General features: G+C 42.3%; 19 protein-coding genes, 2 long non-coding RNA genes and 5 other non-coding genes across 42 annotated transcripts in view; 12 read left to right on the top strand and 14 right to left on the bottom strand.

The window, feature by feature from the left end:
* The window catches only part of LOC128256118 (apoptosis-stimulating of p53 protein 2), a 37098-nt gene extending 9148 nt beyond the window's left edge, over positions 1-27950 (top strand). The window contains exons 1-8 of one of the 5 annotated variants that reach the window (XM_052986220.1): positions 8571-8776; positions 20728-21001; positions 21357-21624; positions 23387-23604; positions 23677-25787; positions 25864-26081; positions 26671-26873; positions 26945-27950. In XM_052986220.1, coding sequence (XP_052842180.1) covers positions 20840-21001; positions 21357-21624; positions 23387-23604; positions 23677-25787; positions 25864-26081; positions 26671-26873; positions 26945-26989 — 3225 coding nt within the window. In that variant the 5' untranslated portion in view covers positions 8571-8776; positions 20728-20839 and the 3' untranslated portion in view covers positions 26990-27950. Of the gene's footprint in view, positions 1-4460; positions 4520-8570; positions 8813-20727; positions 21002-21356; positions 21625-23386; positions 23605-23676; positions 25788-25863; positions 26082-26670; positions 26874-26944 lie in introns of those variants that run through there. The other 4 variants (XM_052986221.1, XM_052986219.1, XM_052986218.1 and 1 more) reach the window with 4 other exon arrangements.
* A 115-nt stretch (positions 27951-28065) lies between these two features.
* Positions 28066-30568, top strand: LOC128256123 (UDP-glycosyltransferase UGT5). Its single transcript, XM_052986237.1, has 6 exons — positions 28066-28255; positions 28372-28708; positions 28770-28928; positions 28994-29455; positions 29510-29988; positions 30046-30568. The coding sequence occupies exons 2-6, from the start codon at positions 28606-28608 to the stop codon at positions 30433-30435; spliced, it is 1593 nt and encodes a 530-aa protein (XP_052842197.1). The 5' UTR covers positions 28066-28255; positions 28372-28605; the 3' UTR covers positions 30436-30568.
* A 392-nt stretch (positions 30569-30960) lies between these two features.
* LOC128256122 (UDP-glycosyltransferase UGT5) lies at positions 30961-33125 on the top strand. Its single transcript, XM_052986236.1, has 4 exons — positions 30961-31045; positions 31324-31582; positions 31636-32301; positions 32369-33125. Exons 1-4 carry the CDS (start codon positions 31043-31045, stop codon positions 33034-33036), a joined length of 1596 nt encoding a protein of 531 aa, XP_052842196.1. The 5' UTR covers positions 30961-31042; the 3' UTR covers positions 33037-33125.
* Positions 33033-46255, bottom strand: LOC128256125 (FK506-binding protein 5). The gene is given in 4 exon segments (XM_052986241.1): positions 33033-33435; positions 33517-34356; positions 34359-34760; positions 46109-46255. Coding segments are annotated over 4 exon segments (1317 nt in total). The 5' UTR covers positions 46116-46255; the 3' UTR covers positions 33033-33367.
* Positions 34788-46255, bottom strand: LOC128256119 (glycogenin-1). 5 transcript variants are annotated; one of them, XM_052986227.1, is made up of 8 exons: positions 43163-44231; positions 41852-42162; positions 40730-41019; positions 40481-40661; positions 40201-40266; positions 38650-39270; positions 37385-37586; positions 34788-35959 (listed from the first exon to the last, which is right to left on the bottom strand). In XM_052986227.1, the coding sequence occupies exons 1-8, from the start codon at positions 43170-43172 to the stop codon at positions 35568-35570; spliced, it is 2073 nt and encodes a 690-aa protein (XP_052842187.1). In that variant the 5' UTR covers positions 43173-44231; the 3' UTR covers positions 34788-35567. The 5 variants fall into 5 exon arrangements, with proteins under 5 accessions (XP_052842187.1, XP_052842183.1, XP_052842184.1 ...); XM_052986223.1 differs by lacking the exons at positions 34788-35959; positions 43163-44231 and adding an exon at positions 46109-46255 and having other exon boundaries at positions 36231-37586; XM_052986224.1 differs by lacking the exons at positions 34788-35959; positions 40201-40266 and having other exon boundaries at positions 36231-37586; positions 43163-44223.
* A 1405-nt stretch (positions 46256-47660) lies between these two features.
* LOC128256261 (transforming growth factor beta activator LRRC32) lies at positions 47661-53820 on the bottom strand. The gene is made up of 7 exons (XM_052986544.1): positions 53517-53820; positions 49649-49831; positions 49284-49427; positions 49014-49218; positions 48373-48558; positions 48137-48292; positions 47661-48077 (listed from the first exon to the last, which is right to left on the bottom strand). Exons 2-7 carry the CDS (start codon positions 49826-49828, stop codon positions 47920-47922), a joined length of 1029 nt encoding a protein of 342 aa, XP_052842504.1. The 5' UTR covers positions 49829-49831; positions 53517-53820; the 3' UTR covers positions 47661-47919.
* A 639-nt stretch (positions 53821-54459) lies between these two features.
* On the bottom strand, positions 54460-64403 carry LOC128256260 (maternal protein tudor). Its single transcript, XM_052986543.1, is given in 10 exon segments — positions 54460-58761; positions 58826-59025; positions 59319-59550; positions 59699-60280; positions 60283-60527; positions 60608-61689; positions 61812-62648; positions 62707-63207; positions 63266-63653; positions 63901-64403. Coding segments are annotated over 9 exon segments (7554 nt in total). The 5' UTR covers positions 63635-63653; positions 63901-64403; the 3' UTR covers positions 54460-55255.
* A 599-nt stretch (positions 64404-65002) lies between these two features.
* Positions 65003-65073, bottom strand: Trnag-gcc (transfer RNA glycine (anticodon GCC)). The gene has a single exon. It is a non-coding gene; the product is annotated as a tRNA-Gly (tRNA).
* A 105-nt stretch (positions 65074-65178) lies between these two features.
* Trnaw-cca (transfer RNA tryptophan (anticodon CCA)) lies at positions 65179-65250 on the top strand. The gene has a single exon. It is a non-coding gene; the product is annotated as a tRNA-Trp (tRNA).
* Positions 65251-65687: 437 nt separating this feature from the next.
* Positions 65688-73881, bottom strand: LOC128256297 (GTP cyclohydrolase 1). 4 transcript variants are annotated; one of them, XM_052986599.1, is made up of 5 exons: positions 73525-73881; positions 67805-68014; positions 66462-66627; positions 66283-66399; positions 65688-66050 (listed from the first exon to the last, which is right to left on the bottom strand). In XM_052986599.1, exons 1-5 carry the CDS (start codon positions 73712-73714, stop codon positions 65921-65923), a joined length of 813 nt encoding a protein of 270 aa, XP_052842559.1. In that variant the 5' UTR covers positions 73715-73881; the 3' UTR covers positions 65688-65920. The 4 variants fall into 4 exon arrangements, with proteins under 4 accessions (XP_052842559.1, XP_052842555.1, XP_052842556.1 ...); XM_052986595.1 differs by lacking the exon at positions 73525-73881 and adding an exon at positions 68295-68833; XM_052986596.1 differs by lacking the exon at positions 73525-73881 and adding an exon at positions 68298-68832.
* Positions 66680-66751, bottom strand: Trnaw-cca (transfer RNA tryptophan (anticodon CCA)). The gene has a single exon. It is a non-coding gene; the product is annotated as a tRNA-Trp (tRNA).
* LOC128256299 (uncharacterized) lies at positions 69279-70708 on the top strand. Its single transcript, XM_052986601.1, has 2 exons — positions 69279-69902; positions 70305-70708. The coding sequence occupies exons 1-2, from the start codon at positions 69561-69563 to the stop codon at positions 70620-70622; spliced, it is 660 nt and encodes a 219-aa protein (XP_052842561.1). The 5' UTR covers positions 69279-69560; the 3' UTR covers positions 70623-70708.
* Positions 73882-74110: 229 nt separating the features above from the next.
* LOC128256302 (uncharacterized) lies at positions 74111-75251 on the top strand. Its single transcript, XR_008267717.1, has 3 exons — positions 74111-74888; positions 74964-75079; positions 75183-75251. It is a non-coding gene; the product is annotated as an uncharacterized LOC128256302 (long non-coding RNA).
* Positions 75135-78945, bottom strand: LOC128256296 (general transcription and DNA repair factor IIH helicase subunit XPD). The gene is made up of 8 exons (XM_052986594.1): positions 78827-78945; positions 78314-78771; positions 78124-78254; positions 77754-77974; positions 77311-77692; positions 76973-77254; positions 76636-76914; positions 75135-76128 (listed from the first exon to the last, which is right to left on the bottom strand). Exons 1-8 carry the CDS (start codon positions 78829-78831, stop codon positions 75577-75579), a joined length of 2310 nt encoding a protein of 769 aa, XP_052842554.1. The 5' UTR covers positions 78832-78945; the 3' UTR covers positions 75135-75576.
* A 275-nt stretch (positions 78946-79220) lies between these two features.
* LOC128256301 (U6 snRNA-associated Sm-like protein LSm1) lies at positions 79221-79937 on the top strand. Its single transcript, XM_052986602.1, has 3 exons — positions 79221-79372; positions 79427-79611; positions 79671-79937. Exons 1-3 carry the CDS (start codon positions 79318-79320, stop codon positions 79842-79844), a joined length of 414 nt encoding a protein of 137 aa, XP_052842562.1. The 5' UTR covers positions 79221-79317; the 3' UTR covers positions 79845-79937.
* On the bottom strand, positions 79883-81021 carry LOC128256298 (uncharacterized). Its single transcript, XM_052986600.1, has one exon. The coding sequence runs from the start codon at positions 80912-80914 to the stop codon at positions 79964-79966; it is 951 nt and encodes a 316-aa protein (XP_052842560.1). The 5' UTR covers positions 80915-81021; the 3' UTR covers positions 79883-79963.
* A 358-nt stretch (positions 81022-81379) lies between these two features.
* Positions 81380-89208, top strand: LOC128256058 (SR-related and CTD-associated factor 4). 3 transcript variants are annotated; one of them, XM_052986109.1, is made up of 10 exons: positions 81381-81601; positions 81853-82440; positions 82603-82875; positions 82993-83142; positions 83198-83314; positions 84235-84562; positions 85673-86419; positions 86473-86970; positions 87033-87347; positions 87782-89208. In XM_052986109.1, the coding sequence occupies exons 1-10, from the start codon at positions 81572-81574 to the stop codon at positions 88675-88677; spliced, it is 3942 nt and encodes a 1313-aa protein (XP_052842069.1). In that variant the 5' UTR covers positions 81381-81571; the 3' UTR covers positions 88678-89208. The 3 variants fall into 3 exon arrangements, with proteins under 3 accessions (XP_052842071.1, XP_052842069.1, XP_052842070.1); XM_052986110.1 differs by lacking the exon at positions 82603-82875; XM_052986111.1 differs by lacking the exons at positions 84235-84562; positions 86473-86970; positions 87033-87347; positions 87782-89208 and having other exon boundaries at positions 81380-81601; positions 85673-85898.
* A 338-nt stretch (positions 89209-89546) lies between these two features.
* On the bottom strand, positions 89547-89618 carry Trnaw-cca (transfer RNA tryptophan (anticodon CCA)). The gene has a single exon. It is a non-coding gene; the product is annotated as a tRNA-Trp (tRNA).
* Positions 89619-89714: 96 nt separating this feature from the next.
* Positions 89715-89785, top strand: Trnag-gcc (transfer RNA glycine (anticodon GCC)). Its single transcript has one exon. It is a non-coding gene; the product is annotated as a tRNA-Gly (tRNA).
* A 445-nt stretch (positions 89786-90230) lies between these two features.
* Positions 90231-101467, top strand: LOC128256051 (macoilin). 2 transcript variants are annotated; one of them, XM_052986100.1, is made up of 11 exons: positions 90231-90396; positions 94316-94730; positions 96345-96489; positions 96557-96683; positions 96745-96871; positions 96949-97751; positions 98152-98448; positions 99082-99186; positions 99260-99921; positions 100046-100238; positions 100308-101467. In XM_052986100.1, exons 2-11 carry the CDS (start codon positions 94651-94653, stop codon positions 100928-100930), a joined length of 3162 nt encoding a protein of 1053 aa, XP_052842060.1. In that variant the 5' UTR covers positions 90231-90396; positions 94316-94650; the 3' UTR covers positions 100931-101467. The 2 variants fall into 2 exon arrangements, with proteins under 2 accessions (XP_052842060.1, XP_052842061.1); XM_052986101.1 differs by having other exon boundaries at positions 90232-90396; positions 96949-97577.
* A 622-nt stretch (positions 101468-102089) lies between these two features.
* On the top strand, positions 102090-102744 carry LOC128256052 (uncharacterized). The gene is made up of 2 exons (XM_052986102.1): positions 102090-102301; positions 102371-102744. Exons 1-2 carry the CDS (start codon positions 102217-102219, stop codon positions 102622-102624), a joined length of 339 nt encoding a protein of 112 aa, XP_052842062.1. The 5' UTR covers positions 102090-102216; the 3' UTR covers positions 102625-102744.
* Positions 102745-103162: 418 nt separating this feature from the next.
* Positions 103163-104740, bottom strand: LOC128256216 (SWI/SNF-related matrix-associated actin-dependent regulator of chromatin subfamily E member 1-related). The gene is given in 4 exon segments (XM_052986448.1): positions 103163-103824; positions 103827-104055; positions 104126-104558; positions 104671-104740. Coding segments are annotated over 4 exon segments (1242 nt in total). The 3' UTR covers positions 103163-103314.
* Positions 104741-105287: 547 nt separating this feature from the next.
* Positions 105288-107463, bottom strand: LOC128256112 (uncharacterized). Its single transcript, XM_052986207.1, is given in 3 exon segments — positions 105288-106522; positions 106525-106828; positions 106886-107463. Coding segments are annotated over 3 exon segments (1512 nt in total). The 5' UTR covers positions 107146-107463; the 3' UTR covers positions 105288-105574.
* Positions 107464-107893: 430 nt separating this feature from the next.
* Positions 107894-109006, bottom strand: LOC128256056 (dynein regulatory complex protein 8). The gene is made up of 4 exons (XM_052986108.1): positions 108848-109006; positions 108552-108789; positions 108147-108357; positions 107894-108083 (listed from the first exon to the last, which is right to left on the bottom strand). Exons 1-4 carry the CDS (start codon positions 108858-108860, stop codon positions 107985-107987), a joined length of 561 nt encoding a protein of 186 aa, XP_052842068.1. The 5' UTR covers positions 108861-109006; the 3' UTR covers positions 107894-107984.
* Positions 109007-109084: 78 nt separating this feature from the next.
* Positions 109085-124672, top strand: LOC128256055 (membrane-associated guanylate kinase, WW and PDZ domain-containing protein 2). Of its 3 annotated transcripts, none has more exons than XM_052986105.1 (6): positions 109085-109808; positions 112954-113926; positions 120566-120752; positions 121462-123514; positions 123580-123805; positions 123862-124672. In XM_052986105.1, the coding sequence occupies exons 2-6, from the start codon at positions 113191-113193 to the stop codon at positions 124284-124286; spliced, it is 3627 nt and encodes a 1208-aa protein (XP_052842065.1). In that variant the 5' UTR covers positions 109085-109808; positions 112954-113190; the 3' UTR covers positions 124287-124672. The 3 variants fall into 3 exon arrangements, with proteins under 3 accessions (XP_052842065.1, XP_052842064.1, XP_052842066.1); XM_052986104.1 differs by having other exon boundaries at positions 109085-110031; XM_052986106.1 differs by having other exon boundaries at positions 109142-109179.
* Positions 124673-124827: 155 nt separating this feature from the next.
* LOC128256057 (uncharacterized) lies at positions 124828-125394 on the bottom strand. The gene is made up of 2 exons (XR_008267695.1): positions 125237-125394; positions 124828-125182 (listed from the first exon to the last, which is right to left on the bottom strand). It is a non-coding gene; the product is annotated as an uncharacterized LOC128256057 (long non-coding RNA).
* Positions 125395-137069: the final 11675 nt, after the last annotated feature.

Genomic DNA, 137069 nt, shown 5'->3' with positions numbered 1-137069 from the left:
ATCATTGAGATATGCCTACTGCCTTTTCACCCGCTGGATAATTCCAATTGTTGTTTGCACAAGCGAAAGTTTCTTTGCGGCCAACAGATACCCGTTTAAGATACAGAAATCAGTCCCAGAAACAGATGCAGGTACAGATACATGGGCTAGGCCTTATCAAACTAAAACGTGATGTCTAAACGAGATGCACTAAAGATAATTAGTTGCCAAAGTACCTAATGTCCCAATTATTCAGTTTAGCTGGTTAATTAATTATTTCGGGCAAAGCTGAAGTTGCAAATGTCACAGTAGATGCCGTTGTTTTCGATTAAAATACGTTGGTGTCAATATAAAGATCTCAAAAGTACCGAAACCAAAAGAAAAATCATTAATAATCCCTGTGCTTTGTGTTTGAAGTTTTAAAATATATTTTTTTATAAGTAAAATTATGATTTTATTCTTTTGCTTAAAAATATTTATTTTTACATCAAAAATAACGCTGAAATATTTAAAAATATCATATTGATTTAATTTTAAAATGTTGTAGTTAGAAATTTGCAAATTATAATTTTTCATATTTTAAATCAAATTTTTTTGGCAGTTTTCACTATATGATTCCATGGCTGGGTCTTCATCGAATTTTCCGAAACGATTTTAATTAGTTTGCTGCCTGCAGGTGTCCTTTTTGCGCTCTTGCTGTACATTTGCCAAATTCCCACACGTATGCATGTGTTTGCCACATTATGCGTGGATAGAGCTTTTGGCCCTGTGGCGCCTGGCAAACAACCACAACAACAACAATTTGAACATGTCTATTGGCGAGACGCAATGTTCCATTTTCCACACCATCCCACCGCACATTTTCAATTTCAATTTGCCACACTTAGGCCTGAGAGATTAATTCTCATTAAAATTGCAGTGTGCAGTTTTTCCTTAATTTATGTAAAACCGTGATGACCGGAAGTGGAAGCTGATATGATATCACAGAGACCAAAAACCAACAAACTGAAAATGTAGCAAATGAATTCGAAACGAGGACCGAATCGAAATAAACACCGTAACGTGGCCTTGTCTAAACTCTGAACGGGTTCACGCTTCTCCAATCAGGATCTGCAATGTTTATTGTTTAGAGCCCCCTATTTCCCTTGCCGCGGGGAATAATTAAAACAATTGTAAATTACACATTTATTGAAATTGTTTTGCTGTTGATATTTTTGCAGGGCTTTTAAATGCGGTTGGGATCGGTTTTGTTGTTTTAGAGGAAATATTCCCCCGGGATTTGCATGCAAATTTTCGTGTTTACCTTTGTGCTAAACGTATTCACTGCCAAATCGATAATTGCATTAAAAGCTGTGGCGAATTGGTGCAATCAAACAAGTTTGGCGTTTCTAAATTATACCAGTGTCGCTTAGTGAACAATGATAATTATTTGCTCGATGGGATGAATTGATCAAATGGCAAAAGGCTCTCCTTGTTTGTGTCCTTAATTGTAAGGATATTATTTCAATAAATTTAATTTAATTTAACCTATAAAATAAAAGGCATGGCTTTAAAGATTTTTTGTGGATTAGTCATATATCTTCTTGCAGCCTTACTCAACTTAAGTTGTATCTATGTGATTAATTTGAATAGACTAATTCGTTTATTTTTTTATTGGATTTCATATACACTTTATTTCTAAATGTCTTTATCTTGGCTTAATTAATACTCAAGAAAAACGAGTAAAGAAATAATAAGACTAATTGGTTTGTTTTGACATAAAGTTATCTGTTATATACATTTTTTATTTAAAGTCTGTGTCTATATTGATTGCCTTTGTAAAGTAAAATTTAGCTAGTTTATTTTATGCTAAATTAGTTAATGGTACTGATTTACCAATTTTTTTTAATGTGCTATGATTGAATTGGGAACACCATTTCACTGAAGAAATTCCATATTTGTAGCCAATTTACGTTGGTTCGTTTCGTTTGGCTTTTGGCAATATATATGCACAAATATATAAACACGGCTGAACATATTTGTATATAGCTTGTGTATGCATCGCGCTCACTTTTTTATTTGGCTGGTTAAGTGAGAATTCGGTTTTTCGTGCATATGACACGTTCTGTTTATGGCGCTGAAAAAGGTGTGCGAGAGTATGCAAAAAAGTTTTGGCTGTTGAGATTTGCGGGGGGAATTTTCAACCATTTGGAGCTGTCATCAAACATGCAAACTGCATTCGAGCGAATCGGTAAAAGACTGGGTTGCTCGCCCAACTGAAGTATTTGCCTCTCGAACTCAATCTAAAAAAATCAACCAAATGCCTTTAACCGAAAAACAGAACTTTGTCTAACCGAGATTAACTTTGGCAATCCCCCCGGTTGCAAAGTATCAACAGAAAAAGTTTACAAATAACCGAGCTGCAGATACCCGCACTCAAGGGGGCAACAAAATGCGGGCAATTTGCCTACAAATACCCTGGATATGGGATTTCAGGAACCATCGATCTGGGCGCCCCCCGGAGACTTCCGATCAACAAACTGGAAAATGTACTCCCGAGTGGCGGGGAGTGAATTTTCAAGTTTATTGTTCAGCCGCTGTTTCGAGAAGCAAAATGTGGGGAAACTCGAACTTGCTCAACACATATCCATAAACGCTCCCACTTTGAGCCATGCAGAAAAGTTTTCGTTCACACAAAAAGTGGAAAGTGAAAAGCGAGCGAGTAAAATTGCTGACAGGAAACTTCCAATCAGAAATGAATTACTCTGAAGTGAGCTGACGAGGGGGCGAAAGGGGGTGCTGGTGCTGGTAGTTACCGCAGTGTCAAGTTTAAGAAGCCATGAAATAACATTAATTTGTTGTAAATTCGCTTGCCAAGTTTTTTAAGTTGAATTAATTTGATTAGCTTATCGCCCGTTCAAAGTTGAAACTCCATCAGCATTTCAAACAGGATTTGGATTTTTGTTAGAGATGCTTGCGTGAGCAGAGTTTTGTCGTGTCGCGGAAGTGGAGTTATTAATGCAACCCTATTACTACGTCTATTAATACTTTCATGAAAAACAATTGATAACAATACAATTAGATAAGTTACTGTAAGAAAACTTGGAATTTTGTTAGAAAAAAAAGAACAAAATTTGGCTCAAGCGTCCACCTTTAATTCTTAACCTTGATAGTACCCATTGGAAATGGCTGGTACACTGGCTTTTGTGCCAGCAAGTTCACTTTTCACATTTAGGCCAAAACAGGAGTCGACGACAATTCAAATTTTATTAGATTACATGAAATTTATGTGGCAATCAACTTAAAAAACAGAAGAACGGAAAATGTCTAGGCCGACATGTCGTGAGCTGGGAAAATGCAAATGACTGCGAGTTCTGCTGTAATGTCATGATTTTAATAAGAATGAACTTCTTGTCCCCTGCGCTTGTATCCTTGGCTTTTTTCTTCTATGTTGAACTAAATAAGTCACATAAAAAGAGTGAATTTCCGTTGGGTGGGAGATGGGAGCGTTGGGAGGAATTGGGCATTGGGTTCCCGTCCTGTTCGCCCTATCTATACCATTTTTTACATATATGTTGCATAAAGAAGAGGCAAATTATTTTTTTTTAATATTTTTACGGCAAAATGCTTGAAATTGATAAGGCTGCCTTTTGTATATATATACGTATGTGGGTGCATGTATGTGTAGAAAAGTGGGGGAGTCTCTGCGGGTTAGCATTTTTAGCAACCACAAACCTCCTAACTTCCCATTTTAACACATTTTTTTCGTGGCGAAACGTAAAGTACACTTTATAAACGTGAACTAAATATATTAGCGGTTCTTCTAATTAAATTGCTTTTAAAAATGTATTTTCTTAGGAACTTTAAAAAAGGCTGCTATTCTTAGATTATACATGTCTTAACACAAATTTATTTTCTTGTATTTAAGATCGCTTAAGAATATATGATTTACATTCAAGTCTTACATATTGCGTATACCAACTGCAAATAAAAATATTTAATTAGAACCAAAGGAATTGGCATACAGTTATCATAAGCTATTATTATGTATACACATTTTTAGACGATAGGCAAATCATTGGTTTTTTTTTATTGTATTATCATAGATGTATACTTTTAAGATTTTAGATTGGTACAAAGTAATTCCTTTTAAAAGAAAAAATAAATATTTTTAAAATTTTATTCACCAGTGACCAAAGCTTCTTTTCATTTTTAATTCCACCTGGTAAGGGAATTGTGCAGAAAGCAAAGCAGAAGGAAGCCACAAAAATGGTTGAAAATAAAAATTTAAATTGTCTGTTTGTCTGGTTTTCTTAAATATATTTGACAAACTCACACATTCACACACACAGGAAGAGAAGGCATACCTTCTCGGGTGCAGACACTTGTATATTGACGCCCCTTAACACATCACCCCCATTGTACATCTGATATTTAATGATTATTTGTTTGCTTGTTTGCTGATTCTGACTTCTCTTTTGTTTGCTTTCTCTCACCGGCAGATTGGATGAATCTCTAACGTCATGGTATGAAGGAGCCGACGAACACTTTGGATGAAATTGTAAGTGCTTCGGCTAATCAGTGACTAGAGCCACAGAGTTCAGCTCCCTGTGTCACATAACCAGACGGAACCGCATCACGAACATAAAAATCTACTGGGGAAGAAAAAAACTCGGGGAAATATATGCGAAAAAGTCAAGACAATGCAACTGACACATAATGAAAGTGAAGTGCGGGGAAGTTAAAGCCAACAAGTTTTACGGTCGGGGGAAGTCTGGTCTGCTACACTGAAATAAATTATAACACCTGAAACAATTTAATAATTGAAAAGTCCGAAAAGATTGATAGAGTTGTATTTCAAAGAATTGTCACTGGGGAAACCTTTACGATACTATTTAATAATTAATTAGATTAGAAATTAATTAAATATTATTCACATATATATATATTTTTGACAAATGACATTAAAAATTATTAGTTATTATTTGGAACCTAATCAATTTCAAACCATAAACAATTATTTTAAAACGCATTAACAAGATATGAATCTTTTAATATTAAGTTTTTAACTTAAAAATTTTTAGCTGTGCAGAAAAATTGCACGCAGTTGGCGGTTGGAAAACTGAGAAAAGTTGAAAATGCAAAGCAATCTAAATAAAATGTCAGTCCCGCAAGTGCCGGCAGGTGGCGCCACCAGCGGGGGGAATGGGACAGAAAGACAAACGGAAAGGGACAACATGTGAGCCACAACATGGGGGCAACAACAAACAATAGATATAGTTGTGCCCAGACTTCAAAGTATTACCCAATGTAAAGTTTTGCTTGCTACGGAATGGGGGAAGGAGAAAAAGTGGGGGGCATCGCCGTGTCAAGCGGTAATTGTTATGTAAATGAGTTTTACAATTTTTGCCAGCCAAAAAAGGTCACCAGATGAAGGGAGCCACTGTGGCTTAGGCCTGGTCGACAAATTTCAGCAAAGTCAGTCAGCAGTTTTCTGCCGCCCGATGAGGACAAACAAAAGTTTTGTTTAGCTTTTGTTTCGATGCTTTCGCTTTTCGCTGCATACAAATTGTACCTCGGTAGAACCGAAATACCATATTGTCTTCGTTGCCTTTGTGTGCAAGTCTAGCTCTTTATAAAATTGCAAATCAGTTTGAAAGTCAACGATAACATTTTGTTGTGGTCCTCCAGCCAAGTGCTTTCCTTGTCTCTGCCTCTTAAGCACTTTCAATTATTTTTTTTGGTACAAACATACGAATGACTATGACTGTATTTTTGGCTCAAAGTTGCTCTTTCAGACATTAAGGTCCAGCAGACACATTGGAAAGTTAATAACCGTTTAGTCAAGTTAAGGAGAAAGGAATTTCGAAAATTTCTTTTTCTTTTCTAAATGCTTACACGCAGAAAAAAATGTATATGATATAGGTAAATCTGGTTTATTGTATGTAAACAAATTAGCTATTGTATATTTTCTTATTCCCAGTCAAGTCAATAACTCAACAACAATCATCTGGTTGTAATTAATTTTAAAATGAATTACTAAATCAACAAATTATTTAAAAATATATATTTTTTAAATATTTGTCCTGTTATTATTAAGAAATATTTAAAGATATAGGGTTGCAGATCAGCATTTTTATTCTCCTTTTGTACATTTTAACGTATAAGTTCTGAGGAATGAATAGTAACCTTCGGGGGTGTGCTTACTTTACATAAAATTACTTAAACTTCAAGGAACTCAAACTTCTTCGTCGAAATTTGCCTAGGAAAGAAGCATCATGATGGGTGCATTTTCAATTAGCAAATTATTCAATTATTTATTTGAAAAGTGGCCCTCTTAAAGGTCATAACTAATATTGGAATTTCCCCTGCCGGCGCCTCCCACCAACTGTCCCCTGTTTCAGCAATATTTGTGTTAACCTATTTCCTTAAGTGCAACGTCAGCTTGGCATTTCGCAACTTTTGTTGCTGTTTCCTGGAGGGAAATATAAATGCCAGGCCATGGCAAAAGACAAACACCAACAACATAGACACACACACACCCCCATACTTATACGCGGGGGAGAGTCACGCACACATAGACACTCCACTCACACACCCAAAGGCACACGCACACATATGGCCAGCATGCAGATGTGACAGAGTGGGACTTGAATTTTTAATGCAAGGCAACAACGATTCTCAGCGGCATATTTACATTCCGGCTCAATGTCAATTGTGTTTATAAATTAATTTGCAAAAAGACAAATGTACACATGGCATTGGAACAGACGGTGACGGTGACGGTGACGGCGAGAGGGTGAGCTGCTGCAAAACAAGCACGCCTTTTGTTTAGAGGCCATTAAGGCCAGGGAGCCAAGGGCCTCTGTTCGACTGCCAGTGTCAGCTCATGTGGAGCACCTCCGGCTCCCGAATCTCTACAGGTTGCTGCCTCCTGCTGCTGACCCCCGACGCATTGTTGTCTCGTTCTCTGCAGGGTAGCTTGTTAAGGGACCCATTCTCATAGCTTCGGTGCCCATTTCCGTACCCAAACGCGTGGCCGTACCTCAGCTGGCGTGACAGGTTGTTGTCGTCGTTAGATGTTAGACGCATGCTTTTGTTTCTTTTCGGTGTTCACACACCCCAGGAATAAGACACCACACTAAAAAAAAAAATAATGCATGCTATTCTACAAATATATAACTATTTTTTAAATTGCATATATTTTTAATTGAGAAACAAAATAGCAATTGTATGGAAAAAAACATATACATATATATATATTTTCAAAACTATTTTATATTTATATTATATTTTAATTTTCAAAACTATTTGCTACTTATATGTATGTATTGCTTTCTTTTCTTATATTATATTATATAAAATATTAATACGACACGTAACTCTGGTTCCTAAGACGAAATCACTCATACGACACGTATTACAGATACTGTTGCCATAACCAAAATTAGCTTTTAGCCTTGAACTACCGTTAACTAATCCATTTTTATTTCAAAAAACGTATATAATATTCATGATGTATTTATACGTATTATTTTATGAATGAATAAAGTGGGTACCTATTTTTAGCTGACAAATTAAGCTGTTGTTTATTTAACACGGATTGAAACATCAAGCTGACTATATAACAGCAAAAGTAAGCTTTTTGCTAAATTAATTAAAGGTTATTGTAAATTAAAAATGTGTTTTAAAAATAAATAATACTTTTAAAATTCTTTTTCTGTGCATAAGCTGGGATGAGCCGATGCCAGTGTCGTAAATATTTGCGCACAAAAGTCGGCAATGATTTGATGCACAGGCACACAGGCAGCTGGCTAAGCTGAAACTAGCTAAGCAGCCCACAAAAAGAAAAAACTGCTTAACCCGCTAAAGGGTGGCATGGGGTGGCGGCTAATTTGCGCAACAGAATGACAGGCTGGGCCAGAGATAGTACAGTGGGGCTTAGAATGCCTCCAGCAGCTGGAAGCGATATGCAAAAGTCAAGGCAAATTTCGAATTAACAGATTTTTTTTTTTTTCGAATAACCTTAATAACATTTAAAATACATTTGTTTTTATAATCAAGTGCATTCGGTACCTAAAAAGTCTTATATTATTATTAAGTTTTTTATTTTATATTTAACCATACTTGCTACGCTTTCTTGCATAATAGATATAAAATACAAGCTTTGTAGGTACTATACTGATTTAAAATTTCATTAGTTATTGAACGTCTATTCTAGAAAAACGTAATATATTCGCCTGTCGTTTTGGCATTATGGAGACGTTCTATCAGCACAATAATCAGCAAATATATTTGTTTCTGCTCCGCTCGCATGCATGCTTAGTGCTTATATGCGAATTTAATCCTTAGTCTTTTAGTGGGATAATACCCCAGCAGAACTGCAGCGACGCACGCACTTCCGTGCGGCATCTTCAGCAATTTGGCAATGCAAGTGAGCAAGGCCACCCATATTTGGGGACCACCACCCAACCACCCAGATACCCAACCACCCCATCTACCGAACCACCCACACAGTTGCAGTGGTTCGGCTATTGGTCGTTCGGCTTTTCCTCGGACCTTCAAAGGTTTCGGCTTCTTTTTGCCGCCCGACGAACTTCGTTTTCGAATTCAAAGCAGCGGCAGACGTCGTAGCGTTCAGTTCTGTTCCTTGAGCGGTATTCACAGTCAGTTGTGCTTTGGCTGGCGGTCGCGACAGTCGGGAGCTAAAGCGATATTGCCGCTCAGTAACGTCGTCGTAACGTCGGTTCGGCCTCCAATAACGTAACGTAACGTAAACACTTTGTTTTGGTGGGCGGCTCGTTGGGCGCATTTTTTCGTGAGTTATTAAAATGCGATAAAAGCCAGTGAATCGGTAATAAAGCGCTTATCTGGGCGCGCAATTACGACCCAGAAAAGGGCGGGTGGATCTCGCGTTGGCGGTTTTTCTGGTGGCGACAAAGCAAAAAACAAATATCAGAAGCAGCAGCCGGCAGTTTTCTCCAATTACTCGCGGGCCCTGTGAAGTCAATTGTGTGCTGGCCCGCATCTGTTACAAATTTCTTTCCAGCCCGGGAGTCATTGGGCCAGTACAACACCCCCAACCAACTGTCACCATTCCACACATCCGCCCATCAGCGCCTAAATGTATGCTTTAGTGCGTCCGTCTGTCTGTGTCTCTTTTAGTTAATAGTTGTCTACGTGTGTGGCATATTACAAACGCACACATTAATGCGAGGGACCCACAAGCACAAGCACACACACACACACTTACAACACCCACCTCGCAGGTGGGAGCGTGTTTGTTTTTCTTGGCTTTTAGCTTCCGCTGCGGGCTATCTTGAAAAGCATTCAAAGTATCTTTCGGATGTGCCACTTGCCGTTCTTCGATATGGGTGTCAGCGCTGGTGTGTGCTACTTTTGGGTGTTTATGGCATTTAAATCAATAATGTCGCATGCCAGCGACTTGGCCACTGCTCTTTCACTCGTTCACTCCTTTTCGCCTTTTGCCACTCGCTCCCGTCGCGAATGCAATTTGTGCGGATTTGTTGCCTTCATCTTGCTGAAGTGCACCCGCCTACGTTGCAGTATTAGAAAAAGGTGACTCAGTGGTATGAGAACAACCTTCCTCTTCCCACACCACCCAACCCCAACCCCCCCCCCCCCTCCCCACCCTTTTCCCCTTGAGCTGGCCTGAATTTGCTTAATGAGCGCAGCCTGGCCGCAGATACTTTGCACACACTTATTTAACGCTCATACGCCCCGTTGGCCACCCTCATTTTCGGTTCGCCGGGGCCAAGGGCAGGCGGCTTTTGTTGCTTAGGATTGCAGCTGCTTTTTTCTTAATCTTATTTAAGGGGCATTGAAAAGACGACAGGGCTCAGGTCAAAATTGTAATAAAGATGCTTCTCAACCTCGCTTCCTGGCCAGTTTTGTTGCATTTTAATTTGGTAAGCGTGTAAGTGTCCGGCTAAATTTACACAAAGCTGCCACAAACTCAATTTACACAACCACAATTGTCGGGCGAAAAGCTAGAAAGCGAGAATGCGAGTAAGCAAGAACTTAGGGTTGCAACATTTCAGACAAATGTGTAAAAACTATTATTCCACTACTCCAACTCCAAATATATGGCAGACATCACATCATCATGAGGGCCATTGGATGGCTTGGGACATTGGGACCACGTCTCCTCCATGAATTTGTTAATTAAACTTAATGTGCAATTAAAGCTTCAAGGAATGCGAACCCAACTTTGGTCAGGTCCATGCTGATTTAATTTGAATTTCGGTTAAGCCCTGAGTCTGGGTTAGGTGCCAGAAATTACGTTGAACGTCCTCCACATGCTCCGCATTCTCTTCGGATGCTCTTTTTCGGGCACCACATTATCTTAGGCTCATAAATTCAACCCATTTTTTGTTTGGCTCCCCGTACGTACATACACTTATAAGAAGAGCCCATCAGTTTGAGGTAAATTTCCCAAAAGGGTCGTAAGGCTCAAAGATGGAAAACTTTTAGATTACCTGCCTGTTTGGAAAAAAAAAATAAGCAAACTTGGACCTTATCAAAGGTGCAAAGTTGAAGTCATTTGGTTGCTTTTTCTACAGCAATTAAGCACCAATTGGATGATATCATTTTAATGACTTTGACAGGGCTTAATTAACTTTGCTTTTAAAACTTTAAAGTTGCTGTAACAAAATTGAAAGAAATATTTCGCTTACATTTCATAAAATACGTTTTTACCTATTTGTAGTGGTTCTGTTAACTTAAATCAATTAATTTCTTTGCGAATCTTAAATCGCCCTATCAATTATTGAATGTATTTTCGGATTTACCACTCACGAAATCACTTTGCTGACCACCGGATCTCGATTTAGCCCCCATTTGGCTTCCGTTTGGACCATTTCCCCTTCGTGCAGCTGTGTGGCGACTCCTACTTTTCCTAATGCCCAAGTCCATTTGCTCTTGGCACTTCACTAATCTGTCCATTGTGAGACATTGAAAGTGGGCGGTAGAAAGCCTAGCCACGCCCCCTGTCCCCATGGCTCTTCATAACTGCTTGTGTGTGTGTGTGTGTGTGTGTGCGTGTGTGTGTGGGAGGCGGTGAATTTACGACCACAGTCAACACTCATGGTTAACTCATGGTCAATGAGCGGGTTCACGAACTTCCGAGCACAGGTTGTTCGAGAGGGCGGTGAAAAGTCAAGGCAGAGAAGAAACGATGTTGAGGGCGGTGGGAGGTACGTATTATACACCAGAGAGCATCCTTCACGATTACTTAATATTAATGACTGCAGGCTGTGTGGTCACTCGGTGGCCATTGGTCGTGGTCCCAGGTCTGTTCGCCCTTCCCATTGCACGGCCTTACTTATTTTCACTGCCTTTGTCTCTTTTATATGCACAGAGAAAATATCAAATAAATAGTATCTCAAATTGGGCTGCCTTAAACATAATGTTTTGTTTAATAAAATTTTAATAATAGAGTTTTAGTCAGGGTGAGTTAATCATCCCCCAGAGACTTAAAATAAATTCAAAGTTGTATAATTACCAAGAACTCCACAGGGAAAAGTGTTACATGATTCTTTAATTAATTAATTTATCTAAAGAATAATTTGATATGTCTCAAAAAGGAAACTTTTTTTATAAATTATGTTATTTGAATTATTAAGTTAGCATTTGATTTTGTAAAAATATAGAACCACATTTCAACAGAATTAAAAATATCTTTGACATCCATGACTACAAAAACTATAGAGAAACAACTATTGTTTTTTCTCAGTGGGCCCCTGAGATCCTTGCGCTGATGTCGCAAATCCGACATCGCCGTCGATGAAAAACTTTGCCGCTTTGGTCTTTTGTAATGAATGCCCTTTTATCTGTATTAGTTTATGTGTGGCAGAATGGAAAGCCCGCCTCCTTCCCCGCGGCCAAGGCCAGAATCAACGGTTTATCTTGGCCCGGCCCATTGTGTTCGACAGCCGCTGCTGCTGGGAATATTTGCTTAAGCTGATTTAACTACATTAACTTGATTAAATAAGTATTAAACAGTCCAGGGGAAGGAAAGTGTTCGTTCACAGATGCGGGAATGCGGGCGTTTGGCTCATCTCCTCGACTTCCCACTCACTTTTTTATAGGTTCTATTGATTGATTTCGAATTACAATAAATGTTTTGCTGCCACTGCTACCAGTTGTTTCGCCTGAGGCAGTAAAAGAGTTCAGAGTTGTTTCTTTAACAGTGGTGGAAAGTACTCACAGTATATTTTACCCCAATAATAGGATCAAACGCTATTATTTGTATAAGTTGTTTCATATTTACTTTTCATTTAAATTTTAAGTTTATAGTAACTTTAGTAGTATAAAACTTGTATTAAAATTACTTCATTTTGAAATAACTAAACTCAATTTCTTTAACAAGTGAAAATAAATCATATTTTTTCGTGATATGAATTTCTTATTCATTTACAATAGTTTTGCTTTTATCCTACAATACAAGAAGTACCTTGCTCATCACTGCTTTTTGAAAGTCACAATCCTCAATCTGCAGCCCACAGCTGTATTGCCGCTGTTGTGCGATAGAATGTGGCTCAATTGTTGTTCGAATCAAATCGGTTAGAACAACATTATTGCTTTGGACTCCCCAGCCCACACGCACATTGCATAAATAGTTTGATTGTGACACGGATCGAGATTGCCAGCCGTTTAATGGCCAAGTAATTAACATTCCCAAGGCGCTAAGTTGAAGCCATTTTGGTCAAGTCAAGGTTAGGGAATGCAATTTAGACAGTTTTCGGCTCGTTCTGGGTGGCGGATTCCCTTGATGGCTATACTTTCTTGTTGTGACAGAAGCTGCAGCGAAACCGAAAGACAGAGGAGCGGAGCAAACGGAAAATGGCAAATAGAAAATAGAAAATTCTGCTTTTATAACTTTGTTAGCGCTCAGTCTCTCGCTCTCTAATTCAGGAAAATGGAATGCGGAAAGCGTAATTTAATGAAAAGTCATCAAAGCAATGCACCAGAGAGATTGCGAATCCAAACTTTTCGATTTCATTAACAGAACACTGTCGGGCCACTAATATAACCATTTAAACAAGTCAACCATTAAATTTTGCTTTATTTATGCAAAGTGAAAAATCTGTTTTGCTCGTAACACTGTCCTGCCTCCTTTGTGGTCATAAATATGAAGCATAAAAAATTATAACATATTATTACGGGCGGCAAATTAATGCCATCATCGGGCCGCAAGCAAATTGGTTCCGAAGCCCATCTGAATAATTGCCTATGAATCTGTCGCTCGACATCTGCTCTGCATGCCCGCTCGGCTGGCCAATTGGTAGTTGAGTGTCAGCCAGGATTTTGCCACTCCTTTCTCCTTGGTTGTCTGTCTTTCCTAGTATTTCGTCTGACAGCTCTGGAAATGAGCAAATTTTTTGGGTCGTCATTCAAGTTAATAATAAACAGACACAAACAGAACCACACAAAAACACACACACACACACGTCAAGGACATTTGAACAACAGAAATGTACGAAGAAGCAGGGTTTGCGAGAAAGAGAGGTCCTGGGAACCCAGCAAATTGCGCTTCATTTATTTATAATAATTACAACTGTAAAAAGTTTTAAAAGTCATTTCGATGGTAGCGGCTGCCAGGGTCCCCAACTCAAGTATGCAGGCTAATAGGTCTGCAGAATGGGAAAAAGGGACGAAGGACGAAGGACGTAGGAGGAGCCAACTATGTCCAGTCCTGAATAATGAATTCCGTGAGAAATTGAACTATTATTTGCCGGGGCAATCGGGGCCATCGGTGGCATCGGGGGCTGCCAAGAATACTTTGTTACCGGGCAAATTTAAATTTAATTCCCTGAATTATGGCCACAATTTACCATCGGCCCGGCAGCTGACCAGTTGGCTTGCATAATCTGCGCTTAAAAAATGAGCGTAAATGTTTAATGCCCGTACGGCGTACGCCCAAGTGGCACTCGCCAACTCGCCCTCACCCACTTCAGTTATTTATTTATTCTTTTATTTTACACTTTGTTTATATTTTATGATTGTGTTAAATCAATTGCTCAGCGAGGGACGTGTATATTTTATGCTTCAATTTGGTTTTTATTTATTTTCCTTTATTATTGTTTTTATGATTTTTTCGTTGTCATCAATAATGGAACGGGGATGAGTGAATGGCAGAAGCCACGCAATTCAATGAAGCATTAAATTAAAATTAAATTTACAAAAGCAAACGCAATTAAGTTGCCAAACAGTTGATAACGAGTGCGGCGACATTGAACTTTTTTTCTTCCGTTTTTGTTCTTTATCCTGACAGTCACTTAATTAACGCAAATTATTTGCAATGCCAATAAGCCGTCTGTATAAATTAGACTGTGAGGTTTCATTGCTAAGCTTTTTTTATAATACATACCTAGAGTGAGTGCGGATGTCGATTGAATGGGATTGAATTTTTCATTGAGCTCAATAGGCCAAACTCTATTGATTGACAGCAAATAGTAATTCCTTCCCTCGCATGGCATCCAATATGGAAGTACTCAATATGCGGCCCTTAAAGTATGCAACACTTTTCGAATGAGTGCAGGCAAGCGGAGGGAATCGTGTTCGAGTTGGATCGTTGCGAAAAACTTTATTGGATTTCCTGGAAAGTGCTTTGAGAATGCGATTCTCTTGGGGGAAAGAGACTGCAGTGGTTTTGCAGAGAAGAGCCTAAGCTGCAGTTATTCAATTTTGCATTGGCTTGACTAATATGTTTTCATTTATGATAGTCTTCCTGGTTAAACATTGTTTTATCAAAACAATATTAGTGAAAGCCTTATTTTGCATATTTCGAGCTTAAATTTATATAAAAATAAACTTTATATTATTTTAGATTTCTACATTTCAAACTACGTGAATTTCGACTTTTATATATGGGCTCGTACTTAAAAAAATGAACCTTGCAGAATATCTATAAAATTCTTAAGCTTATTAAATGAAATAACTTTATTGCTAGTGTTTTTCAAGGTTTTATTAATGTAACTTTGTCAAAAGGTGTTAAGCCCCTACTCTCGTCGCACCCATTCAATGTAAACATTCAGAAAAAACAACACAAAAAGTGTACTTTTGCGTTTTTCCGATGCTTGACATTCGAATCGCATACATTTCGCGCACATTTCTGTGACCTTGAACGCACTCGCATTTCATTTTCTGAATTTCCTTTTTTTTCGCTCATTTGAAAGAGGTCAGAGGCTGCTGCTCACGTGTAAATTGACCCACCGGCTCCTATCACCACCCTCGTTCGCCCCTAAAAAGCAACCCCCCTTGGAAGCCGGCCCGTTGCTTTAATTACTCTTGCGGAAAATTGCTTCAACTCTCAACTTTGTTGAGTGTTAAGCATTTGGCACGAAACAAAAAAAAAGTGGAAAAAGCCGACACGGACTTGGACTCGGACTCGGATGCGGACTCGGACTCGGACCAATGAGGGTCAGTGGAATTACAACGCGTGTGGTCTGTGGACGGGCGTTGCTCCGAAACGGTGCACGATGGTCGTTTACCAATTTAAGGACCCCGAAAAAAGCCCAGACCAAAGCGAACCGTACTGAACCGCAACCGCAGCAGTCCGCCGGACATCAGCAGTACGTCAAAATACCTCCTTTCAAAGTGGGAAGTGGGAAGTGCGAGGAGAGATTCGCGTGAGCGACGACTTAAGCCCCTTAGCAGCGTTTTTGTTGGCCCAGAGACCCTTGTACCCCGAATCCTGTCCCACCTCCCCGCTTTCCTTGACATGAGTGTGCAAAACTTTTTGCCGAGGCAAAAGCCACTCGCAACTGAAACCACTTGGAACAAACCGTTTGCCATGGACGCAGGAGATGGAGGACTGGGGGGCAGAAAGGCGCTGGAGAAGAGTGCCACTAATGTCTGCTCCAGTAACTAACACGAAAGTAAGGCTTGATTTTGGCCAGCCAAAGGCGAAGCATCCTTGTCACATTTACCATATGTGTGTGGTTTAACTACAAGGAATATGTATTTATCAGGGCTGCAGAAATGTCACAATTGCCACTGACAATTTGGGCGACAATCAAATTGTGGGTTTGCTTTGGTTCTGCGGTTAAAGTGATTATTTTTCAGCAAGCGTCTTCTTGCTACATGTTTTTATCAGGTCTGAAAATCTGTCACAATTGCAAATTGACTCGCTGTGGTGTTCACAAAATTTTCATCCAATTTCTTTTTTAGGCAAACCACATATACAGGCGTAATATTTTTAAAGCAAAGAATCCTTATAAACGTTTTAAATTCTCTCTAATTCTAATGTCAAACTAAGTGGAGTGGGGTGTTTTCTTTAAAAGTTTGAGAATCTAAAAGATATTGAAGTAGTGTTGTTTAAAACAGATTGCAGACGATACACATAAGAATATTTCTACCTATGTAATTTAATCTAAAATTGTTGATTAAATGTCAATACATTCTTTTAATTTCGGAAAAGATACTCAGTGTGGCATTCGGCTCAGGTCGAGCTCGTATCCCTGGTTATATATATATATAAATATATTTATATCTGCGGATGTGGATTGCAGGTGTCCTTGTCTCGTTGTCGTCAGCGGGGCTCATTCGTCTCCCATCGGTGCACACAAATTGCCAAAGTTGCGGACATTCTCTGGCATAGGCAAAACTTTCGTTCGCCGCCCGTTGCTGGAATTAATTAAAATACAAAATGGCCACAAAGGCGATGGCGGGCAATCCAATCCGTGACAGGATCACAACCGGATGTGTGTGCTCCAAGAGGGGTGGGGAAGGGGAGGGGGAGGGGTTTCGGAGTGTTTCTCTGCATTTCGGAGGCCAGTTTCCCCTCTAATCGTTTTGCTGCGGCTGGCACTTCCATCAAACACGCTTCCGCAGTGCATATCCTGTTTGTAATCGATTTGGAAATGTGCAGCAAGGATATTGTCCGGCAAACGACGAGAAATTGAGGAAGCAACGCAAAGAGTTACGACAGGGCGCAAAAGAAAAGTGGAACAAAAGAGGAAAAAATTAGCAATAAACTTAAGCGCACGCGATGTCCTGCCCACTCACCCAAACTCCTCCTGAAAAGTGCTAAAATCAATAAAATGCTTGTTGCTCCGACACAAGAAGTGGCAAAACCAGAGGCAACAGCATTTATACAATGCCAGCGACGTCGCGACTTTTCCCCGACATCTTTCAATGTACAATTATATTGGTTGGCTCCTGCCACGCCCCCACGCCCCCACGTCCCCACGCCCCTCCCCGCCCGCAACCCCTTCCGTAGTGAAAAGGGGTACTTCGTCGCTGTGCAACATAAATAGTTGCGTTTTTGCCTTCCTTTTTAAGTGCACGGAAAGAAATAAAAACACAGCTCAATTGTAACCAATTTGGCATTTAAATTAAACTATGTAATAGCGCTTACAAGGGAGTCAAAGCTTTGAAGCTTTACAAAATAAGTTGTTACTGAACTCAGTTTGTATTGTAAAAAATTGTGGGCTGTACAAAGTGATGTTCCGGTACAGACTGCATTATAACAATGCTTCCTTTCAAATACCTTTTTTGCTAATTGTCTGACCCAAAGAAAATTATCCATATTTTTCCAGAAAAATAATTCAAAAAACCCTTTTTGGGTTCTAGCAATTTTTGGAAACTCCTCCGAAGTATCAAAACATCATAATATTATGTTGACTTTATCAATAGGGATTTCTGTGGCCTTACCAGAACATATATCTTAAGGGGCTAACTAAGTTGCCAACAACAATGCATTTTTTTAAACACATTTTTTTTTAAATTGTCTGAACTAAAGAAAATTATTTGTAATTCCAAAAAATCCAGGAAAAATTCAAAATTTCCTTTTTGTGTTCTAAACTCTCTTCGACATGAATAAATTTATTTTTATTTTCCGAAGTATCAAAATATTATCATAATTTTATATTCAATCTAAAGGGATGTCTTTGACCTTACCAGAACAAACTGATCTGATAACAAATACTTTAAGGGGCTAACGAAGTTGCCAATTCGAACTTGATGTTACTCTTCTTTACTCTCAGTGTGTCACATTTTGCGCTGTGCCAGCGAAAATGCCGGAAATTCTTGGGCTGGGACCGAGTAGTGTCCTTCAGTGCCGGCTCCTCGTCAGCTCCTTGCGCTGCTCCTGCCGCTGCTCCTGCCGCTGCTCCTGCCGCTGCTCCTTGTGCTTAGCTTCGTCAGCGCCATAAATGGCTGCAAAAATGTAAATAGAGAGCAGGCGATAGGGGCAAAAGGGGTGTAATGCGGAGCACATTGCTCGTTACATGCTGGAGATTCCAGCCAGCGAGCGAGTTATTATGACAAACTTTGTTAATTGGAAAATATTCGTCGAAAATGCTGGCTGGCTGCCGCAGCCACATTGAATTTACAGGATACATTCATCGCCTGGCCCGTGCCTTTGGTTTTTCGGTTTCTGCGGTCCCAATGCATTCGACAAGTTTGAGCTTCACTTTTTTGCCGTCCTGTTGGTGTGGCAAAGTTTGCTTTTTTGAGCAAATATTTGCGCAGATGGCATCAGCGGAAAGTAGATTAATTCATTACGCTGCTAGCAAGTTCGTTAAAACTATGGCCCAAAGATAGAGGAACTTCGGCTTTAAATAGTTGGTTACGCCAACTTGTGGAGTTTGACAAACCGCTTATGGGTAACTTTATGACAGCTGCAAATCGTTGCCTTTAAGCTCGGCGAAATGAAGTCAGCCATGGGGGGAAAGTTGACTGCCGGACATTTGATGTCTCTCTTTACGGTTGGTGTTTTACATGTGATTTATAGCTGCGAAACGCGCTGTCTCAGGACATATGTCTTCTTTTTTTTTGTCTCATTTCGCCGTAATGTGCCGCTCTGTTATTTGCAACATACAGAAGTATAATGTGACCCAGAAAAGGGGCAATAAATTCAGTGAGCGGAATGGGACGGAGTATCCATTGCAGTCGATGTCGGGGTGCCTCTTCAGCTTTGGTCTGATCATCTTGTGGGGTTAAAAATTGAAGCAGCTCTTGCCAAGGCAATCCATTGCAGCCGCCATCATCGTCATCGCCATCATCAGTTCGTCCCTGGACTTGATGATGGTGACCGAAGCCAATTGTACTTGGCGAGGCCAAAAAGCAAAAAGCACCATGGGAACGAGTACTAGTCAATGGCTTGGTTGAGTTGCGAACAGTGAGAGAAATTAAGCCTAAGTTTTAAGCTTAAGCTTGTAGCTTGGATATCTTAGGATGCATTTCTAAAAAAGGTAGTGCTCAAATCATAATTAATCTGGACTTTGGCTTATGCATTTTATTTATAAATTTAAATAACAATATTTTGGGATTACTAAATTAAAGGTTTTACTTTACTTACAGGAGCTTTTTGTATAAATAAATAAACACATTTTTTTAAGGAGCATTATAATTTGCAGTACTAATGGTCAGGATAGTTTTCAAATAAATATCTGAAAAAAGCTTAGAAGTGGAAAAAAGATTTACTTCATTGTGAATGTTAAGCTTGTACAATACAGTGACTCAAAGTTGTTTTATTATGGAATTTATAACAAGTGTATTTTTAATGGCGCATGCAATGATATTCTTGATTATGCCTGGCATGTTTATCCTCAGTGTTGGCGTGAAGTAGACACGATACTCGTCGATAACAGACTGGGACGTGTCCATGGCCAATCCTCATGACGGCATTTTATTGTTTGCTGTCGGTCTTTAGCCTGTCGAGTGGCTATATATGTATGTGTTTTTCCGTTCGAGTGTTACTCTGTTAGGGCTAGATCTGCTGCGCTGCCATCCGGTTTTTTCATATTTTTTCCGTGCCCGGTCCTCGCCTTTCCGTATCCTTTATATAATTGTGAGTGCCAGCGATTATGTACACGCAACTATGACTTTAACTGCCGCTTGTTGTTTCAGCAGTCGGTACTTGGAGTCCGTCGAGCGTTGTTATTGTCACGGCTGTTTGGGGCGCTGCCCGTTGCCATTGACAACAGTGTAGGGGCTCGGTAAACACCCCATTCAACCCGTACAAACCGTACAAACCCTACCCACCGCTCACCGACCACGCACACCAGTCCAACCACATGGCTGCATACACTTGTGCACTTTCCCGACACCCACATTCACACCAACACAAAGTGTGCTTTCAATCAGGCACTGAATTGAAAATCCATTAACGAGTACAAGGCAGAGGCACTGGCGCCAGCTGGCACTGCCAATGGCACCCACTGTTTCTGCGAGGGAAGCCGGAAATCGGCCACCCCGGCTGGTTGGTCCGCCAAACATCCTGAGCTATATATTTTCTTGAACAATTTTGTTTCCTTCTGTTCATGCCTTGCTGCTGCAGTCAAGGACACTTTCGCAGGCCAGTGAATGCAATTGTAACAAACGCTGAAGTGCGAAAGGGGTGAAATCACAAAAATCGTTTATTTTAAATAAGTTAATAAGTATGTAAACTATAAAGATTATTGATTATTAAAGGATTTGTTGCTATGAGGGCCAGAACGCAATTGAAAGCTGCAATTATAATTCACTTACATCCAGAGAAGAACATTGAAATGTTTGAATGTACGTTGTTATTCAAAATATAATCGTACACAAAATAACATATTTAATTGGTTTCAAATTCTTTCATTTGAAATCTAAATTGATTCATATTAAAAATAAATATGCCATGTTTTTTCTCTGGATGTTTACCAAGGATTTTAGAAAGCCATTAATGGGAATATTTTCTAGTGTAGAGTATGATTCATAACTGTGTATTATTTCTTCATTTTCCAAAAACGAAATTTTAATCCTACGATCTAGAACTAAAAACGCGTTAGTTTCTCCAAGTGCATTCAATAAGAACCGAAACGAAACGTATATTCAAATAAATCAGAGATTAATCGAAGCCAAAAATCAAAAGACCGCCTCGAAAATGTTGACCTGCGTGTGTCGACCCGTCTCCGGCAACCTGCCCAAGATGCCGCCCGCCTCACTGATGCCCGCCCACAGGGCATCGTCATCATCATCGACAGCCTCCTTGGCCTTTGTCAGTCCCACGCGAGGAGTGGTGGTGACCTCCGAGCCCAAGCTGAATGTGAGTATCCCGGACCCCGGATCCCGTGTCCCGGTATCTTTGCACCCACCCAAGGAGCAAATCCAATCTGCGCCACAACAAAAAGCCGAAATTAGCTTAAGCATAACTTGATTTATGGCTGACCACGAACGTTGACAACTTTCAGTTTGACTTTTCAGTTTTCCCAGGGAGGGTTTTCGGTTACGCCTCGGATTATAAATTGTGAAATTTCATTTCTCACTTCAGGCTGGAGGTGGAGATGTAGCTGAAAGTGGATTTGGGCTGACACACACGCATCCACCTCAGCCGCTTATTACGCTAACGATCCGAAATCTCAGCCTCTATCTCATTCCCCTAATCTCTTGGTCCGTTGCAGGTGCCCAGCAGGCTGACGTCAGCCGAACTGAGGGCGATGGCATTGAGACAGCAGCAGCAAATCGACAGCCAGCACCAGCTGCTGGCCACCAAGGAGCAGCGCCTGCGCTTCCTCAAGTCGCAGGAGGTGCGCAGCGCCGTGGCCAGCGCGGAGGGCGAGCGGCTCCGCCGCCTCAGGGAGCGGGTGGAGGCCCAGGAGTCCAAGCTGCGCCGCCTGCGAGCGCTGCGGGGTCAAGTGGACTTGCAGAAGACCTACAATGTGACACTGAGTGAGTACATTTGCAAAAAAATAACATAACATTGTTCACTAAGTAAGATATAAACGTGAAAGTTCTCATATCAAACAAGCCTAAGTGCTAGCCAAATGCAAAATCGTTGAAGGGATTAGGGTCGGTTTACTTATAGTCAATTAGTGGTAGTTCTTAAAATCTGTATATACAGAATTAATACAAACTCGGTTAGAATTTATTTATTTGAAACTCGTATAGTACAAAAAAGCAAGGAAAAATGTCCAGACTATTACATAAGTGGTGCCTTCTGCCTTCAAAATTTACCATAAAGTCAAAAGATATTAATATAATAATATAATAAACATGTACAGCTTTATAAGTGAACTTAACCTAATTTCAGAGTGCCGTGTCAATTTCCAATTTACAATTTGTGGGCGTTCGAGTGGGCGTGGCCACATTTTGAAACAAAATTGCGCTACGCGGAATCTACATTTAAAACATTAAATTTCTAGCTTTTATAGTTTTTGAGATCTTGACACTCATACGGACGGACAGACAGACGGACGTATACGACTAGATCGACTAGGCTTTTGATCCAGATCAAATATATATATACTTTTTAGGGTCTTCCAACTGTTGCACACTTTTCAAGGAATAAAATATACCCTTTTAATCTACGAGTAACGAGCATAATAAAATCAATTTTATATTAAGGCGAATAAGTAACAAACAATTACAAATTTGAACTTCAAATTGAGCACTTGAGTTTAGTAAAATTAAGTTGACTTAAGTACTAAACTCGTGTTAATCAATTATTTAAATTCCTTTAAAATGAAAGATCAACTTGTAATCAGTTTTATACATGTATTATCTTAAATCGATTAAATTTATGTTTTCCCCATGAAATTTTAAAGCTAAATGTTTCAGGAGAACACAGAGATTTACTATGCAACTTTTGTGCAGTGCAGAAGGAGAAGGAGAAGGAGAAGGAGGGTTGGCTCACGGGCAGTGGCGAAGTGCCACCAAGTGCATTTGCTTGGGATATCCTATCCGGACCTAAGCTACCCCATCCAATTGAGTTAAGCACCGCCGGCTGAGTGGAGAAGAGGGGCTCTATGGGTGAATTAACATGTGTTAAAACCGTGTTGAGTGGCGGCCGGCCTCCATGGCAGAGCAGCCAATTCCCATCCACTCGCCCCTCGCGTGTGTGAATTTAATTTATGTATGTGTGTGCCACTTTGTTGTCCTTTATGATTGCCAGTGGGCGGCAACAATGCCGCCTGAACATGGCTAAGAAGATGTTGGCCCGCACACTGGCACACACACACATTACCATACAAGGGTATTATGTTAATGAGCTGGCGCCCTGTGTTGTGGCTGTAATTAGTTTGAACAGGCAGCCCAAATCCACGAAAGGAAAACACCGGCGACCAGCAGGCGGCCGGCGATTATAAAATAGTTAGTGAAGGAAAAGGCATGGATCGGGATAACATTGTTGATTAATCTGAGCACTCAAGGCAGAAGCACCTACATTAGTGAAGAATCAAGTCCTTAACTACAGATTGCCGCAGCTGAGTTTTAATTAGGATTTACGAAGATACCTTAACGCAAAAACGAGATTACGCATTATAGTCCTGATAATAGGCATAATCACTTTTCGGTTTGCTCTTAGAGTAGACTACCTAAATATATGGCAATTAATGTTTACTGAGTAATTTTAAAAGTAAGCAAGGTTGTTGTGTAGTTTAAAATGATTGCTGCGTTTTCAGAACAATATATTTTATCCAATTTGTATCTTCAGGCAATGACTTGGACTCGATTCGTGCCCTGTTTAGCGAGAAGGAGAAGGAGCTCAGCCTGGCCGTGGCCAAGGTGGAGGCCCTGACCCGCCAACTGGAGGACCTGCGACGTGACCGTCGATGTCCTGTGAATATCCTGGCAGCCGCTGGCTCCGCTGTTGGCCAGGCCCTTCCACCCCAGGCATCCCGCGAGCTGGAGAAGCTGCGACGCGAACTGATGGTGAGTGAAACGCAAACTGCAACAGCCACTAATTGGGAAGTTGTTTATGTTTATTTTGCATTATCATTGCAGTACCGCAACCAGTTGTCGCTGCAGCAGGATGCACGGCTGCACATGCAACGCGAGGCCCTGCAGCAGCGACAGGCGGAGCTACGGTCCGTGGACCAGCGTATTTACGAACTGCAGACGCGCCTGCAGCGCAAAAAGCAGGCCAACACCCATCACCAGCAGCAGCAGCAACATCAGCAGCAGCAACAACAACAGACGACCGTGCAGCAGCAACAGCAACAGCAACAGCAATTGCATGTTCAGTCTGCTCAATTGCTGGCGGCAGCAGCAGCAGCAACTGCACAGCAGCAACAGCAACAACAGCAACAGCAGACTTTGGCCTACCAGCAACCTGCCAGCAATCTGGCCAAACACGGCGGAGTTGCGGCCCTTAAGCAGCAACTGTTGCAGAAGCAGGTCAATCAACTGGCAGCTGCAGCCGCCGCCGCTGCCGCCGGACGAGCCCGCGGCAATGTGGCCGCCGTAGAACCCTTCATCCACACGCCCCAGAAGTCCACCATCACAAGCACCGCCAGCTACTTGAGTGGCGGGATGAAGCATGCAGCGGCCACGGCCAATACCAACCAGCAGAACCAGCTCATCCAGGATCTGACCCATGTCAAGCTGGGCCAGAACAGTGGTTTCTTTGCCGGATCCGTGCCCGTACCCGTGCCGGTGGCCAGTTCCAGTAGCGAAAGCGACGAGTCCAAGCTGGCCAAGAAGCTGCTGGCGGGGGCGGGTACGGGGGCGGCTGTTGCCAAAACGGATGCCGAATTGCGCAAGCAGGCGCAAACAGAGGCCATGGATAGTACCACACATATCTACGCGGAAGTGGGACCCAAGAAACGAGATCGAGAAGCAGCGGCAGCGGCAGCAGCAGCAGCGGCAGCAGCAGCAGCTGCAGAAGCAGCAACTCAAGCAGCAACTGCAGCAGCAGCAGCAGCAGCCCCAGGAGCAACATCTACACCCGCCTCTGTGAATGTCAGTAAAATCCCCAAAAGCATTTCCTCGAGCAGCGCCAGCAGTTCCGCCACCGCCTCCGCCCTGATAAGCAAACTCAACCAGCAGGCCACGTCGAAGGAGAGCCAGGAGCAGCAGCAGCAGCAGCAACAGTTGCAAATCAAGAAGAACGAGATTTCGGTGACCAGTGAAACGCTATCCGAACGCAACACACAGCAGCAGCTCACCGTGCACAGTATGCCTTTGGGGGCGATAAGCAAATCGGTGGCACTAGCCCCCGTGTCCAATGCCTCCAAGCCGCTCCAGGTGCAGGTGGGCAATCTGGCGGTGCCGCCGCGCAAGCCCATCAGCAGTGTGGCGCCCAATTCGGTGAGCAGCAGTGGCAGCGGCATCGGCAGCTCCATACCCAAAATGATCACCTACAGTCCGAAGGTGAACCGCGTGGCGCCCAATGTGGTGATGGCGGATCCCCGTCCGGCCCTGCCGCCCAAGCCCAGCAAGATGTCGCCAACGGAGCAGCCATCGCCAGTGGAGGCCGGTACGTCGGCATCCACGGCAGGTGTGGCGCCAGCATCAACGGCACCTAAGCCGCTGGCGGCGGCGACCTTTGGCCTGCAATCGCTGAACATCAACGACAACTTGCCCATCAAGGCCAAGCCACTGACCATCCGCAAGCAGCCCCTGTTCGAGCAGCCTCGTCTGAAGTTCAGCCAGTCCGGCCAGTCCAGCACTAATGGCCAACAGAAGCCGCCTCCGATGCAGCTGCCAAATCAACGGAAATCAGAGCCTTCACTTAGACAGCCAGCAGAGGCCTTAAAATCCACGCCGGACACCTCGCCCCAACACTCGCCCAGCAGTGAGTCCAGCGCGGACGAAACGGACCGCATGGTGCCCCCAACGACAGCGGCCAGTCAGCAGGAGATGTCAACATCCGCGTCAGCCACTGTGACGGCCACGACAAGCAGCAACATCAAGGAGCGAACGGGCGGAAAACCCAAGCTGGCGCGACGGGTGAGCTTCGATCCTTTGGCCCTCCTGCTGGACGCCAGTCTCGAAGGCGAACTGGAGCTGGTCAAGAAGACGGCCATGCAAGTGGCCAATCCCAGTGCGGCCAACGATGAGGGAATTACGGCGCTGCACAATGCCATCTGTGCCGGCCACTTTGACATTGTCAAGTAAGTGACATTTTCCTTCTGCCCTCTTTCTCTCTCTTTTTTTTTTATTAATCCAATTAATCACATTTTTGCTCAGATTCCTGGTTGAGTTTGGCTGCGATGTGAACGCCCAGGACTCGGATGGCTGGACGCCACTGCATTGCGCCGCCAGTTGCAACAATCTGTCCATGGTCAAGTTCCTGGTGGAGAGCGGCGCCTGCCTGTTTGCCTCCACGTTGTCGGATCACGAGACGCCGGCGGAGAAGTGCGAGGAGGATGAGGAGGGCTTCGACGGCTGCTCAGAGTATTTGTACAGTAAGTACACTAGTTTGGCCCTCTGGGATTATTAGGAAAAGATCAACTTTTATACCCGTTGCTTGGAGGTTTAGAGGGTATATTGTGTTCGTTGAAACAATACCTGTTACAATGGATGAGAAAGTCAACCCAGTTCAATTTAGAGGCAAGTTCAATTCTTACTTGCGGATAAGATATACACAGTAATCGTTTTTGTATCAAAGACGTTTCCTTGATCTGTAGGCAAAATTTAATTGTGTGTTTTTAATGGAAACACCAGGAGACCAATATTATAAAATGAGTTTTTAAAAGAGCAAGTAATAACATTTGAGTAAGAATAACATGTTTTAATGTCATTTGAATTTAATTAATAGCTGCTGACCGAACAGCGGACATGGCTATTTTAAAGTAATCCAGGTTGTAATCCATTTTCTTCTGATTACTGGAGGTAAAAATAATGCATTCGTAATCCATTTTGCAATGACAACTTTTCGGTCTATTTTTTTTGCAAAGGTTAGCTGAGTAAATGGTATCCAACAGTCGTTTCACTCGACCATTGCGTTCCTTTTTGTTCATTTATCTTTTCTAACGTTTTTCCCTTGACTTACAGGCATCCAGGAGAAGCTGGGCATCCTGCACAATGGCGACGTATACGCCGTGTTCTCGTACGAGGCCCAGAACGGCGACGAGCTCTCCTTCCACGTGAACGAGCCGCTGATCGTGCTGCGCAAGGGCGACGATGCCGAGAACGAGTGGTGGTGGGCTCGGAACGCCGGTGGCGAGGAGGGCTACGTGCCCCGCAACCTCCTGGGGGTGAGTAGCCGATGAGATGCCTTCACGTACGCAGAAAGGGAGGGAACTAAGTGCCAACTCCTTTTTCACAGCTGTACCCACGTGTGCCGCCGCATTCGCCGCACTTCAGCGATTAGCAGTTAATACGCTTCACCATACTGAAGCGCAAGGCCGGCCGACTCATCCAGAAGCGCTACATATCCAAGTACATCTAGGGAGCAGGAGTTGGATTTCTAGCCGATTCTGGGCACGTGCCACCGCAGGAGTCATCGGGGAATTATTTATCACAGCCCCATGTTTCTTTCTGTTTACTTTTTGTTTGGGAAAAGCAACACAAAGGACGAGGAGCGAGGAGCGAGGTGGTGGCCCACCCATATGCCCAACCATATGGAATGGAGCCGACTGCAGCAGCTTCCGCCTCAGTCATTTATCCCGACGACTGGCCTCAATTAGCCCAGCTTTCGCACAGGGTTCAGCACACATACATATCACCCACCCACAACGCACCACCATGACCACCCCCTGCATACGTACAACCGCAAATTGAATTTCACTTAAGCTCTTTAGCTTTAAGGCCTAGACTAATAACTCATATCAGCCGCCTGCTCGCCACACAAACTTCACCTTCAAGTTTCTGCAGAAAAAAGTTCAAATTGGAAAATGGAAAATTTGAAATTCGAAATTCCTGGCTGCCCACACACACAGAATGTTTCATCTACGGCTAGCTGAAGGAGTTTGTTAATTGCATGTATCAAGATAGTACTTAAAACTTTAATCGAACTTCAACATGGTTCAGACAAATCGAAAGAAAACATTTTAAGATAGATAACAAAAACTGACACAAGGAGAATACATAACGAATCGAATGTGATTTTTGTATAAAGACGAGAATAACTTAAACAATTTGTATCGAATATGGAAATGTAAATTACATAAAGCGGATTCGTTGAAAAGTAATCGCATTATAGGATATACGTTCTAATTTAACTTAATTTAATTATAATGTATCGATTGCTTAATACCTAGCATTTAAGGACAAACACATTAAAATGCAAATACGTTTGAAAAATGAAAAAATAAAACGATTCAGAAAGCTTATGTGGAGGTGGTGTGCTTTTATTTCGTTCTCGGGCCCCAAAGTCTTGTACTCAAATAAATACAATTATCAGAATTGCATCGTAGTTAAGACTATGATCGAACTGCGGCTCAAGTTCAGTGTTCATTCAGAAGTGCAAACAGTTGCATCTGTCATTTCTCCACGAAACAAGTGAAAAGCTTTTCAGGCACGCGAACATCAATTTAATAGTCTCCTTATAACAGCGTCGCGTATACTGTATGTACTGATTACGTGTTTCAGATGCTACATATATGGAGCCGTTCAAGCATTAATAACCTTATCAAAAGTAAGTAATTTGTATTTCACAAATGTCGACAATCTTTATTGAACGGCGAACGATTTCCAGTTGTTTTTATTTTTTGATTATTTTGTTTCTGTAATTTAATCTTAATTGTTTTCTAGTTTAACATGAACTTTGAGTCGAGTTGGCATCATTAGAGCAAGCGAAAATAGCTTTTAGTTTTTGGCGCTGGCTAGAACCGTGAAGTCGGATTTCTAATCTCAAGAGCAACGGACCTATAGTGTAAACAAAAACTGGAAACAGGTTGTTGCCAAGAACAGAATAAGAGAAACCTGGATTAAACCAAAAAAAAACATTGGATTCACAAGTTCTTAGATTCAGTTAATGTTTTAAGGATGCAATTTGTATTAGTATTTTCCCTGCTCCTGGCTGGAACTTTCTATTCCCAGCTAAAATTAGCTGAGACATCTAAAATACTGGCCGTGTATGCGTTTCCAGGTATTGTATTTGCTTGCATAGATATATAATAATTTCTGACCAATTTTGTATTATTGGTTAGGCAAATCACATTTTATGATGCACAAAGCTTTGATGAGGGAACTCGTCGAAAGTGGCCATCAGGTGACCATGGTGACTGCCTTTTCTTTGGAGAAAGAGCAGCTGGGGAGCAACTACACGGAGATCTTGATAGAACCGGTCTACGATTTCTGGCATGATGGTAAGTGTTGTTGTTTTTATGGAACATCTGGCAAATCATCAGTCATCAATATCGTCTGGAACCAGTTAAGCTGAACTTCGGAGCCCAGCACTTGTTCGAGCTGACCCGCATGAACAACTATGATTTTCTGAAAATGCTAGAGATTATCGGGCTAAAAACCACGGAACATGCTCTACGGCAGCCCAAGGTTCAGACTCTCATTCATGCCAAGCAGACGGACGGGGTCTTTGATCTCCTCCTGGCCGAGCAGTTCTATCAGGAGGCCTTTCTGGCCCTGGCTCACATCTACAAGATACCCGTGGTGACCACGAGTACGTTGGGCTACGTGAACCACATGAGCCAGATGATGGGTCTGATTACGCCTTGGTCTTTTGTGCCGCACGGTTTTATGCCCTTCACCGATCGAATGAGTTTCCTGGATCGGGTGCGCAACTCCTATGTATCCTTCTATGAAGACATGGACCGGCTGCTCAACTATTTTCCCAAAATGGATACTGTGGCCAAGGAGTTTTTTGGCCCCGTTTTGGGTGAGTTACGACGTTGGTTTATTAGTGAACCCACATGAGATAGGTAAATTCTAGATGTGGTGCCAAAGGTCAGGCACATGGAGCGAGAAATCTCAGTAATGCTGCTTAACAGTCAAGCACCGCTGACCACGGCACGTCCCACTGTGGATGCCATGGTGCCAGTGGGTGGCATGCACATCTATCCACCCAAGGCACTCCCACCGGACATGCAAGCCTTTCTGGACGGGGCCACCGAGGGGGCCATCTTCTTCAGCCTGGGCAGCAATGTCCAGAGCAAGGATATGCCGGTGGAAATGCTGCGACTCTTCCTCCAGGTATTCGGTTCACTCAAGCAGCGGGTGCTGTGGAAATTCGAGGACGAGAGCATTACCCAGTTGCCGGAAAATGTGATGGTGAGGAAGTGGCTGCCGCAGGCAGATATTCTGGCCCATCGCAACGTGAAGGTTTTCATCACACACGGCGGACTGTTTGGCACTCAGGAGGGAGTGCACTACGCCGTGCCTATGCTGGGCATACCCATCTACTGCGATCAGGTGGGTGTTAGCGTCATCTTAACCCTATCCAGACACTAATTCTGACTTCTGTTCCAGCACCTAAATATGAACAAGGCCGTTTTGGGCGGCTATGCCATCAGTCTGCATTTCCAGTCGATTACCGATGAGATCCTCCGACACTCCCTGCACCAACTCATCCACAATTCGACGTATAAGGAAAACGTACAAAGGGTCTCAAACATATTTAGGGATCGACCGCAGGAGCCCCGCAAAAGTGCCGTCTATTGGATCGAATATGTAATCAGGCATCGAGGAGCTCCCCATATGCGATCCGCAGGCCTCGATCTCAACTGGTTCCAGTTCTATCTGCTTGATGTGGTAGCCTTTGTGGCCGTCATTGGCTTGACCGGCATCCTGGCCCTCTTATTTGCCATTAGATTGTTGATGGGCAGTAACAGAAAGCACAGGAAAGTTAAGAAAAACTAATTTGTTCGAAGAATTTATTAAAATGCTCTTAGGAATTAATATTTGAAGGTTAATTGGTAAACAAAATGTAACAATCGAGTATAAGAAATGTCAGTAAAAGTAATATTCTCATTAAACGTGTGGAAACATTGTACTTAATCTATTTTGTGTATAAATATATAAACTAAATAAATAATGCATTAAATATTTTTTACTGATTGCAAAGGGCATTACAAATATTGATTTATGAATAATTTAGATCTATTTGTTTTATAACTTAAGTGACTTAAACGACCAAGAAAAAGAAATAATAAACCCAAAAACCACATTCCCAATCATTATATTATCTTTATTATCACAATCTACCTTGTTTTCAATTTCAATGCATGATCATGCTTACATAAAATTCGGTGGGATTCATAGATTACAAGAACATGACGTCTACCTCTTTCTCCGCACGAGTCACACACAGATTATTAGTTTTGCCAATCTCAAAGGGTCTCTTGACATACATATGCTACCTAGAGACCCACAAATCGGCCTATCAATACCTATCGCAGTCGTTTGAGAATCGTCCAGCGAGCCGGTTGTTGATTGTTCCTATTGTAGAGTAACAAGCTTAATCAAAATGGTTTGTTGTAAATAAATTGATTAAATATCTGAAAGCTTTCAAAGCTTTTTTCAAAATTGTCAATGAAACTCATTTATTGGTTTATTAATTGACCGGAAAGCTTATAATTTTTATTAAATTAAAATGCAACATGTGTTAAGAAAATAATTCTACTAGTTATTACACCAGATTATTTGTTAAGTAAAATTCAAGACCTCCGATGAAGAGTTGACTGATAAGACAAGGTCTAAGGATGATCAGTAGCACACATTGATATTGCTAACATTTATATTTTACAGAAATTGAAAAGTGCTCTGCACTTTTTGCTCTTGAGCCTGGTGGCATTTCAGCAACTGGACTTCGGTGCTAGCTCCCGCATTCTGGCAGCCTTCTTTTTCCCTGGAAAAAGCCACTTTATGATGACCAATGCCATTATCCGGGAGCTGGTAAAACAAGGGCATGAAGTTACTTTCATCACTCCCTTTTCCTTGTCTAAAGAAAAACTGGGCACAAACTACAGGGAAATTGTGATTCCACAATACGATTTTTGGCCAGAGAGTAGGTAAAGTCGCTACAAAAAATGTACAAATTAATAATATTCTGCTTCCCAGTTAAGGAGATGAGCAATAAAAACAGCATTCTGGAGATGACTGATTTGCCGAATTTCACCTTCCTGCGGATGGTTAATGTGATGGGTGCGCACAGCACGGACTTTGCGTTCGAGCAGCCAGAAATTCAGGCCGTAATCAATGATAAAAATAAGGTCGGCAAATATGATCTGCTGTTGGCAGAACAGTTCTACAACGAAGGCGCCCTCATTCTGGGGTATCTGTACCAGATTCCCATCATTACCGTCTCGACATTCGGCCATGCCAACTACCTTAGCCAGCTATTTGGAATAGTGTCTCCCTGGTCGTACGTACCGCATGCATATATGCCGTACACAGATCGCATGACACTGTGGGAGCGAATCGGAAATGTGGCCATTAGTGCCGCCGAGGATCTTAGCAGGGAGTTCTCCTACTACCCCAACCAGGATGCCGTCCTTAGGAAACACTTCTCCAAACTTCTCGATAGGGTTCCAACCGTAAAGGAACTTGAGCGGAATATCTCGGCTATTCTGTTGAACACCTACATGCCGCTTTCTTCGGCCAGACCCTTGTCCTATAATATGATCTCAGTGGGAGGGCTGCATATTCAGCCCCCAAAGGCGCTGCCAGAGCACCTCCAGAACTTCCTGGATGGAGCCACACATGGAGCTATTTATTTCAGCTTAGGTAACTGTGTTGCGTGATAGATGCAATTAATGTAATAGTGCAATAATAACAATCAAAACCTTTATAGGCTCACAGGTGCGTAGTGCCGATCTCCCGCCGGAAAAGCTTAAGATTTTCCTAGAGGTCTTTGGCAGTCTAAAGCAGCGAGTTCTTTGGAAGTTCGAGGATGAAACTCTGCCTAATCTGCCGGCCAATGTGAAGGTGCAGAGTTGGATGCCTCAGACCGACATTTTGGCACATCCGAATGTCAAGGTGTTCATTGCACATGGTGGACTCTTTGGAACCCAGGAGGCGGTGTACAATGGAATTCCGATACTAGGAATGCCCGTCTACTGTGACCAGCATATGAACATCAATCAGGGCAAGAAGGCGGGATATGCCCTGGGTCTGGATTACCGGACAGTAACGGTGGAAGAGCTTCGGGGAATGCTGCTGGAACTGATTGAGAATCCCAAGTTCAGGAACAACATGAGGAAGGCTTCACGGATATTTCGCGATCGACCGCAAAGTGCTATGGACACGGCCATGTACTGGATTAACTATGTGATCGAGCACAAAGGAGCTCCCCACCTTGTGTCCGCCGGCGTGCAGCTTCCCTGGTACCAGTTCTACCTGCTGGACATTGTTGCGTTGGCTGTGGCTCTCGTTCTCCTGCCAATTCTGGTTCTTTTCTACATCTGCCGAAGAAGTTCCAAATCAAAGAGCTCTCCAAGGAAGAAGACCAAGAGGAATTAGAACCAAAACTTGTGTTTTATTTTTGTTAACAAAAGAGGATACAATTATGTTAGATAGATTTCTGCAATAAATTTTGGATAATTTCGTAATACATTTCTAGGGCACTAGACAGCTGGTAATTGATAATAAAGCTAACGAGTAGCGTGCAAAGACCGCTCGCAACTAACTGAGCTGGATGCTGAAATAGGTCAGGAGAATTAGCTTGGGATCTTCGCAGGGCCTTTCTGGTGTCTTCGGGCCTTTTCTTAAGCTTGTTTGTGATTGATGTGCCTTGTGTTGTATGAGTGTCATGAGTGTTTGAGTGTGTTTCAGTGTGGGCTTGCGGCGATCTCTATTGGCTTATGACCATGGACTTCTTTACCTTCTTCTCCTTCCTCTCATGGGTGATGGTCACTTCCTCTGCGAAAGAACGAGCAATGATTGGACAATATGATTTAGTGGAATTGGTAGGATTGGGTGGGTTATGCCCAGTATGCTCACCCTCGAACTTGGTGGGCAGCTGCTTGATCGTCTCGATGGTCTTGACATTCTTCTCGCCGGGCTCGATGATCTCCTCCTCGTACTCCTCGATGATCTCCTCCTCGTCGGTGTCATCGGGATTGGCCTTGTTGCTGGGCACAGGATCGAACACGGTCTTCACGGCCTTCTTCACGATGCCCTCGGCTGTCACGGTTGTGTAGTGATACTCGGTGCCACCTTCGATCTTGATGGTCTCCACGGTGGTCACGTCGCCGGGGTTCTCAGAGGGCACGATCTTCTTGGTGCCTGACTCCGACTTAAGTTTCTTAGTGGTGGTCACGTTCTTGTGCTTCTCGGCGTCCTTCAGGGTCTTCTTGTACTGCCGGATCTCCTCCTCGGTGAGCTCCACCTCCTCCTCCTCATAGACGGTCTTCGAGGTGGTGATGGTCTTGCCGGACTCCAGCTCCGTGGAGTAGGTGTACTCCACTCCGCCGGGCACTCGCTTGGACGCAACAGAGGTCGTGTCGTTCTGGAAGAAGTCAGCGGGTGGTGGTGGAGCCGAGGACTTGGGCTTCTTCTTCTGCTTCTTGCCACTGTCGATGGTCGAGGTGTTCGAGGTGGAGGTGATGGCCTTGACATTCTGCTCCTGCAGCGAATTCTTGCGCACGGTGCGGTTGTTCTCGGTGATCTCGATGTTCTGCGTCACGGACACCCTTCGCTCCGAGGTGGTAGTGGTGTTGGACTGCTGGTCCTGGTAGTTTTGCACCACGTTCTTCTGCTGCTTCTGGACGATGCGGCGGGAGGACTCCGTGGAATCGGTGGAGTCCACCGACGACTTCCTGGTCACGTTCTTCTTGTTTTGTTCAACTTGGCGGCGGTGTTGTCGTCGACCTCCGTGGGAACCGAGTCGTAGAAGGTCTTGGTGCGCATGCTGCGTGTTCCGTCCTCGTTGACGGTGGTGTACACCTCCTCGTAACCTCCCTCGATGGCGCGGGTCAGCATGGTGGTGCGCTCATCGATGCGGATCTCCTTGCCGAGACGCTTCTGGACCAGCTTCTTGTTCTGCTGCTCCTTTACCAGGTCCTCCTCGCTAACGGGCTTCGGGTCCCAGAAGGTGCGCACCTGGGTCTTGACGGTTCCATTGGGCTGGGGGCTGGTGGTGATCACCTCGTAGCCACCCTCGATCAGCTTGTACGTGGTGCTGGCTCCCGTGGCCTTGTCGAACTCCACCTTACCATCTTCGATGTCCGCGGAGGTCAGAAGCTCTGTGGTGTGTGGATGCATTGTGTGTATAGTATTTGGTATATAAGGCTGTATATTACGACCATCCCAAGCTCTTGAGTGTGTGTTTGCGTCTAGGGTTATCCAAAGCACTTGCGGCCTAAGTCTAGTATTAGCTTTTGTCTTATCTTACGCTAAATCTACGATATTGCGTGGGTTTCCTCAGTAAGGCAGCCTGGCATTCGGGTTAATCAAGTGGCTCTTAGACGATTTCAAAGACAGTCGTGATTATATGATAATTATTTTCCAATTGTATATAGCTTTAAGTAAAATAAGGCAGTTAACACTTTTCATATTTAATAATTTCTTAATTTTGACTATCTAATTTAAGCATCAAAGTTTGAAAAATAAAAGTTCAATCCTAATCCTATCATATACTTTTCTTTCATACGACACATTAATTTACACTCATTTTGTTCAGTTCACTATTAGCATTTTCAAAGTCACTTAAACTCATATTTTATTTCCTACCAATATTTACTTTAACCGAAGTCCTTTTCGTTGTATCGAATATTACGAAAAATTTAAATTGACTTATTTATACTTGGGATAACTGGAAACCTTGTAAACTGTAAGTTCACCGTCTAAGAGCCGCCTGCTAAGCAATTTTTACAGCATTCATCGTTGCATACGCTTTGTACTTTCTTGGATTTGTCAATTAATCGCTGGGTTTAGACGTGCACGGGTTGGGGTTCGGTATCCAGATTCGGTTCCAGCCGCCGGTAATACGACTTGGAGCGACACGCCAGGTTTGGCAGGCAGCTGTAGTGCATCAGCAGCTTCAGTAATTGCTATTTGAACTTGCGGGCGGACCGCTGTTTGCTGTTCTTCGAGACGCCGCCGTTTCCACTTCCTGCCGGCACCGTGATGTGCTGTGCTGGCTGCGGTTGTGGCTGTGGTTCCGGTTTTTCCTGTCGCATCTGTGGACTCTGCTTTAAGGAGGTGGCTGAAGGAGTTGAAGCGTTAGTTGCTGCGGTTTTAGGGCGGGCAGAGGGGCGTGGCTGGTCAAGCTGCGGCTGCCCCTTGCCATTCCCGTTCCCATTGTTAGTTTGCGGCTGTTTCGTTTTTATCGCCTGCGAAGGTGCGGATTTCTCAGGCGGATGCAGCAGTTTGCTGGCGGTTTCGTTTAGCAATTGATCATAGCTTAGTAGGTTAGCAGGAGGGTCACTATCGTTATCATTATCTGCAAATGTGGTTTGGGGGTAACGAGGAGACAGTAGTTTTAATTCGAATTCAGCTACATCGTCTGTGATGCTGGGATGCTGATGCTGATGCTGATGGTGACTGAGATGCGATGGGTGAATGGTGCTGGCTCTTATGGCTACGTGATGGCTCTAAGACCTTTTGGCCTAGACCCGTGGCTTCCCATGGCTAAGATGGCTTAAAATACACAACTGAAAAGGTGACAAAACGTACGAGAAGAGCGCAACTTAGGGCTAAAATAAAAATGCACATTTAAAAACAGAGTTTCTTAAATTGAAAATTTGTTTGTGTTGTTCTTGTTCTTGTTGTTGGGGGTTTCTTTGTTCTTGTTGTTCTCGAATAAATATTAAGACAATATTTGCAAATAGTAAATTATAACATAAATGGTATAAACGTATATAGATAGAAAAGTTTGGCTGCCAAAACAATTGAAACAAAACACTTAACACTCAGCTCGAATTCGATTCGAAGAGTGGGCGCAAAAAAGGGGGCGGGGCAGTTCGCACACACACACACTCACACACACAGGCAGAAACATGTACACAATAGCCACAAATGGTTGGCTACAATTTCAGTTTTGATTTTCACTTTATTTTAAATTGTTTTCGTTTATCTTTTCTAGAGTTATTGTATACACTCATTGTTTGGTTTGGTTTTTATTCATGGGGAAAAACATATGTACATATGTGGGGAAAGTGGGAAAGGGGCAGGTATTGGCAATGAATTTCGATGCAGATGAGCTAAAAAGTCATCGTTATAAATCGGTTAACACAGGAGAGGGCGAAAGTACAAAATTTTCAATTAAAATACAATGAAGTGTAAAAGTTTGTGGCCAGGCCAAGTGTTCTTTTAGGGAAGGAGCATTGGGGGCGAGAGATTGGGGCAACTGCGCCAAGTGTGTCGCCCACACACACACAACGTATCGCAACACATCACGTTTGTCGAGAGCAGCAGCAGCAGCAGCAGTGCAAAAAGTTTAATTTGAAAACTTAATTAAAATTTCTGTGCGTTCGTTTTTTTCCCTGCTCTCCATCTCTGTCTTTCTTTTTAACGATATGTGTGCGGGGGCAAATAAAAATTGCATTTATGTCACTCTGAAGAATTTGTTTCGACAACACATTTTGTGCTGAACCTTAAATCTCAATTAGACCGGGGGGCTCCTTGACATTGGCCACAGTTCGCCTTGGGAATTACGACTGTGTGTGTGTGTGTGTGTATGAGTCTGGTCTGTGTGTGCGTTTACTTGGGGTTTGGGGTTAGAGGGGGCTGAGTGTGTGTGTGTTTAACAAAAAAAGACAACAAAACGACGAAAATCGAACGATTTGCATTTGTTTGTTCTGGTTTGCTTGTTTCTGTTTTGTTTTGTTTTGTTTTGTTCAGATTCGGTTTTGTATCTATGAGCTACCAGTTTCTTCGGTCTCCTTGTCGGACTTCTTGTCCAGCGTCTGCGAGATCTTCTTCCAGATGTTCTCGAAGGAATCGGCTCCGGAGTAGTCGATCTGTCCAGACTCCCAGCACTGGCGGCGCATCTGATTCTCGTAGTCCTCCTGTTCGGGAGTGCGTTGCTCACCGATACGCAGCTGAGACAGAGCACCAGCCAGTCCCGCCTGAAAATATGCAAAATGGATTTATTAATTCTGTTACCATTAAAGAAGAGGGGGGCGGGTGGGGTGTTGGTGTTTCGGGTAGTTCATGCACTACGGATTAAACATTTATTAGCACTAGTAGACGCAGACGAACGGTTGACAACATTGAGATGTTAGTTACGGTGCACAGGGCGTATGATTAATATGACAACAGAGTGCTACTCGAGGCATAAATCAAGTATACGACGCGCTGCACAGCGACTGCTTACGTTTGCAACTCGTGTCCCAGCAACTCTCTGGCAGATTACTATGTGAAAGTGGGCGGAATGCTGGGAGGTGGCTGAGGTGAGCACATGCAACACGAGGATGAAGTGCCTGCTTTGCTGCTGCATCTCAAGATGATGAAGATGATTATGGTGATGTTGATGATGATGGTGCTGTAATGACGAGCGAGCTCACCATTTTCAATTTACATTTATGCTTGACCAGGTGCCAGGCCAACTAATAATAAATCAACAAATGCCCTCATCCAGGCCACAAACACAACGTTGAACCCGGTACCAAGGACCAAGGACCAAGAACCAAGGACCATGAGAAACAATGAACGATGACCGAAGGACAATGACGACGACAATGACAATTCGTATGCAAAACAGTGACTAGACGAAAACCAGGGCATTACAATATCACTACCACTTGCACTAGCACTTGTACACTTGCACACCCATATCCGATGCTGGTTTTTTGTTGGGAATTTGAGATTAAGCCTTCTACACAGAACAAAACATAGTTTCGATCAGATTTCAGCTTTGCTTTTTACAGATTTTACATAAAAAATTGTTTTTTTTTTTATGTAGTTATGAATATTTTAAGATATTTTCGTATTTACATTTGAATTCCTTTAAATTTCTATTCGTATTTCAATACAGTTTGTTTTTAAGCATTAACAAAAGTTTTTAAAGTGAATTTGAGAAAAATTCAAAGTTTAATTATTTTGTTAGCATCCTATGGAATATAAATCGAAACGATAAGGATATTTTTTTCTGTGTAGTTCTTGGGCCGGTATTGGATTGATTGCCTTTACCTCAGGCTGCGCTGTGGCTGCAACTTCATGTTCTTGTTGGTGGCTTGTCGCTTTTTCTACTGTCTGACTATGCACGGAATGATGAGGCGTGGGCGAGGGCGTGGGCGTGGGCGTGGCAGTGGGCGTGGCGTTGGCAGTGGCAATGGCAGTGGCTGAGGTGGCATGTTCAGGTGGATGTGAAATGTTTAGCTCATTGCTATTCACATCTACGGATGGAAAGTCTTCGGCATTGGCAGTGGCATTGGCATTGGCATTGGCATTGTAGGACTGTGGTGGAGGAGTCGGCGACGAGGGTGGGTGGCATGCATCGTCATGTTGCCACTCAGTGGCATATTCATTTGCATTCGCATTCGCAGTCTCAGTTGCATTCGCATTCAAATTGTCCTGGCTGTGATTCTGGCTGGGATTGTGGTGCTGGTGCTGGTGGTGGTGCTGCTGCTGCTCCTGCTCCTGCTCCTTCTCCAGATTCTCATAGTAATCTGCCCAAGGATCGCGGAACTGGCGCACATGCAACAGTTGGTGGTGCAGCTGCTGCTGCTGGTAGTACTCATGCTGCTGCCGCTGATGCTGCTCATCCGCCGCGGATTCGCTTTGCGAGTGCATTAGATTTAGGCAAAGGCACTGAGACGATGTTAGATAGATAGAGTTTAATGCACGACAAATGCAGTCCACGAATTTTATATGGCAAGTTTTTATTTACAGAATGCGCAACATAGGAGAGCGAGAGTTGGAAAATAAAGAGTAAATGAATAGTAAATCAATTTGCAAAATAAAGAACCGAACGGCACAAACAAAAAAAAAAGGTAAAAAGTGGAGGGTTACAAAAACGGAGATCCCCCTGAATGTGAGTGTGTGTGTGTGTGTGTTGGCTTGTGTTATGGGATATATACCTAATGATTCTGGCATCACCCCCAACCATCGACCATCTTCAATCATTTCCATCTATCGATGGCGTAAACCGAAACATTTTCCTGGCTCTCGGCCAAATCGTTGCAAATTAGAAAAAAAAACAGAAAGAAAGTGAACACTGAGACGAGCACACACACACACACACGAGACACACACAGTTGGACAAATATTACAAAAAATACAAAAGATATAAATTAAAAGAGACCCAATTGAGATTCGGTCCGTACGTCTGTCTGTCTGTCTGTCTGTCTGTCTGTCTGGGGGGCCAAAATAGCAGAAGAAAACACAAATAAAAAATGGGTTACTTTGGGGCGTGGCTGCTAATCGAGGAAAAATCAACAGAGAATTGGAAACCGAAACAAAAAAAATAATGAAAACGAAGTCAAAGAACAGAACGTTAAAGTGAATAGATAGAAGAGGCGAAAAGTGAAACGATAACGAGGTCAGCTATCGGCAAGAAATAGCAAATAGATCGAATTTGAATTTGTTTGCTTGGGTTATTTACTCGGCGCACACAGAAAGATGGATAAATAAATAAATAAATAAATATTTGAGTTATAATTAAGAATATTTACACAGGGGAGTGCTCAGGGTCTGTACAGATCTGGTGCGAGATGGTTCGACAATTGGAGATCTGCTTACCTCGGTACTGGGCCCGTGGGCTATCGCTCCCTCGGGCCGATCATTGGCAACTCTTCCTGGCGTTTGCTTGCGATTAGCGGGTTAAGAAACGAAGCAGGGGGTTTTTGGGAGCAAATACATTGGGTTAAACAATAAAATTCTTTGGTTAGCTTTAGTATGGCTTGCAACAACAGGGGGAGACATAAGAGTTCGGTCTGATTGTAGGGGGGGCAGAAGTAATGCTGTAAATCGCCAAAGGGTAGAAGATTCCAGTTGCAAATAGCCCACGGAGGGAACTTACCATTTCGGTGGACAGGGACTGAATCACGTTTTCACAAAAGATGTTCCACCACAGCTGAATCAGATCCTGGGCATGGGCATAGTCCGAGGAAACGCTGGCCACCTTTGTCTCGGAGTTGAACTGAATCAGCCAGGGCTTCAGCTTGCCGGCGAAATGCAAAATCTTAATCTTATCTCTGAACCTGTAAGCGTAAAGTATATTACAAACTGGTTACTGGTTGCTTGGCCATCTAGAGATAGGGAAACTCACTGTTTGAATGCGGGCAGATAGCAGTACGAGGCATAGGCCGTCACATTGTAAACAAATGGCAAATGCTTCTTAATGTCCGCCGTCGCCCAGTCGGCAAAGAACTGGTTCAGCAGGCCCTGGTCGCCACCATCGAAGCTGCCGTTCTTCACGGCGAACTCTGTGATCTGGGTGAAGGTGTCCACGCTGGGTCTGAACACAAACACGCCGGAGTTGAAGCAGTCCGGCCAGCTCACATCGGGAGCGGCCGACAGTTCCTCGCGCTCAAACAGCTCGTCGCAGTTTTGCAAAACCTATGAGAAAAGTACAAAATTCTTGGTTTAGATATTTTAAAAGAATATAATAATTATATATAATATTTAAATGAGATCTACTCTAATTCGATTTACTAATGATCTTGTTATTCATGGTATATGGTATAGGTATATGGATTTCTCAAAGTAACTGGCTGAGAGATACAGACAAAATTATCATCGTGACTTCAACATTAAAATTGTAAACGAAGTAATTTAATTAAAATAATTAATTAATCTTTAATCGGAAATTCATTACTTAAATAAATTAAGTGTGTTAAGACCTACATTCTTCAGCACATCTGTAATGACTTACTGATTTACTTAGTACAAATTTTTAGAATTGTAAACCATCGAATGATATGAACAACCTAAATCAATCAGTTAAATTTAATTTTGAAAAATACAATGTTCTCAAATTTAAAATTGTCAATTATTTTTATCTCAAACCAATATAAAAAATATGAGCTAAGACAAAAGGATTATAATAACATCGAAAATGATTGATTAAAAAAATGTTTTCACAATCTGGTCTTTATCACTTAAGTTTTATGTATAAATATATTTTTATTTTACAAATTGAATTTTTATGTCTTTTGTGCTCAACAAGATTGAATTTATTCCATTAGAAATTATGTGATAAAATAAATATTTCACAATGATATCTTTGTACATATGATATTTTTGTTATTATTTCTTAACGGATTGATTTAAGATCACATCTGATCAGGCTCTGAGGTTAATTAAGTTCAGAAGAGTCAAATAGAGTTAAAAACTAATGCCCGTCAATAAATATTAAATGGTATATTTTTTCCCATTGCCCATATCTTACCAATGTATCGGCATCCAGGAAGACGCACTTCTCGAACTGCACGAGGCGCCAGCAGTGCAACTTTGTGAAGGTCACGCCCAGTTCGGGGCGGGAGAGCAGCGCCAGATTGGCGGCGTCCTGTGAGTCGAGCACATTGACCTCCTGCACCACGTTGTACACCTCCTTCAGTCTGTCGCGCATCGCCTGCGAGACGGTGGGCGTGACCAGGACGGCCAGCTGGTGGGCGGTCTTGGCCCTCTTCAAAGAGTGGGCCAAAACCAAGGCACCCAGTGAGTACGTGTCATTTGTCGTCAGCGTCACCCAAGCGAACTCTATTCGGGACGAGAGGGACAAAGATAGAGATGCAAATTAAACGCTATAGATATTCCAGAGATAAGACTTCAGACCCAGATACTAATTGGGTTACAATTCAAAAGTCATTGTTACATTGCACGTTTCACTGCAGCAGCTGGCTGGGAACTCGCAGTGTATTTATTAGTTTCGGATTCAGCAAAAAATGGTTATGGATTATAAATAAACAAGCGATTTTTCAGGTTCCCCATTTGAAAGAGAACAGATACATATGTATGTTTGTACAAGTGGTGTGTGCAGATCTCCAACTGCGTCAGCAGTGGGCGGGGCACGCGGCGCCCACATGCATCCAAATTTCATTTGCTTTGTTAGAGCGGAAAAATTGCAAAAAAAAAATCATAAAGAATTGGCAAAATCGAGCAGAGCATATTTCAGGCGCGTCCAAACGGGCAATTAGAATTTTGCGTAGTTGGCATTTAGTTGGGCAAAAGCTATAGATAATTATTCATGGCGTTGGCATATCCTAATATATACATGATTAAGTAGCGACTATGAGCTTTTTTTCTGTGCACATTTCACACACGATAGGGAATTAGTTTTGACTAGATTAGGTTGGAATCTGTATGGTACACAATTTACAAGTGAATTTTTGTTGAAATTCTCTCCCCGTTCTTGGTAGTATTTATAAATTGTTAAACCATGCAGTCTTGCTGTGTTGAAAATTAAAAATTCATTAGAGTTAAAATATATAAAACATAAGATTATTTTTTATTTCCAATTTTGATTATTGACAATTAAATGGAGTTTAGAACAATATTATTCGGGTATTACTGCTACGAATCATATAGAAAATATATAGGTATATATACAAGTGTGTCTATATATATACTTGGTACTTTTCTTTAGTCAGGTTAAATGTCAGATTAGAGGTCTGTATACATGTTGTTGGGTTTTAGAGAAGCGAACTGAAAAGGAACTGTCAAGCGTAGGATACAAAAAGTAGGTGAAAACAACAACTACCTTCTCGCATTCAGATACGGATGCGGACACAGATACGGATGCGCATTCTGATGAATAGCTGCTGCACAACGGTCTAATCAGCGCCATTCAAATGCATTCGCTAGCCTGATCTTGATTTGGATTGAGCCCAGCATGATATTTATCCTCCGCCGAATTCTTTAATGTGTGTGTGAGTGTGTCTGTGTTTTGTGTGTGCGGGTGAAAGATACACAGATGCTTTCTTTTCTATTTGCGAGTGTGCTTGTGAAATGATTCGTTGAGCCTAAAATAAAAATGAAATCATTTACTTTCGGCAAAACCAGAATGGATCTTATTAACTTCTGACTTACCGGATGTGTGCAAAATGACAACAAATTTCACAAAACAATAAAACTTATGGGGGAAAACGGTGAAAAAGAATTTTAGCAATCGTCATAAATTTAACGATTTAAACAAAATAAAATAAACACTTGGTCTAAATATAAACATTTAACATCTGTTGAAATTGTCAAAATGAATGCGTCGCGACATTTTCCTTAAACATTTTCCTTAGAACGTAAACTTAAAAATAAGTAAATTAGCAATTTAGGTGACAGCTTAGGTGGAAAAATTATTTTTGTTTTTTGGCAGTGTAAAAGAGAGAACTATAAGCTACTCTCTTTAAAAGAAAGCTCTCTCTCTTAGACACTCTCTTTTTTGAGCAGAGTTTGCGCCTTGGTTTCTGCAACCCCGCTTTTATCAGATGCGTATAACGGGAGCACAATAAAGCTGATAAAGAGCCCCGCCAAAGCGAGTGTGTAAAAGGGTTGGAGGTCGTGGGTTGGGATGAGCTCTTGGGTCTGGGTCAAGTGACTGACATGCCCGTTGGAGTGTGAAGAGGCCCAGATCAGATTAACGCCAGTCACCGCCATTAATGGGGTCACCAATTAGATGAATGGGGAAGCCGAGACCTTGAGGGAGACATCCTGTGCCCTCCCGAAACCCGTTTGTCAGGGTCCCCATTAAAACATCGCGATAATTTGCAGCCGGCGCATAAGAAATCAAGTACAGTCAAACCTGGGTAACCTCGAAATCTGACATATGTATATTTTACATCGACTTATAACCAGATGTTCTTATTGCGAGGTAAAAGATCCAAGAAACAATTTTTATATGTTTTAAAAGAGAGGTAAGTTACTAATAATATTTTTATAAATTTACATGTTTTTTTATGTCACCACAAAGGTAAAGTATTGAAATATTTATTTGTTATAATCGTAAGAGAAAACATTTCTGTTATTTTTTCCGCAAATCCTTTAAAAACATAAATGAACTAATTCTCTTTTAAAAGTTTATTTTGTATAAGTAAAACAGAAATCATCTAAATATTAAACATCTATTACAAAATATATTTTCCTGAATCTTGCTGGTAAAACACTTTGTATGGTCCTGTAAGTTCTAGGAAATTTCGGTTACCCGTGTTGGACTGTACTAGGGGAAAATGCATATTGAGATATGCCAAAGGGAGTGGTGGTTTGGGGGGATCGGGGAACATCGGCGACACCAACGCACAAATTGGCGAGTGCAAGGCGCGGAACAAGTTCTGCGGGAAACCTCAGCAGGCAGTGTGTATCTTGTAGATTCCGATTCTGTATCCGAAAGAGCAGGCCACTAAAAATAGCCCCGCCAATGTGAAATGAAATGAGATTGTGTCTGCTGGTAGGCGATGCATTGGATCGGTACAGGCAACGCAGCAGTTTTAGAAATTGAATCACCATCGAGGACGAGGGGGTGACCGAAACGCGAGATGCTGGAAATCCCTGCGGGCTGAAAATTAAAGGCAGCTGCCGTAGGTTGATGATAAATGCGGGCATAAATCCGTGCAGATTTAATGGATATTCCAAGGCAAGAGAAATGATGATATATCCGAGAATTTTAGTGGGCGATGCGACACAAAAGAATGTTCTCGGGCGTGGAAAAGTTTTCGAGAAAAAATAATGTTATTTTCGAACACACAAAACTTGTTAGCGCCTGTCGCCAGCCATAATTCCGACCCATACATATACAGGCGAAACTTAAAAATAGAAAATCATCTACGGAGTGTACATATAGAGGGTGAATAATATATGGGAGGTGCTTCAAACATGATCGCCGGACGTCAGCGAACGCGTGTGAAAATGGCAAGGCGAAGTGCATCCCTTAATGGGCTGCTAATCTCAATGAGCTGCAGATGCGGAAAGACATAATCCGCTGATAAGGCATGCAGCTGATAAGGCGCAGCTAATGGCGCTACGTAGTATTACTGGGTCACCGGAATGCTACGACAGGTACAAAGCGCAAATCCATGTGTTAAATCACAACAAAACGCGGCTCTCTCTCAACATAACATTAAGAAAAGCTCTATCAATCTCTCTTCGGAGCTCTTCCCGCTCATTGAAGGTTATGTGAGCTTCACGTTATCAGCATTTTGTTCACAAACTTTTCATAAACAAACAAATATGCCAGGCAGCCAGAGGTTCCCAATGCAATGGTTTTGTTTTTTTTAAATGTTTTCCTACACTCTAACGGCCCTGAGAGCGATGAAACGGGGGGTGGTGAGGGGCTGTGGGCTGAGCAAATGCTAGTGAAGGTCAGTAAAGGTCGTCGCCACACTCTGCCGTCGCCGCTCTATGCTCGATTTATAAATATATTATAGTAATGCGATTATCGCTATGATTTTGATTCGGATTTTGATTTTGATTTCGATTTTGCATAACTCCTCCCAGAAGCGAGTGTTATGAAATATGGGAGAAATGGCGATTGGTTGGTTTATTAGCAGGAAACGCCAATGGAGCTTTAACTTAGGGCAGGCTTTTCTTTTATTTTCTTTCGATTTTCAGTTTCCAGCCTTTAGCCATGCATACACACACACACACTCTCTTCTTTCTTTGCTTTTCTTTTTTTTCATTTTTATGCATTTGCTTTGGATTTCGGTGTGGCCCAACTTACTGCTCATTTTGTTAGGATTTATGGATTAACTGCGGGGTTTTCTTTTAGGTAAACTCGATTGGGGCACTCGCGAAGTTTTTCCGGCGGGCGTTGACGGTGGGTGGCTGAGCTTTCACACTGAATTCGAGAACGAGAGCGGCGTTTGCGGTGCGCCTTTCACGAGCGATGACGAGAATCTGAAGCGACCGTTCGACTGCCGTGGGCATAAATGCCTAAATGCCAATGCAGAGACACGGGCAGCGCAGTCGACGACGCGGTCGACGTCGTTGGCCACCACAGAAAAAGCCGGTGGGAGATTTATTATACCCGCTACTTGCACAATAAAAGGGTATATTGTGTTCGTGCAAAAATTGAACAATCTTTCCACAAAACAACGGAGTAGCTTTAAGTTTAACTATTTGAACAACTGAGCAAGAATGAACCTAACTAACTGGATGAATATAAAACATCATATTCAAAATATTTACTGAAATTTATTCTTTTTGTTAAATTTAAAATAATTTGTTATGAGAAAGTTATATTATGTTTTAAAATATATTAAGTCTATAGTATAAAATATGTAACTCTTTTGTGTAAGCACCTTATTTTCAAAAAGAACCGTGAATAGTGGGTAGTCGGTAGTCTGGAGGCAGGCATATGAGAGTATAGCGTTTTTTTCTGTTTTTATATAAAAATACCACTGTATTTGTGAGCAGGAAGGCGCCAAAGGAAAAGTATTTTGCATTCCGCTTACTTATATTTCAATTCTATTTCTGCTTCTTCTTCACTCGCCGGCTAATGTTGGACCGGCTATAAACGAGAGAGAGAGGTACAGAGAGAGCAAAAAAAGGTGCGAAAGTCACGTCAAAAGCGACTTGGATAAGTGGTGGTAAGAGCGCCAAAGAGTAGGTGAAAGCCAAGAGCGTGATCCAAGAGAGCTGCAATATAGGGTTGACAGTTGTGCTAAAAAAAAACAATTAGCTACGAAAAAATGACAAAAAAAATACAAAAATAAAAATAAAAATAAACAACTCTAGCGTTAAGTGTTATATGTTAATTAAATAGAAAAATAAATTTTTAAACGCACTCTTCCATTTATACAATCAAGTGGGCGAATTCCCCAAAGTTATTGCATACTTTGTGGCTGCTTTGAAAAAGTAGTACTTTTGAAAGTGCTGCAAAATTGTTTGCCTACTTTAAAGCTGCTAGTACACAATGTGTTTGCAAATGCACAGCGTCATACTAAAACAAAGTTAAAGAATGCTTGCAATTGAAATTCTTAGCTATATAAATATTAAAGTTTAATAAAAATGTATCATTTAGCTATTTAAATTAGCTATTGATTTTATTTACATACAAATTCAACCAGGAATAAACAACTTATGATGAAAGTTAATAAATTCTTATAGATGTTACGTGATATATTAAATCTATAAATTCAAATTGTGTGCCCATGAAAGAAGCACCGGAAAAAACTTTAGCCCGTTTATACCTTACCATCGCTGTTGTTATGTGCGGGAAATTCAAACCATTTTCAGTTGGAAGCATTCCATACTCAAAAATCAAAATGTAATCCCATTTTAAATTAAAGTTTTATTGTCATTCGTTATAATTTGTCGATTGCTTTTCATACCTATTAAATAAATGTTACTTATACATAAAACGAAGTAAATAAGCGGTGGCATTTGAGCAAGGCATTTATCTTTGATTGTGTGGTGTTTTAGTTTTGGTGATTTTTGGTGAATGATTCGATTCTCTAAGGCTAAACTAAGACGTAATGATATGTAATAAATAACTGGCCACTAAAACTAACTAATTAACTAACTAAAGTGCTATTTTCGGGCAGTATCACAGTGCAGAGGCTCGTCCTCCGGATGACGGTTGTTGATGGCGTTTTTGGGCGAGATCACAAAAGGCTTTCGCTTCTGGACATTTCTCTTTCGTCTTTGGGCTCGTTTTCTCCGGTAATGTATCACGCAGAAGATGACAACTGTCGAAATATATACATTTATAACGTTTTTTTATATAACTATATCAGCCAATACTCACTTATTAGCACGATACAAACGCCTCCAAAACAGCCTGCGCCAAAGAGCCACAAGCTGCGCGTCTCGGCCAACTCCACAGTCGTCTGGCAACTGGCGAACGTCGCCGAGTGGATCGTCCGATTGTAGGGCAGTGGACATTCGCGGATGTCGAGCGCCTCTGAAAATGGAATTGCAAGTTGGTCATGTGCCAAAATTAGCAGCTGCTCCGACCGCATCGCCTCCATCGCCATCACTTACCCATGCAAACGGGCACGAACTTCGGACTGGCGCCGAGCATCATGAGATGATTGGTGACCTGCTGGCAGCCACACTGGCTGAGCTGCGACTTGGTCAGATCGATGACCTGCAGGTGACACAGGTTCGCCAGGCTGTCGATCTTGAATTCCTGCAGCGGGTTCATTGAGGCATTCAGTTGCCAGAGCTCTGAAGAAATTGCATGGTGAAAATGGTGTTAGTTAGGTGAAAGTGGCCCTTTGTTCAACAATTTTAAAAAAGGGTATTCATATTAGATAGCTCTGTTAATTAATCAAATGTGTTGAAAAGTGTATTTTTGAAGTAGGCCACACTTAAATTATGTGTATTAATTTTGAATATCTTGTAGAGGTAAATTAAAAACGTCAAAACACATTTAATTAGTGTAAGGTATGATCTCATAAAAATATTAATGTTGGCCAAAATGTCACCCAAAACGGAAATTTAAATTTAATATTAAACTTTGATCTATAGGTTACTCATAAGAAATAAATTTAAGCATTTATCCTAATGGGCAACATAATCTTGCAACGTAAGTATTTGTTATAAGTTAAATTCGGTTTTCCAGATTTGTTGATTTGAGTAAAAACCTTAATCGACTTATAGACTCATAGACTTTTACTTACTAGGTAGTATCCCCAGGTCGGGCAACTCCTGCAGTTCGCAGTTTGCAATGTTCAGGTACTCCAGTGGTGCCCGGACGGGCTTCTCCAGCGCCTGGAGGTTCAGGGATGTCAGCTCGTTGCTGTCGATATAGAGATTTCTCAGTCGTGGCAGCTGAAACAACTCCAGCGGAATCGTTGTCAGTCCATTATTCGAAAGATCTATTTCCTGGGAATGCCGATTAGAGAATTAATTAAAGACATAGTCGCTGATTAATTGGATGTCGTTGTTACCTGGAGCGAGGTGAGTGGCTCAAAAGTTCCCGGCTCCACCGATAAGATCATGTTATCATAGAGCATCAGAAACTTAATGTCTGTGTACCTTTGAAACGAGCCACTTTTCAACTTCCTGATGCGATTGTGCGATAGGTCCAGAACCTACAAAAATTGCCAACGAATTGTCTGATCATTAAGTGACAGTTGAGAGTTATGAATGGTTAGGGTTCCCATATACCGCGATCGTATGTACGTGCATCCGTGTAATGGATAAATTTATGTTTGTGGGCAACTTCTTTATTCTTTAATTAAGCTCAATTGAGGCTAAATGTGGCGAGGGGCCGATGACGACGTGGTCGTCTGACCCCGCGATCGTTACTCACCTCCACCGAGGTCTTGAGGTTCTGGGGCACCTCCTTGAGGTCCAGATCGTAGCACCGAATGCGCAGCAGCTTCTCGATACGGCCGTAAGTGCACTTGCGTTCTTCCTGCAGGATAAATCCGGCGGAACGCAGACATTGAAGACACACGATGAACGTCAGCAGCTGCCAATGCAGTTCCATGCTCTGCCAAAGTAAACAAATAAAATAAATTTATATATAATATATAGAGCTGACCCATCGAAACTGTGGCTTCGACAATTTTGGCGCTAACTTGTTTATTTTCTTGACTGGAACTAGAACAATAAATTAATTCGAACGATCACTCGTGGGCGCGTCAAAGCGTTTATTTTCGAATTAGCAATTTACAAGATCATTGCCGATCGCCAGGGGTCTGGGTCTGGGTTGGTTTTTAGGGGTGAATCCATGTCCGAAACTGAAAGCGCTCGATCAAGCGAAGCTCCCGCACCTTGCAAATGGAATTAACCCATGAAAACAGATACACATATACAGCTGCAGAATTCAAAACAATGCTAAAATTCGAAGCCTAGGTCAGCTGTTGACCAGCGTATGAGCGATGCTCACATTGCGTATACGTAACACACAATCAGTGTCATTCCGGCTGCATTCATGCACAATAACAAACGATGATTCCGCATTGCGGCGGAAACAGTTGCAGCCCTATAATAATAAAAGCAACTAGCCCGAAAATAACTGACTCACTGCCTTATAGATAGATTCATTTTGGGAGAGTCTTGACAGCAAGTGTTCGGTGTCTGTTTCCTTGTACAATATCTTATCGCCTTTTTGCGTATATCTTTTAATTCAACATCAAACAGCAAGTGTGGTAGCCATAAATCATCCAAATATTCCATTAGAATGCTTTTATGGCTCTTTGCAATGTGTCAGATTCACAAACACTCTCCTCAATTTGCCAAAAAAAAAAAAAAGGAAAAGTGGAAAACAATAATCGATTATGGGCCAGAAATAGGAATTCTACAACGTGATTTATACCTCCGCATAAGTACATATATCTTGACATGATCTTAACATGTAAGCCCACTCGGAATGCACATTTGGGAAATTGAAATGGCCAGAATCCATTGTTAATGTCTCTGTCACGCCCCATTGAAGGGCAATTAGAAAATTGCACGTTTCCCCCAACTTTGTATCAGCTGCCTTTGCGTGATTTTGCTTTGTGAAATATGTGAAAATGGAAACCGAACCTCATGAGTAATATCTTGAGTATTGTAATTTTGCATTTGTGACATTCGGGTTAATTGCTGTCGCAGCTGAAGTTTTGTTTTGCCCAACAAAACTGAATTTCTCGAGAAATCAATTGTATGTCAGCAAAAAAACGGGAAGTTCTATTTACCCAAACCTTAAATGTTTGCCAACGAATGATGAACGACACTCAGATATCCATCCATATTGGCAAAACACTTTGAGCCCGCACAAGTGGCGGAATTAAGACGTATCGAAACGTCGTTGGCCGATAAGATCTTGGCCTTTTACAAAGAAAACAAAAGAGTGCGAATCATTTATAAAGTTAGTAACGATTCGTTGGTCATACTAGAAACAAAATAATGATTCATGGCCCATATTTAGCCGCCATGAATCCCCCATTTATTAATTTTTGTTATTTTCCTGCTAGCTGAAGTGTCTTGGCCTTTGACCAAAAAATGTTGCGCCCCACTTGAGAGACATATGCTCTTCAAAACAGTCCTGCCAATAAGTTTGCTCCAAGCCAAAGCAAAACCAGTCGCACACTTTCGCCGCCCAGTGTACGCCACCTCTGTCATTAGAGCTGCCTGTCGGATAAGCGAAAAAACGAAGCAGAAAAATATCAAAAGAAATATTGAAGCTATTTCCACACTTTTTGGGACTGACAGCAACCGCAACAAAGGCTATAAATATATTTCATATATTTAAATTAAAATTAAGCATAAAAGCCAAAAACGGCGGTGAGAACAAGAGGGCAATATAAACAGTGGCGGCCAACTGCAAACTTATGGATTCGAAGAGTTTTTATTCTTTTCCCTTCCGCCTCTAATATAAAATTCTTTATTTTGGGGGGCTCAGAATTCAAAGAAATTGGCCATAAAAAGGGCTAATGCCAGGCACCAAATGGAATATCCACTATCGATCCCGATCCCGATACCGCCTCCCAAATCAAATGGGGTATCAGCCTTAGCCTTAGACATTGTTCTATTAGAGGTGGATTTGGTAGGGGTCAGAATTTATGTTTTCCACTTTGGCCGCATTTGTTCCCATATTTATTTATATATTAGGCTCAATCAAGCGGCTGCCGCCGACCAGACAAACAATGGGAAATGCGAATGGGGTGGCAGAAATGGGTTACGGATCGGAACGGTCCAAGGCAATACTCCCACACCCACCTCTCGGGTTCCGACTGTCGACCAACGCATTGCAGCCTGCCCGATATGATAAATATGACGACGAGGGATTATTTATCTGTTCTTCGGGCCAAGCGATTATGGGGATAACAAAACGCAACATGGAATCGAAAACCCCCTAAAAAAAAAATTGGGTGGCATAAAAAACTCGAAATTAGTATCAAATATTTTAATAACATTCTAAACATTTGTGAATGGATTTATGTGCTCTTGTGATAGTTCCTGTCACACATTGTGGGCGTCGAAAAAGATGCATATATTATCGGGCAAGCCCGTGCATGATGAGCATATATCTTTCGACCAGGACCCCCCGCCTTTCTCTCACTCTCAACAGGTGGGTGAGCTGGAGGGCCCCGAGATTTATGCACATTTCTCGACAGTACGATAAAGATTTATTTGTTTGGACTTTTCGCTCTGATGCTGTGATGAAACATCGCTTGAGACAACTTTTACTATTGTGTCGTCAGATCTCGGTTACCTTCTTGGTCCCCGACAAATGCCATTGGGTAATAATCACATTTTCTTGAAAGCTTATCAAAGTACTTCAAGTATTCTTATCGGGTTTGTTCCCGTTTCCGTCGTAAAGTTATTTCCAAATTATAACAGCGATGCAAAGAACAAAAAAAAATTAATTAAATGGCTATAACAACGACCCCGTAAAGAATGGTGTAGTATAAAAAAGCGTTGTTCATTTATTTCAATTAAACACAATCAAGAAAACATTCGCCTCGAGAATGAAAAGAGGAAAAAAACAAAAGAATCCAAACCAGATACAGTTACTTGCCAATCGGAATGCCAGTCGATATGATCGTGTCACCCTAAGAAATGTTTATTTATGCTTAAACTTTGAATACCTAAGAAACTCTTTGGTAAACAACAAATTTTCAATGAAAATATTATGTTTCAATCTGTTATTTTGTAGAGCTTTACTTTGTTCAGCACGTTTTTCCCTTCAGACTTTCGTTTCTTTTTCTTGAACACACGCTGTAAGATTAGTCTCCCCCTTGATAAGCAGGTGTTTCTATACGAACGTTAAGTACTGAATAAACACTCATGCTTTTTATCCCTAAAACTTTTTCTTTTCATACATACACATCAAGTATATAATGTGACTTTCGTTTTATCTGAAAGATATGTACGGTACACACAGAAGCCTCCAATTGCCGTTGTGCTGCCTCCCCTAATTGAAATCAATTTAACTTGGACTCTATCGCATTATGTTGTAGTAGAGACTCTTTTGGATCCGGACACTTCAGCTCGACAAAAACCAGAGACTGGGGCACATTTCAATGCTAAGTTTGCTGATTAGAAAATTTCATTTAACGGCTGCAGCTGTTGTGCAATCTAGTCGCAGTACTATGTGGTTCCACTATTGATGATAACCCACCGCCCCTTACTATGAGTCGAAAACAACAAACGATAACGTTCTGTAACAGATTTTGCTATCAGCTTACCGCTTGGAAATTTCAAGTGTTCAGGTATAATCCCATTTAAAGTTGCAGACGATAATCCTTAGGAAGTGACTTGATTGTTATTTCACTTTGTACACTTCATTTGTTTTCTTCTATAAACTTGTATAAATATTTTATGCTTCGTATATATTTTTAAAACACTTTTGTATATTTTCTTTTAAATATTTAAATTATAAACAGCTTGCGGCGGAAAATAATAGAGCGACCGTTACGGAGCGTGCACGTTAGCCGGAACCGTTCAATTCAACCGCAGACATAGAATTGAAACGATCGGTTCAGTTTTGGGCCTTTCGGACTCCGACGATCGCCGAGCACTCACTCGCACCGAAAAACACTGATAAAGCAGACGAACACTCACAGATGAACAGATGACACTGCTGCAGCGGGAAAACTCGAAAAGAAAATTCGGGAGAGAGAGAGCATCTCCGTGATAACAACAATAGAAACTGATACACTGTGCCGCTGAAAATTGAAATGTTTTAGGGGTTTTGACAGCTCAAATGTGGATATTTCTGATTTAGCCGGCCACTCATTCAATTAGCAAATAAATGATAATCACAATCGAACCGGGGTGGGAAGGGTTTCCTAATGAAGCATCCACGGTCAGTTGGAAATACCAGTGTACATGCGACTCGACTAACAAAGTGCTGAATGATCATGGTATCATACTCAGAAATGAGAGCTTAACCCATGTCGTAAATGTGGGCAGACGTCTTAATTCCTTCCTTATCAGCTAGCCCGACACCCTGACAACACAGAGATCTCTTCATGTGTGGACATGAGCCCGGTCCGTACCACACTTTTCCATATTGAGTGGAAGTTTTAGAGCCATACCATAAACCCATAATTCACCGAGTGACGACCGCTAACTGGTACCTAAAAATCCAGGTAAAAACACCAGGTAATCACACTCACACAAAATGGCTTTACTTTTCATCATGTTTATTGGTTTGTTTTTAATATTTTGTTCACAACATGAAAAAGAAATGGTAGAAAAATATGACATTGTGATTATTAAAGGTTTTAATACATAAACCCATATTCCATTAGTTTCCGTACGTTTCTTTTAGTCTTCGCTTTGCAATGTTTTTTCGTTTGTTTAGATAATGAAAAGTAAAAATGAAAAACAAATAAGTGATCTTCAGTTGGTTAATCGAGAAAAGAATGTAAAAATTAAGTTATAAAGGGAAAATAAATAATTCTTCGTCCGGAGGTTCAATATTCTCTCCGCTTCTCTTCAATTCGCCAACGTTCGTTGATGATGTAAAATTGTTTTACACAAGGTTGAGCAACATTATATAAATCGTCCTTCGCCTTTAAAGCTACTAACATTCATTGGTTAGTGCCAATTTTATCTAGATTTCACATTTTTTTTTGCGGTTTTTAAATATTTTTCGTTTGTTTTTGTACATTTTCAAAATGTTTTTTCGTTTTTTTTTGTTCGATTTTTTCGTTTTGTTGTTTTTTTTTTTTTTGGTGATAATGTGGTTGTGTTTTCCGTATTGATTCATTAATGTAAATTAAAATTAGCATTCATTTTGGTTTTCCATGAAAAATCAATGAAGCATCTTGGCTAATCAAAATCGTAAGGGCTTCCGCCTCCATTTGAATAAGTTAAACTCGTTCAACTCAATAGATAATACAACGCATGTTTTAGCCAAACTAATCACAATCTCCTGCATCTGGGAGTATATATGAATTGCAATCCGTCCGATCTGTCACTACTTCTCCTGCAGGCGCAGCATCTCGCTGATGCTCTTGCTCTGGTAGAAGAGCCGCACGACATGGGTGCCAGCTCCGTGGGTGGCCAGAATCTCCACCTGGAATGTCTCGGAGAAACGTGCGTCAATGAATGTCTGCAGCAGGGCCACATCGCACTTGGCCATGGTGGCCGCCTCTAGCTCGCAGTGTTTGCTGTATCGCTCCGGTTTGGCCAGCTCCTCGGGCAGCTGGCGGAACTGCTGGGTCACGGCGTTGTTGCCGAAATCAATAAAGTGCACCTCGCACTTGCCCTCGTCCAAAACCTTGACGATCTTGGCACGGTAGAAAACCTCATCCTCTGGGAACTGGGCGACGCACAGAGCTCCCACTTTAAGGTCACTAAAAACGGGCAAATCCTGCTCTGCATCCAGCAGTTTATCAGTCATATTCTCTAACGCCGGCACATCACTCTCCATCTGGACGTAGAAGGATCGTGGGTCATCGTACTGCACCACCACGCAGTTGTGCAGCTCGACTTCGAGCGGTTTTTGCACCCCGGCCACTGTGCTGGCCAGCTCCTGGGCAAAGTCCTTATAGTTGATACGCAGTTGAGCGGAAAGCGGTTTCGTTCCATCCTCATTCGGCTGAGTTGTTATCTCGTAGACTTCCCCGAAATGTTGCTCCAGTAGAGCGGCGAAGGCCTCCTCTAGCTTGACATCGGGCACATCTTTTGGGATCTCACTCAGCTGGCAGTGCAAGGCCAGTGGTGAAATCGACTCTATCTCCTGGGGCAACTGCCAGACCTCCGAAACGGTCAGAGTGTTTCCATAGTCCAGCAAAAAGGTTTCAAAGCCCTTGCTTTCCTCCAAAACAGACTTAATGATGCACCGATAGTAGCAGGCATCCTCCTGAGAGTAGCACACACACATTGAATTTATCCTGGGAGCGCCCAATATCTTCAGTTGCTCTCTGCTCAGCGACTGCAGTGTCTTTACAATCAAATCCAAATCTGCTGAATTGTGCTTCAATTGCACATAGAAACTCTTCGGTGAGTTGCCATGCGAGATGACACATTCGGAGTTCTCGTTTTTCTTTTGGATTACTTTTAACTCCGCCTCAATGAGCTTCTGAAGCTGCTCGTTGATGTTCAGGGCCTTCTTATCCCTGGATGTCAGTCTGACCACCGGCGGACTGGCCGTCTTGTCCACAAACTCCACAGCCACAACACCATTGCAGCTGTCCAGCAGAGCGTCAAGTGTTGCAAGGGCCAAGGTCTTGTTCTTCTCGAATTCAGCGCTGTGTTCCAGGCTGCAGATCTCGGCAACAGGTTTGATGAGCGTAAATTCTTGGGGCAACTCGTACAGCTTGTCAGCCACTGTCGTGTTGCCGTAATCAACGAATATGACTTTGTATTTGTCATCATCGAGCACTTCCAGAATGCGTGAGCGATAGAATTCCTTGTCGTCGGAAAATTGAGTCACGCACAACTCATCCACTAAGCCCTTTTCCTTCTTGGGCTGCAGCATTGTGCCATTCAGTTTTTCGCAAATAATATCCATCAAGGCATCCTTCTCGCTAAACTGTAGGTACATATGGGAGGTATTCTCCACGTGTGTAATGATGGCCTTCGTGGTGACTGCCAGCGACTCCTTGCTGGCTTCCTTTGCTTCCTTTCTCTGGCACAATGGAAGCAGTCGCTCGATTATGTTCTCTCCATCCAACAAAAGATCAATGGTGACGTGATCCTGACCTGGCTTTATAAGCTGTGTGGTGAAGACCAGCTCACCCTCTCCAGTTAGCTCGGCGAATTTAGCCTCCGCCTCTGCAGACCAAGAGGTGTAACCCTCCGGCAACTGCAGAGTGCATTTCTTGGACAAGCTGGGGAGGCTAGCAATCTCTTCGGAAAGCTGCAGGCACTTTGATGTGGTGGAGGTGTTGCCGTAGTCAATGAAGAGCACTTCATATCGGGAGTCAGGTAGCTGCTTAAGCAACTGGGCTCGGTACCACAGCTCATCGTCCTCGAAGAGCGCCGCCACAATGGAGCCCTTTTCGAAGCGCTCCAAAGGCTTCAGTTTCTCCTCATCGCGCAAATACATCTCTATTAGCTCGAGCGCTTTTGAATCTCTTTCCAGCTGAATAAAGAAGTCACAAATGCCGTTTACGTGTGATATGTAGCAGCTGCATCCACTGGTCACATACTCCAGGGGCCTAGCAAATCCATCGGCGATCAATTTCTTGGCCACGTCCTCGCCCTCGATAAACACATTAACATAGCTGGTCGTTTGGTGATCCCCTTGGGTAAGGTACTCGAAGTGCAGGTTCTTTGTGTATGATTCGTTGAAGAGGCCATTCGCTGCATCCACCCAATCGGCAGTGCCTTTGGGGCAAATGGGGAGTGCACAGGGCAAGCAGAAAGGCTCGATGTGCGACCACATGCTCTCTTTAATGTCAGTTGTGTCCGATACGCAATCCGTGTTGCCAAAGTCGATAAACAATAGCACCATCAGCTCGGCATCCATGATCTTGGCGCGATACCAGCATTTGTCCACCGAGTACAGCGAAATGCAGTCAGCGCCATTCACCACATTCATCAATTGAGGCAACGACGGAGATACTATCTGAAGGTTTTCCTGCAGTCGATGCAGTTTTTCCAGCCGGTCGATGGGATGAACAAAGAAGTGAGCTGGATTGTCGCAATGGCTAAGCACTACGGTTTCCATGTCTTTGTATGGATCTTCCTTTGGAGGTTTCGCTGGCTCAGGAGCGGCCTCTTGGACGACTGGCTTGGCTTCTGGTTCTTCTACAGGCACTGGAACTGGAGTGGGTGGTTTTGGCACTGGTGTTGGCTCCACAGGAACCGGAGTAGGCGCTTTCGTTGGAACTGGTGAAATGGCAGGAGATGGAGCCGACTCCACTGCCTTGCTCTTCTTTGGCTCCCGTTCTTTATCATTATGTTGCTTTTTCTTGGGCGAGGCATTTGCCGAGCTCGACTTGCTGTTACTGCCAGTTTCCTTGCGCCCTTTTTCCTCCTCGTCGTCCAAGGTTAGGTCCACCATTTCAATAAACTCGTAGGTGCGCGCCTTTCCCTTCTCCATCTGCTTGCGCATGTAATCGAGATCCTGGCCGGGTATGAGTTTCTCTGCCTTGAGCAGGTCTGTCACACTCTGATTGTTCTCCAGTAGAACATCGGCAATGAGGTGATTGCGACGCACCTCAATCGATTTGACAGTGACAACCTTCTCCTCTAGAATCTCACCTAGACGCGCCTGTAGTTTGGTTTCGTTGCTTGGACGACCGAGCGGCAAATTGACTTCAACTGCGAAGCCGCTCGCGTGTTCATAAAACTTGTTGTCCAATGCCTTGATATCGTCACGCTTTACTTCATCCGTGTTGCCGTAATCGATGTAGAACACCTCGATGCGTGCCGCACTTGAATCCTTTCCAGAGATTCTGGCTCTGTACCAGTTGCCATCGGAACTATGGACTGCACATATCTGTCCCGCATCGTATTTCTTCAAGGAGTTACCTTTAATATATAAGAGAAAGAGATTTACTATAAGCCTGCATGTAATGTAATATGGAATATTAACCTTTGGCCTCATAGTGCTCAAACATATTATCCAATAAATTCTGCATCGCAGGTAAAATTGCCTGCGGTTGGACGAATATGCGGTAAGGCTTAGCGGTGTACACCACGAGTGCTTGGAATGAGCTCAGCACTACGGGATAGGGGCAGACAAATGCCTTGCGATCCTCCTTAAACAGCGGCATTACAGGTCTTAGGTGAATGCTTAAGAACAGATAAAAAATTGTTTTGGTTAATATAAAATCTTGATAGTGTATACAACGTTTAATACCTACAAGTAAATTCGTAAGAAAATAAATAAAATGAGTTTAATTTAACCCAGAGATAGAATTAAAGTGAAATGTAGTTATTAAATTAATCAAATCAGAAATCACAGACCAATTAGTTTAATAGTTTGTTAAATGTTATTTGACAAGCGAATTTAAAGCCAACTAAAGTTAAACTATCTGACGAATGCTGTTACTGTGCTGATATAGTAAATTTCAGATAATACTTACATGTTGTTTTCACAGACATTCTTAACATTAAAGGCAAACGATTTGCCCTCGTAGAACTCCTTGAATCGCCTGGCCAAATCAGGATTGGACTTCACGAATTTCGCATCGTCGTAGCTGCACAGGAAGTTAACATTGTTGCAGTAATCAAGCTGAACCTTAAAGCTCGTCATGTCCCGAATGGAAGTGAATTTGCCTCTTATCTGCTGACCAGCCAAAAGGCTTACGCGAATCTCTGGACAAATATTAAGGAATATTGTTAAACGTTTCAATTAAAAAAAGGTAAATGGTATGAACTAAGTTTTCGGAATGATTTTGTGTTTTTTAATTTAGCTAACAGTTTAAATATCCTTGTAATTTAAGGTGGAAACAAATTGTCTTACCTGAAGCTACCTCAGTCAGGAATTCGGCCTTGACCAGTGTGTCCCGCAGCGAGGCTCCGTTTACAAACATGTTGACTGTGTAGGAGACACTACTAGTGTTATTTGAGCCGTGGTTGCTCTTCTCCTTGGACAGAAACTCGCAATCCACCTTGGCATTGACTGGAACGAACTTCTCCATGCGATCCACAATGTACAGGGGATCGTAGTTGGTGACCACGCTGTGGAAGCTGCAGCGATGGGCCATACAGGGTGGCTCTGCGAAGCGCTGCTCCAGCTGCCAGACATCTTCTGATGTGACGGTAATTAGGCTGCCCGTGTCCACGCAAAAAACTCGGTACTTGCGCATCATGTGGTTGCAGGCGATCACTGTAGCTCGCAGAATGGCGTTGTCCTTTCGCTGGCGCACCACCACAGTGGAACCAACCTTCAATTGAAGTGGCTGATGCTGCTTCTGACGGTAGAATTGTCGCATATCGCGCAGGACGGTATCGTACTTGGCGGAGGCCGACTTTGGCACCACGTAGAATTGAAAAGGCGAAACCCACCAAGACAGACTAGCAGCCTCCTTCCCCGGTGTCCTATCTCCTGCAGCACGTAGGGTTTATCTAGGGGGACATACTTCTCCGGCCTAGTGGCTGCCACCGATTCGGAGGTGGATGAGGTCGCATCACTCTCCACTCCGCTGGTGCGCTTTGAGCTAGCGGTACCGTCTAGCGTGGACTTTTGACGCTGCGGTTTTTGGGCAAAACCCTGTGGTGCATTCTGAGAGCGTTGGTTCTTCTGCTGCCCATCTGGATTCTTGCGTGGTGATTCGTTGTTATTAAAGCGTCTGGAAAAAGGCATAGAGTTTTAGTAGGAAAATGCTATAATGCTAAGGTACTTTTAGTACTAAATGCAAATGTGACTCACGCATTTTTATTCGCTTCCTGTTTTCCATTGTGCCGTGGGGACTGATTCGGCGTACGGCCATTCTGCTGTCGGTTGCCCTTGCGGGGCGAACTCATGCCACTGGTGTAGCTGCTGGTACTCTGGGTCTCAAAGCTCGAGTCCAAATGGCGATCGAATCGCTGACTGTGCTGCTGCTGCTGACGCTTGCTGTCCTTTGACCCCGCCGAGGTGGAGCTGCGCTTGTCCCAGTCTCCGGAGTTTTTGCTTCCCCCTGTTTTCATTGGCGGATGAGATTCAACAGTTTGTTGCTGTTGCTGTTGCGGCTGCTCCTTTTGTTGTGGCTGCTGCTGCTTGTCCTGTAACTGCAGGCGATCCTCACTCTCCACAATGCTGGTAGAGTTAAGAATTAGGCTTTTGTCCAGCTCAGAAGAGACCACCGACTCCGCGCGCGTGTTGTTGGCATTGAACTGACCCTTTTCGAGCGATAGATACTGCTCGAAGGGCATGGAAAGCTTGTATAGTTTCTTCATCACATTCAGGTTCTTGGCCAGCAAATTGACCACATTCAGACCATCGGGTTCGATGCGAAAGATACGCACACTGAATGTGCGACGACGGATGTTGGACTCCTCAGCCAGCATCTCAAACTGGTCAGTGATCTTGTCCTGACTTAGTTCGCTGTTCTCGAAGCCCTTCAGACAGCACTTGATTGCCTGGCGCGGCATCTCCAAATGCTTCTCGGCAATGTGTCCAATAAGGTGGCGCTTTACGTTTTGTTCGTAGCCAAAATCTACGTGCCTTACAATCACAGAATCATCAACGCGCAGGATCTCAGCACGATACCATTCCTGATCACATTTGACTATGCAGGGTGCGCCCAAGATTAACTGATCGGGTACTTTCTGGTTTGCATTGTAGTACGAAAACATTTCGTCCATCAGCTGCTCGAACTTTCCGATGTTGGAGACTTTCTGCACATAGAAATTGCTGGGCGAATCAATAAAGCGGATCTCTACGGCGTCGTCGTTTTGCAGTTGCTCCGCCTTGGCGTAAGATTGACGTGAGTTCTTCAGCTGTCTAAGTAGCTCCAGCATATTGGTGCCCTAAATGGAAATATCAATCGTCAGATTTGTACATTGCAATGCATTGGTTAGAGGTTATTTTAAATTTTGTTTGGCGGGTAATTATTTGTTATCTGTATGCCTAACATAATATTTGAACTTACGTTCTGATTGAGGTGGCAGGTCTGCATGGAGCCCACGCTCTCCGGCGGCTGCACAGTCAATTCGAAGTTCATATATATGGCCGATTTCTTGAAAATCCGTTTCATGCTCTCGTCAATGGGCTCGATCTCCTTGGTTCCGGCCAAGGCGAAGCGAAAGGCGAATGGTTTTATTTCCAGCAGCTCTGGTGGTATTTGAAAGAGGTCGCTGGTCGACAGCAGCTCCGAGTTACCGTAGTCGACATAGACCACGCGGTAACGTTGGGCGTAGATAGCGCTAACCAGAGCGCGATACAAGTGGCCATCTTCTGAGAAGCGGGCCACACAAGCGGTCCCGAGTTCTGGAGCCTGGGTGAGGGGCTTTAGGTTCGTGCGCTCAATCTGACCCATCATGGCGCTCAGATCACTGCCGCTGCTCTTTAGATGCACCCAGAACAGGTAAGGACCGTTCTCCACATAGCTTATATCCACGTCGTAGTTGCGACCTACCGTTAAGCTTGTGGTTCTGAAGGCCGGAATGGTGCGTTGCTGGGCCCGCTGCGCCAGCGAAGGCGTTGGCGGCGGGGTGAAGCGTGCCGGGGCATAACTAAGTGGCACGTAGTTCACCGACTGATTATAGGGCTGCAAGGGGACATTTGGAGCAACCAGTGGCATGGCGGTCATCGGTTTGTTCATGCGAACATTATAGTAAGTGTAAAGCGATCGGGAAGCCGCCTTGGGCACAAAAGGTTGAGCAGCCGGTTCAACGGCCTGGTAGTTGGCACGGTTAAAAGGATTTGCCGGCACAAACGCCGGCTTCTGAGTATTGGCCAGGCCTTGCATTGGCACCTGTACATTTGTCTGTAAAATGGAATGTTTTTATAAAGATGGCTTCTGTAGAAATTCAAGTGTCACATACCACATTAGACAGAGGCAGCTGTTTGGGCGAATAGTCTGGTGCGTCGACATTCAGCGGCCTTGGTGGCGTCACCTGGATCGAACGCTGTGCGTCCAGGCGAGCGGACAGGGATCGACGCACCGCCAGCTGCTCACGGGCAATGTCCGTGGGCGTCTTTGCATTGTGTATGCTATTGTTGTTGTGCTCGATGACGGGCGACTGCGGAGCATCCTTCCACAGCTTCTTGCAGTGATCCTTCATGAGTTGTGGGGCCACCGGGGCTCCAATTTGCCTCTGTTGCACCAGAAACTCGTTGAGCTCAAAGTCCTTCCATCGCAGGCTGGCGAACTTTTGGCCACAGATCTGTATTGGATCGATTGCGATTTGTACAGTCTGGTTGACGATTAGCTGGTGAACCACAGCCAGATCAGCCTCCCAATCAGAGCAGATGCCCAGCACAATGTACTGGGAGCAGAGCAGGGGAATGTTCTGCAGCAGCTTGGGCTGCTTGGGGAACATTAACTGAATGGGATAAGAGGGTTTATATTGAAATCTGGAGAGATGGTGTATCGACACTCACATCATGACTGTTCACAGTGCGCTTGTAGCCAAAGTCCAGGAACTCGATCTCGGTCCGCATCATCTGGCCGTCCAGCTCTGCGCTGACCACACGTGTCCGCATGTACTCCACATCGCCGGGAGCCGGGCCATTCGTCCTCTTGAAGACGCAAAATGTGCCGGGTGTGAGAAGAGCCTGCTGGCGCTCCACTGACCAACTGGGCTCGATGGCAAAGCATGTGGGCAGCACCTGCTCGATGCGCTTGCTGACCAGGAAGGCGGCGTCTCTGTTTACCTGGCCGTAGACCTTCAGGTACGGGCCCACGTGATCCAGGTGGGTGATGTATAGGTCCACATTCGAAGGACCCGCATTGGGCGGTTGTCCATTCATGTTTGGGTGTTGTTATTCGCTAGAAACAAAGATAATTATGTTTAAAATGCCTTGTGAAAATTGGAAAATTTAGCCTTGAAATTCCAGGGACGAAACACAAACACACACTTGCAGGATCCGTTAGTTTGGGCCGGCAAAAAGTAGACAGCCCTGGATTCTAACTGGATATGCATACACTTGCTTGGAATGCACCTTTACGTGTGTAAGTGCGAAAGTTTTCATTTTTTTTAAACGGAAAGTAATTAAAAAATGCCAAATCTACTCACGTCTTGTCGTCGTCGTTGTCCAGAATAAAAGCGAATCTCTGAAAAAATGCCCTGCCCCTCGCCAGGTGCCCACTTCTCTCACTATCTCTCTCTTTCTTGTCCCTGTTATTTAATTCTATTTGCTGCCTGGCTTACGGAATTGGACGGCGTCTTCGGGGGGTTAAATGTGGCACACTTCTAAATGGCTGGGCTATGGACTCTTTTCTGGTCACTTTTAGTGGAAGAAAGTCTTGCGAGTGATTAGAAATCGCGATGCACACAGACACCTCCGTTCCACGTCTGTGCAGGTGCAGCGATTTTATTTCTATTTGGAGCTTTCAGTCTTTTGAATTTCTTGGGGGCCTGCTCGGCATGTGCCACCCGTGTTAACTGTGATTCGTAATGGTTGTGTCAGTTCGGAAAAAGCAATTAATCAGCGCGAAATTAATTAAATCGAAAAGTATCACTCTGCCACCCAACTTTTCCACAAGACAACGAATCGACGACCAGTGTGACCGTATCAAAGTCACTTTACTTACCAAAAAATCCCTCAGTATGGGCCCGTTCACACCGTAGTATAATCAGAAGAGTTGCAGAGTTTTGCTTTAAAGTGTAAATAAAAGTAAAATTAAAAACCGTAGCACTCCCAAATACATCAGATATCAGATGTTTCTGTGTTTACTACATTTTGAAATATACATCCTATATTTCTAATGTATCATTTTTTGACGCATAATGATTAACCAGTGATGTCCACACAAATACCATGACATGTTATCTTGCATTTGTGTACGTTAAACCGAAGACGTTTGCCGAAGCCACACGACCGTTTACACTGTCGGTGTCGACAGAGAGCCCGCAGAATAAATCGCTGAATCGCGAGTGTACTTTGCAAAGCTCGGTCCACCGATCTTCTTAAAATTTTCAGGATATACAACATATGTGTTTTGGATTCATAAAGGAAACAAATATATATACAGATTTATTAACTGAGCCAGCGGGAACACAACAGTATACAATATATACTCAGCATGAGAAAAGCTGAGCAGTGAGTATAAAACAAGTAAAAAACTTAGCAGGGTCCATAACACCAAAAAAGAAGCTAGTTCAAAAATAAAAAGTATGCATCGGCCGGGAATCGAACCCGGGCCGCCCGCGTGGCAGGCGAGCATTCTACCACTGAACCACCGATGCTCTTGGCAGTGCTTAAACTGGTGCTGATATGAATGCGGCACGACTGGAATCAACAACCTGTTGATGTTGGGGCATTCCTGTCACTTGGAAGCCTCCCCCCAAGTGGACTCCGTGGCGCAACGGTAGCGCGTCCGACTCCAGATCGGAAGGTTGCGTGTTCAAATCACGTCGGGGTCAAGCCAGTAAAACTTTTTTTCTTTTACCACGTTTGGCAAGAAAAGTATTTTTTTTAACAGTGTTTAAATACATAATTTATTGTATAATTAATAAGCAGCTTCGATTTACTACAAGCAACATCATTTACACAATGAGCATTAAATTTTAACATTTAAAATCGTCCAATACGTTTACGTCCCTTATACAGAACAATTTGAATATAAGTTGTTATATAGGATAACATACATACATAAGTACAGATTTGATTACTTTTTATGAACTCTGTTTAAATTGTAAATTCCCTAAACAATTTGCGTTGATTTATTATCAGTTGTTCCCTTATTGCACAATGCATTATTCGTATGTATAAATTGTAAAAATTATCGTTCAAGTGCCATAAAACTGCATATAAAATTGAACATAAAACTACCCAACACCGGAAATCAATTCTCAACCTCTTCGAATCTCGCCGCTCTTTACTCTCTTCTAGGTAAATGTATTTATCTAACAGAATTTCCAACAATTTTTACACAAATCAACAAGGCAATCATTGCACTAACTAAAAGAAATCAATCCTAAAAACATAAACTAATGGACCCTGTGTTTCGTTTCGTTTTTTGTTTGTTTGTATATAAGCGCCTCCAAAAATATTAGATGGTCTCGGATTTCGATATCGTCCTTAGTGTCCACTCTATTTGCTATTGACTAAGTTCAGGAATTCCTCACGGGTCTTGGGATCGTCTCGGAACACGCCCAGCATAGTTGAGGTAACAGTTTTGCTGTTGATTTTCTGCACGCCCCGCATCACCATGCACATGTGCCTGGAAAAGGGAAAATTTGAAATGCGTTATCAGAAAAAGTACAAAGTACACTTGTTTAACAACTGTTCATACACCCACTGCTTAAGAAATAAAATGGTTATTGTAGACTTAAAAAAGAATTAAAGCCTCTAAGGGACAATAAACCATTCCCTAACTAGGTCATAAGTACCAGGTATCTTATAGCCTACAAATATCTTTCTTGATTGAAATAAATGCAATTTTAAATACTTACACTCCCTCTACTACAACAGCTACACCCGCAGGCTGAACTGCCTGAGTTACGGCCACTGCGATCTGCTTCGTCAAGCGCTCCTGGACTTGCAGGCGACGCGAAAATATTTCCACAATGCTGAAAGAAAAAATGTAATTTAATAAAATATGTTTCCAGATATTGCTTAAGGCGTATCTTACCGTGCCAGTTTGCTGAGGCCGAGAATTTTGTTGCAGGGCAAGTAACCGATAGATACTTTGCCGTAGAACGGAACCAGATGGTGCTCACACATGGAAAACATCTCGATGTCCTTGACCACCACCATTTCGTCATGATCCTCGTCGAACACGGCGCCATTTAGAACGTCTGCCGAAAGATAATAAGAATTGGTAAAAGAAAAAAAAAAATTCCCCATCGTTGACCCCGACGTGATTTGAACACGCAACCTTCCGATCTGGAGTCGGACGCGCTACCGTTGCGCCACGGAGTCGTTGCTGAAACGACCGCCCAATGTCCCACAAACACGAAGCCACTCAAATGCCGTTCCTACTTGTGATTTATGCCGCGCGTAATTCGTGTTAGATTTATTTGCTGCATAACTGAATGTTAAGTTCAAGCGAGTGTGAGTGTTAAAGTGGTCGTCGGGGGGTGACTTGGTGGTTATGGTTCCTTTGGAGTGTGAGCTTTCGCTTTAAACGATGTGCTCTTGAGATTCCCTGACTAGTTGCTCGGAACAAAGCCGCACACCCACTTTCCCGCTCTTAATATACAGACCGGAAAGCTTCAGTGCGTTTCCTGACCAACCAACGAAACCCACAACCAACGTCTGGGGTCTCCGGCTCCCTCAATGTCAGATTGGCAAGTCACGTTGAATCCGCGCCTCTTGCCTTCTTCGAATTCGGGTTAAACACAAGCCAACCCATTCTATTGCCGAAGGCTATTCACTTTCGTTTAACTCATTTAGCTTTCAAATGGTCAGCACACTTGCGTTGTTTGTTGTTGATCTTAAATTTACATGCGATTTTATTTGACAAACTGTAGAACCTGATTTTTATCTCGGACAACCGGTTTGGTTCGCTGGTAGCCGTATTATTCGCAATTCCATTTGGTTTTTTCAAACGACTCGCATTGATTACATGACAAGTTCAAATGCGATTGCAGTTGTAAACATGAAGATAAAATGCAGGCCAAATGCAGGCTATTGTTTCTGCAGTAGGCGATGCGAAAAGATTTCACCATTGCCATTTGATAGTTCCGAATATCATTCTAGAATCTAGATACGTGTTTTTGGATCACTTAGATTTGATAGAAGGTACCCGAAATTCTCTAATGGATCGTCTTTTGTAACTGTATTTTACCTATCCACTCACTAATTCGTGGTAATTGCACTAATGCACTGTAGCGGACTGAGGAACCCCCGATAAAGGTGGAGTACTGCATGAATCATTCACGATAAACTAGTTGTCGCTCGCAGTGGGAAACCCAGGATGAGCAACGCCGATCACTGACCTGGTGCTAATTGCCCCAAATGAGATGTGCTTACCCTCGAGACTCTGGTCGTAGCCCTTCGTGAAGTACAGCATGGCCTTGGCCGCCCGCTCCGGGGTCTTGATGAGTCCCTGGCGATCGGGATTCTCGCCCAGTCCGCCCAACAGCAGGCGGTACGAGCGAGCCATGTCCGGCAGCAGGGCCTCTCGCGTCGGCGGCTTGTGGTCCAGCTCCAGGTCGTGGTGGAACGTGCACTTCTCGTGGCCTGTAAAAGTGGAAATGCCAATGTGAACAAGATGAAAATCGTTATCATGGGAGATAGGGAGGCATTGCCCCCTTCGGCGGCTGTGTGTGGCTGTCTATGTTCTATCCCCCATTTCGAGGCGCATCTGTGACCTCTGTGACCAAACCCCATATCACTGATAGGAGGCTGTTTTATGTTCAAAAAGAGTTTGTCTACCATCCTAGCTTTTAGTTTAATCGGTTCTGCATGGCTTTCGAGACGTAGAGTCCCTCGTTCCCTGGTCTTGGCCTGACCCCACCACTACCTGGCGTTGTCGATGTACGCGGTGTCATTGGTGTTTTCGGTTGTGTACCATCGCTTTCCGGAGTGCTGCCGTTGGTTTTCAGGATTAGGCGGGGTCTCTGGTTTCCGGCCACGGGAACAACTGGAGCCACTATGTCCTCAGCGGGCGTTCCTGGATGGGTCTCCTCCGGCTGGGATGTTTGCGCCCTGTCGGCCAGCGACGAGGTGCCCGAGGTGCTACTTGTTGAGCACACGCTGTTGTTGCGGCCGCGCGACAGGATGTGGGCCTGCGGGAAGTTGGTGTCGTCAATGGCGTCGTTCAGCTCGCTGGCACTCATCTCGGACAGTTGGCGGGTGAAGCTCATGGCGGTACGGCTACTCAGGTTTGTTTGCCACTCGAACGGAACTCAATTTGACGGCTGGCTCGCACACACAATCTTCGAAGTTGTTTTCTATATTTTGCTCGCTGGTGTCTCGTCTCGTTTGTGTTATTAGCTGGACTTTGTGTCGTGTGTTGGCACTTCGGGTGGCTCTGCTCTTCTGCTGGCTGCTGTGGCCAGCAGTGGCAATAAGAACCTCTCGACCGGAGCTTTGAGCGGCGGAAAGCTCAATGCAAACCACCAAAACCCCAACCACCCGCCCGCAAGCTCTGCTGCGACTGGCGTTTAGCGGAGATTAGGTGAGCGGAAATAAACCGAGCTGAGCGCAGGCCCACAGTTTGATGTGCACAGTCCAGTGGCTCTCAAACTGCACTTGGACTTGTTGCTCTGCAAGGAGGCGCCAAAGCTACAGCAACGGACAAAGAAATAGCACTAAAGGTTTTCAAATAGATAAATGTGTAAGGACTGGGTAAATGCACTAGCATTTCTGTTAAGCTATATTTAAGGCTAATTTAATACATAAAATAATTTAATACAAATCTCTTCAAAAAAAAATCAATAAATACGAATTTAGTTTTTACGATTACTGTTAGATTTCCCCAAAATGATTTCTGACTTTTTGGACACAATAACATGGTCCAAATAATTAAACGCTCTTTGGTTGACCTTAAGTGTGCACAGCCTGGCGCCAACATTAAGTGTTCAAGGTTTTCTTCTTTGTCCTCACGGATTGTTTGCCATATTCTTCAGACTCGCCCAAACTACTCGACTTGGTGACAGACGTCAAGGGGTAGTTAAGTTACATATTCAAGTGAAGCAGTTAGGCTTCGAGCCCAGATAAAAAATACAAATTCTAACCAGCCTCCATCCATCCGCCTCTCCGTCCGCTGCAGAAGTCCAGAAGCATGGCGCACCGCCTGCAACTCCGGAGCGATGACTTCGACGTAATCGGCGCAGTGCCACGCGATCTCTCGGTAATTAAGAACTTTCTGAAACGCGACTGTGCCGTCAAGAGGTTGATCGACATCGAGGAGGAGTTCCTGCAGGAGCGCGTGTTGCGGGGCGAGGATCCGATGAATCCAAGCAGGAAGAGCGGAAACGACATCGTGACGCGTGGCGGCGGGTTAGACTCCAAGGCACCTGAGCCTCGACCGGATCCCTGTGCGAGCCAAACACCAGAAAACACACTTGCGTCGGATTACTGTGATCCCTGCCGTCGACTCAAGACCTCTGTGGTGCTGGAAGAGGTGAGTGACCTCTTCTATATTACCCCTTGCTCAAACATTCCAATTTCAAATATTAGATAAGTTACATGGAATTAAATCCAGTAAAATTAATTAATATTAATTAAGACTAGTGTTGATTTTTTTATTAAAATAAACCACAATGCACTTTGACATACATAATTGATTATTTAAATTGATGGTCACCCCAAGATTTTGAAGATGGGAATAAGATCTTACAAAAGTGCAAGTTAGCTTTGGCTCATTTTGATACTTGAAATAGGCCACTATTGCCACATTTTGGCCATCAATTCTATTATTAAATTGTTAACTTTTAAAGTTATCTTATTGGTATCCCAAGATCTAAGTCTACTAAGCAGAACCTAATCTTATTATATACTTTTTCCCATCTATTCCCGACCACAGCTCACGAAGCCGGCCACTACGAATCCGGTGTACAACAGAGCCCTGCCGCCGTACTTTGACGAGGAGAGCGTGATGGGCAACTCGTTGCCCGTGAAGTTCCGCTTCCGGCGCAAATTCAACAGGTGCGACCAGGAGAAGCCGGCCCACCTGATGTGCACCACCACTCCGAGCACCAATGTTGTGGTGCTGACCAACTGTTGCGACGTGATGGTGTGGCCCAGCCAGCGGGTTGCCCAGATGAACCGAGTGCCGGTGACCACGCTGACTGGCGAAGCCGATCTCACCGAGTACATGCTGGAGGAGGAGACCATTATGTGAGCGACCATCCACGAAAAGGCAGCGAGCATGGATATGGATACCAGTTTGGAACAAATAATTCAATAAAACATTTACCCCGTCCACAATCGTCCTAATTTTGCTCGGGAAACCCTGCAGCATCTAACTTGTTGGGCTTCTATTGAAAGTGTCTGCGCCCCCAGCTGTCTAGATATGCTTATTCCCTGCATAAATTCCGCATCTCATCAATTTCTCCCTTGAATTCAAAGAGCTGAACATGCTAATTTTTTTGGGGATTCAACGTGAAACACCTCGGTCTCTAACTTTTCATAGGGCAAACAGACAGAGAATTTGTTTTGGGTACGGAGTTGAAGGTTAGGAATAATAATATTTTTGTACAATCAAACGCAAAATTCGACACATCAGGATTAATGATATTAAAATTGTCCTTAAGATATCGTAAATAACACCCTGAAATACAACGTTATGTAACTCAAGTAATTTATATGAATGGGATCTGATTTCGGTGTGCCAAATCCAAATGTGGACTCGGAAAATCCTTATTAAGAAAAGTTTGTTTAATAGTCTTCTTTTTTTATATTGAGAAAGGAAAAATAAATTAAAATTTCCCAAGCAAGATAAAACTTAAGGAAGTCTATAAAATTTGTTAATTAACTTTTAAGTTAAGTAAGATAAAAAGGAATGGCAAATTCACATTTAAGATAACACTTAAAGAAGTATAGACAATTTGTTTAATAAACCCTTTTCCTTTCATTTGCAAGATAAGTGTAAAAATAAATTAAAAATTATTAAATACAAGTTAAAGAAGTCTAGGCAATTTTTTAAATTAACCTATATCGGTTTTAGTTATTTTACAGTCAGAAATAGATTAAAACCTCCCACCGCTCTTTGAGATAGAATAAATCAGTTGAAAATAGCACAGGCTGGGTTAGGTAACATATAGTAAAGACAGCTGCAGATGACATTGTCATTGATCGTTCTAAACGTAGTCCGGCACAGTGAAACCTCATTAAGGGTAACATCCCTTCGATATGAAAAAAACATAGAGGTAAGGCTTAAGGACTGAGTTTTTTTTTTGTATTTGATTACAATTTGTATGATAAACCATTACTAGGCCCTGTAAGTTTAAGCTAGTCGCTTCCTCAGTTGTCGACCTGTTTGGAGTGCAATGCAATTAAGCCACCATTAACATTTTCCACAGGGCAGGTGTTCTCTCCGGCTCTCCGCGTCGCAACATGTAGCCGAAAATTACGCATTACGGAATCAGGAATGCCTTGGCGCGACTGGGGAACCGGGGACTCCGAGTTGGCAGGGTTGCCACCGCCTGGCATTTTCTTGGAGAATTTTTTAAGTGCCTCAATTAGCGGCGAAACACCCGTGAGGCCCGGCTCTCAGTCAACCAGCCAGTCAGAGTCAGTCTTTTTATTGACCGCAATCGCTCAAATGTGAAGTACTGCTCACTGCTGCTCGGCTTATTAGTCACCGACGCAGACACAAGCCCGATATCTGAGGGGCAATCGAAGAAACTGAAAACGGCAAACGGCCAAACGGCTAAACGGCCAAAGCCCACGAATCGAAACCGTTTGGAGCGCCGTACTCGCAATTAAACACTTTTTTAACCTTCACAAAAGTAGTTCAGGTCTCTGTGTACCCTCCCCTCACCCAACCACCCTTACCCTTCCTTTGGCCAAATACCGGATCACAAGCCGAGGGGTTTATGTCTTTGTCTTTGGGTTTGTCTTTGGCTCATGGCCCACAGTTGGCTCCGCTCTCGTTGAATCTGCCAAGTGCCAAGTGGCAAGTGCAAAGCGCCAAGCGCCAAGCAAATCTTTCAATGTCAATGTCAATAGGCACAGTCCAGTCCAGGTTAGTTCAGTGCCAGAGCTAGTGGCTCTCTAGCACACCACCTCTTTTCGGTATGTACATTTATGTTCCTCTTGATATCCGGTACTTAGTGTGTGGTTTGTATATGGGCCAGAAATCCGAGTTCTCGTTCTGCGGTTTATGTTCTCGGATTTATGCGGCCCAGCATCGCCGGAAATCGGAGTCGTATCATTATGCGCATCTGATTGAATTACAATTGCTCACTAATCTATGTGTGATGCAATGTCGGGCCAAGATTACATCTCGGCGCCATCAGCCACTTCGGGTGGTGTTGTATTACACACGGAAACTAGATCAAGATCAGGTCTAGGAATAGGTATCTTTCCATGGCAACTTATTAGTATTTTTAAGACTTCTGAAGAGTTAAAGGACAACAAACGAAAACTATTCAAATAAACAACTCATTGTATTGTGTAAATATTGTATGTATTATTTAGCCTTTTTGAATTCAAAACACAACTTTGGATAAACCTCTTAGCAAATTCCCCTTAGTTGATGAGTCACATTCTTTGAAAGGGAATTACTATTTGAAGATGTAGTCTAGAATATTAATAATGTTTGGGTGCTTTTTTAGAGTCAACCGACGATAATGTTTCAAATTAAAGCCACACTATGGAACCCCTTAATTGGGGATTTTATTTTTATGATAAGCTGAACATTTTAGAATGTAAGATGCAAACTAACGACTCGTACGCTGCGACTTAAGCATAATATAATTACACTTTTCTTAAATTTGGGTTGGGTCAGATTGTTATCACATTGCTAAAATGCTAAGAATGTATTTAAAATCGATAGAGATTTGTTAAGGGGTTTGTTAAACCATCTTATTTTCAAAATCTCTCCCCACCAAATGGATACATTCTAATGAACTTTTGGTTGGTATTTCGTTGTACGAGACTTTTAAATTCGTAAACGATCTGAATGAGGTAGATATCTATCTTATCGAATATCATTTTTTTCTGTCTACCCCTGTGACTCAGATCAGGAAATCATCCCGAACCACGGAACTAGAACTATCTATTTCTTCCGGAGAACTCACCGCTTCCATTGCTGGCCAGCTCCATGTTGAGCATTTCCAGTTTCAGCTGCTGACTGCTTTTGGAGACCGCCAGCTCGGTGCTGGAGGCGGCGGAGGCTTCCGCCGTCGGGATCGTGGCGACGGAAACGGCGTCCGCGGCACTGTCGCCATTTTGGGAGCTGCCATTTTGTTCGCTGGTCTGGGGCTTCATTTTGACAGTGGCTATTGACTGACTTTCGGGGCGATGGAAACGACGAGGACACGGAATTGTAATGGTTTTCTAAGCTTGTGTTTTTGGGCTTGCGTTGGTTAAGCGTTCGATCGCGTTGCGGATTTTGTATTTGGCGCGCTCGCTCCGAATTTATCTGCCGACTAAACCGCCCGAGATTTAGTTGTAACCTTTTTATTATGAAAAATCGAAAGTTCTGCCGCGAGAGGCAGAGCTCGAGCGCTCGGCAGTTTTATCTCGCTCTGCTAACTGTAATTGCTCTCCGTTCGCCGCCAAAGCTTTTGGCTCTCCGTTTCGGTTTAAGCTCTACGGCTGGAAAGAAGTCCGGGGACTCCAGGAAATAATCACCCTTTTCGCACTTTTTTTTACATCGATTAACTTGTTTGGCGGTCGAAAAGTGTCAGAATTTTTTGGTTGGTTATTTAAAAAAACATGCTGGCAGAGTAAACATTAACCGTAAAAAAAAACCAAAAAAAAACAAAAAAATGAAAAAACAATTAATACAAAACACAACAGGGCCGTTAAGAAAGCGTTGCCGCCTGGCTTTGCGGACCTCGGTGATATAATTTCGCTTTGATAACCCGACTGCGAGTGCATCGTTAACGGGTCGTTGGCAATTATGAGCCGTTCTGATAGCGTTCGATTTGCAACAACACATCCATTTTCAGGCTAAATTGTGCATGCCAGAAATTTGTTCGGTCATCGCGGTTCATTTGGCGCCTGATTGCGAGCCCCTAAAATTCAATTGCGGCGGCGAACAGGCATCTTGATTTATTCAGACTATAATGCAGGTTTATTTAGTGTTTTGAAACACATTACTTGTTCTGGTTTTTTTTTTCTAAAACCTCCATCTCGATCTACGACTTCTATTTTTAACTGTTTAGGTAACTTTTTCACCTACGGAATTTCAAAAATATATTGTATTTAAATTTTGTATTAAGAAGATTCATTATAAAGGAACTTTGCATATAATATTTTAATGTTTAGCTTTTTTCTAAAGCATTGCGATTGAAGATTTTGGTTATTTTACAAAAAATAAGTTTAAAAAAAAATGTCACTTCAAACATAGTTTCGATATCAATGTAAATACTCGGTTGCAAAATTAACAACTTCAACCGACAAAACACAAACTTATATAAAGGCACATACCTCCAATGTAAGTAATCTGTGTTACGTTACCCAAAAAGTTTACGTATCCGTAAGTTTGGGTTTTAATTTAAAACTTTTAAAGCAATCCGTTTTGATTTTAAAATGAGGCGGAAGTCCTTTAAACAAATTCCACCGAATGGGCATAGGCTATCAAACTTAAAAAACCATTTTTAATGGTAAAGGATTTCTTTAACTTTCGTAAGCGTGTTAATATTTACCTTACAAGTGACCAAACATATTTCTTCAAATTGTGACAGCACTTATTATTTTTATTCTTGTTTATTTTATTTTACATTTTCAGTTTAATTTGTGATTGCAAAAGCAACAATTGCAGTTCACAACGTATTTGTTTTAATTTGCAGCTTAACTAATACGGATGCAATCACAGGTATAGATACGAATACAGCCGAAAGAGCAAAACCGCGCTGCGCTTGCGCCCTTTCGCCGCCTTGAGCGGTCAGTTAGTCATGCCTGCGAAATTATAAATAATATTAATTAGCCATTAATTGGACATTTACGTCCGATTTGCATGGCAGCCAAAAAAAAATTTTACTTTTAAATTTTCCAGACTTTTTGTGCTGTGATCGGCTTTTAATGGCATTCAATGTCATTAGCTGGACGGCAGGCACAGCGACTTGAGTTGTTCCCGGAAGGCAGACGGACAAAGAGCCGGTTGGCCGAGCACCTCCCACATCTCACAGCTCCTGCACTTCGCCGCCAACGCCCTGTTTGCCCTGGGCCTGCCGCTCCAGCTTCTCCTGCTCCATGTTCTCCAGCTGGGCAAGAGTCAGCAGCGAGATGCCCAGCTGATCCTCGCGGGTGAACGGTTGCGCCATTCGCCTCAGCCAGCGGCGTGCCAGCTGCACGGCCTCCTCCGTGCTCAGGTTGCAGAAGCTGTCCACCAAGTGCTCCTGGATCCACTTGGGCAGACGCGACCTCTTGTCGTGCCGCGAGAAGCGCTTGTCCGCGAAGATCATGATGCCGTAGTCCGTCTTGCCGCGCAGCGCCCGACCCACGCACTGGGCCGCATGGCGCATGGCGTCGAAGGTCAGAAAGTCGTTCTCACGTATCTGAAACTGATCCCGCAGGTAGTCCAGCCGGGCCTTGAGTATACGCGACTGCGTGTACACGTAGGGGATGCCGAACATGAGCACCGCGCGACCATAGTGATGGTCGAAATCCACACCCTCCGAGACCTTGCCACGCGCCACAGCCAGCAGCACTGCTCCACGACCACAATCGCAGGCCTGCAAGTCGAAATTAGAGCGTTTGGGGTTAGTCAACCTTAGGAGCATTCTGTGTATACCCTTTCCCTACCGCAAGCTATCAATTTCTAATATTTACACCTGTTCTTGGAGTAAAACCGACCTTGACTAGAAGACGACCAACGAGAATATCCCTTAAATCATTACTATCCTTCAAACAACCTACCTCATCTACCTCACCTAGAAGATTTCTTAGTTCCTGAGCAAATAGATTATAGTTTTAAATGAATAATTAACTACATCAACTTATTATTATACTTGAGCCGATATATAAACGATAATTTACTTGCAGTTTGACGCACTTATCTATTGGTTACGGTAACTATTATCTATCTACAGAAATCAGAAGTGGGTTTTAACTGAGTCAACATGATCCAACCTCCAAGGGCGAGAATCATAAAGAGCGCGAGGCTGCTATGTCAAGCACATTTGGTGTGAAGCCATAGCAGTCTCGTTGGGTTTTTGTAAGATTGAAAACATATATCTCACCTTAACATAGTTCATCAGGGCGTAACTCGTCTCGGCATTGTCCTGGGTCTCGATGAACAGCAGCTTGTAGCGCAGCAAAGTGTCTACAATTCCCTGATCATACCAGGAGGCCACCACAGACTCCAAGTACAAATAAGAGGTAAAGAAGCAAACAATGCCATCAGGTACTGTCTTTGCAACCTCCACCAGCAGCTGGCCATAGTTTCGGATCACTGCGGTGTCCTCACGTGTCTCAAACTTCGACGAAATGGTCACCTGGTCGTTGCCTTTCGACACAATCTATTTAATAGAACAATAAAATTAAACAAAATCGTATAGTTGATGGAATAAATAGTACCATAGGAAGAAGACATGGACGGGCCAGTGTCATGGTAAAGCTGCTCATGACTACGGGATCAAAGTCGAGTATTTTGGGGTACATGTCCATGGGTGACAATGTCCCTGATGTAATAACAACTGTTTGGAATCGTGTAAACACTGGAGCCATGGCAATAGAGGAATCCAAACAACTAAAGTGCAAAATGGGATTCGAAACCGTAGGTGTTTTGTCGTCAAACGGCTCTATAATGATGGTAAAGCCTTTCGTGTAGGTGGACACTAGGGTGGCAAAGTGTGTGATCTAAAAATTAATCATACATTAGGCTCGTTTTACAAAAGGGGCAGATAATAACCTACCAGAGTCAGAGCTCCGTACTCGGTCATGTCACTGATCTCCAGAGTCCGCAGAAGACTGGACAAACGCTCAGCGCAAAAGCGCAGAGGCTTGCGCTCGATGCAAATTTTAGAGGATATATCCTTGAGGAAGCCGGCCGGCGACTCCTGAACAACATGATGCACGCGCAGCCTTGTCTTTATGTATTCAATGAAGCGACGCAAAAAGCTGAGAAAGTGATCCGCCTGCCGTATATTTCCGGGCACCACCTCACTAAGCACATCCTTGGGCAGAACCGGATTGGCCAGGATCATGTCTGTGTCCCGCTGCACACTGGCATCCTTTAAGCCCTGAACCATGCGCTGGTACTCCTCGTTCAGGCGATTAGTGTCCTCTTCGCGAATGCTGTGAGTTATAAACAAACAATTAAACCGTGCCAATTATTGCAATGTCCTGGCCAACTTACTCCTGAACCAGTTTTGTCAGCTGATTCAAAGCGTTTGTGCTGCGCTCCACGGTGCGTCTGTTGATCTTCACGCTCATCGAATCGATGCAAACGTTGTCGATGTTGTGAGCTTCATCAAAAACCACACAGGACTCGCGGCTCATCTCCTTGGACACCACCTGAGCGATTTTCGGATCTAGCAGATAGTGGTAACTATATACCACAATGTGAGCATGGGCAATCTAGCACGAAACAGAGCAAATTAAATTAAATAACAATATACTAGATCTACGCCTAATATCCGCATTAAGCGATCTCACTGTTTTCCTGGGCTTATAATGTTGAGCTTTTACAAAACATTCGAATAGATTTAAAATCGCACAAAACTCACTGCATAGCGGGCCAAAAAGTAGGGACACCAGTTGCGCGATCGTCCGTATTCCTTGAGGTCATCGATGCTGTAGACGCCCACCGGCAGCGTGGACTCCTTGCCCTCCAAGCTAAATCCCTCAAAGTACTGGCCTGCAAATTGACACTTGAACTCATGGTGCTCCCTGGATATAAGTATAGAAGATTCTTACAAATGGGTGTTTCGGTGTCCATCTCGTGGCGGTCGCGAATATAGCTGGCAGTGAGGCCGTAGCATTTTCCATCCACTGCCTTGCCTTCGCGCTCCTTGCTGACCTCCGGATGGATGCACATGTTCTTCCGGGAGCTGAGGACCAGGCCGGTGAAGGGCGGTGGATTGGGGCATTGGCGCTCGTAGTAGACCATCAAGTTCTGCAGTTCCGCGATGACTTTCTCGATCTCCGGCACCGTGCGAGAGCAATAGATCAGCTTGCGCACCGTCTCCGGATGCTCCACCATATAGGCCACGATCAGGGACAACAGGGTGGCTGTCTTGCCCGTTCCCGAGGGCATCTCCAGCAGGCAGTGGCCCTTGGCGTCCAGACTGCGCTTCAGTTCCAGCATGTACGCATATTGCTCCGGGTAGATGTACTCGTACGGGAAGTACACAAGCAGGCCGTCCACGCTGAGTCTGTTGGTTTGGGTTGTTAGCAAGGCACCTTAATTGATCTAATCCTGCAACTTACTTCATTTTGCGCGAATTTCGTGTTAAAATACGATTCCTGTTTGTTTTTAAAACCAGCGTGACCGGTCAGCCAGACCGCTTAAGTTTATCGCAGACCTGTGGCAAATATACTAAAATATTCCACAAGCATTACACTGGTCGACAAGTAAAACGATTTTTGCAAAACGAACCAACTCGACCGTCTACTTTCAGTGTCATTGGAATTCTCGTTTTTATAAATTAAATGTTTTACTTAATTATTTGATTTGGTTAATATATCAATTTGTATACTATTTTGTTTAACAACATAATAATATATTTTAGGCAACAACACTTTGATTCTAATTTTGTGATGTCAAGTGTTATTTGTTTGAAATATTTTAGGTATTTTTATTTCGAGCCTGAGGTATCTTTAAACATTAGAGCCGCGGTCACATTAATTATAAACACTTTCCTATAGTTAAGAACAAAGTTTTACTCTAAAAGTATTTATTTAAATAAAATAATATTCAAATGGACGATCTTAATCCGCTGGCGGGCACAGCTCATCTCCTGGAAGAGGTGGACAGTGAGTAGATGGGTAAGGAACCAATGGTGGAGTCTCAAATCCGGCACTTTACAGAGAAGCTGATGGTGCTCTTGAGGGACGGACGAACTCTGATTGGGTACCTGCGATCCGTTGACCAGTTCGCCAACCTGGTGCTGCAGCGCACCATTGAGCGAATACATGTGGGCAACGAGTACGGCGACATTCCACGTGGAGTCTTCATCATTCGGGGCGAGAATGTGGTGTTGCTGGGCGAAATTGTAAGCTTAAATGAATCCTTCGATATGACTAACTTATGACTTCATAACAACTCCAACAGGATCGCGAGAAGGAGCAGAAGCTGCCGCTCAAAGAGATATCCGTCGACGAAATCCTGGATGCCCAACGCAGGGAACAGGAGCAGCGGCAGGAGAAGCACCGCCTGGTGTCCAAGGCGCTAAAGGAACGCGGCCTGGCCGTGGACGCCAACATAATTAACGAGGATTTCTGCTAAGACTCAATCTCTTGCTAATAAGATAGATTAAGCTCAAACGATTTTCGTCACTTTGTATATTTGTACTGCATTAAAAAACTATGTTAAAATCTATGTACATAAGTAGCTACGTATCCTACTTAGCCCGACCCATTCGCATGCGACCCCGTGCCACTCTCCTCGAGCAGTATGTACTTCTCCAGTATCTGATACATCTCAACCTTAGCCTTGATCTTGTGCACGCGCGACAGTTGACGCAGGTAGGCGGCGATCGATTTGCAGAAGAAATCGTCCTCCGTTTCCGAGTTGTTTGGAGGGAGAACGGCTGGCGGATTGACTACTGTATCTGGGGCAGAACGCTCTCGCTCCTGGCTCGCGTTGGGCACACAGACAACATAGTTTATGTCCGCCTGGCTTTGCTCTACTGCTTCACAAGGAGGAGCAGATATTGCCTTAGGAGTGGAAACCTCCGGATGGATGGTAAGGACCTTAACCTTCTGATCGCACTCCGACTCGCCGAGGAACTCGTCAAAGCTCTCCTGATCCGGCTCCTGGCCATCGTCCGCCTCCACGAGTACCGAGTACGTCTCCGACTGCGTGGTCTGCCCCTCCAGCTTGGCTTCGTATTGCTGCTGCTCCTCACCCTCCTCGTACACCTGTGAGCCCTGCTCCTCGATGAGGGCGTCCGTATCCAGGGGCAGGCGGATGCGACGCCTCGGCATGTCCACTTTGAGCCATCCCGCTGGCTTCTGATCCCTATCCCGGTCGCGTCCTCTTCGCTCCCTTCGCTTGCGCACAAAGTCTCGCAGGAAGTCCATCTTCCGAAAAAAGTCGTTGTGCCCAAACTCGCCAGACGGATGCAGCCGCTTCTGCTTCAGCTCCCGGGAGTAGCGATCCCGAAGGCAGGTCCAGCGACGCCGCGCGTCCATCGTCGATATGTTGAGCACATCCGCCACTTTGGCCCAGTCCTCCTCCTTTCGCTGCGACAGCCGGAAGGAGGGCAGCTGCGGGTCGTACAGCGACGGCGTCTCGCGGATGGTTTGTATCAGCAGGATATCCGAGTCGTCCAGGGGACGGTGGTTGGAGCTCATTTTGTTGCAATTTGTAACTTAATATTTTTAATGCAGCTTGCAGTGCTGGTAAATGCCCCAACAGCGGGCAGTGCTGTAAATGGTGGGGTTTTTTTTGCAGTGGTGGCGGAAAGTGTTGGGAAATGCCTTTTTGGTCATGTAAAATCGAAGTAGTTTTTGGTATTATTAAGAATCTTTTATTAATATTTTCAGTTCATACATTTTTTAAATTACTTTATTATTATTATTTATTAGATGTTTTCAAAATATTTGATTTATTTATTTAAAACTTAATTCTATGCACAACACTAAATTTTAAATATATTTTCATACTTATAAATAAATTTACATGACTTTTTTCCCCGCAGTTGGAGAAAAGCATTGGAACACTGTGTTTGGGACGCAACAATGGAAAACATCAACGTTGAGCCGCCAAACATCGATGAAACCGATGTTTTAAAAACATCGATGATATCGATGTCGGCATCGATGTTATTCCACCTCTACTGGGGCAGCCATTTTTTTCACGCTTTGTAAAAAGTTTTTTAAAAGCCGTGGAATCCGCAGAAAAGTTAACAAAATAGCGCTTGGCCAGTCTTAAAAGCTTATGTGGACGGACCAAAGTATGCAAAACTAAAGTTTGAGTGTGCGCGCCGTGTGTGAACCAAACAATTGAACATGGAAACAGTGGTTGCCTTCAACAATGAGGTAAGTTATAGAGCCTTTTGCAATGAGGTGAGTTATAAAGCCGGCGTGGTTACACAATGTCCGGTTAAAGTCGGGGAGCCCTTACATCTATATGTGTACAAAAAGAAAGTAGATCTTCCTGTAGCTCAGGCAGTGTCCCCCATTTTCCCCGACCAGCGCCACTCAGGGTTGCTTCCCGATAACGATAACCCCACGGAGGCCCCACGGCCCGGAAATCCCCGTACCCGTAACTAACTCCTCCTGTCTTGCAGCTCTCCGGACTCTATGACAGCCGGCCGCCCATTTCTAAGGCTAAGATGGCCGCCATCACCAAGTCGGCGATGCGCGCCATCAAGCTGTACAAACACGTCGTCCAGAGCGTGGAGAAGTTCATCCTCAAGTGCAAGCCGGAGTACAAGGTGCCCGGGCTGTACGTGATCGACTCGATAGTGCGTCAGTCGCGGCACCAGTACGGCATGGACAAGGACCTGTTCGCGCCGCGATTCCAGCGCAACCTCACGGAGACCTTCGCCAACTTGTTCCGCTGCGCCCCCGAGGACAAGAGCCGCATCATCCGGGTGCTGAACCTGTGGCAGAAGAACAACGTCTTCAAGTCGGAGGTCATCCAGCCGATCTTCGACCTGGCCGACCCGAACCATCCCATCTACCACCAGATGCCGCCGGTGGGCGGCAACGGTGGACAGGGCGGCGGTGTGGGTCCCGGTCCCAGCAGCAGCGGAGCCCTCAGCCTGGCGGATATATCTAGCGGGCCCAATGGACTTAACAGTTCCAGCATGGATTTGAGCATGAGCAGCGTGGTGGGGGACGATAAGATGGGCGGCGCCATGCCCGATTTGTCGGTGAGTGAATGCTCCTGGTAACGGAGGCTATTCGAATATATTATAATCTTGCATTGGACTCTGGCTAACTAACACATCATCTGCTATTCTGCTGCATTTACATTTCTCTGTCTATCATGTCTTGCCCACTAACCGCACCTTTCGTCCTCGCCCACTCGCCAGCTGGGTCATGAGAAGTTCGGCGGTGGCAGCAGTAGCTCCAAGCGCCACTACTCGGAGCAGCATTACTCCAAGCGCCAGTCGGGCGCCTCTTGCTCGTCCAAGTCCAGCAAGTCGCATCATCACAAGCGGGAGTACGTTAAAAGCTCGCACGACCTCGACTACCAGGTGCGCGAGATCATGGAGGATGAGGAAGACGGCATGCAGATGCTCATGGCCGATGACCACCACTGCATGGGCGACGACTCACCGCCCACTTCATCCAAGCTGTTAGATGTATGGCGAGCCCCTTTAACCCTTCATTAAGATAGTTTCGTTTAGCTTTAGTTTTCATTTGTTGCTAGCACCTCTTAGTTCAATCCTGTTACTAATATTCTTAACCGACTCTTGCAGAACAACAATCTCAAGCAGCTGCTGAACGATCCCAATGTGCTGCGGCAACTGCAGACGCTGCAGAACTTTCAAAAGTTCAAACATCAGGAGGATCAGAAGCATCGATACCCGGATGAGGCACTGCAGCAGCATTTCCAGAACGTAATGAAGGTACTAAGCGCTGGTTTACTTGCCTACCCTTGTTGTCATAGTGATGTTCTTTCAGGGAAATGCTGGCATGCCCCCGGGCATGGGAATGGGCATGGGCATGGGCATCAATTTAAACGACAGCATGGACCTCAACAAGGATGTCGAGTTCATATCGGAGCAGCAGACCATTGAGGTATACCTCTTTACTTTTCCTATCTATCTTAGTTTCTGGGGCCTTGTGTATTCTTTTCACCAAGACCAAGCTATCACTGTTGGTTTAAAGCATAAACATTGCCCATCCAAAGTGCTGTATTAGATTGTAGTCGGGAGTCGCATCAGATGCCATTTGTCTTGTGCTGACGTGCAGTTGAACCGGATATTGTGCCTAAAATGTTGTTATAACCGATGGAGTATGGGCGTGTTCGTGTCCAAATATTTAAAAACAAAATAAGATTGGGGTGATTTTGAACTATTTTAACAAAACTTATACAACATTCCTTTAAATATGCAATCCATTTCTGATGATTTTATTCCCATTTCGGAAATATTAACTTTTATGCCTTGTGAAAAACGTTTAAGTCAAAAACAGATGCCTTTGTGCAATCCCAAAACCAGTTTTTTTAAATGATCTGAATGTCCCTAACATATTTTTGAATGACAAAAAAATGTCCAATATTTGAATAAGTCAATTAACGAGTAAATGGTTAAAAAATTATATTAAAGAGAAGCCAAAGGTAAGGTTTTAAAAGCCACGTTATATCCGGCGGAACAACCCGTTACCTGATGCTATAACAACGTTTGGTAAGTTCCTAATATGTAAATCAAAATGTTGCTCGAAAACGAAAAATGCCAATTAGTCCGAAAGAACTATGAGAATCACCAATGTCTAAAGCGTAACAGAACCACACGTCAACACACGCCAAAGAATGCAGTTTAATCAGTCTAAAATATCGTTTTTGCCCTGTGGCCAGCCACTAATTCATCCTCGATCCCGTTTCCGCTCTATCCACCAGCATCCTGGACCCAATTAATCTTTATGCTTACCAAAATGTTAACGTTTTTATCACGTATCACTTCTCTCAAATTTCTTGCAAACACTCCCGACTCCAATAGGTGATCAACCTGGATGGTGCCGATTCGCGCAGTCCGACGCCCGACCGTGATCGCTACAAGCGCAGCCGCCGGAGCAGTCGCAGCCGCTCGAGATCTCCGCGTGGACGAGGCGCCGCTGGTGCTGGAGGAGGAGGCGCTGGCAACGACCGAAGGCGACGCAGCTCGCGCTCTCGATCGCGCAGTCGATCACCGCGTTCCAGCCGGCGCCGGACATCGCGGGACCGGGATCGTATGGATCGGAGCAACCGGGACAAGGAGCGGGATCGCGAGCACGAGCGTGAGCGTCGCAAGAAGGGATTGCCGGACATTAAAAAGGAGCACCTCAGTGGTAACTATGAAGGCCAATCGTTAAGTGGTTCTCAGTGAGTGGTCTGGCTCTCTGAGATCCGTTTTCATCGCGTGTTTTTCTCGTAGTTTTCTTTTTCTGCTAATCCAGAAGAGTTTTCTTTCTTTCTCTGCAGCTCCTTGGCTTGTTTGACGTGTGTGTGTGTGTGTGGTTTAGCTTTAGTGGTTCTTGATCTTTGTATCTGGAACTTTTTATAAACTCCCCTCTATCTAAAAATATGCGTTTTCGAGCAATGTTTTTGGGACATTTCCCGATTTACATACATATACTTAACAAATTCCTATTATAAAGGACAAAATCAATTTATCTCGGATCAGATTTGTAAAAAAAAGTTGGACTAAATAACTGTTAATAAGATACATATTTCGTATTCTAAACTAATTTTTTCAATATTTCGGTTGAAAGAGGTGTAATGACGCGTAAGAACGCCAAAGTATCGTAGTTTTTATAAAAATCAAATATTTGTTATTTGATATCTAGACAGATATTTCCCATAAAAACCTACTCCAAAAGTATTTTTTCACTACTGATACTTGTAGTTCCCAAAATCTTAATTCTACAAACAAATATGCCATTAAATATTTTGTGATTATTAACTGAAAAAATTTTTTATAAACCCCCTTTGCACTTTTTATTGCTTTGGCATTAAATTGTGTTCGCCTTGAAGGACACATTTCCAAACAAATATTTTTGATCAGGAACATCAGTCGATTTGATGCAGAAAAGTCCGACCTTACCTTCGTTGTACGCAATTTATTGCATCAACTATTAAGTAAATTTAGATGCATTTTTTTTATTTAAATGGCAACCTATCAAACGTATTGACTTTTAAACATATTTCTTATAAGTGCAGAGGTATATAAACTCCAAATTGTCAAAGGATTCCTTCCTTGCTCACTTAAATTTGAACAGCGTGGCCTATTCAAATTGTCAAGCAGGACTTATTAGTTTCAAACATGCATGCATGCTTAATACTCTTCGCTACTATTTAAATTTAAATAAATAAGAACAACAAACGCACACTTCAACAAGGCAATCGGGCTTTCAACTCACTCGTGTACTAAAACCTATTCATTGCTTTTGTTCTTTTAGTGTGCAGCACTACGCTCTGGGTGGGCCACCTGTCTAAGCTGGTTTACCAGGAGGAACTGTCCGATACTTTTGGCGAGTATGGCGACATAGTCAGCATCGATCAGATTGTGCCGCGCGGATGCGCCTTCATTGTAATGAATCGGCGCCAGGACGCCCACAAGGCCATGCAAGCGCTGAAGAATCACAAACTGCAGGGACGCGCCATCACCATCTCGTGGGCAGCCGGCAAGGGTGTCAAAAGCAAAGAGTGGAAGGACTTCTGGGACCTCGAGCTGGGCGTCACCTACATTCCTTGGTCCAAACTGGGCCCGGAGACGGATTTTGATGCCCTAGAGGAGGGCGGCATGTTTGACGAGGACACCATGCCTATCCAAATGAAGCAGAAGATCAACCAAGCAAAGAATGCCGGCAAGGACAATAAATGTCCTCCCATCGCGGAGACAGCTGGCGGGCCAGGTGTTGGTGTTCCGCCGCCAGGTATGATCTTTGGCATCGACACCACCCAACCGCCGCCGGTTGGGCCAGTCGGCCCGGTGGGTCCTCCTCCCGGCCCGGGAGCACCGCCTCCAGGGCTCATGGGCTTGGTAAGGGGTCAGTTCCCGATGGCCCCACCAATGGGCATTAACATGCCGCCGCCGCCCATGATGATGCCGCCAACGAATATGCCGCCACCGATGATGATGCCAACGACCAACATGCCTCCGCCGATGATGATGCCACCGGCCATGATGCCGCCCGGCTTCCCAGGTAGCTTTAACACTCCTAAAAGTGAACTTAAAACTGATCCTTCTTTTTTGCAGGCATTGGTGGACCTCCGCATCCAATGGGCTTGCCACCGGGAGCTCCGTTCCCACCGCCCGGAGCCGTGCCACCGCCCATTCCCGGCGGCGGCCCGTCTGCTGCTAATAGTGGGAATGTGAGCGACGATCAAATGGACATTGAGATGGACCTGGAGGACGCTCCACCTCCACCGCCGCAACAGCAAGCTGCCTTCAATCCGTCACCCAACAATCTTGAGCTGTCGCCGGCGGCCATGGCTAACGACATGTTCCAGCAACGAGACAGAGAGCGCGATCGGGATAGGGATCGCTCTCGAGGACCGGGCAGCTCGCGCTGGGGCGGACGAGATGATGTGGTTGAAGCGGCGGATCGTTGGCGTGCCGAGAATGGCGGTGGGGGAGGCGGGCCAGGAGCTGGCCCGCCGCCTGGACCTGGACCAAACGCAGCCTTCAACGAGGCACGAGCGCGACTCAACCTTAATCCTATTGACCACGGAATGCCAAGGCCTGATTTCATGGGTAATCGGAGATTAGTGAAGAAATCGGCGTTTTTAGCTAACAAATCTCCCATTGCTTTTCAGAATTTGATAATCGAGGTGGACCGGGTGGTCCTCGCGGAATGGGACCGCGTGGAAGTCACAACGGCGGCCCAGGAGGCGACTTTTTCCCGCCCAACATGAATCACAATCGATTCAATCAGCCCACGAGCCTGATGCAAATGCGCATCCCGCCACCGGCGTCCTTTAACCAGCGCATGGGCGGTCCGGCTGGAAACGGTGGCAACGGCGTTGGACCAATGTTTATGCGGAACCAAGGAGGCGGCGGTGGTGGACCAGGCGGCGGTGGACCCGGCGGTGGACCCGGCGGTGGCCCAGGAGGACGACAGCAGGGACCAGGTAAGAAACGTGGAATGAGGTGGAACCTTTAGTTCAAAAACTACAAGACGGAGAATGCCTTTCTATTGATTATTTTTAACCAAATCATTTCTGTTAACAAATGTAATTAAAAACCATTTTTGATAACTTTAAACTACAATGATTTGTGAACTAGAGATTTATTTGCCTAGCAACTGTATAAAACTGAAAAATAAATGAATTTATTTCTACGACTCTAAAATAAAAATTAAAAAAATTTATGTTTTTTGTTTGCTTAATTTTTTTTTTAAATTAAAGAATGTAATAATTGTAACCTAATAATTTATAACCGCATGTTTTTGATTTGCTCGCTGAAAAAAAAACTAAGTTCTCTAACCAAAAAACAAAAATGTTTGTACATATAAGGAAACTATAACTTAAGATATCGTTCTTTATACATTGTCTTTTTTTTGTAGGTTTCTTTAATCCACGTAATCCCTTCAATGACAACCAACGCGGACGTGGAGGCCAAGGTGGAGGCGGAGGCCGTGGCATGGGCGGAGGTCCTGGCGGACGCGGACGTTGGAGCGACGATGAAGACGAGGGCGGAAACAACTTCAAGCGGCGTGGCGGTCCAGGTGGTCCTGGCGGTAATCGATTCCGTGGCGATCGCGGAGGCGAAATGATGGACGATCGCCGGGGCAACAATGCACGAGGCGGACGCGGAGGTCCGCGCGAGGATCGGGAACGTCCTGGCTTTGGAAACAGACGCGGCTCGCGAGACGACAGCAGCCGCCATTCAATAAGCTCCACGGACGAGGGCAGCAAGCCAGCTCCCGAGCCTGAGGTCAAGCCCAAAAATGCAGGACCTGCTGTGCTAGTTAACGCCACAACAGGAACGCCAGCACCCACGTCCAACAAAGTGGACACCGAAGAGGACTGGGATCAGGAGCTTCAGGATTACGAGGCGAGAATGGAGGCCCAAAAGCCAGGGAAAGATGCTCCCCAGCCCGAAAATAGACCGCCGCAGGAAGAACTCCCGACGGCGAATGAGAACTTTGCCAAGCCGGCTGAAGTTGCGAGTGATTCATCGGTTTCGAAACCTCAAACGGATGCTTCTGCCGCCTGCACGCCCCTCTATGACGAGTTGCCACCGCCAGCAGCGAATCCCCCGGCCCAGGATCAGCCCGCGAGGGAACCTGAAGGTTCTCCGCCCCGCCCGGAGCCGCCGCAAGTCATTCACACAGAGGCTGCGCCCAAAGAGGAATCGGTTCCAGCGCCGGCTGCTGAACCCCAAACCGAAACTCCATCTTCGGAGGAACCCAAACCACAAGCTGCTTCCGCCGCTGTCGAAGCCGCAGACGATGCATAGGCGACAGACAGATCAACTAAGAAACAAACGCATCTTTGAGCAAATTCAAGAGAAACTGTAATTTATGATTTTCCTTACCAAGTAACTTAAGTGTAACTCCATACATGAGAAAATTTTACCATTTTTAACCTGAGATTACGCAGCATTTGTTGACACGAGTGGGTCGGTCGCTTTTAAAATCAGATTGAGTTTATTTCGCGTAATTTAACGTATCATACAATAGGAACTACAACTACCAAGAACTACGTGGAGCAACAGATACACACAGATATAGCAAATAATTAGCAAAGGAAACGAATGTATGGACAGGAAATTGACAGGGGAACTTGTGTGGAAGTAGAAGCCCGATCATAAACAAATCAGCAATCGCAAAACTTGAAATGTTTATTATTTTGTTATGTATTTAGTTTTAAGAGTATATTTAACACTCAGATTGTTTCTAATGCGCAGATTCTAGGTACACGCATAATAATGTACAATTCAAATATACTATATTATCGGATACTATAAAATAAAAAGTGAAAAACATTACATGCATTTGTATTTTTAATGCCCTTTTGTTTCTTAACCAAAACAAAAAATAACTATTTCCGCTGTAATTCTTTTAATTTTTTTGATAGCTCGAATGTTTTTTTATTTAAAGAAAAAAAGGATTAGATAAGTTTCTCTTAATTTTTACTGAGCTCTAAGGTTTTTTATTCAAAAAAAAAATTTTACCTTTAAATATGAATGTATATTTTACGCTTATAAAATCTTGTTGGCACAAAGTAGTTATTACTAATGTTTTATTCCATTATGTACAGCAACAAAGTTACTTGAACTATTTTCTAATTGGGAGCTTACCGATTTAAAAACCAAAAAGAATTTTATGACCCCGACGTGATTTGAACACGCAACCTTCCGATCTGGAGTCGGACGCGCTACCGTTGCGCCACGGAGTCTTGATGCGGGGAGGGTGTTAAATCTCCTCAGTCACCGAAAGATCGGAAGTGCTCAAACTCAGAACTTTCTAGTATTGAACATGACATTAAACAAGAGCATCGGTGGTTCAGTGGTAGAATGCTCGCCTGCCACGCGGGCGGCCCGGGTTCGATTCCCGGCCGATGCAAATCAAATTTTTGCAAACTGTAATGTTTTTTCTCATTCTTTAAAGATTTAGAACGATGTTTTTAACGTGAAGAACATTTATTGAACATCGCCAGGTGAATTGGAAGACAACGTGCCTCTCTAATAGGAGTTTTGTATTGAGTTCATTTGCATAGGTCATGTAGAAACAAATATAGGATCTGGTTAAGGTTAAAGTTTGAGGAATAAAAAATTGATTCTTTTTTTAATATTTTGGTTGATTTCAAAAATTTGCTGCTTACACAAAACCCCAAATCGTAACAACGCAGTGCCAATGTAAACAAATTTTATTGATCATATTTAGTCTATGTGGTTCAAGTCACCGATAAGTTTGTAACCAAGTTGCATAGCATGGTTTGGGAACAGTATCGTTTTCACAGACTTATATATATCGCGTGGTTTTTTTTAGCACTTTCATCGGCGGTATTTTTTTGCAGTCGAGTCACGACCACACTGGTCGCGTCATTTCGAAGCGTTCGGAGTTTCGATTTCGTGTTAAAATATACAAAACGAAAGTCAATCGATACTGATCACCGGGATATTTATGCACAACGATTATCGTTACGCGGAGAGAAAATGCAGTGCTAATTGAGTGTAAGCATCCGAGCAACGCAGTTGTCAATGTGTAAAGAAAAATTTTCGGGTGCCAAAGAATCCATCCATCCAACACAAACACGCAGGCACCGAGGCACATACACATGCTCACAGACATAGCGCAGTTGTGGGAAATGTGCAAATTGTATTAAAAGTCCGCCTGGAAGTAAATAAGTTCAGCAGAAAAATCAGTGAAATATTATGTGAAAAAATTGGAGGCTGAAAAGGCCAAATGCCAGCCGAAAGTACTGAAAAAAACGTGTGCAATTTTGCAGTGCTTTTTGGCTGTATATCGTTGTGTTCGTGTAGATGAGGAGTGTGAAAATATATAGGTGTATACATAGGTGTCCATGTACGTGTGCCAGCCGCCAACACACACACATACACGCATACAGGGGCAAACGTAACCGCAGTCAACGTTGGCAGAGAAAACGAGAACGCCAAAAGGATGCTTCCTGACAGAGAAGAGAGCGATAAAAGGATGCTTCCTGACTGAATTGTGGATGCTGTTTGAAAGCTCGTTCCCACCGACCCCCGCGCTCATTCAACTTTTCACCCCCGCGCCTTGTCTGTTGTTTTTGTTGCTCTCTGCCTGCACAAACATGCATACCCATACACACACACAAAAGATGTTTTGTTTTATTCTAGCTATTTTCGGAAAAACGAAGGTGATCAAGACAACCGGCTTCAATGGGGTTTCGTTATTTTGTGTTTGTTTTATTTATTACCAATTCGCTACCCTTTTTCTGATTACACGCTGCCTCACCGATTAAACCCAAGGCGCAGAAAATGTGGAGCGCCCGTTATCGCAAAATTCTCGAAAGTTATGCAAAAAGCGGCCACCAAATTACCGCATTTTATCAAAGTTCTTTAGCCTTTTGTGGCGCGTCCAATCTTGTCGCCCTGACGTTGTTGTTTTCTTGTTTTGTTTTTGTTTTTACTTTGTGGCTCTTCTAAAAGCGATGGGCGCACATCTGTGAGTTTTGTATGTGTGTGTGTGAGTGCGTGGGAGTGTGTCAGTGCGATCTCGTTTTGGCCAACGAAATGCAATTGGGAATGTGTGAAACAAAAGAGAGAGATGAAAAGAGGGGGAGAACAAAATCAGTGCACTTTATGAGCCGTTGACTATACGCCGCCAAAACTGTGGGTCATTTTAATGTTACATATATTTTCGATTAAATCGGTTTTCACATATTCCTGATAACTAGACATATCTGTCCGTTATTTTCCTATGCTTATAACAGAAAAAATAATTAAAATATCTCGGTATGTGGAATTCATAACTTCACATTTTGGGCACCTTCCGGCCGCAAATTGGCAAATTGTGTGGTATTTATATTGTCATATTATATACTTTTCACAAGTTCTTGTTTTAATTACAACCACCAAAGGAATTTGTTTATTTGGTAAAGCCAAAAACGAGCCAAAAAATTAGTCCGGTAATGGGTTCAATTGAGTAAAAAATGTGACACATGTATTTTCTATGCACTATTTATCTATTTGAAAAAAAAAAAAACAATCCGGTCTTACTGAGCTTTATTTTACATGCTTTAAAAAAATCCGGATTAATTACTAATAGGCTTTTTGAATGTGTTAAAAAAATTTTTCGGCCAATAAGAAATAATGGAGCCACTGCAAATAAACATTTATTGAAAGTTACATCATTAATCCAAGTTATTTTTTTATTTATAAATAACCTATTCACAGAAGCTTTTTTTTTTAATTGAAAGCCAGAAGTAACGTATACATACATTAAATACAGATTTCAAGAAACGATTCCGACTTTGAAAAGTGGATATTTTGTTAAAGCAAATATTTTAAGTGTTTTAAATGTGAGACAGTTTTGCCTAAACAAATTTGTTTTAAGTTCCAATATCGTATTTCCATCTTAAGTATAACTTGAATCATTTTCAAAAGTTTATGTTTTTTTACTATTGCTATTGGTAACTTTAGGATTTGTAAAATATTGATATCGTAACAAGGCATACTTGCTTGGGCCCAATTGGAGTCAACCCTTTTGGTAATTATTTATTTGCCTCGATGCAGACAGGCCTTACAAAATGGCGGATACGAAGCAAACAGTCGTCCGAAAGGCAAGTCCATTTCGCATTCAGGTGTCCATTTGTGGTCCATCCACATCACAGGACGAGAAACGGGCTCTAAAACAGGAACATGGCAATCGAGCAACAGCAACAGCGCCAGACGTCATCGGTGAGCGGAGCTTCCGCAATTGCTGTTTCTGCCATGTGGCCATGCCATGGATGCGCTCCACTTTTGGATGCTATTTATAAACCTTTTCACCCGTATACATACACACAAGGATGCCTGGCCAGTGATTCTGCTCTGCTTCCTTGAAATCTGCATAGTTCCGCTTCCGATTGAGTTGGCGCAGTCGCATTTGCAGTCCGTTCCATATCCATAGCCATATATCTCACATCCATATCCACATCAACTCTTGTATTGGCGCAACAGAGCGTGTGTGCGAGGATTTCACGTTCCACCAAATTTACCGGGCAGCATCCACATCCACATGTTGAGAAGAGTGCACAATTACATATATGTATGTACAATGTATGTATGTATTCCCGATTTCCTTTTCCCGGATTCCCATTACCTCCCGTCATTCCCACACTCCACAAACTGTTCATTGCATTGATTTGTTTGTTTACACGGATGAGTGTGCGTGTTTTCCGTCTGCACTTGTAATTTTCAAGTTCTTTCCCGAATTTATCGCCAGTTTTGATTTTTTATCGATTCATTTGGCAATCATTTGGCATTCAATTGGTTAATCTACTTAAGAGTGGTTAAATTTCCATTCTGTTGCGAAGCAACAAAACGATTAGCTGGTTTGCAATAAGAAAAACGATTTCTTCGATTAATAACCAAAATTTGATCATGGCACGGTTTTCATATACTACACTTTATATGCTTGGATATTTTTTACTAATATCTAGATTTTGCTAGACTTAAGTATTGTCAGGGTCTTTAAATTCTACCAATCACCAAAAACTTGCACAACGCTTTAGTGGCACGTATCTGAATACACACAACTCCACACGAAATTATTTACTCTGGCCCACAGGTGTGCTTTTAACGCTTTTTGAATCTGTCAGAAGTTCGTGCATATCTCCATACATAAGCAATTTAATATTTAGAGATTACTGAGAGTTCAAAGATTGTACAGATTGTTCCAACGCTGTGAAATTTGCTATGAAAATATACATGTCGTTATTATACAATATCTAAATCGCTCATAATACAGCTAGGGACTATGTGAATTATGGTATATTAATAAACGATAGTTAAATAAAACCATATTATTAATTGTTATGTAAGTTTAGTATATGATAAATGTCAAGATTATGCAAACGAATGACTCATGAGTATCAAATTAGAAGCCAACTTCCCTTGGGGGTAAACAATTTAATTTCACAACAGCTCACATTTTTTCGTAAAAGAAGTTATAAATCTAAAACTAGAGAAAACCATAAAGAAATTAGAATAAATAATATTCCCAAACTACATGAATGTTTCTGAGGTGACGTACAAATGGCAAAATTTGAAATTGTTTATTTAATATAGAAAGACAATTAGTCCATTGGTTACGTCTAGCTTTCAAATATTGAACTTCAAACGCCCGCACAATTAATTACGCGACCAATGCTTAACAAAGCGAATGTGCAATCAACAGAAGAATAGCAGGCCTAAAAATACATTTTTGTTTTGTACATACATATTATAAGTTGCTGATGATTTTAAATAGGAGTAGTTGACATTTGGTCAATCTCAGCCGAGAATTCAATGCCAAAGCAATTCGGGCGCGTTTTCTCACATTTTCTCACGTTTTCTCGCATTGGCTCTCGTTGTTTGGCATCTCTTTAAACTCTCATCCCCATTTTCTTGTGTCATCTGTTTGCAGTGTGAAAATCGAAAAAAAGCCGGCTCAGCAGGAGGCGAAAAACATTTTCCAAACGCATCAGATGTAAATGAGATGCCGTCGCGCCGGCAGCAGAGGCCCAAGCACAAGCAAGCGAAACCACGCCGACATCGCCTCCGGAATTATCAGGAGCCCCAGCAGCATCTGATTATCAAGTGAAAATAAAAGTAGAGCGAAAATTCAATCCGTTCGATCCGTACAATTCATAAGTTGATAGGACAACAAAGGGAGGGAAGCAAACTAATTTAAGGGTATAACGAGCGAGGGCTATCAAATATCGAATCGTTGCGGAGGGGGACACACGCCGCGCATCCAAGATGAAGCGACGCAACGCGGATTGTGGCAAACTTCGGCGGCCGATTAAGCGCAACAAAATCACAGAGGGAATGTACGGCAGGTGAGTGATTATGATTATTATTATAAAACGCAACTCTCAAGATAAGACTGCCTAGGGAACTTATTCAAAGGTTTTGAGTTAAGTAGACTACTCAATTCGAGTTTATTCTGCTTGTTACTGAAACAGTATGGTTAGAGCGTCTGTTGTTGCTAAAGGTAGCTACGCCAACACGATTCTGTATTTAAAAAAATATCAATTCTTTCCAATCAAATAAAAACCATATACGTCTAAAATCAATAGTTATTTTTTATGCCCACTATATTGATATAGTCAGTCGTCCGATCAGCGGGGTTATCCGCCTGCCCATTAATGAAAAAGATTGCAAAGGTTTCAACTCAAATACCGCCTAACTTAACGAATAAAAAAACCTTAAAGGTGCCTAACTGAATAAATAAAGGAATACAAAAAACTATTTAGAACCTAAGAATTCAAGACTCTCTCAATTTAATCAGATTTTTAACAGCTCAGTTTATAAAACTTTTCGTTGTTTTGTAATGCAAAAATGTCTTCCGTCATGCACTATAACTTTTGTTATTTTTCAGTTACGAAAGAAATAAATAAAAAAAAATTCGGCCTTATTATTCAGAGTCAGAATTGTAATGTTTAGTAAATCGGTGAGATTTTTGTCGCAGGCAATTAATCAAATAATTTAATTAATCAAATAATCGAGCCAGTTCTTAATTGAGGTAATAAAGATACTTTTCGATTTATTGGCATGCGAACTGGCAAACTGGTGAACTGGCCCCCAAAGTCAACTCGATGATTATCAGATTTCCTGAGGCGCAAGAGAAGAACAACCACGAAATTCCGAGAGTGTAGTGTGCTCATGTGGCGGAACTCGTTCTCCCCTCCTCTTGCCATCTTATTATTTATACGTTTGTTTACTTTTTGATTGCGCCTTATTGCTGTTGTTTTATGATGTTATGCATGTATTTATTTGGACGCTACTCGTTTTTGGCATTTCACCAGCCTGCCTCTTCGCGCTTCTGTTTGGTCAGATTTTCTAATCTTGATGTCGCTAATCTTATTAAACATATTCTAATGCCTAATTGATGTGTGGAATCAAGGAATTAATGCTGTCCCTTAGTTGTTTTGATTTCTTAATGGGACAAAACTGCTAAATGAAGAGCAGTTGTCCGTTGTTTAAAAATTATCCTGTCATCGTAGACATATAATTAAATAAATTAAATAACGCAACAAGAAGAAGAATTTACTTTGAAGTTATCTTGAATTTAGAAAGATATTTTCGGCTTTCTGCTAATCTATATTTAAGCTCCAAAAATATGTCACAGCAATCAAACAAAAAGATGCCTTATATAGGAATCTTTGTTCAGTCTAGTTTTTCTGTTTCATATAGTAAGGAATGTGTTCCCTTATATAGTAAGGAATGTGTTCTTTTTGGAGACATTGCTTTTAAAAATCAGACGAATGGGTCTTTTTTACTTGTATGTAAGTAGATGTTGATAGTTCAAACAATCAGTAAGTTAATTGTTTACAGGCTTTTAAGAAAAGTTGATATATGCTCTGCAGGAATACGTATATAAAATATATCAAAACAAACATTGATATCAGATAAGCAACTCTCAATTCCCCATCCTTTTCGTTTGATTGCAGCACAACAGTTCTGTACATGAAGTTTCTGATCCTTTGGGCCATCGTGATGGTGGCTGACTTCATGTTTATGTTCCGGTTTGAGTTCTTGTGGCCATTCTGGCTGCTCCTCCGCTCCGTGCACGATTCCTTTAAGTACAAGGGACTGGTAAGTGGGACGGTCGGTGACACCTTCGGAGCGAGTGAAACACTATAGGGGCCAATTTAATTTGCAGGCATTCTCCGTGCTGTTCGTGTGTATAGCGATAACGTCGGATCTGGTCTGTTTGTTCTTCATACCCGTTCATTGGCTGCTCTTCGCGGCCAGCACATATGTCTGGGTGCAGTACGTCTGGCACACAGGTGCGTCATCCAGTGCGGAGTGTTTGGGCATCTGCTAACTAGCTCACCCGTTTTCTTGCAGATAAGGGGATCTGTTTGCCGACCATAATACTCTGGATGTTATTTGTCTACCTGGAGGTGGGCATACGATGGAAGGACAGTCGCCACATGCCGCACTTGGATCTCTGCCGGCCGTTTGCAGCGCATTGGTGAGCATGAGCCTGATAACCAGTACCAGGTGGTGGAGTTAACCTCCCCTTTAACTGTTCACCCTTTCCGCTCGCAGCATTGGCTATCCGGTTGTCACGCTCGGATTCGGCTTTAAAAGCTACGTGGGCTACCGCATGCGCCAGCGCAAGCAGCGCGAGGTGGCCAAGGACAACGAGTTCTACATGCAGCTCCTGCAGCAGGCCCTTCCCGCGGAAGAGGCGGCCGAGGAGGCGGCTGCGGGGGCGACAGCCACATCCAGCTCCGTCGTGGTGGCCAACGGGTCTGCCACCACATCGGCCCTGGTCTCAACATCCGGGGCAACGGCGGCGAACGGCATTTTGGCCACTGCCACGCAAGCACAAAACCATCATGAGCATCATCACAGCGGCGGCGCCGGCGCCAGCAGCAGCAACAGCTCGAGCAATAGTAATCATCACCATCACCACCATCATAGCAACAGCAACAGTGGCAACAGCGGCAGCAACCACAATGGCAACGGCGGTGGCAGCGGCGGCAAGGACCACGGAGCGAGCGACGGCACAACGGCGGCCTCATCGTCGTCATCAGCAGCGGCTTCAGCAACGGGAGCCGCGTCAGCTGCTTCGTCGGCACCCAACTCCGCGGGCTCCTCAACGTCGTCGTCGGCGATGGCGGCGACGGGCAAACAGTCTTCGGCGTCGGCAGCGTCGTCCACGGCCACAACAGGTGCAGCAACCACTTCTTCCACTCCCGTCTCAGCTCTCTCTGCTTTGGCCGCAAGTCTGGCGATGCAGCAGCAGCAGCAACATCGTTCGGGGCCGCCAGCATCCCCGGCCACTTCTTCTGCCCGTTCTTCCTCCTCCACTTCCGAGGGTGCCGATGCTGACGGTTGTTGTGGTGGTAATAATGTCTTCAGCTGCCTTTTTGCTGCCCTTCACAACAGCAACAAAGAACCCACTAATTTGTACCAGACACATTTGTATGTTTCTGTATGCGCATGTAACCCACGAATCCATCAATATATAGTAACCGCCAGCGAGTCTTCCTCGCTTCCTCGCGATGTCTAACCCACAGCAACCACCACAGTCGGCAGTTGTCAGCCCTTCAAAATCGAAACCTTCATATCATTATGGTCCTGCTGCAATGCAAATCCAATTCCGATTCGAGTCAGCAGGCGGTTCGAACAACTAATACGCCCCCCTACCCCATTCCATCACGAAATCAATAAAACACAATTATGTTGCGCGTCGACATGTATAAATAGACATGCACTTAACGATCTATTAATATACTCTTTCAGCAACCTCCAATGGTCACGCTGGTGGTTCAAGGAACCACCGACGCAGCTTAGACAAGGATAAGCACCGCAACAAGGGTGACGCTGCTGATAACGAGCACAACAATGGAACGCGACACGGGGGTAAAAATAGCAGCAACAACTATCACCAGGTCGATAGCGGCGCTGCCACAGCAACCACAACAGCAACAGCTACATCAAGTAATAGTAAGGATAAGGATAAGGATAAGGAGAAGTCAGACTGGGATAGTAGCACCAACTATCCACAACAACAGCAGCAGGGGGGCAAGGAAAAGCATGGTGAGTGCTTGTTGGGAACCAATGATTTGATTACCTTCAAGAGCCCAGCCAGATAGGCATTAATCTTATCGATTGTGTTTATTGCTCGACATAGTTAAATTGTTCGGTTAGATTGAGATTCCAAAGTTTCATCATTTATCTAAACAGAAATATTTTTCAATTTTGTTTCGACATTTTTGTGAAATTGGCATTTGCTTTTAAAGAAGACATCCACAATTTTATAAAGTATTGACATACGTATCCAATTCTCTGTTTTACGATTGCTGCAAAAAACTGAACTGAAGCGATATTATAACGCTTAAAAATAGTTTATTACGTTTTTTAAAACTTCAATTTTAAAGTTTTCTTCTTTATTAATATACTCAGCAAGGGTGTAAAAAATACCATACAAATTCACAAAATAATAAAAATATTTTCCATTCTTTGATTTGTTAAATTTCTAACATTTTAGAAAAATAAAATAACTTTAAGTTTATTGTTTATAGAGTTCCTTCAACCTTTTTAACACTTTCACATACAACTTTATTACACACTTTTGACATACGCTTAAAAGGGGTACAAAGGCTGAGCTTTAACGATAAAAAGTACTTTAATATGAATTTTAGAATAACATTTCTCTATAAACATTTGCAGACAAAAAGGGTAGCAACACTGTTCCCAATGGAAATGCTAGTCACGTTGAAATCGAGGAAACGGCCAGTGTGGAGCCAGCCCCACCTGCTGAAAAGGCGCCCAAGGGTAAGTACATATATAGAGCGAGAGTATTATTTAAAGGGCTATATGACTAATTAATTATGCACTCACTTATCAGGTCGACGTAATCGCGGCAAAAAGGATAACGCCGCAGCAAAGGACAATCACAGCCATCAGCAGCAGCTGGCTCAGCAACAAAAGGAAAAGGACAAGGAGAACACGGCCAACAACAACAATAACGACGCCAGTTCGGTATCATCAACGGCCAGCTCCACATCCAGCAATGCCATCGCGCACTTGGCCAGCAAGGTGGTCTCCAAGATCTGCGAAACCTGCCTCAAACTGGAGGCTGATGTTAAGAAATACCGCGCTGAGATTAGCCACATGAAGCAAATCGAAAACGAACTGCGACAGAAGCTGGACGTAAATCTCACCAGCAAATCAACGCTGCAGGCCAAGCAGAAGGAGTGCGACGATCTGGAGAAGCGCATCCAGGAGCTGAACAACGCGCGGCACGCCGACATGCTCAATCTGCAGACTGTGGAGCGACGCCTGAACGAGGAGCGCCGTCAGAAGCAATCCCTCGACTCTCAGCTGTCCAACGAGAAGAAGGCTCGAAAGGTGGCAGAGGAGAAGGCGGCTCGGCCCGAGTGCAGCTCCCAGTGCAAGCAGCGGCGCCAGCAGATGGATGAGGAGCAGAAACGACTGCGTGGCGACCTCAAGCAGACGGAGGAGGGCAAGCAACTGGCCGTCGAACATGGACGAAAATTGGAACAAGAGGTGACGTTTTAATTATACATATTTATTTCAGCTTTTAATAGTTAGAAAGGGTGTAACTAATGTTGTTTAATTTGTTATCTAACCTTGAATCTAAATCTTAAACAATTATATTTACTCTTTACAGTACCGCATGCTGGAAGCGAAACTTCGGAATCGCGAGTCTTCGCAGCCTGACCCCGAGATGCTATTAAACGCCCTTGCTGCCCTGCAGGACAAGAACGCAACGCTGGAGAAGAATCTATCCGCAGAGACGAGAGTCAAGCTGGACTTGTTCTCGGCTCTGGGCGCTGCCAAGCGCCAGATTGAAATATCTGACAGTGAGTATCGACTTTTGGTTTGAAGCAGAACCCCAAGTTAAGTGCTAATAAATGTTATTACTCGCCTAGACCATCGTCGCTCCAAGGAGGATGAGGTCATTGATCTCAAGGCAAAGATTGCCCAACTGCTGGCCGTGATGCCAGACAACTTGTGCATGAACACAGGCCCACACGGACCGGCGAGCAGCATTCTGCGCATGAACGACACGCCGCCACTGCAGTCGGGTCCCGGACCGTCCTCGCCCATGCTCAGTTTGAGTGCCGCGCAGGAGTACCAGCAACATCAGCAGCACCAGCAGCATCAACAGCATCAACAGCATCAACAACATCAGCAGCATCAGCAACACCAGCAGCATCAGCAGCAGCAGCAGCAGCATCAACAGCATCAGCAACAACATCAGCAGCAGCACCAGCAACATCAGCAGCATCAGCAGCACCAGCAACATCAGCAGCATCAGCAACACCAGCAGCATCAGCAGCAGCAGCAGGGTGGCAATGGTCCCGTCTCCCAGCAACAAATGGTGCCAGTCAGCGTGGCTGCTGCCTTGCAGGTTGCTGCGGCCAATGCCGCTGCCGCCAACGGAAATGGCGGCTCAACGCTGGATCCCAATGCTAGTGTGTACACGCCCAAGACGGGAAACATGATGGTGGTGTCGCCGGTGGGCATGAACCCCAATGGGGCGGATGCCTGACGCCAACAGCAGCATCAGCAGCAGCAGCAGCAGCAGTCCTTGACGTCGTCGTCGTCATCGTCCTCGCACCTGCATCTGCGACGACAAGTTTGAGATTATTATACTTTATATGAACTAGGGAAAACAAACGCAAGCAACCGTCGCCACAGCAAACGATGTGCAGTCCGATAAGCGGTGCCGAATCCAAGAAGTTTGCATACAATATCTGAATGTCCGTAATATGAATAAGCAGTTTCCTTTACAATTAAAACACCGCCACAGAAGCGCGCAGGCAGCACTGATGAATGCAGCTCAATATTGCTGAACATTTCCCCGTCTTACGTTTTCAAAATCTCCAAAAAAAAAAAAACCAGTTTCCTCATTGAATTTGGCATTCCAATTGAAATTGTTCTTGAAGGCCTTAATGACTCACTCCGATTGAAAATATTCAGCTCATTCAACACACACTCTTTTGAATCGGCTGCCCCGCCAATACACCAAACACACCCTATACACACACATTCAGTATCTCCCTTTAACACGAAAAGTAAACGATTACTTTAACAAGATGATTTGAGAACTCGAATCACATTTGAAAACAATAAGAACAGAACACAAATTTCTAAAAATAATAACAAAATGAAAATGGCGATTCGTATTTTTAATTGATGAAGAAAGCCAAGGAACTATTCGCAATCCTTTGTACAATGTTTTTTTTTTTCATTTTTACCAAACGCTGTGAGAGAGTTGGACCAACCTAAGTGATGGCCTTTGATCTTGGGGAGATGGCGGACGCAAACGTGTCCTGCTCGACCTCTGCCCCCTGATTGAATGGAATATTTTTGAAGTCTGCGCCCTTGATTTATTATCTCATTAAATTATTTTTGTTATAAAACCTTAAATGTATGCTATTATTTAGAACTTATCATTTTTGAAACACAAACATCAAACGAAAAACGATTTTCTTTTAAGTTTTAATTTATTTTTGTTTAGTTCTGCTGTTCCTAAGAAAGAGAAAAAAAATCGAAAACTGAAACTAAAAGAAATGCTTTGGTTTATTTACGAGAAGTGAAACGTCGACTATTTTGTTTAATAATAAAATAACCTTTCGCTGCAAGAAGCAAGTACATATAATTTTGTTTAATTTTACTTTCCGGTTGCATTGATTTATATCCTTCGTTCCTAGCAGCCCTTGATTGAGTTGTAACTTTTGGCTTTTCCCAGGCGTCCGGCTTGTTTCACTAGTCCCATTTTGACAGGGCTATCTATACTTCTCGCTCAGGAAATCCCAGCAAATCAATACCAAAATGGTGATCAACATAATTTATGGTGCGCTGGAAGCCATCTCGAATGCAGTCTACACAACAGTGGCCACTGTTTGGCACATTGAACGTAAGTGGATAGCTCTCAACCATGTTGTGTTGTTGTGTCGTCATTAAAAAGCAACCACCGCATCCACAGAGGCCGTGATCAACCTGATGATGTCCACATTTCTGTTCATACTGGGCTTGGTCTGCCACCCGATTATGGTGATTCCAATGCTGCTGGGCTGCTACTATATTTTGCGCAACTTTTGGTTCCGCCGCACAAGGATGCCGACCACCAGGCTGGAGAGCTCGTTGGATGGAGGCGATGGCGAACCGAGGGCTGGGTTCCGCTATCGCAGCTTCAAAAACCACTCCAATCTTGCAAATGACTCACCCAAGGAAAACTGACCAACTACTACTATAAACTATAAACAACACGACACGACGAACACATGATTCTTTTCGGCTTATTACCTTAAAATACGCAGATGTTGGCAAATACACGTGCGGATGTTAGTGCTCTTAAAACCCTGGTTTTTATAAATTCTACACAGCTACTAATTCGAAAGATTCTTAAAAGATCTACCTTGGTAGCTATCGTCCGATTTTGATAAAACTTGAGGTTTTAAAAAATAACATTTGTAATACGAAAAATTTTTAGATTTAAAGTTCTATGAACAGACGAATCATTTTCAAGCTTAATATAGTCCACAAATTGGTATAGTACGGCGAATGGCTTGTGCTGAAACAGTATTTCCGTAGTCGGCAAAGAGTTAAGCCGTCATTTTTTTCAAAATCTCATCTTTTTCGCGCTTTGTTTGTGGAGCACCACTGAAGGTCGTAAGGGCACGAAAGATGTAGTTATTTCCCAACTCAAAAATAAATAGCAAAATTTCAGTGTTTTTTAAATGGTGAAAACATATTAATAAAAACGCCCTTGCGTAAATCAGAGAAAGCTAATATTTATATTGGAAAATAAATGATTTTCCTGGGATAGGTATCTTAAAATAGGCAAATATCGATAAGTAAATGTAATGATGTCAGCGCTCTTAAAACTAGGCTTTATATAAATACTGTGGAGTCTATAATGGGGTCACTTTAGGGCTTTAGCAGGCTACTGGTGTCCAGCTTGCGAAGGGCTTCCCGAGCCTTGAGCAAAGTGACGTTGTTCGGCTGACCAACGAGCCCGGCCAAGTGGCGTATGTACTTGTCAATGTTGCCCACACTGGGACCACTCGGTTCCAGAGGCGGCAGAGAGATTCCACCGAGGGCGGCCACAAGTTTCTGACGCAGGCCGCGTACGTAGGTCTCCAGGCGTCGGTTCTCATCCATCAGCTCGGTCACCTCGCCCATCACCTTGGCGTAGCCGGCCTTCGTGTTGTCCACGTGCTGTTCCAGCACCGCGTTCTGCTGCTCCAAATCGGTCTTGGCCTTGCGCAGCGTCCTCAGCTCGTTCTCTGTGCTGCGGTTGTGCTCGATGAACTCGTTGGTGTATATGGGTATCTCGCCGGGCTGAAGGGGTCGTGGAGCCGGCGGCGCCACATTGATTGGAGCGGGCTGAACTGCTGGCGGTTGTTGTGGTGGTGCTGGTGGTGGTGCTTCAGAGTAGGTGGTGTCTGGGCACGCTTCACCTTGGCCAGCGGGACGTCGTCCGGATCCTCGCTCTGTCGCTTTACCTGCTTCGCCTTGGGTTTCTTGGCCTTGGCCGAGCTGGTTTCAGCCTTCGGTGTCTTCTCCTTTGACGAACTCTCCAATTTGGTGACCTTCTTGGCCTTGGCCAGCTCCTTGGTCACAATTTCGGGGTGTTCCTGCAGAAACATTTGCAGCTGCTCCTGGTATCTACAAAAATATGGAAATAAGTACTAGAGTCCCAGCCTGTCAGTTGGATATCGAACGGCTGGGATCTTACATGGCCTTGTCCTTGGCGGCGGCCTCCATGTAGGGTACCTTGCGCTCCTCCGGCAGCTGGTGCCACTCCTCGCCGATGATCCTGGTGTGCTCCAGTGCCGTTCGTTGTGGCTGCTCCCGACGTAGCTCCTCGCGCCGGTCGTTCATGAACCGAACGTAGCCATTGAGTGGCATTTTCGGAGCTCCGGCCACATTGATCCGGCGCTGTCCCAGCTTCTTGAGCTCAGATCCCACGGCGGACTCCGAGTGGCGACCCTTCGGATTTTTGGGTTTCTTCTTTCCCTTGGCTGGTTTCTCATCCTCGAACTGTTCTATGGCCGCCGAGTCCAGAGATTGGGAGGCGATTGGCATTGATTCGGTCGATTCCATGACTGCATCTGGGCCCTCAATGGCTGGTTCCGTCCATTTTTGCTCCTTCTTGGAGTCTTTTTTTACTTAAAATTGCGTGTTTTTTTGCAATTTATGCAGGTAGTTGTGATGTTGTGACCAGCTCTGCCAGAACTAGTTCAATTTTATAAACAATAATTGTGTCGGAACTAGTTCGACATCTGTTTGTCTGCTCGTTAGGGTGGCTCACATAACACTTTGGTTTTCCTATAACATTTTTATTCAACATATTATTTTTTTTTCGTCGAAAATTTGAAATTAGCTTAACGTGGTAAAGTAAACTTTCAAATTATTTTTTCTTTAAAGCTTAAACTTAAACTTTTTATACGCAACTTTTTGCCGTTTTAAAAAATGTATAGTTTATATTTGCTGGGCATAAAGAAACATTTTAACAAAAAGGCTTTAATTAAATATTAGTTCACTTTAAACCAATTAACTTTCAAAGGGGAAGGTTTGATTTTTTACGTCATAAAATAAAAATAAGTTAATTTAAAAGCCGGAGTGATGATATTTCAAACTAAGAATAGGCCATTTATTTCAAAATAAAATTTAAAAGTAAATACTTCAATGAAGCGTAATCTCCTATATACAAAACGTAATTAAAAAGAAATGAATCATATATGTTTACACTTTAATCCGTCGCAATGTCTACGCAGAAATTACGTCAGAAAATATGGCGTGATTCGAAAGCAAGGGCCAATGGCGTGACTAGCAATTTTATCACACGCAGTTCATAGTTCTGCGCTCACTTGGAATAAATTAAAATAAAAGAAGTATTTGTTGTGGTTTGGTTTGGTTTGTATTTTGAATATATTATTTTTTTTTTCGAATGTTTTCGCAAATTCTTTGAGCACAATATAAGTTAACATAAGCCTATGTGGTTAGAGATTGTTAAACATAAATGGAAACCTACAGCTAAACTTAGCGCCTCTAAAACAATATCATATATAAAGCCATCGATTACGAATTTCTGTACAGCCTATCAACTAACAAACTTAAACATACGGCGGCCAGCCAAACTTAACAGTAGAACAGAGAGACAGAAATGCGTTGTGAATCCAACCTAGATCAAACTGGGAAACAGTTCCTCGAAGTTGCTCTCCCAGGGGAAATCCTCCTCTTCGGTGGGCAGAGTCAACACCGACATGGGTGAGCCCAGTATGGACTCGTACCCGTGGTCCGAGGTGGCCGAGTGGAGGGACAATGCGGGTGATTTGGCCAGCGGGGATATCGCCTTGACGCGCGGACGGAGAAACGGATTGATGTGATCGAAATTGCTCTCGTCGTCCGAATCGTCGGTGGCGTTCACCATGTTGAGGTAGACCTGCGACGGCGACGTCGCTGGCGGCGGACACTTCATGATCACGTCCGTGGAATCGTCGCCAGCGGTGACGCCGTCACAGTAGATCTCCTCAACGGCCTCATTCACCGGCACCGCATCGCCGTCCATCACGATGGTGATCGAGTTCGTCTTGGCATCGTACGTTCCGTACACTGTGTCCGGAGTGGCCTGTAGAAAGGAGGCGGCCGCTGTCGCTGTGATTGTGGCTGTCGTCGAGGCTGACGATGTTGCTTCTAGCTGTGGGTTTCCATCCATATCCAACATCTGCACATTCAGGCTGATTTTGTGCTCTTGCTCCGGGTCCTGCTTCAAGCCATCAGCTCTATGCCCGCCGGATTCCAGGCACTCTGCTGCGGGCCCCACCACTGGTCCAGGCAATCGCTCTGCGTCGCCTGCATCTTGGGCAGCAGCTGGGCCGCCCTCTTCAGCGCCTGTCTCCAGGTCTGCTGTGATATCTGCGAGCAGACTTTCGGCCAACTCCTCGAGGCGCTTGACGTCGAACTCTTCGTCGTCGCCAAGCATGTCTTGTAGAGTAGGCAGAGGGCCACAACCTTCCAGAGAGAGGCCATGCTCCGGCTGCTCTTCAGCTGATCCGCCAGCAGACGCGCTGACGACTGTGTGTCCACCTGTTGTATACCCTGCGGCAGAGGGTCAGCTTTGGATGCTGCAGATCCAAGGTTGGTGGACGCACAGCCCTCAGCGCCTGCGCTGGCGTTGGATTGGCTGATGCTTCTGGTGTTAAATTGCTGTTGCTGTTGTTTAAGTTCTGCGAGTTCCTGGCGCAGGAGCTCCAGCTCCGAGTCCAGCTTGTGGTTCTTGGCCAGCAGAGACTCGTTGATGGCCTGTAGGCTGTCGCATTTGTTTTGTAGTATTTCCGTTTTGTCATTGAGTTCCTTGATCTCGTAGTCCATCTCCTCCATGCGCGCCTTCTTGCGGTCGCGCGATGTTTGGGCGGCTACTCGGTTCTTTAGTTTCCTGTAGGGGTAAGTGGAATTAGTAAGGACTATAGTCCCTTGAGAATTTTCTACTTACTTTCTCTGCACTTTCTCCTCCCAGGTAAGGTGGTCCAGGCGACGCTTCTTGGCCTTGGGCTGTGATGAAGCGAGGTTGTCGTCATCCATGTTCGACGAGGACGCGTAGCCCGAGCTCGAGGGTGTGGGCGAGGCGGAGGGCGTGGCCGCCGCCTTGAGCAGGGCCGCTGTGAGGGGGGCGGGGCGCAGTTTGGGCAGATTATTCGATGTGATTGCTGTCCGCGGCACGGCTATCAGCACTGCATTTGCTGTGGGTGCCATTGCTAACTGATTGGGGCGAAATAATAAACTGCTGTGTGCTGGGGCAACTGTGGAAAGCGCTTTTCCACTTAGATTTGCATCCTTTATGTGAACTTCCGCTAAGTGTTGTTCAACTTAGATCGTCTTGTGGACTTCGACTGCGCTTCTCGGACGCTCTGATGGTTTCAACCTCTTCATCGCCTCCGATTCGGTGTTTTCTGGCTCTGTCTCACGCAATTTCCTCATCCACCTTTGTAATATCGACCGACTGGTTTTCCTTTCTGCTGACGTGTTCTTTTCTGAATGGTTTGTGAAAAGCTGACGTGGGTTTTCGGTGGTGGAAGGAGGTGCTGGAAAAACAGCGATGGCACTATCGATAACAGGTCGGCTAATTTAAGAACATCGATAGCCATCGTTCGTATGCTATTATCTAACTTGTTATTAATACGCAAAAGGATGTTTACTTAATAATTTGCTTATCATATCTTCAAATAAAACAAAGCATATATATACACCAATTGTCGTGAATAAATTAGGGATTTAAATTTTTTAAACTATCGTTTTTTTAATTTCAAATAATTCTTAACACCGATGGGTCCACCGCTAAGTTTGAAGGCCTACTGCGCATGTCAGTGTGACCGTTCAGTTGAGAAAGTGGAACGGTGGATTTTTAAATATTTATGCAACATATTTTCGAAAAGAAAAAGAAAGAAAGTTAAATAAAGGACAAGTGTTGCAAAATTTATTTGAATTAAACTATAACCATAAATGCTTGCAAATATTTTTAATGTAAAATTTGTAAAAAATTTATTAGCGTTCTTGAGATTTTGATTTCTAAATGAATTGTCTTCACTCCGTAGCTATAACAGAGTTTGTTGGGGTTTCTTTCCCTTTTCTCTTTCTGCCTGGGCCAATTCCTCTTTAACCACCTCGGCGATGTCATAGATTTTGGGCTTGTGCTGAAGGGTTTAAAGAGAAATTAAAATTGTAATTACATAAACGTGGAAGAGGTATTGCCTTACCTTCAGTTGGTTTATGTAAAAGGTGAAAGGAATATTTCCAGTAATGGGATCAATGGCAACTGGCCACATTGCCTCCATTTCTTCTGTGGTGAATGGTTCGCCTTCCTCCGACATCAGTTTGCCGAAATACTCCATTGTCAAGTACTTCTTGTTTTCTGGGTCGAATGTCTCAAATGCCTCTAGAAGCTTTTCTGTAGTGGCTGGTTCCATTCTGTGAAAAAAAGTTATTAATAATGTTAAAGAGTATGCAAGCCGTTTCTTTCGTATTTCCCATCTTTAAACTGAAATTAACGATCTTTAGGAAAATACTGATAAGTGCATTAAAATAATGAAATAAATAAATTTTGTATAATTGATAAAAATTTGAATTATCACTTATCAGTTCCCTTAGCAACAGAATCTTACTGGCGATTCATGAGCAGGAGGGAGACGTGGGGCACAAATTTCGTTAAAGCAGATTCCCCCGGATAATCGACAGACTCGGTGGCCTTGATGACATTCTGGACTTCTTTCTCGGTGGGCACACAGCCCAAGAATCGTAGGACGTTGCCCACATTGCGGGTATCAATATACTTGTCGCCATGCGTGTCAAAGATGCAAAATGCCTCCGCAATCTGAGACTCAAGTTCATTATTTAGGGTAACTGTTGAAGGAGGGAGGTTATAAGCGGGATGCAAGAGTCCATTCTATAAATTGCTTACCTCCAACTTCCATAGCGGATTTATGTATAAATAGATGTTAGATTTTGGTGGTATTTTCAAAAGGACTTTCACAGATAATTTTTAATTTTTTTTTTTTTTCTTGAAATTTTTGAAGTGTCTAACACGTACTGTGACTGAAAAAGATTTAAGTGCTAATTTCATTTTGAATTTAAAAATAACGATATCAAATCGAAGAGGGCGCCAAATAACACTTATCGGGCGCATGGTCACACTAGTCGTGGTGAATGCTTCCCGATACACGTTTCTCGATAAGTGTCTTTCATGCAACTGTGTTAAGCGTCGCGTTATTTTGTTTTCTGTTTTGTTTTTTGGTTCGTGTTTTTAATTTTTCCCCCATTTGTATCGCATTTTTGTTAATTACATTAAAGTATTCAAATAAGTAGTTATTTTGTGATGATGGAGAAATAAAATTGCGAACCATTCCGGTGCTCCTGTGAGGAGTGCATTTATTAGTTTGTAACTGTGTGTGTGGGCATCAGCAACAGCAACAGGTTTTCCAACTCAACTCGCGCCACCTCAGTTTTCATTTGTTTTCGATATTCCGTGGAGTTCGGTTCGCGTCGCGGGAAAATCGAATTGCAATTTAATGCCACTTTTAATGGAAAATGTTCGTAGCCATTAGTTGGTTAAAGTGACGCGGCAACGGCAACCCGTTTGTACGATCGCAGGTGTGTTGATCGTCGGTCGGTGATTCCAACGGGTTTTCCAGGAGGTTTTCGGCCCATAACAAGTTCACACTCAACTTGGCCATATTACACAGTTAACAAGTGCCACCGCATCTCCGTTCGGGATACGTGTTTGTGAAGAAATCTAAAAATTGCCATAAAAATGGAAAGTGTTCGATTCGCGCGATACTGATGTGCTGCTAGCGACGATCATCGATCCCTCGCTTTAGGCCCGTTTTCAAGTCAAATTAATAAACAAACGGCAACGAGAAGAGGTGCGAATTTTGAAAGTGGCAACTGCCTACTGTCTGCTCGAAAAGTGACTGAAAATTGTTATTATCTCTCGTTAACATTTTTCCAATATTTGCGCATGGCATTGACCACCACTCGATAGAAAGTTTATCTCTGATCGATGGCAATTAGGGTGGTGTGCATGACAAGATAAATATTTGCGAACGTATCTGGCACTCGACTGTTGAAAGTGGACTTCTATATAAGGTGATTAATTTTCTTTAAATACATCAATATCAATGGATTAATTATAGTTTGGAGACCTATGATTTCTGAATTAATCGTTGTTCGAACAGTCCTTAAAAAAATGTATGAGAAAATAAAATAATAAAAATAACAAATATAGTCTGCCAATAAAGTTGAAATATTGAGACTAAGCGTTGAGTTTTTGAAATTTTGGAAAGGTTTTTTAAATGAAAGTAATAAGTTAGTTAAAACTAAATGTTTAATCCTTTTTATAATCATGCTTCATTTTGATTACAGTAAATAAGCTGTATATAGCTGTTGAAAATATATTTAAAAAGAGTTTAGATTTGTAAATCTTAGTCTTAAATAAAAAGTACAAGCAGATAAGGTTCTATAGTTTGTGAAATAAATAAAACATAACAAGTATGATCTTGACAACGTGCCAGCTAGCGTTTTTGGCCGTATCTGGATCTGCATCCATCTCCATCCACTACGCAAAAAGCATAAGACAGCTATAAGCGCTGACGAAGAATTTTCCCCATATAGTGAAATTGTGGGCTTTGCTTTCGGATTTTCACTTGGCTTGCAGTTGCCGTTCCCCCTTCTTAGTGGTGGTATAGGTAGTTTCAGGTCGTGCGCCGCCTAGTTGACGAAAGTAGCCCCGAACCCCTTTCCTTTCCATCCCGGTCCTTCCGCGGGTTTTCTCTAATGCTCCATGCAGTTTTCGCTGTCCGCCAAACGACAGGTGGCTGGGCACATTTGCGGTCTGGAAAAGGTCTCTGCTTTAGGTCTCTTTGTGGCAAGTGGAAGCACCACCGTCAGTACCAGCAGATCGTTCCTGTTACGTGTGCTTACAGAGAAAGAAAAAATAAAAAATAGTAATAATAAAAATGATTTTGTTCGAATAGTTCATAGGAAATCTAAAAATTGAGTGTATTTTAAGTAAAAAGAAGGATATCTTTGGGAACCTAATCTAAAACTTTAATTAAAATATTAATCTTATAGGCATGATGAAAAACATTGAAAAGCTTAAACTGATAAAACTTTTTTTTAATAATAAAACGTTTGAGCTATTATCAACAAAGTTCTCTTTTTTGATGAAAATATTTTCAACTCTCAGTGTTAGTGTCGAAACCTTTTAAAAATGTTTTGTTTCAGTTCTGTTTATTTTTTTTTGTTAGATTACGTTTTTTTTTTTATTTTTTGCAAGTCTTTATTATTACCACTTACACAATTATGAAAATTACTTGTCTAATAACTTCGCTAATGAAGTCCCCTGGAAATATCTCAATTTGTCATGCATAACAATTTAAATACTTTTAATCTGTGTATTTGCAAAGACTTAGTCGTAGGTTTAAATTTTACATCCCCAGATAGAACCTTACTAGTCTTTTTTTCATTGTGCATTGTGGGGGTTGCCTTTCGGTTTTCAGTTTTCGGTTTTCTGGCGATCTGCTGGCATGCTCTGAAAAACTTGTTTCTCGCTTGTTGTTGTTTTGTTTGTCGTTTCTGGAATTCTTGGTTGGCGGTGCCCGCAGCTCTTTTCTGCCTCAACGTTCTTCTCCTGCCTCTTCATCGACTCCTCGATCGTCTTGTGTTTTTTTCTCATTGGAGTAAATTTTTCGCTTGAGGAATTTTATGTTGCTGCCGTGTTTGATGCCCCTTTTTTCGCACAGTTAATTTTCTTATTCTTCTCCCCTTACTCATAATTGTATGTCGTGAGTCAACGTATTCATATTTTACTTGGGGAAACCACAATTTGGCTTAAATATTTATAAATACAAGTTTACAAGAAGCGAGAGTCGAGAAATTAGTTCAATCTAGTTTGAAAATGAAATTAGCAAAAGCAGTTCACTTAAAAGTTTAACTACACCAAATTAAACAAAGAAAGTTTTTTTTTATATAAATCAAAAGATACGAAGCAATTTTTTAAAACGCACTTGAAGGCTGCAAAAAGTTTAATTATTTCAATGGCATTAACTGGTGAAAATTTAAGAAAAACTTTACCATGGAGCAAACAGAAAAATAATTATAATTGTATGTCTGTCATGGGAAAGTCGAAGCAAAGCTCTGTTAAATTGCTTTGTCAACAATGAGAGGGGTGCGAAGGGGATTGGACACTGACTAGTCAAACTGAACAGTCTGTTGATTGGCACCACTTGGAGCTGCAGTCTGGAGTAAGCCACCGAACAATGGTCGTGTCTGGCCTGGAGCTGTCCAACTGGATAGTTGGCTTTGTGGCTTGGCTAAGAGGAGCGGTGCAGCAGGAGGAGATCGAGGCGGAGGCCCAAACAATGTTAGATATTCGAAGTAGTATGTGACGATGATTTTACAGCATGCAGTTTAAAGTGCCAAGATAAACGAAGGTCGAAACATAGGAGTGTCCCAGAACTACCAGGGGAATTTAGTTCTCAAGGGCTTCAGTTTTAAATGGAAGACAACATAAGGATTTACAATTTTTGAGATTGAGTAAACTTAAATGATATAAATTAACAGCTTTAAATAAACAAATTTTTTGCATTAAATATATATAAAATATCTAAAATATCTATCCAAAATAAATTTTTTTTTAAATTGAAAAATGAGAGAACTATTAATATTGAATTACATATACCTTCATCTGTTAAAAATACCTTTATGAAAACACCGTATGATTAATGTCTTTAGAAACTAAGCTTCCGCTTACGAATTTATATTTATAGATATTAATATTTGTAGATATTAAAATAAACTAGATAAATTAAAAAAAAAACAAGCACCGATAATTTCTGATAAACTTAAAAAATATATGAACAGTGAATACAAACCCAACTTAAGCGTTTTTTATTGTTTTATTATTGTGGTTATAACTATTCTATTGTTTATATACATGGTAATTGTTAATACATATTACTTTGCATATTGCTAATTAATGGTTTCTCTTGTGACTGTTCTGTTTTGCAGCTTCCCGAAACCGGAATGGAAGCTCAATGACAATTGAATTAATAAAACGGCAATATGAAGAAGCGTTCAAAGTTTATTTAAACATTCCCGCAAACAAGCGAAACAAAGCGAATGCGAAACAATATAAAAAGTATTAGATAACATTCTTAAATGCAATGGAAAGAAAAAACGCTAGTGCTTGAAAACAATTCGTCTGTGTGAGAGAGCTTGATAGAAGCAAAAGATACCAGGCTTAAAATGCCAATAATCACGGCCACGACAACGACGACAGCCGGTGGAGGAGCAGGTGTGGCAGCCAGGGGCGTGGCTACCGCCAAGACTCCCACCGATTACCTAATGCTCCAGCAGCAACAGCCGTCGCACCAGCAGCAACAGCACTTCGCCAATCACTTCTATCAACAGCAGCAGCAGGCACAACAGTTGGCGCCTCTGAACGCTTCCCACCAACACCAACACCAGCACTCCCATCCACATCCACATGCACATCCACATCCACATCCTGTTGCTGCTCCGACCAGTTTTGCAACATTTAACGGAAACTCGAATCTAAATTCTAGCCTTGCCAACGGAAGCAGCAGAAAATTCAATTGCAGCCGCGACAATGTGGACGACCATGCTGATGCCGCCGACAGTGCGGCAGTTTCCCAGACTTTGTCCGCTGGCTCAGATGTGGTTGGTAACGGGAACGGCGACAAGTCAGCCGGCTCAGCGCCACCAGGTGGCCATCATCTGCGCCCGCCACCGCCGCCGGCTCTCAAGAAATCCACCGCGCCCGCTTCAGCAGCCGGGAACTCGGCGTCGCGCGAGGATGTGGCCTCGTTGAGCGGCACCTCCTCGCTGAACAGCCAGATGTCAGTGCATAATCAGTTCATCTCTGGATTGCCGAGCAATGGCATTGGCAGCAATGGAATCAACGGAGGCCCAGCCACCGGACGAGGTGGTCCACCCAGTAGCATTCTGAAGGGCAGCAAGGGTAAGGAATTTAATTCGATCTTATAAGCTGGTAAATTTAATTTGTTGCTTGTCTGCAATACAGAGAAAAACTAATATAGCACAAACCTATCACTTTAATATTTGTAAAGTGCTTTTCTAGTAAAGTCCGTGTCTAAAAGAAAGAGGGTTCGATTCCAGTTCTTTATTTTATTTTCGAAAAGAATTAAACAATTAATTTAATTTAATATGGGTAGAGCTCCTTTACATTTTGTATTAATTTAATAGTACTAAAAAAACGTGGTGCTGTTTTTTAAACAAAATTCCAACATCAAAATCAATAGAAATTGAATTTGTATTCGTGGATACCTCCAAGTTTAACTCACTACATGTGTTTCGATTTGGATTCGATTAAATCACTGTCGCAAAATGCTTTCAATTATTTATTTCGTTGGTTATTTTGGTTGCCCAAAGCTGTGCTCCAAATCGAATTTCCATTTTCGTTTCAGTCCATAAAATATTGAAATTAATTTGTACTGGCCAGCTCTTAAACCTAATTTAGGGCGTGTGTCTCAAGTGACTCATTTCCGCCCGCACAGGGCCAAGAGTGGTTTCGTCCAAACACACACACTCCCACTTTGGATTTAGTTTCAATTACGATTTCGGTTTCAGTTTCAACTTGAAATGCACTTGTGGGGCCGTGAAATTAGTTTGCTCACATCGGGGAGTTAACAAAAAAGTAAACACAAAGTACTGAAACAGCGGGTGGAAGATGGAAGATTGTGTGTTGTCGAAGCACTTTCTGTGCCGTCTTTTTTCGGTGTTTTTGTTTTGTTAGCCACGTGCCTGAAAAGAAAAAGCTGCTAACAAATGTACATGTAAACTAAAACCCACTTTCTTGTTAACCTTCTTCAGCTTGAGATGGTTGAGGGTCTTCGTTCTTAGCCAGTTCTTAGAGGACTAAGAACTACACTTTCAATATTACAGTCGGTTTCACCTTCTTGGCGTTACTCTACTCCCATTTCATTTAATCCACCTGTCATCACTTTCTCACAGCTGCAGAGTCCATTGAAGCCCCTGAACCTAGTCGATCCAGTTGCCATCTAACCCAAGTTGGCTGCATTGTTTCACGCTGTCTCGCGAATGAATTATCGTAAGACGACATTCATGAATGAAACCCAGAAAGCTGGTTTATTTAAAGCCGACGAGTGGGGCGGAGGGGGAAATAGGTAACCTCGATTTTGTCGCTGATTGACTTAATTTGTGTTTGCGGGGGGGTTCGTAATCGCCGGTCTAGATGATGTGGGAATTTAATAACTTAACCGAATAGCCATTAAACTTGTAGGTGTGATTGGGACTATTAAATAAAAATGTTCAACCAGATAATCGGTTGACCGTTTTTAAACGAGGCATTTCCATATATGGTAATAGATAAACCAATGAATTTTTTGTATTCGGCTATTAATAGAAAATGCTTGAAAATAAATGAATATTAAGAATTTCATAACCTTTAAAGGCCATAACTGCCAGTCCATTATTAACTTGTTAGTGTTTGTAAACACTCTTCAAGTTTCACATCATCTTGCATTTAAAACACAACCCACGGTGTATATTTTGGACAACACCATCTAGGTGTAGATGGGAAATCGTTTTCGGAAGTTGGGCAAGAAACGTGCTTAGTATGTATCTGAATCATCTGTTAAGAGTTTGCCGCTTGGCTTAATTCGACTTCCATTCTGTCCCATTGTTAAGTGGTCGTTGAATTTGGATACCGCGTTTCGGGGCCTGTTAGGTAACCTCCCCAGCTCAGTCTGACAACTTGGGCACCTCAATTCGAGGAGCGGGTGTGATTTTATTAGATTAATGCAAATCTCCACCTGCGCTTGAGGGTGTTATTTTTTGCCGAGGAAAGCCAGGAGTTTCAATGGCCTCAAGTGGTGGCAACGAACTCTTCGTGGACTCAAACTCATCCACCTGGAGAACTCGCTCACCTTTCCACACCACACATTGTATCTTGCTTATCATTTACGCCTCACGTCAGTGGCAATTAGCAGTGAAGAGAAGCTTCGAGGGCGTCGGCGTTCAAGTTGCTCCACTGTCCCCATGCATCCCATGATGCGATTATTAATTTCTTGATTACGACAGCAGGAGGGTAACGCTGGTTTATGGCGTGCCATGTAAGCCAAGTTAACGAAGCAGCAATGCCAATTAGATGCTATCATTAGTCGGAGCAGGGGGTCCGTGAAGGAGTCGTCACACAGCGACACAGGGCTTCGCCGCCCTTTTTTCCTTGGCGAGAACAAAGACTTCGGCTTGGCTTCCCCCAAGTGGGGTAGATCGACTGGATGACATCAATTGAGTGGCATGGGCTTTGACCGCAGTTCTTCGACCAGGAGGCGTCGCATTCCAATGCGGGCGAAGTAATTGCCGGGGAGCTTTCAATGGACCCGCTACAGGCAAAGTCGGACAGCGATTTCTTTGCTCCTCAAATTGTACGACGACTTGGAGTCATCCGAAGTGCTCATTGCGTAACTCGCAGACTTGCACTGGCCAGCGAGTTTAGCGGTCCAGATGGAACAATAAGCGGCGGAACAAGCATCTCGTTACTGCCTAATTTATGGTGACGTTACTCGGGAATTATACAAATTAAAGTCGGAGCGACATGGGGCTTTCACTTTGTCATGTTGTAGAAAACAAATAACAGAACCCGGATATACAATGAAGGGAATGGATACGTTTTATTAAAAAAACCAATTAGCTAAACGTTGTTTAATGGTGTCTAAAAAATTTGAACTATTAAATAGCTTCAAAGCTTGCATCTTAATAGATATATTAAATACAACCATATTCGTACGGAGTTAAAAAAGTATAACACTTGCTGGCGATCAATAAGTTTATTTACTTTATTCCCAAGCCTACTTTCTTTTTTAATTTAAGTAAAAAAAAAAACGATTTCCTTGAATTGTGAACTAGTATTGTCAGCCAACTTGTCACAAGATCGTGCTGGAACCCACGATCCGAATGACAACTTCAATGGGCAGTCCAAACGTACATGATTAAACTTTAAAGTATATCATTGTTCGCGATCACCAGCAGAATTTTGTCATCGATCAGAGATAAAATTCATTTGACAGTTTGACACATATCATGTTTCTTGTACGAAGATACATCAATACCACAAAAACTATTTTAAAATATAAAGAGTTACAAAGTAGGCAGGTGTTTTTAAAATGTACTATACTTATTGGTTTTACCAGAATAATATCACGGATCAGAGAAACCGTACAGAACTACCGTGGAAATTAACATGGGCCAAATTGGCAATTAGGTAAAAGGTTGTTTAACTAGCACTGACGACCAAGTTCAAAAGAGCGAAAAAACTACTTTGGGCACTTAGGGGGCAAGACACCGTTGCCGTCACACTCCCTGGTACTATACCCATGACCTGACACGCCCACCGCCCCCCGACCCTCGCTAGACGCGTGCTTAACTTTGCGTTTGACTTTTGTTTTCGATTCGGGTCAAAGTCAATGAACTGGTGGAGTATTTAGGCTGTGGGCTGCACATTCGGAAATTGTTTGTAGATGCTTCAATTGTACCACATGTTGGCCAAGAGATCTCTGTTCTCCGGTTCTTTGTTATGTTTTGTTTTAATTATTTTTAGACATTTACCAAAGCATTAATGCACTCCCGATCAGGGTTGAGATTGAACTGACTTGATATGATCTTGGCTGGCCGGTTCCTCGAATTTCTCTTTGCATCTCGTGCGCAATTAGCCACAATCTGGGGAAATAATCGTTTGTCAATCATTATAACAGTCATCAGCACCGACAACGGCATCCCTGTTATTATGAGTAATGGATATTCTTTGTGTAGCGTATAGCCACAGACCAGGCTTGCTTTTCTTTTTCGACTCTTTCTTTTAAATATCGAGATCCATTCGGGCCAACATTCCCAGCAGATGAGTCACTTTGAGTACTGGCTTTCAAGATATGCGATCTGTTCGGGCGGGTAAGCAATTTTAATAGGCTAAGCAGTTGCTTTTTTTTTTGTTTTGCAGAAGAACAGCATTAAGTACTTAATCGGTTTTGCCGAAGTCCTAAAATAAGTGAAATTTAAGAAAAACCTCTACCAATTTGAAAATCAAAGAAGGTTAATTTTTTTTTAAATTGTTTTAAAAAGAGTGTCCATAAATATGTATATATGTATATTAATTATATAGATATGTTCATCTGCTGATTCATTAGAAAAGAAAACATTTGCATATGTTATCTAGATTGGCGGAGATAAGAAAACATTTGGATTTCGTGCAACGTGTGTCACATATTTGCTTTAACATTTGTCCAATAGCTATAAAGTAAAGCTGGAAAAGCTGATAAAAAGGGGAATCGTGAAAGGTAAACACTATTTAGTCCAGATTCTAGTTGGTGCTTCAGCCCTGGTCTATTTCATATACAGCTGTGAGCAATATTTCTGTGCTACATCTGTTGATCAAATACTCCCTCTCGCTCGTGCATTCTACAAATATTTACACAATGCAAGCAAGTGAAGTTGCGAACGAAGCGGCAAAGGAAAACATAGTGGGTGGAGGAGGGCAAGGCAAACTGTGCCGCAAGCAACTTCCGTGCTGGAAAACTCCTCGCCCCCTATACTCGCTGGCTTCACCCCCCTTAGCACCCTTTTCTTTAACACTCCGTGAACTCTGCAGACTCCAACGACACTGCACACCGAAAATAAATGTAATATATTGGATTACTTAAAAATGGTTAAAAATATCAAATCGGTATTTTTGAAAAGATCACTTTTTATTATATTATGATAGCTATTTTAAAAAAGTTTTTCTATAAAAAATCTGAAAAAAATAAAAAGCTGGCACCTCATAATCATATAAAAATGCTTTAAGGATCTGTCAATTACAGCTTGAACTTTAAGTTAAATCTGTGACAGTATTTCAAATTCAATATTTGCCAACTAGATTTACTTGATCACTTTTTCGGTATCCAAGACGCATATCTTTTTAATATTGCAACAAGGGATTAAAACCGATTCTAATAGCGGTTTCGGGTAGTTTTACGGTTACAATCAATATAAATATTTTGAATACGGTAATAAGGGACAACATTTTCGAAACGGTTGGATACCCTGATTTCAACATTTAAAAACTTTGCAAACACTGTGACCTACTCTTTATTCTTGCGAATATCAATTTGATATCGATGATTTTTTTCCAGTACATTTGTACAAACAAGCTTTTCTCCATCTTTATCCCACTTCCTGACCCCCGATCCAAACACGAGGCGATGGCGCTTTTACCGTTTATAGATGTGTCACCTTCCCTCCGCTTCGTTTCCCTTCCCCCGCGCCGTGTTCCAATTTGCAGTGTCTGGCATAAATATTCATCTTCCTATGCAAATGATTCGCAATATGTTTTGAATGATGCTCAGGTGGGTCTTTCGCTTTTTTACGGGCCCGACATTCGATTAGCCCTGTTCGCATGGCTTTATCGTTGGATGTGAGTCTATATATGAACATGTTTGTTTACATCTGGGTTGGGCCATGCACCTCAAAAGGGGTTAACGATGAGTGGTCCACATAATCAAGCGACGACTTTGCTATCATTTTTTAATGAACATCATGCATCGTGCATATTTTTGCATAAGCTTAGACCTGTTTGTATATCGCAAATCGTGTGACAGACCAAAACAATTACCGCTAAAGATAATCAAAATTTTGTTTTGCCGAAATCTTAATATTTTCGTTTGGTGTATTTAAGAACACAATCGAAACCAAAAAATGATATGTATATTGGAGAGAAGTTCGGGCTTCAATTTATTTTGCCTGCAAATAATAATTCCAAAAAGTCTTATATTAGTATTATTAAAGATCCGTTTTTTTTTTGTTATTATAAAACGCAACTAGTCATACAGTTCTCATTTTTTTAAAATTGATTTATATTGTGTTTTTTATCTTTTCTTAATTTGTATATAACTTAAGAAGTCTCGACATAATTCATGATTGACCAAACCTTAATATGGAAAGAGATTCAGTTCTTACATTGTTAGTTGTAAATCGGTTCACAAGAAACATGACTCATGCCTAGCACTTATCTTACGATCATCTCTTAACGGTTTGCCCTGCGAAATCACATGGGCCTTGGTTTCAAAGCATGGTCCGCTCACTTAATTCTTTCACTTGACCATAATTAAAAATTACCCATTACTCATCTAACTTGAGTGGGGACTGCGAGTGCTTTGTAGGCATCGTCCCATTATCTCCGTGGGCCAGGAAAGTAGGTCACAGCCTAGCCAGAGCCTGCCTGCCAACTGGCGACTGCTAATAATAATTATTATTCTGGCTTGCCCCAATCGAAAACGCTTTACGCTCCAGCAGATTCCCAATAGAGCTAAGTAGAGGGGAATGGCCAGTGGCAGGAGATGCGGACTAGGGATTGGGGTTCGCTTTGTATGTGGTTCGATTTCAAAAGACCACACCAAACTATTTTCGGCTGGCTGAGCATCAACTTCACCTGCTTGGCGACTCGTTTTGGCCAATTTCCACCTGCAGACGATGGGTTCGTTGAACGATTTGAGTTTGCTGATTGATTTTTGTACTGATTATATACATACATACATTGATTCTCGGATGGAACAGTACATAAACGCGCGCTCCCTTATTTTTACAGAGAATCTGCTGCAGAATACATACTATAATGGCGAGGCCGGGGACAGCAGTCTGGGCAGCGAGTGCGGAGTTGCAGATGGCCAGCACCAAAACCACGCGAACCACGATGACCCGGGCGACGGATTGGGACCCCTGCCCCCCAAGTGGGAGACTGCCTACACCGAACGCGGCGAACTCTACTTCATCGAGTGAGTATTATGAAAGCTAATGATGAACTATTTAAATAGACCCTTAGTAACTGAAAGGGTTGTATACAGTGTTGAAGGCCGAAAAAGACGAATTTTCCCGCATTTTTTTGAGAAAACTTTTAAGTTCATTAATATACAAATTTGTTCACAAATTATGGTACCTTTTAAATTTATTGAAGACTTAGTAACATCTCCTCCTCCGAAATTAATAAAATAATTAAATAATAAATTTAATTAATCGGAGAAGTAAGCTTATAAAACATTTAGACAAAATGGTGATTTTTCTAAAAAAAAAATTGAATTTTGATCAAATTTTGGGCTTTAAATTGTTTAAAAATAACAGCACTCTTAAACTCCTTTTAAAATTTGCGTGTATCTTCGAAAATATTCACAGGAACGATATGATAATTGTGTGTGTTTATTCTTAAATTTATATACAATAAGAAAAAAACATTTTTTAAAAAAATTAATTTTTTTAATTTTAACTGTATATAACCCTTTAATCAATGGTCAACTTAAAGACGGCTGTTTTACTGACTATATTCTTTTAATATTAGCCCATACATAGAAACCTTGCGATAGTTTATACCTAAAGAAGAGAACTGAGGAAATCGTTGAATAGATTGAAATTAAATAAGGAAAATATTTAAATTGAGACCAATCTATGTTGGAATTTGTGATTTGTGACCTAAAATCCTTTCCGTTTCAGTCATAACACCGGAACCTCACACTGGCTGGATCCGCGGCTCTCCAAATACCAGAAAAAGTCACTGGAGGATTGCTGCGAGGACGAGCTGCCCTACGGATGGGAGAAGATTGAGGACTCCATGTACGGGATGTACTTTATAGACCATGTGAACCGGCGCACGCAGTACGAGAACCCAGTGCTGGAGGCCAAGCGGCGGGCGGCCGAGCAGAGCCAACAACAGCAGCAGCTGCAACAGCAACAGCTGCAACAGCAGCAACAGGAACAGCGCTCCAAGACGCCAACTGTGCTACCAGAGGCACTACCCGCGGAGGCGCCTGATGGGCAGGAGCAGGAGGAAGAGGAGGAGGAAGAGGCCCCCGTGAAGCTGCCCTACAAGTTCACCCGCAATCCCTCCGAGCTGCAGGGCCAGCGCGTCAACACCACGCTGCTAAAGTCATCCCGCGGCCTGGGCTTTACCATCGTGGGCAGCGATGGCAGCGCTGGTGGGGATGTGGAGGAGTTCCTGCAGATCAAGACGGTGGTGCCGAATGGGCCCGCTTGGGTGGACGGACAGCTGCAGACGGGCGATGTCCTGGTCTACGTGAATGACACGTGCGTGCTGGGCTATACCCATCACGACATGGTCAACATATTTCAGTCGATTCTGCCCGGCGAGAGGGCATCTCTGGAAGTGTGTCGCGGTTACCCGCTGCCCTTTGATCCAAACGACCCCAACACTGAGGTGGTGACCACCATGGCGGTGGATGGACGTGAGTCGGACAAGCAGCGTCGCCTCAACATGGACGGCAACTACAACTTCCTGGATTTGTCCGGTGATGGGGCGAAAAAAGCGAACGGTGCCGGCAGTGGCTTCATTCTTATGAAGAAACCTGAACTGTACACCTTCTCCATCATGAAGGGCTCAATGGGATTTGGTTTTACCATTGCAGATTCCGCCTGCGGTCAAATAGTGAAGAAGATCCTCGACCGCAACTGCTGCACACAGCTAATGGAGGGCGACGTTCTGCTGGAGATCAACGGCTTGAATGTGCGCAACAAGCCGCACTTTTACGTGGTGGAGGTGCTCAAGGAGTGCAGTCAGACGACACCCACAGCGGTAAAGATTCAGCGCACGCCGCCGGACCAGCCGGCCAACAACACGCTCGCCCAACTCAACCAGGTCGGCAATGTGGCCAAGCTGCGCAAGAACTTTGTTGGCAGTGGCCTCTTCCGCAGCAAGACGCCCACAGCGGACCTGTACAGCACCCAGGTGAAGGAGGTACTGCCCATGCGGCCAAAGACGCCACTGGTGGACACGCGTCGGGCACGGGTTCAGACGCCAAGCAACGAGCTGGACGGCGAAGGTGACGGCGGGGCAGCGACGGAGCGGGAGTCGAGGAAACCGCTTCAGTTGCAGACGCAGGGCAAGTCGAACAGTAGTCTGCAGGAGCTAGACGACATACCCTACATGGATCCCTATCCCAAGATTAGCCGTCTGACCGATCGTCTGGCGGAGGTGACGTTGCAGGGAGATGCCAATGGCGGCATCTACGGGCTGCCGCCCAGCATGCAGCCGCTGCCGTTGCCACTGGCCCATCACGAATCCTGCTATTGCTACGACTGCCAGGCGCAGCGATACCGCCCTGGCTACTTCGTACAGGCCCAGCAGGCAGCGATGTCGGCCAACACCGGTCAGTACTCGCCGCTGCAGACGGCGCATCTCCAGAACGAGCGGATCCAGCGACGCGTGAACGAGCTGCTCAGTGATCGGAGACGCGTGGGTTTTGCCAACCTGGATCCTCCCCACCAGCAGCAACAGCAGCAGCAGCAGATGCAGCACTCGCCCAGCTGGCGCAACGGAGCTCTGCTCGATGCCTCCGAGGATGCGGACCAGTGCGAACTGACCGAGGTTACCTTGGAGCGTCAGGCGCTTGGCTTTGGCTTTCGCATCGTTGGCGGCACGGAGGAGGGCTCTCAGGTCACAGTGGGCCACATAGTGCCGGGTGGCGCGGCAGATCAGGACCAGCGCATTTCCACGGGCGATGAGATCCTAAGCATCGATGGCATCAACGTGGTAAGTGCAGACCCTCTACTAAGGTTATTCCAGACATTACTATTATTCGTGTTCAATCGTTGCAGCTCAACTCCTCGCACCACAAAGTGGTCTCGTTGGTGGGGGAATCAGGGCTTCGGGGGCAGGTCACCATGATCCTGCGCCGGCGCCGAGCTCCGCTCCTGCAGCAGGCTCCAGTTAGCACACAGCTGCGACGTTATCCCTATGACGTGATTGTGAGCCGGCATGAAAACGAAGGCTTTGGATTTGTCATAATCTCATCATCGAACCACTATTACGGCTCGACCATAGGTATGTTGTGTGTGGCAGCGTTTTAACGTTTTTATCTAACACATTGATGATTTCAGGAAAACTCATACCCGGCAGTCCAGCGGATCGATGTGGGGAACTCAAAGTGGGGGATCGCATAGTGGCGGTGAACCGTATCGAGATAGCCGGAATGTCGCACGGCGACGTTGTGAATCTCATCAAGGAGTCTGGTCTGCATGTGCGGCTCACCATTGGCGTTCCGCTGAAGGAAGGAGGTCCCAGTCCTGGAGGCAGTAGTGCCGGTGTTTCCAGCAGCACTGCCATGCAGTCATCTCCCAGTCTCCTGAAGGCGCAACTCTCCCACCAACAGCCACTGCCGCAGCAGATGCAGCTTAACCACCATCACCAACACCTGGAGATGCCAATGTCAATGCCCATGCCTGGACATGGAAGCTATTTGGAGCGACCCAGCAACAATATCGCGGCCACTTTGGCTCTGCACCAGCAACAGCCCCAGTTATGACTCTGAGACCTACGTATTCGGCTCTACAAGAGCTTTCTTTAGTGTTGGATCAAATGTAGGCCCTTAGTTTGTACTTTTGTTAGCAAAGTACCGACCCCAAAGACTGAATTTAGTAGAATATATAAGTCTAACCGTTTGCGATTCTCGAAACGTTTCGTGAATGCTTCTTGAACACCAGTTTTATAAGTTTCATTTATCGGCTTAGACTAAGTTATTACTTGTATTTAAGAAAATCTGCCAGTTTGTGAGATATATATCCATTTTTATACTGTTTTAGATATGTTAGAACTGTACAAATGTAAAGGAATTTAATATTTTATCACGAATATGAATGTTATTCAATCACATTAGACATTAAATTATATTTTTCAAATATACACATATTACAGTCAAACGTTTTTTTTTAAATAACCATATTGTAACTCACTCAATTATTGCATTTAATTGCTATAATATTTTCTGCATGTATATGGGAAGGGGTTAATTGCCATTTTAGGTGGGGCACTTTTGCAAACCTTTAGATCACTACAAAATAAAAAAATTATTTTTTACAGAATCGTTTCCTTTTATTTATTTAACTTGCAACTTGGAAATTAAAACGAATAAAGAAAATTAAAAAACATCAAGCTGCTTCCCAAATAGATATTACTTTTTGGCATATCTATGGTTGATGTTGACGTAGTTGTAAGTTACACTGTTGGGTTGACCATTGTTGGACAACGCACGAGTGATATGCTCGACTTCAACAGCAGCCCGGCGATTGTTGGCTTGGATTTGCCTGGAGGTCACTCCGCTCGGATTAGCGACTTGGTTGGAATAAGTTGTACGTTGGTACTGAAATTGATGTCCTTGGCCACCATTCCAGTTGTCCACTTGTCGGCCACTCATCTTGAGTTCTAAGTCGGGATAATTAAAACTTAAGTGAACTTAAAAAAATGCAGTTAACAAACCAAGTTTAGTTCTTGCTTATAAAGCGTCTGTACTCTTTCAGCTTCGTCAAGCTACTGAATGCTATTTCACCATCGCACGATCGATCCTTGGGCTCAGACTTGCTGAATCGGCAGTTCTGCTGGATTCTATACGCATTCAAATACATATACAAACCAAAACTCAAGTGTAAAACTCTGCCAATATGTATACAAAGATATATATATACACAGGCATATCGTGATAGAGACTCATGTGTGGGCGTTAAAAACACTAATGCTTGCATCAGCTTAAGGGTTTGATATATATATGGAGGGAAAGCCGATTGGTTGCTCTCACTTATAGGGCTTACATAACAATAATTGTACACAGAAATTACTCTTTATATAAAAATTACGGAACTCGGTTTAGAGATATTAACCCTAGCTTTTAAAAAAATGCAAAATCACATATTTAAGGGGGACAGCCCTAATTGCAGTGAAATTTCTAATATTCAGACTTGAAATAAAAAATAAATAGAAAAATAAAAATAATTCCGCTAGCCGTGTTTTACCCAAAATGAAATAGCTTATACATTTATTCATTATACCCTTGTAGAAATTCGAGACGCAATTAAGAAGGTTTTTCCGACTCTATAAGGTAGTATACACCTTGCAAGTTTTATTAGAACTTTAGAACGCCATATCCTAAAGATGTCATATATCTGTCATTCTGACCATACGTCTATATGCCGAATATTCACGCAGTGAATAAACTTTTCAAGTCGTGTTTTTTTTGCGTACATCGGATGACTATATCCGATAGCTGCCAGAAGAAACAGTCGGGGACAATTTGTTGAAATTTAATGCAAATTATGCGTATATTTCAGTTATTTATTTATTTATTTATAATTACGCTTGCAAGGGTATTAAAACTTCGCATTATCGAAGATAGCTTCTCCTCTCATTTTATTTAGATAGCTTTAAAACTGAAAAACTAGTTTGTGTGAAAAATCATAATTATAAAACAATAGTCATATCAGCTATAAAGCTCATTGGAAAATGTTATAGCAATCAGTCCAAATGTAGTTGTGCTTTATCTTTATCATAAAGCGGAATTGGATGGAAAATCTGATCAACTTCTAATCAAAATTTCATGGTCACAACATAATCATTCAAAAAGCTTAGGGTTTAACATCTCATCTTTGAAATAAATTACACCCTTATATTAATTTTCAATGTTAAGTGAAATACATTTTATTGTTCAACATATTTTTATACACCATTTTCAAATTAATATTCATGGTTAATATTGATGATGTTTACAACATAATTGGTGCCTTGTGGGTTCGATGGAGATGAAGTTGGTTCTGATGAAATTTGTTTCTGCGTAGTAAATTTTGTGAAAAATGAGAGTTGAATTGGACCGGCTCGGAGCGACTGTGGCTCAGTGTTTTGAGAAACTGTCGGATTATTTCCTTGAATTGCGTGAGACCCGCGCGAATTGGAGTAAAAAGCCTTCGGTCGGGATGTGGAGGATTGGTGGCGACCTCCACTTTGGTAGTTTCCATTGCGAAAAGAGTTGGATCGATAGTCGTTATTGGAAAATGAGTTATATCCTCCGTAATCAAACAGGTCATGGTAATCATTTGGTTCTTTGTAATCATATTGGTCGTTGTCATCCTGGTAACCCCAGTTGTCGTCCTCATAATCCCAGTTGGACAGTTCTCTGCGACTCATTATGAATTCTGTTGATGAGATATTTTTTTATTGATGTATATAATCTAAAGTAAAATCACAGCACGAACCAAGAGTTCACTGTTTATAATTTGGGTCTACTTAGCTTGGGCTGCTCTTAAGCACTGAAGTTCGAATTCCACTCAGACTCTTTCAGGCATATAAATGCCCAAGTCTCAGCGGTTTGATCGAGCTCTATAAACTCCTCCCTTTGATTATGTACTGATTTTAACATAAGAACCCGAGCGAGTTTTTATGGTCGAGACTTATGTACATGTTCTCTCAGACGCACATTTTGCTTATTTTACAGGAATATCGGACGGAATGCTTTTTCAATATGTAAACATTTCGTGTGGCTTGAGTCGACTCATTAAAATCTGAGAGACCTTTTTGCTGTTCAGCTCAAATATCCGTTTATAATTGGGATCAGTTTAGCTTCAATTGCTTTTGTAATTCTTTGAAATTCGACTTCCTTGCTGACTTTTCTTATTCATAGCTTGGTATATAAAAGACTAAACATCTAGATAAGAACCATAGGGAGAAGATATGTTTGCTTTTCCAAAAGCTAGTTAGTTTATTCCATCGTTGATGTTTATTTAAATTTTTATGCACTTCCAATGGTATTGCATTTTCAGTTTAAAGTTTAAACTGCGTTGCAAACTATGGAGTATTTGCATATGTTCTTGATCCACTTTAACTTGATTCAACAATACCGGAAACAGTATATCATTAATAGAACAAATTATAGCTATGTTGTTTTTATACATACATACATATATATTTTTCAGAAATTCAGATTCACGATATTACTGTTTTAACTTGGTCTCTTCTTAGTTCTGAAATCCGAAATATCTCTTAAGATTAATCCAAAATGAATTTTTAATTCAAAGAATTTTGCAAGTAAACTACATATGTTATTATACCGTTACTCGTAGAGTATTCGTTCAAAACTATTTAACCGGTAGATAGTTGGCGACCTGTACTACCCATCCAAAATCGGTTCAGAAAAATAAATTTTGTTTTGGTGCAAAATCAGATTTTAAAAACTGATTTTTTTAAAGAAATTAATTTTATGACAATTTTTGGATTTTTGATAAGGGAGGTCATCATTTTTTTCAAAATTTTGAAAATCTGGAAAAAATTTTACTGCGAATGCCATTTGATAGGCAATTTAATGGCGAATTCAGCGATGTATGACATTCCATCATTTGACTATTACTTCTCAGCGTTTTGATAGAAAAACCGATTTTTTAGGAGATTTTAGGTTCTTGGAGACTTGTCAAAAAACAAAATCCGAAAGAGTCCTTACGTTGTAACTTGGACAAAATTAGACGTATAGCCATAAGAGTGACTGTTTTGTATAGTTGGCGACCTATACTACCCATCCATAATCGGCTTAGAAAAATGAATTTTGTTTTGGTGCGAAGACAGATTTTTTAAAATCGATTTTTTGAAGAAATTAATTTTATGACCAATTTTTGCATTTTTGATAAGGGTGGGGGTCATCATTTTTTTCAAAATTTTGAAAATCTGGAAAAAATTTTATTGCGAATGCCATTTGATAGGCAATTTAATGGCGAATTCAGCGATGTATGACATTCCATCATTTGACTAATACTTCTCAGCGTTTTGATAGAAAAACTGATTTTTAGGTGTTTATTTTTGGGTTTTTGGAGACTTATCAAAAAAACAAAATCCGAAAGAGTCCTTTCGTTGTAACTTGGACAAAATTAGACATATAGCCATAAGAGTGACTGTTTTGTATAGTTGGCGACCTATACTACCCATCCACAATCGGTTTAGAAAAATGAATTTTGTTTTGGTGCAAGGACAGATTTTTTAAAATCGATTTTTTGAAGAAATCATTTTATGACCAATTTTTGCATTTTTGATAAGGGTGGGGGTCATCATTTTTTTCAAAATTTTGAAAATCTGGAAAAAATTTTACTGCGAATGCCATTTGATAGGCAATTTAATGGCGAATTCAGCGATGTATGACATTCCATCATTTGACTAATACTTTTCAGCGTTTTGATAGAAAAACTGATTTTTAGGTGTTTATTTTAGGGTTTTTGGAGACTTATCAAAAAAACAAAATCCGAAAGAGTCCTTTCGTTGTAACTTGGACAAAATTAAACATATAGCCATAAGAGTGACTGTTTTGTATAGTTGGCGACCTATACTACCCATCCACAATCGGCTTAGAAAAATGAATTTTGTTTTGGTGCGAAGACAGATTTTTTAAAATCGATTTTTTGAAGAAATTAATTTTATGACCAATTTTTGCATATTTGATAAGGGTGGGGGTCATCATTTTTTAGACGTTTAGCCATAAGAGCGACTGTTTTGTATAGTTGGCGACCTATACTACCCATCCACAATCGGTTTAGAAAAATGAATTTTGTTTTGGTGCAAAGACAGATTTTTTAAAATCGACTTTTTGAAGAAATTAATTTATGACCAATTTTTGCATTTTTGATAAGGGTGGGGGTCGTAATTTTTTTCAAAATTTTGAAAATCTGAAAAAATTTTAACTGCGAATGCCATTTGATAGGCAATTTAATGACGAATTCAGCGATGTATGACATTCCATCATTTGACTTTTATTTCTCAGCGTTTTGATAGAAAAACCGATTTTTTAGGGGATTTTAGGTTCTTGGAGACTTGTCAAAAAACAAAATCCGAAAGAGTCCTTTCGTTGTAACTTGGACAAAATTAGACGTATAGCCATAAGAGTGACTGTTTTGTATAGTTGGCGACCTATACTACCCATCCACAATCGGTTTAGAAAAATGAATTTTGTTTTGGTGCAAAGACAGATTTTTTAAAATCGATTTTTTGAAGAAATTAATTTTATGACCAATTTTTGCATTTTTGATAAGGGTGGGGGTCATCATTTTTTCAAAATTTTGAAAATATGAAAAAATTTTTACTGCGAATGCCATTTGATAGGCAATTTAATGGCGAATTCAGAGATGTATGACATTCCATCATTTGACTAATACTTCTCAGCGTTTTGATAGAATAACCGATTTTTTGGGAGATTTTTTTTAGGTTTTTGGAGACTTGTCAAAAATCAAAATCCGAAAGAGTCCTTTCGTTGTAACTTGGACAAAATTAGACGTTTAGCCATAAGAGCGACTGTTTTGTATAGTTGGCGACCTATACTACCCATCCACAATCGGTTTAGAAAAATGAATTTTGTTTTGGTGCAAAGACAGATTTTTTAAAATCGACTTTTTGAAGAAATTAATTTATGACCAATTTTTGCATTTTTGATAAGGGTGGGGGTCGTAATTTTTTTTCAAAATTTTGAAAATCTGAAAAAATTTTAACTGCGAATGCCATTTGATAGGCAATTTAATGACGAATTCAGCGATGTATGACATTCCATCATTTGACTATTATTTCTCAGCGTTTTGATAGAAAAACCGATTTTTAGGAGATTTTAGGTTCTTGGAGACTTGTCAAAAAACAAAATCCGAAAGAGTCCTTTCGTTGTAACTTGGACAAAATTAGACGTATAGCCATAAGAGTGACTGTTTTGTATAGTTGGCGACCTATACTACCCATCCACAATCGGATTAGAAAAATGAATTTTGTTTTGGTAGCGAAGACAGATTTTTTAAAATCGATTTTTTGAAGAAATTAATTTTATGACCAATTTTTGCATTTTCGATAAGGGTGGGGGTCATCATTTTTTTCAAAATTTTGAAAATCTGAAAAAATTTTACTGCGAATGCCATTTGATAGGCAATTTAATGGCGAATTCAGCGATGTATGACATTCCATCATTTGACTAATACTTCTCAGCGTTTTGATAGAAAACCTGATTTTTAGGGATGTTTATTTTAGGGTTTTTGGAGACTTGTCAAAAATCAAAATCCGAAAGAGTCCTTTCGTTGTAACTTGGACAAAATTAGACGTTTAGCCATAAGAGCGACTGTTTTGTATAGTTGGCGACCTATACTACCCATCCACAATCGGTTTAGAAAAATGAATTTTGTTTTGGTGCAAAGACAGATTTTTTAAAATCGACTTTTTGAAGAAATTAATTTATGACCAATTTTTGCATTTTTGATAAGGGTGGGGGTCATAATTTTTTTCAAAATTTTGAAAATCTGAAAAAATTTTAACTGCGAATGCCATTTGATAGGCAATTTAATGGCGAATTCAGCGATGTATGACATTCCATCATTTGACTATTACTTCTCAGCGTTTTGATAGAAAAACCGATTTTTTAGGAGATTTTAGGTTCTTGGAGACTTGTCAAAAAACAAAATCCGAAAGAGTCCTTTCGTTGTAACTTGGACAAAATTAGACGTATAGCCATAAGAGTGACTGTTTTGTATAGTTGGCGACCTATACTACCCATCCACAATCGGCTTAGAAAAATGAATTTTGTTTTGGTGCAAAGACAGATTTTTTAAAATCGATTTTTTGAAGAAATTAATTTTATGACCAATTTTTGCATTTTTGATAAGGGTGGGGGTCATCATTTTTTCAAAATTTTGAAAATCTGAAAAAATTTTACTGCGAATGCCATTTGATAGGCAATTTAATGGCGAATTCAGCGATGTATGACATTCCATCATTTGACTAATACTTCTCAGCGTTTTGATAGAATAACCGATTTTTTAGGGAGATTTTTTTTAGGTTTTTGGAGACTTGTCAAAAAATCAAAATCCGAAAGAGTCCTTTCGTTGTAACTTGGACAAAATTAGACGTATAGCCATAAGAGCGACTGTTTTGTATAGTTGGCGACCTATACTACCCATCCACAATCGGTTTAGAAAAATGAATTTTGTTTTGGTGCAAAGACAGATTTTTTAAAATCGACTTTTTGAAGAAATTAATTTATGACCAATTTTTGCATTTTTGATAAGGGTGGGGGTCGTAATTTTTTTCAAAATTTTGAAAATCTGAAAAAATTTTAACTGCGAATGCCATTTGATAGGCAATTTAATGACGAATTCAGCGATGTATGACATTCCATCATTTGACTATTATTTCTCAGCGTTTTGATAGAAAAACCGATTTTTTAGGAGATTTTAGGTTCTTGGAGACTTGTCAAAAAACAAAATCCGAAAGAGTCCTTTCGTTGTAACTTGGACAAAATTAGACGTATAGCCATAAGAGTGACTGTTTTGTATAGTTGGCGACCTATACTACCCATCCACAATCGGATTAGAAAAATGAATTTTGTTTTGGTGCGAAGACAGATTTTTTAAAATCGATTTTTTGAAGAAATTAATTTTATGACCAATTTTTGCATTTTCGATAAGGGTGGGGGTCATCATTTTTTCAAAATTTTGAAAATCTGAAAAAATTTTACTGCGAATGCCATTTGATAGGCAATTTAATGGCGAATTCAGCGATGTATGACATTCCATCATTTGACTAATACTTCTCAGCGTTTTGATAGAAAAACCTGATTTTTAGGGTTTATTTTAGGTTTTTGGAGACTTGTCAAAAAACAAAATCCGAAAGAGTCCTTTCGTTGTAACTTGGACAAAATTAGACGTATAGCCATAAGAGTGACTGTTTTGTATAGTTGGCGACCTATACTACCCATCCACAATCGGTTTAGAAAAATGAATTTTGTTTTGGTGCAAGACAGATTTTTTAAAATCGATTTTTTGAAGAAATTAATTTTATGACCAATTTTTGCATTTTTGATAAGGGTGGGGGTCATCATTTTTTTCAAAATTTTGAAAATCTGGAATAAATTTTACTGCGAATGCCATTTGATAGGCAATTTAATGGCGAATTCAGCGATGTATGACATTCCATCATTTGACTATTACTTCTCAGCGTTTTGATAGAAAAACCGATTTTTTAGGAGTATTTTAGGTTTTGGAGACTTGTCAAAAAACAAAATCCGAAAGAGTCCTTTCGTTGTAACTTGGACAAAATTAGACGTATAGCCATAAGAGTGACTGTTTGTATAGTTGGCGACCTATACTACCCATCCACAATCGGCTTAGAAAAATGAATTTTGTTTTGGTGCGAAGACAGATTTTTAAAATCGATTTTTTGAAGAAATTAATTTTATGACCAATTTTTGCATTTTTGATAAGGGTGGGGGTCATCATTTTTTTCAAAATTTTGAAAATCTGGAAAAAATTTTACTGCGAATGCCATTTGATAGGCAATTTAATGGCGAATTCAGCGATGTATGACATTCCATCATTTGACTATTACTTCTCAGCGTTTTGATAGAAAAAACTGATTTTTAGGAGTATTTTAGGTTCTTGGAGACTTGTCAAAAAACAAAATCCGAAAGAGTCCTTTCGTTGTAACTTGGACAAAATCAGTACGTTATAGCCATAAGAGTGACTGTTTTGTATAGTTGGCGACCTATACTACCCATCCACAATCGGTTTAGAAAAATGAATTTTGTTTTGGTGCAAAGACAGATTTTTTAAAATCGACTTTTTGAAGAAATTATTTTATGACCAATTTTTGCATTTTTGATAAGGGTGGGGGTCATCATTTTTTTCAAAATTTTGAAAATCTGAAAAAATTTTACTGCGAATGCCATTTGATAGGCAATTTAATGGCGAATTCAGGCGATGTATGACATTCCATCATTTGACTATTACTTCTCAGCGTTTTGATAGAAAAACCGATTTTTTAGGAGATTTTAGGTTCTTGGAGACTTGTCAAAAAACAAAATCCGAAGGAGTCCTTTCGTTGTAACTTGGACAAAATTAGACGTATAGCCATAAGAGTGACAGTTTTGTATAGTTGGCGACCTATACTACCCATCCACAATCGGTTTAGAAAAATGAATTTTGTTTTGGTGCAAGGACAGATTTTTTAAAATCGATTTTTTGAAGAAATTATTTTATGACCAATTTTTGCATATTTGATAATAGTGGGGGTCATCATTTTTTTCAAAATTTTGAAAATCTGGAAAAAATTTTACTGCGAATGCCATTTGATAGACAATTTAATGGCGAATTCAGCGATGTATGACATTCCATCATTTGACTATTACTTCTCAGCGTTTTGATAGAAAAACCGATTTTTTAGGAGATTTTAGGTTCTTGGAGACTTGTCAAAAAACAAAATCCGAAAGAGTCCTTACGTTGTAACTTGGACAAAATTAGACGTATAGCCATAAGAGTGACTGTTTTGTATAGTTGGCGACCTATACTACCCATCCATAATCGGCTTAGAAAAATGAATTTTGTTTTGGTGCGAAGACAGATTTTTTAAAATCGATTTTTTGAAGAAATTAATTTTCTGACCAATTTTTGCATTTTTGATAAGGGTGGGGGTCGTAATTTTTTTTAAAATTTTGAAAATATGAAAAAATTTTTATTGCGAATGCCATTTGATAGGCAATTTAATGGCGAATTCAGCGATGTATGACATTCCATCATTTGACTAATAGTTCTCAGCGTTTTGATAGAAAAACTGATTTTTAGGTGTTTATTTTAGGGTTTTTGGAGACTTATCAAAAAAACAAAATCCGAAAGAGTCCTTTCGTTGTAACTTGGACAAAATTAGACATATAGCCATAAGAGTGACTGTTTTGTATAGTTGGCGACCTATACTACCCATCCACAATCGGCTTAGAAAAATGAATTTTGTTTTGGTGCAAGGACAGATTTTTTAAAATCGATTTTTTGAAGAAATTATTTTATGACCAATTTTTGCATATTTGATAAGGGTGGGGGGTCATCATTTTTTTCAAAATTTTGAAAAACCTGGAAAAAATTTTACTGCGAATGCCATTTGAAAGGCAATTTAATGGCGAATTCAGCGATGTATGACATTCCATCATTTGACTATTACTTCTCAGCGTTTTGATAGAAAAACTGATTTTTAGGTGTTTATTTTTGGGTTTTTGGAGACTTATCAAAAAAACAAAATCCGAAAGAGTATTTTTGTTGTAACTTGGAAAAAAATTAGACATATAGCCATAAGAGTGACTGTTTTGTATAGTTGGCGACCTATACTACCCATCCACAATCGGCTTAGAAAAATGAATTTTGTTTTGGTGCAAGGACAGATTTTTTAAAATCGATTTTTTGAAGAAATTATTTTATGACCAATTTTTGCATTTTTGATAAGGGTGGAGGTCATAATTTTTCTCAATATTTTGAAAATCTGAATAAATTTTTACTGCGAATGCCATTTGATAGGCAATTTAATGGCAAATTCAGCGATGTATGACATTCCATCATTTGACTATTTCTTCTCAGCGTTTTGATAGAAAAACCGATTTTTTAGGAGATTTTAGGTTTTTGGAGACTTGTCAAAAAACAAAATCCGAAAGAGTCCTTACGTTGTAACTTGGACAAAATTAGACGTATAGCCATAAGAGTGACTGTTTTGTATAGCTGGCGACCTATACTACCCATCCATAATCGGCTTAGAAAAATGAATTTTGTTTTGGTGCAAGGACAGATTTTTTAAAATCGATTTTTTGAAGAAATTATTTTATGACCAATTTTTGCATATTTGATGAGGGTGGGGGGTCATCATTTTTTTCAAAATTTTGAAAAACCTGGAAAAAATTTTACTGCGAATGCCATTTGAAAGGCAATTTAATGGCAAATTCAGCGATGTATGACATTCCATCATTTGACTATTACTTCTCAGCGTTTTGATAGAAAAACTGATTTTTAGGTGTTTATTTTTGGGTTTTTGGAGACTTATAAAAAAAACAAAATCCGAAAGAGTCCTTTCGTTGTAACTTGGACAAAATTAGACATATAGCCATAAGAGTGACTGTTTTGTATAGTTGGCGACCTATACTACCCATCCACAATCGGCTTAGAAAAATGAATTTTGTTTTGGTGCGAAGACAGATTTTTTAAAATCGATTTTTTGAAGAAATTAATTTTATGACCAATTTTTGCATTTTTGATAAGGGTGGGGGTCATCATTTTTTTCAAAATTTTGAAAATCTGGAAAAAATTTTACTGCGAATGCCATTTGATAGGCAATTTAATGGCGAATTCAGTGATGTATGACATTCCATCATTTGACTAATACTTCTCAGCGTTTTGATAGAAAAATTGATTTTTAGGTGTTTATTTTAGGGTTTTTGGAGACTTATAAAAAAAACAAAATCCGAAAGAGTCCTTTCGTTGTAACTTGGACAAAATTAGAAGTATAGCCATAAGAGTGACTGTTTTGTATAGCTGGCGACCTATACTACCCATCCATAATCGGCTTAGAAAAATGAATTTTGTTTTGGTGCGAAGACAGATTTTTTAAAATCGATTTTTTGAAGAAATTAATTTTATGACCAATTTTTGCATTTTTGATAAGGGTGGGGGTCATCATTTTTTTCAAAATTTTGAAAATCTTTGGAAAAATTTTACTGCGAATGCCATTTGATAGGCAATTTAATGGCGAATTCAGCGATGTATGACATTCCATCATTTGACTAATACTTCTCAGCGTTTTGATAGAAAAACTGATTTTTAGGTGTTTATTTTAGGGTTTTTGGAGACTTATAAAAAAAACAAAATCCGAAAGAGTCCTTTCGTTGTAACTTGGACAAAATTAGACATATAGCCATAAGAGTGACTGTTTTGTATAGTTGGCGACCTATACTACCCATCCACAATCGGCTTAGAAAAATGAATTTTGTTTTGGTGCAAGGACAGATTTTTAAAATCGATTTTTTGAAGAAATTATTTTATGACCAATTTTTGCATTTTTGATAAGGGTGGGGGTCATAATTTTTTTCAATATTTTGAAAATCTGAATAAATTTTTACTGCGAATGCCATTTGATAGGCAATTTAATGGCGAATTCAGCGATGTATGACATTCCATCATTTGACTATTTCTTCTCAACGTTTTGATAGAAAAACCGATTTTTTAGGAGATTTTAGGTTTTTGGAGACTTGTCAAAAAACAAAATCCGAAAGAGTCCTTTTGTTGTAACTTGGACAAAATTAGACGTATAGCCATAAGAGTGACTGTTTTGTATAGTTGGCGACCTATACTACCCATCCACAATCGGCTTAGAAAAATGAATTTTGTTTTGGTGCAAGGACAGATTTTATAAAATCGATTTTTTGAAGAAATTATTTTATGACCAATTTTTGCATTTTTAATAAGGGTGGGGGTCATCATTTTTTTCAAAATTTTGAAAATCTGGAAAAAATTTT

The sequence above is a fragment of the Drosophila gunungcola genome (genome assembly GCF_025200985.1).
Source record: "Drosophila gunungcola strain Sukarami chromosome 2R unlocalized genomic scaffold, Dgunungcola_SK_2 000013F, whole genome shotgun sequence".
Taxonomy (NCBI): domain Eukaryota; kingdom Metazoa; phylum Arthropoda; class Insecta; order Diptera; family Drosophilidae; genus Drosophila; species Drosophila gunungcola.
This window is presented reverse-complemented; position numbering and strand designations above follow the sequence as displayed.

Bases quoted from the DNA above. Each gene is read 5' to 3' on its own strand.
- LOC128256119 (XM_052986227.1), bottom strand. The intron at 40,662-40,729 runs GTGAGTTTCCCT...TTACGCTTACAG, and splicing joins TATCTGCCCGCATTCAAACA to GTTCAGAGATAAGATTAAGA. The intron at 40,267-40,480 runs GTAAGTTCCCTC...GCTAATCGCAAG, and splicing joins AGTCCCTGTCCACCGAAATG to CAAACGCCAGGAAGAGTTGC.
- LOC128256296 (XM_052986594.1), bottom strand. The intron at 77,255-77,310 runs GTAGGTTATTAT...ATTAATTTTTAG, and splicing joins AGTACGGAGCTCTGACTCTG to ATCACACACTTTGCCACCCT. The intron at 76,129-76,635 runs GTGAGATATATG...TTCGACTTGCAG, and splicing joins CCCTGATGAACTATGTTAAG to GCCTGCGATTGTGGTCGTGG.
- LOC128256299 (XM_052986601.1), top strand. From the start codon at position 69,561: ATGGCGCACCGCCTGCAACTCCGGAGCGATGACTTCGACGTAATCGGC. The intron at 69,903-70,304 runs GTGAGTGACCTC...TCCCGACCACAG, and splicing joins CCTCTGTGGTGCTGGAAGAG to CTCACGAAGCCGGCCACTAC.
- LOC128256058 (XM_052986109.1), top strand. From the start codon at position 81,572: ATGGAAACAGTGGTTGCCTTCAACAATGAG. The intron at 82,876-82,992 runs GTATGGCGAGCC...CGACTCTTGCAG, and splicing joins CTTCATCCAAGCTGTTAGAT to AACAACAATCTCAAGCAGCT. The intron at 87,348-87,781 runs GTAAGAAACGTG...TTTTTTTTGTAG, and splicing joins AGGACGACAGCAGGGACCAG to GTTTCTTTAATCCACGTAAT.
- LOC128256123 (XM_052986237.1), top strand. From the start codon at position 28,606: ATGCAATTTGTATTAGTATTTTCCCTGCTCCTGGCTGGAACTTTCTAT. The intron at 29,456-29,509 runs GTGAGTTACGAC...GGTAAATTCTAG, and splicing joins GTTTTTTGGCCCCGTTTTGG to ATGTGGTGCCAAAGGTCAGG. The intron at 29,989-30,045 runs GTGGGTGTTAGC...CTTCTGTTCCAG, and splicing joins TACCCATCTACTGCGATCAG to CACCTAAATATGAACAAGGC.
- LOC128256301 (XM_052986602.1), top strand. From the start codon at position 79,318: ATGGACGATCTTAATCCGCTGGCGGGCACAGCTCATCTCCTGGAAGAG. The intron at 79,373-79,426 runs GTGAGTAGATGG...GGCACTTTACAG, and splicing joins TCTCCTGGAAGAGGTGGACA to AGAAGCTGATGGTGCTCTTG. The intron at 79,612-79,670 runs GTAAGCTTAAAT...CAACTCCAACAG, and splicing joins TGGTGTTGCTGGGCGAAATT to GATCGCGAGAAGGAGCAGAA.
- LOC128256298 (XM_052986600.1), bottom strand. From the start codon at position 80,914: ATGAGCTCCAACCACCGTCCCCTGGACGACTCGGATATCCTGCTGATA.
- LOC128256056 (XM_052986108.1), bottom strand. The intron at 108,358-108,551 runs GTAAGATTCTGT...TTTTTTTCACAG, and splicing joins CTCCTGCTCATGAATCGCCA to AATGGAACCAGCCACTACAG. The intron at 108,084-108,146 runs GTAAGGCAATAC...TAAACCCTTCAG, and splicing joins TTTACATAAACCAACTGAAG to CACAAGCCCAAAATCTATGA.
- LOC128256052 (XM_052986102.1), top strand. From the start codon at position 102,217: ATGGTGATCAACATAATTTATGGTGCGCTGGAAGCCATCTCGAATGCA. The intron at 102,302-102,370 runs GTAAGTGGATAG...CCGCATCCACAG, and splicing joins CACTGTTTGGCACATTGAAC to AGGCCGTGATCAACCTGATG.
- LOC128256122 (XM_052986236.1), top strand. The intron at 31,583-31,635 runs GTAGGTAAAGTC...TCTGCTTCCCAG, and splicing joins ATACGATTTTTGGCCAGAGA to TTAAGGAGATGAGCAATAAA. The intron at 32,302-32,368 runs GTAACTGTGTTG...AAACCTTTATAG, and splicing joins AGCTATTTATTTCAGCTTAG to GCTCACAGGTGCGTAGTGCC.
- LOC128256261 (XM_052986544.1), bottom strand. From the start codon at position 49,828: ATGGAACTGCATTGGCAGCTGCTGACGTTCATCGTGTGTCTTCAATGT. The intron at 49,428-49,648 runs GTGAGTAACGAT...CAATTTTTGTAG, and splicing joins ACCTCAAGACCTCGGTGGAG to GTTCTGGACCTATCGCACAA. The intron at 48,078-48,136 runs GTGAGTATTGGC...ATATTTCGACAG, and splicing joins CGTTTGTATCGTGCTAATAA to TTGTCATCTTCTGCGTGATA.
- LOC128256297 (XM_052986595.1), bottom strand. From the start codon at position 68,640: ATGAGCTTCACCCGCCAACTGTCCGAGATGAGTGCCAGCGAGCTGAAC. The intron at 68,015-68,294 runs GTGGTGGGGTCA...CCACTTTTACAG, and splicing joins TACATCGACAACGCCAGGTA to GCCACGAGAAGTGCACGTTC. The intron at 66,051-66,282 runs GTAAGTATTTAA...TCCCTTTTCCAG, and splicing joins GCTGTTGTAGTAGAGGGAGT to GCACATGTGCATGGTGATGC.
- LOC128256051 (XM_052986100.1), top strand. From the start codon at position 94,651: ATGAAGCGACGCAACGCGGATTGTGGCAAACTTCGGCGGCCGATTAAG. The intron at 94,731-96,344 runs GTGAGTGATTAT...GTTTGATTGCAG, and splicing joins ACAGAGGGAATGTACGGCAG to CACAACAGTTCTGTACATGA. The intron at 99,187-99,259 runs GTAAGTACATAT...CTCACTTATCAG, and splicing joins TGCTGAAAAGGCGCCCAAGG to GTCGACGTAATCGCGGCAAA.
- LOC128256055 (XM_052986105.1), top strand. From the start codon at position 113,191: ATGCCAATAATCACGGCCACGACAACGACGACAGCCGGTGGAGGAGCA. The intron at 120,753-121,461 runs GTGAGTATTATG...TTTCCGTTTCAG, and splicing joins GGCGAACTCTACTTCATCGA to TCATAACACCGGAACCTCAC. The intron at 123,515-123,579 runs GTAAGTGCAGAC...CAATCGTTGCAG, and splicing joins GCATCGATGGCATCAACGTG to CTCAACTCCTCGCACCACAA.